Consider the following 123,285-nt stretch of genomic DNA (forward strand, 5'->3'; position numbering starts at 1 on the left):
ACCTCATGTCGGCTCTGCCTCCGTAGGATCTGACGTCAGTGACCTCCAAGCTTCCAGGCCTAAAGTCCTCACGGGCCGGAGAGGCTCGGGACCTGCCGGTGGGGGTGTCCTGGGGCTCATAAGAAGCAGGAAATAGGAAATGTGCAGGGGCTCCATAACTCTAGCTGACGTTACAGCATGGGTCTTGGAAAGGCGACTGAGTTCCAGGGCAGTGAATCTAGTCCTCTTGGTGCTGCAACGGTGGGCGTGTGGCTTTGTGCCATCAATACCGGAGCGTGCACAGTACCGAGAATGAACTGGGATGTGCATTTTACTGTGCCAGCAGTGGCACCAATCCTAAGGCTCTACCACAATGACCCAGACGGTGACAGATGGGAGAACGGACCAGGGGATGTGGAACTTGGTACTTTCTGCTCAATTTTTCCATAAACCCAAAACTGCCGTAAAGGGAAAAGTCTACAATTCAAAACAAAACAAAGCAGCCTCTCCACTGAGCCAGCCCGCCACAGGCTCAGCCTGAGCCCCCGGACCTGACAGTCCGGCCCAGCAGGCCCCAGCCCGTCACGGAGAGTTCGGCCTGGGTCAGCTGGCCACTGCTCTGCCTCTGCCCACTTGGGTCAGTTTGCTCCGAGTACTAGACAACGAACACACTCAGGACTTCAGTATTATCTGAGCCACACTGTGTCATGGGCCCTTTAATTTATGTGGGAAGAAACTGAGGCTCCGGGTAGGGGACATCATAGCCTTAAGGCGTCCACGCAGAACTCAAGCTGTCCATTACAACTGTCAATTCTGGGATGGCTGCTGTGCGTAGGCCCCCACCCTCGGCCCCCCGACTTCCAAACGTCTCTGCTGCTGTAGCCCCCACTGGAAATGAGCTGATTGTGGGGCTGACTTGCCCAAGTCCTCTGGCCTAGGGTTTCAGCTCACCATGTGACTGGCTTGGAATGCGCTTTACAATCACGAACTGACAAGAGCCTCCAAAGCGCAAGAGCCATTTTATAAATCAAGCAACAAAGCAGTCCCTCGAGCAGACCCATTGGCAAGACTCTGCATTCTGTGGGATCATGGGGCATCACCCAATACCACGCGCTGCCCACAGCATCTACAGAGCTATTTGCGTGACACTCAGAGACCCAGGACCTGGGAATCCAGGAACAAGCTCCAACCGCAAGGGGAACTGGGAGCCCATGCCAACCCTGGGGGCACTTGCAGACCTAGGGGCTCCGTGTGGGATTGCAGGGCACGCTCCCCCACGGCCACTCTTAGCAGGTTCTGCAAGGCATGTCCTCAAGGAACTGCCGGTGTGTGCAGGAGAAACAGAGAATGATAGCTCGGCCTGATCTTAAATCATGGTGACAGGTGTGCTAGCCATGATCCATGGGCACTGCGTGAGGGCCGCCCTGCAGGGCTGGCGGCTGATCTGCCTGAGCGGGTGACCAGGGAGGGCTCAGGGTGCCCTGCCCTTTGCTGAGCTGCTGCAGGGGCTGTGCGGATGACTCCTAACTTGGAGAGAATTGCAGACACATGCTGGGTCACCCCCTTGGGGATCACACGTTGCTTTCTTTGTGGAAGGAGCCGCAGTCCTCCACTATTGCAACAGCTTGTCCCTAGGCCCCCACCTGTGATGACCCTCCCTCCCGCAAGCCCTGAGGGATGTGTTGCCCAGAGCTGGAAGGCTGGCGCCAGGCGGTTCTGCCTACCCCACCGCACACCTGCCCCAGGCTTCACCATGGACCAGGAGCTGGCTGAGCCGGCGGCCGAGCATCCTGCCCCCACCTGGCCGGTCCCTGCCACGGCCCATGAGCCCACGTGTCTTTTCTCGTCCAGGCAAACACCCACAGGAGGCTTGGCCCTCTGGCCTTCGCCTTCCAAGCAGCACCAGGCTTGCTGAGAGGCACTCAGAATACAGTGCTTTGTGGGCAACTGGCTCAAAAGGTCCTGGGAGAATGAGGCGGTGGGCACTGGACCTCCTCAGGGGGGCCTCACTCTCCATCCTCCTCTCCCCACACTTCCAGGAGAGGGCTCGAACCCAGGGCGCCCAGGTCTGCACACCGAGGAGCCAGGGTCGCTCTATCCCCTGTGGACCCTGACCCGCCGTTCCCACTGCCTCCTGCCCAGCCCACCCGAGAATCCCGCAGGTCCTCAAGGGGCAGCCGCACCCAAACAGATTCACTATCCCTCTGTCCTGTGTGAGGTTAAAGATCCCTCCACCCACTGAGTTAGGCTAGGCACTGAGGTCCTCTCAAGTCCTTAGGCTTCATCTGAGCTTTGCCACTGAGTTTCTGAGGTGTCTCTTGCACCCGTTGTCCCAAGTCCTGGTCACAGGAGCCTCTGCCCAGGACCCAGCCTTGCCGAGCAGCCCGCTGCCCCCTCCTTGCCTGTCCCACTGACCTAGCAATCCGGACACTCCTCTCTCAGCAAAGCGGGAGGACAGGGGGCACACGGCTGTCCCCAGCTGTGGTTCTCAAGCTGCCCCTTCTGCCCACAGGGACACCCCACTCTGGACCTGCACAGCTCACAAGGGCGCCGGGACCCCATGTCTTTGAAGGCAGTGTGTTCCACTGGGAAGAAGAAAGAGTTCCAGTAAAATGAAGGTTGCCCGACGCAGGTGAAGCCGAGCTCTCTGGCAGCACGAGCTAAGTTGCCACAAATCTGCCACCTTCTTCCTGGACTCAGCAGCCGCCAGAAGCCACCTGAGCCGAGGCCCAGGCAGGGGTCTTCTCATCTGGGAACGTCCAGACTGCATCCCCATGGCCACGCTTCCAGCCATGCACCACCTCCACACCTGGCTGCATTTCTGACAGCTGAGCTTCTCTGGGGGCCATTTCATATCCAAAGCATAGCATGCCCCATGAGGCATCCTCAGCCGGTGGCAGGGACAGAGGGCACCGGGTGAGCTGGGCCACGGCAGCCTCAGGACAGCCCCTCACGGCAAAGCGCACCCAGAACACGCTGGATTTGGTGCTTTTCTGCTTCATGTGACACCTTGAGAAATATGATTCCATCATCAGTTCCAAATACACACGTTAAGGCAGGAAGAGATAATTCCCTGGGAGCCTGGCTCCCCTCTCACCGCGGGGCAGAGTGACCCACAGCAGACCTGACCAGCATCCCCAGGCCCTACCTGCCAGAGCGTGCCCCTGCGGTCCCTTGGCTTATACCCACCCTTCCCTTCCTGCATGCCTGGCGCATGTCTGTCCCCCAGGATGAGGGGCAGGTCTCTCTCCTAGAGCCGTTGCTTGCCCCGTCCCGCCCATGACGGCTCCAGCTCCCACTAAGCTGTAGCACTCAGGCCCCTGGACCACCCGGAGGTTCCGGGTGGTCGGCGGATTGCCTCCCTCTCCCTTCCTCAGCCTGGGGAGGGACGGTCCACTGCACCCAGGACATGGCGGAAGCTCTGGGCATCCAGGGTGTGTGGAGCGACTTTCCAGAAGGCGATCCCTTTCGCCTCCCCCCAGCACGGAGAGACGGAGGTGTTTGTAGTGTCGGATGACATGCCAACAGAGCCAGGGAGAACTGCTCACCGCACGGCTGCCCAGGAAGAGGGCGGGCACCAGGCAGGGACGCGATGCTCTTGCAGCCCAGGCCAACTGACAGCTGGAGTGGAAACTGCCCGAGTTAGGGAGGGATCCCCGCGTGCAAAGGGCAGGTAGGTGAAGGCGAGTCTGGGCAGTGGGGGCTCGCATCCAGAGGCTGGGGTGAGGGAGGAGAGGGCGAGTGAGGCGCCGTGCACGTCGCCTCTGGCGTCAGGTCCCTCCAGTGGAACTCGGAGGGGCACTACCCACGCCCTCCAAATGCCCAGTGCCGGCATCAGGGAAGGCGTTTCGCACTTTAAGAGATGACGATGGATACTTCCGTTGAGTGCGATGGTCAGAGTCAAGCCCATACGGGTGCCCCGCCGCCTAGAAGGAGCCTCAGCCTCTGCCACACCCAGTCCTCCTCGGTGGCCCTCGCCTTCCCACCCCTGTGCTGCCCAGCTCCCCACCCTCACCCTCCATGCCATCCCCCACTGCCCACCTGGCCCCATAAGTCACCTTGGACTGCAGGGGCCCACAGTAGCTGCCTGGCCGCGGGCCCCCGGTGAGGATGGACAGATGCTGGTTGATGGCTGGAGCAAAGTGCTGGAAAGCCCAGACAGGAGCTCATGAGGGGACCTACGGACTCCTTGCTGAGTCACAGAGACCAGTGGACAGAGCAGCCCAGGACATAGCCCGACTCGGTACAGAGGAGCCAGCGTGGTGGAGGAGTGCTCCCTTCAGCAAAGGCTGCTGCATGCCTTCTTGTCTGCGAGGAGCACGCCACAGCCCAGGCCTCACACCCCGCTGAACAACTAACACACGATGGACCACAGAGCAAAGGTAAAAGTATGGAAGTTTAGAAGAAAAGCTGGAGGAAATCTTAGTCACCAGGGTTACAGAGTGTTAAATAGATGCCAAAAGTCTGATTCATTAAGGAAAAAAACCTGAATAACATCATAATTCAAAGCTGGCTCCGATCCCAGTGATTTAGGAAGCGGAGGCAGGAGGCTCCCAAGTTTAAGGCCAGCCTGGGCAGCCCAGAGATCCTGTCTCAAAATAAAAAAAGAAAAGGCATCGTGATTAGCTCTGTGGTAGAACACCACTGAGTTCACTCCTTAGTGCCACATAAAACAGAAAAATAAAAACAAACAAAAAGTTGGCTCTGTAGAAAACAGCATGACTCGATGGGGTGAGAGCCAGAAGTATCTGAAATCGCAGCACCGACAAAGGACTTACATCTGAAATGTATGAAGAGCTGTCAAAACCAACAGAAATTAAACACACGGTTAGCAACCCACTTAATGTGAAACACGGACTTCCCCAGAGAGGATCCGCAGGCGGTTACGGAGCACATTGAGTCGCTCAGCAACGTCTGTGTGTCCAGCCCAGGCAGGGGCGTCTCTTGCCGTGTTGGAGGGGACCAGGGCTGTGGACCCTGGAGCCAGTTGGCCACCCTTATGATGCTGGGGTGGGCTTCCTGCGGGACACACCTGTCCACCTGGGAGTGCCCAGGGCAGGCTTGACATGCTCAGGGGAGAGGCTCGGGCTCCGAGGGTCACAGGAGCCCCGGGCCGCCGCTCGGCCCTGCAGTTGGCTGCAACATGCCAACGGCACCTCAGGACTCAGCCGGTACTGACACAGAGTTGGCCCGTGGGTCACGGTCTACCAGCCCCTGCCCAGGAGCTGAGGATGGGTTCACACAGGGACCTGTACACTGGTATTTATGACAGTCCCTTCCTGGGCACCAAGCACCAGAAACGGTTCGAATGTGCTTTGGCGGGGAACAAGCCTGGGGAACAGGGTGTGAGCCCACACAGCAGAAGGGGCACGTAGGCACACAGCGGTCAGGAGCCCTCGCACAGCACTGCGGGCCTGGGCTGGGAAGGCCGGGTGATGGGATGGCAGGGGCACACGCAGCAGTGTGGTGAAGGCCGTAGGTCAGGGCACAGGGGTCTGGAGTGGCAGTGAAGGTCTGTGACCGACATGCGTGAAGATTCACACACTAAGAGCAAAACACACGCCTGGCAGGTAGCAGGTGCCGCGGTCCGTGCTCCAGGCCGCCTGTGCCAGACTCCCCAGAGCAGGCCCAGGGTGTGTCCTGGGCTCACAGTGACCTGGAAAGAGCACAGCGGCCCCGGGTGCAGGCGGCGGGGCTTCACTCACTGGTTAAGATGGCAGGTGGGTTCTGCAACTGGGCCGTGGAGCAACACCCAGATCCCAGAGCGGCACACGCAGGGATGCCTGAGGCCAACCACCCGCTGCCAGGTGGCTCCTCTGGGTGGGCTGTGCACCAGGCTGCACTGGACTCATGGAAGGGGAAGGAGCCGGGACTGGGCGAGGGCAGCAGCTGAGAGCCTGCGGGGAGGTGCCCCCAGCGGCCAGCGCCCTCCCCTGACCTCTAGGATGACAGAGGCCAGCACCACCTGTTCAGTGTGCAAAGAGCAGGGTAGGCCCAGAGGCTGAGCAGGGCCTGGCACGGTGACAAGCGGGCCGTGCTGCCCTATCCAGCTTCTCTATCTGCCCACGGTCCTTCCAGAGTGGGACGGAGGAAGGAGGCCCAGACCCAGGTGACATGGCAAGGGGGCAGAGGTCCTGGCAGGTAGCCAGGGCCCATGGTGTGTCCCCACTTACTTTATTTCACTTAAAATCTCAAGGGAAAGACGCATTACCCTGGTGAAAACAGGAAGGTGTGGTGAGGCATGGAACCCAACACCTGAGGACAGAAGAGCCGGGCGGCGGTGCAACAGTGGCCGCAGTCCTCGCCCATGATGAGCGGTCCGTGCTGCGGGCAGCCCCCATCCACGCCCGCGCTCCCATCAGAGGCAGCGCTGGCTCTCCACAGGGCTCTCACTGGAAAAGAACTGCCCCGCTGCAGACTCTCAATGATCGCTACGAGGCCCATGGGAACCGCGGGACGCTAGAGCAGGATGTGGTACTTGAGAGCCCGCGGGACCCTGTTGATGACCAGCCTCCCGTCGTAGCTCAGGGAAGCGAAGAGCCAGGGGTCGGCCGAGGACCAGTCCACGGCGTAGACGCTGTCCTCGTGCTCCTCGTACGTGGCGATGACACTGTCCTGCGGGGGCTCCTTGCTCCTGCAGCCCAACAGAGAGGGGGCCGTGAGCAAGGCCAGGGTGGGGACACAGCTTCTTCCTCTGAAGGATGGGCGAGCATGGACCCAGGCCAGGGTGTCCAGGGCTGCCCGGGAGCCCGGGGACCCTCACAGAGGCTTGGGGATAGGGCACTCCCGGTGGCCCGTGGACACTGGGGACGTCTGCAGCACTCGGCTCCTCTGGGCCCAGCACTGTGGGTGCCTGGGGTAACGTCCTGTTGGACAGTACAAGAGCCCCTTGGTTCAGGGAATGTGCTGGGGAAATGGTCACCATACCGGGTACAGCGTGCCGTCAACTCCCCTAGCTCTTGGCCGCGAGGACCCAGGTGAAGCCAGGCAGCACATCCCAGCGCTGGCTCCCGGGCAGAGGCGGCCCACAGTGCCGGGGAGACACCTGGCCTGGCCTGGCACTGAGTGCAGTGCCCATCCGGGTGTTTCCCTGTCACCTCCTGGAAGTTACACCCACCCTCTAGAGGCCTGCCCGATGGCCCTCACGCAAGGATGGTGGGCGCTGTCAGCCACAGGGTGCAGGCAGGAGGGGTGGGACTCTGCCTGTGCCACGGGCACCCGGGCCTCCAAGGCCTCGGCCTCTGCTTCTAGCTTCACAGAATCACTGCTCTCCATCCGACACCACCCTAGGGCCTTCACTTCTCCCCAAAGAGAAAAACCTAAGGTCTTAGAGCCTCCCTTCAGAAATTCAGCTTCCCGTCTCCTGTCCTTATCTATGTGGTAAGACTGTGTGGGGCGCCAAGCCCCCGCCGCCCAGGAAGCGGAGCCGCCAGAGCGCGGCAGAGGCTCTGTGACCGACACCAGTGAATCCCACAGGGAGCTCTGTCCTTCTCAATTAGGTGCGCTGGCCACAGACACGCACTCCCCCTAACTTCCTTCCTAGAGCTGTCTACTGGAGGGCGGCACACACATCAATCACCTGGCCCACTATGGGGACAGGCGTCCGTGGGCATGGCTGCAGACCCCTCCCCAGGCAAGAGCCAAACCTTGTGGCCCAATAGTGTAGCCCGAGTCGAGAGGCGGGGCCGGGCCACAGCCTGTGCTCACAGGCTCTCTTTTCACTGAACAGAGTCAAGAGACCGGTAAAGCCGGGTGTGGTGGCGTGGTGAGCTTGTCATCCCAGCATTTGGGAGGCTGAGACAAGAGGATCACGGTTCACGGACAGCCTCAGCTACTCAGTGAGGCCCTTCGCAACTCAGTGAGACCCGGTTTCAAAATAAAGAATAAAAAATTGGGCAGGGGGTGTAGCTCGGAGGTCGAATGCCCCTGGGTTCCATGCAAATGAAGGACCTACTGTGCTCTAGGGCTCAACCCCTGCCTGCACTGGGTTCTATTCCAGAACCTTCCCCTGGGTCTGAGGCATGGACCTTGTGTGTGGCTGGGTCACGCTCAGTGTCGTAGAGGGCACGGCTGCCGCAGGTGAAAGTGAGCACGTCAGGCAGGGGTCTTGCCAGTGTGGGCCCTGCAGGTGGGTCTCGCCGCATGAGACACAGGCAGTCACTGGCGATGAGGGTGTCCCCAGAACCCCTGCACATCCCAGGGACAGGAGCCCCAGCATGCAGCGGAGCAGCCTGGCCTTCATCCAGCCCCAGCATAATCAGGGCTAGAGATCAGTGCTGTGATGAAAGCAAAGGGCTTTCAGCCACCGCTCAACCCAGATGGCGTGGCCCATGGAGAACCACGCACGCCACACTTTGTACAGTGGCTCAGGGAACAGTGGGACCTGGCTCTGCGCCCAAGAGAGGCCTGAGTCCCGCCCGCGCCACCCGAGGGCCACGAGTGCACAGTCCACACTGGACCCCACACCCTGCACCCAAGAGAGGCCTGAGTCCCACCCTGCGCCACCCGAGGGCCACGGGTGCACAGTCCACACTGGACCCCACACCCTGCACCCAAGAGAGGCCTGAGTCCCACCCTGCGCCACCTGAGGGCCACAAGCGCACGGTCCATGCTGGACCCAGGGATCTGAATCTGACACAGAGGGCACGGTGTGCCTCCCCAGGGAGCCTCGGCTAATTCTCAAGCCTAGAGACCAGCCAGTGCTGCAGGTCTTTCAAGGGCACTGGGGAGGAATATGGGAAAAGGCACACTGGATCAGCAGCGGCCCCTAATCTCGCTGTGCCCCACTTGGGCACCAGTCACCCTGGACTGCAGGCCCACGGCAGCCGCCTGGCCCGGCCCCGGTGCGGATGGAGGATGCTCTGTTGGTCAGGGCCTTACTTCTCGTCAGCTTGGGGCTCCTCTGGGTCACTGACGTCGTCGTCATCCACCAGGTGGCCGAAGGGCTCCGAGGAGATGGACACCATGTTGGACAGGATGACCCTGCTGTCACTGCTGCCGGTGAGGACCAGCTGGTCGTGAGAGTGGTTGTAGCGGACACTCCACACCCTGCAAAGGCACAGCGGTCACTGAGACGAACCTCGTGGGCGACTCCACACACAAGCGCCCCGACCTCCCTGGGCTGGGTTGTGCTGCCGCCCCAGGTACCAGGCTCCAGCCAGCTAGGCCCACAGCAGGGACTTTGCAGCAGAGTGGAGAAGGCTTACTGCTCACTATTCCAGAGAGGCTTTCTAAAATTTTAAAACAGAAGCTGCCTCCCAGAAGCAGACACTGGATCAGCAACAACCCATAGGTGCAAAGCCCCACAGCACACTCCCATCCGAGTGCTGCCTTGGCCCTGAGACAACGCTGGCATCTCCCAAGGGTCAGGGACAATGGCCAGGGTCTGCCACCGGTCCTGGAGTCTGTGACCCTGGCTGCTGATGGGGCTGAGCCAGCGCTGCAGGAAGAGCGTGCGGCAGGCCCCAATGCGGGGCGCAGCGGGCACGGCAGGCGCAGCAAGGCTTTCTGCTCCGAATGCAACTTCAGCTGCGCCCTGGACGAGTGCTGTGGGCACTTCAGTGCTCCCGGCAGGAACATGGAGCTCCTGAGAAGCACTCCCCACGGTCCCGAGGCGGCCATGGGATGCGAAGGCGCCGGGAGGCCTCCTCCCCGCGGAGCGCTCCTCCTGAGTCTGACTCCCACTCTTCCAGGCTGTTCCTCCACATGCCTTGCTGTGCACACACGCACACACACACACACGTGCACACACGCGCACACCACACATTATTTGAGCTAAAACGTATTCAAACCATACATACTACTGGACAACTTGATCTTTCTACTCACTTAGTAGAAAGAACCCAGCAGATGGTAAACATTACAATAATATCTTAGAGAACGAAAGGTCCCGGGCACACGTCCACATCCATGCACGAATAGAGGCCCCTCATCCTTTCTGACAGCTGCATCTCCCCAAGGCTCGGGTGTCACCTAATCTACTTAACCAGCCCCTCTTGATGGACATTCGGGTCGCTTCCATCTCCGTGCACTGCAAACAATGTTGCCTGAACATCTGTGCACGTTCATTTCTGCAGACTTGAACCGGCACCGTTGAAGAGAAAACAGAATCTAATGTTTTTCGTCTTTTACTGCGCTTATAAATCCCAAACATTCAGATTCGGAATTAGAGTTTCTTTAGAAAAAATAAAACTGGGTTGATTGAATGATTCACAGCAGCACAAACTAAGCTGGTGTGCGCCTCTCCAAATGGTAAAGTAATTAGCAACACGGGCTCGGCGGCCGGCTGCCGAGCGGCCCTACCAGTGCGAGTGCTCCTCCAGGGTCTTCACGGGCTCCGTGACATTCCGGGTGTCCCAGAACTTCACCTTGCAGTCGTCGCCGCAGCTCGCTAAGTAGTACTGCTTGTTGGGATTGAAGTCCAGGTCGCGCACCAGCTGCCCGTGGGCGTTCTCTATGCAGTATACCTGGCTGAGGGGGGGCAAAGAAGAGCGCGCATGAATATTAAACGGACTGTGGAAAGGCACTGGGGCCTGCGCGTGCCTCATCCTCCCAGGCCCCGCGCAAGCCTCAGCTTGGGGTACGGCTGGCTGGCCCCGCTGGCAGCTGAGCCAGGGCAATCCCAGCCTGGGCGCTGTGCCCCTCCGCACTCCTCCCTGCAGAGGAACCTGGGCCTGGGCACAGAAGCCCGTCACAAAGGCTGCTGCTCTGGTGTCCTGAAGGTGTGGGTCTCTCAACCCCCAATAAGCTGTGGACGCGGCACTGGCTTGCCACCGTCGGAATGTGACTTGGTGCCCTGAGGTGCACGTGCCAAGAGACGGCAGCCACCTCGCAGAAGTGGGAGGAGGGAGGGGAAGGGACACGCCCAGGGAAGGCAGCGCAGCATAGCCACACGGAGACAAGATGGAGTGCGAGGGGGAGGAAAGGAAGAGGAAACTGGAAAAGCTATGGGGGAAACGAAGGAGGCGGTGCTTGCCACTACCGGGCTCACTCGACAGGTGTCCACAACCCCTCGACGCCGCCCTTGTGGCCCAGTACAACACACCATTCTAAGACAGGAGGCGCGGCAGGGGTGGATGTGAAAGTAGCCACATGGTAGATTACAGTAAGTGTGCTCATGTGTATACAGACATGCATATGCACACGTGTGCACGCATCCAACTCAACCCCAGATCTCCCAGAAACCAGAACATTCTGTCTGTTATGTCTCTTTCTGTTGCCAAGCACCAGAACAGGGGTGAGCCCTCTAGGCGCCAAGGCGGCTGGAAACAGAGGCCTCACCGAGCAGCGCTGGGCCTGCGGCTCCTGCCCCCCACCTCGGTGGGGGCTCCAGCGACTTTAGCACCATGGGCTCCTCGCACCGTGGCGTCAGTGAGCGGCCGGAGCTGCAGCAGCTCACAAACCTCAGATCGTCCTTCAGGTGCTGGAAGCCCGGCCTGGTGCCTGCTCTCCAATGGAACGTCAACTCAGGTCCTTTCACGCCGCCCCTGCGGGCTTCCCAGCCCTAAGCCATTTTAGAGCTTGAACTGGCCTCGATGTTCTGTGCCCTTTCAATATCCTAATTGTTTCTAAAATAAAAACCCTAAACCTTAAAATGCTTTAAGTCAAACGGGCAAAGGTGGAAACTGAAAAGTGTGGAGCAATTATGAACTGAAGGCCTGCTGCGTGTGCCAGGGCAGAACGTTAACACAAAGCCTGTTCTAGAGAAACACCAATGGCAGCCTGGCTACAAAGGAACCGAAGCCGCTTGCCAAAGGAGGAGTGGCGGCCAATCGGGAGGCGCGGCCCTTGCTTCTGCCAGCTGCCCTCCCCATGCAGCCGGCCCTCCTCAGAGGCCTGCTACAGGAGGCGCCTATGGGGTGTGGCCCGCCAGAGCCGTGCACGTCTCCTGTGGTCTGTAAGCCGGTCTTTGGGTTCCTGTTTGTATCCTTCAGATGGCAGAGAGGAGAGAGGACCACAGGCCCTGGAGGGATGGCTTCGGGGGGTACCCATCAAGGGTGAGGCCGAGGCTCCAGCTCAACCAGGAGCACACCAGCCCTTGGTGCAGGTGCTGGGAGCACAGGAAGGGGCGAAGGGTTACTCGGTAGCCCCTGGATTTTCAGAGAGGTCTCGGAACTGAATTTAAAGGTGCGCTCCCATCCTGGAGGCGACACAGGTTATTACATGACATCCGTCTCTTCAGCTCAGTGATAAATTATGGTGTGCTGAGGGGATAAACTGCATCTTAAAAAAGCATGTGAGGGCTCCTGTTGCCACGGCAACAGACATCCCACCATCACTCCTTTGCCTATCAAAATCACAACTGGAACAGAAAAATCGCTCTTGTTTGTTCCATTAGAACTGCTGGCTGTGGCGCATAATTACTTAAATGACAAAATATGGCTCCCCGGCAGGGATGCCGCTCAAGAGCACAGCGATGGTCGAGGATAGCTCCGCGAGGGGGACTGGAGCCGGGAGCCGTCACGGAAAGGAACACCGTGTCATGGCGCTCGGGGACCTCACCCGCCCTGGCCGGGGCTCGCTGAACTGACACTCACGCAGGGCTGGTGGCACGGGCAGTGTGGTCAGCTGGGCGTGCCCGCTCCACAGGGATCCGCTGGCCTAACGAGGAGGAAGATGGCTTCCCACAGCGACGGCAGAGGAAACCCCCGCATTCGGAGTCAGAGGGGCGTGGGGAGCAGGCCGGCGCGGGCGTGGGCCACTGACCTCATGCTTCGCGTGTCCCAGCCGCGGAGGGTGGTGTCGCTGGCCGTGGTCACCTGGGTGGAGTTGTGGTGGGGGCTCCACCGCCCCGAAGTGAACTTCAGCTGCCCCTTCCCTTCCAGGGACGCCGAGCTGGACAGCTAGCAGGAACAAGGTGTTTTCAAAGGAAGAAGAAGGAAGGGAAATGTGAACTCTTTTTGGAATGATTCAATAGGATAGCTTACATCCTCTGGATTTTATGGAAAATAACCATTAGAATAATTAGGAAGCTTGGTCTTTGTTTTCTCCCCTTAAAAGGCACAAATGTTTGAACCTTATTTGGGAAAAAAAAAACCCACAAAACTGAGCACAGCAGAAAATAGAAGGCATATTAATAGACCTCTATTGCAGAGGACTTGCTTGCAAGTGTGTGATTGAGGACAATCAGCTGAGACTTGAATACAACAATGAAACAACACAGACAGCTGGCTCCCCAGAGACAAAGCAGGCGAGGTCCACACGGCCGGCTCCGGGACAACAGAGGGCGCGTTCACTCAGATGCCGCCTGCAACACACTTCCTCTCTCCCCCATTGTGACGCTCTCGAAGTCCTTACACGAGGGTTAAGCATCCACAGGTGCAGGGTGCCCATGGGAACTGCCCCTTGGGCCGCGGCCTCCTTTGGCCTAAAGCAGGGTCCAGCCTGGCTGGGAGCCTGGGGAGGGGCCCCTTGATCTCATCTTGGCATTCTTGGGGTTATAGGAGGACTGCCATACTGGGACGGCTTTCCTCCACTTTGGGTCTGAACACCTCCTCGTGTGGTGACTCTGAAGGCGGGGATCCCACTTCCGCCCCTCACCCCGCCCCATGTCCACAAGCCCACCGTCACTCCAAGCCCACAGCCCTCCGAGAAGCCATGGGGTCGGCTGCCCAGGGAGGCTGCTCAGAGGCCCGGAGGGAAGGTCTCGGGAGTCCTGGAGAGGCAGGGAGGGCAGCGCCAGTCCTGAAGCCCACGCGTGTTCATCTTCTCTCGCGCCGAGCTGGACAGTTCGAGTGTCCAGGCTTGAGAGGGGTGAGGCCTGCACTGTGGAGTAGCGGCCAGCACCCTGGGGGATAACGAGACCACAGACTCAAGCTGGTCACAGCAGCACTGTGGGAAAGGCCCAGGCCCAGGAGGAGCAGTCAGTACCCTCCCCAAGCCGGAGAACGCAGCTTGGAAGTGCACATGCCAAAGGGCCACCCTGCCCTCCCCAGTGGAGGCCTCCAAAGCAAAGGGTGTAAGCCTGCAGCTGGAGTTACAAGACCTACACCCCCAGCCTCATGAAAACAGACCAGCCATGAGAAGCCAAACAGCCCTAGCCTGGTGAGGGGAGAGGTCAGGGTCGCCGAGCGACGCATGGATGCCAAACAGAGCCTTCCAGAAGGACTGAGACCACAGCTCTCGCTTCTGGGCCCTCAAGATGCTCAGTAAAGCTGTGCAGAGCCATGGTCAGCAGACACCAGAGCCTAGCGGGGTTGAGGACACAGGGAAACACCTGGCAGAGAGCAGGGGGGTGGCTGACTCCAGGGCAGAAACACCATGGCGTCAGGGGTGACAGAGGACAGATGCTCAACTGGTGGTGGTCAGAAGCAGGGAGGGAGGAAGAGGGGGGGGGCAGAGACACAGTCCCCAAGACTGCGCCCCCACGACCCACCTCCTGCAGCCATGGCACCTCTGAACCCTGCTGCCCTAGAGAGCGGGCTCTGACACATGGGCCTTTGGGGGCCACTCCAGGTCAAAGCCCTATCACTAGTCAACATGAGTTAGATTAGAACTCAACATGAATTCTAACCCACTTCCTATTACACACGACGACCCGCTGCCAAACATCTCTAAAAGGTGTGAAAGTTCCGCAGAGTGACCTGGGCAAGCTAATTCTTGATGGAGCTTGGATTAGCAAACTACCGTGCACGACCCAGAACCCGGGGTCCTGCACAGCACAGCGTGTTGCCCCGCGCGGTCGCCCTCTGAGGAGCTTTGTCATCACTGTGACAAAGGGGATGGCCGTGAGGCGTCCCCAGGGCTGCCTGAGTGCGGCAGCCGCAGCAGCCGGGCTTCAGTGTCCCAGTCAATGGCAAGGTGACTGCAGCATTTCCAGCCATCACATCCAGACTCCCACAGCATCGACGAAGAGAAAGTTGATTTCTCTGTGCTTCTCTCCATCAGGAAACCCCTCCTTATCAAAGCCCTGGTCCAGGTGTTAGACCCCATCCATGTAACTCCTAACCTAGCCACTGCAGAGGGATCAAGCCCATTGTACGTGGCCAGAGCAGCCTCCGGCACCGAGGGTGGCAAGGCCTCTGATCACTGGTCACCACTGCAGGTAGCAAGCAATGTTGCCAGGCGGTTCTCGCAGCAGGACGGCCTCCCACGCTCTGAGCCCACAGCCCCGTCATGGGACAGGGTGGAGCCTGCCCTGCTCATTGGGCCCCCTTGTCCTTGGGCTGGCCTGGCGGTACACTGGGGCCGGCCGTGGGCACCTGCTGCAGCCACCCGTGTCCCACGCTGTCGGCTCCGGCGGGAAGTGCAGCCTTGTGTCTGTGGAAATCTTATGCTGAGACTGCCCAGGCGTGCACACGGGGCCCGCGGGAGGGCCGAGGCACAGCGCCCCGCACCGGAGCTCGCCTGCTCCTGCCCCGGCGTTAGCAGCTTCTCCTCTGAAAAGCTTGTGGGATGCCTTTAATCATTCCTTCTTGGACCAGAAGGCACTGTATCTTTCTCTTTAATGCTGAAAAACAGATCACCACATGCATGGCGCCCTGCGGAGTTCTCGCTGAGTTCTGTCTCAGCGTCACCAGGAATCCAAAAAACATGATTGATTGACCTCACAACTTAGCCGCGCTGTCTGCCCTGAACAGACCTGCAAAAATTGATGTGAAATCTCTCGGGTGTTTATTAGCACTTACCTCCCAGACTTCTCTGCACCTGTGGGTGTAGTCTCCCTTGCCTTGAGTGTGCACGCATTAGCATAATCCTGCAGTTGAGAAGACAGGTCACGATTCTTCCTCCAGCTGGCTAGCCATGTGGACCAGTCGCTCGCCGTCTGCCTTCTAGTCTTTCCCCCCTGAAGAGAGGGGAGGCCCGGGGCAGGTCTCTGAGCTGCCGAGGTTCACTCTGGGACCTGCTTGCCTCCGGTCAGGCCTCAGGGACCTGCTCAAACAGCCCATCCAAAGCTGTGGTTTTCACATGGACAGTCGGAACCCAGGCACAGCTCCGTGGGTCCCAGTGAAGTCTCGGGGGCCACGGCCTAATGTCAGTGAGTGGGCTTGACCGGATCTTGGCGGGGAGAACAGCATCCAGGTGGCCCCATGCAGCTCTTGGGTAGTGAGGGCATTGGTTCCTGGTTCCTTGGGGCTGCTGGCCCAGGCACCCTCAGCTCCTCAGTCCTAACACATGGACCTCCACAGTGGCCACTGCTTCATCAGAGCCAGCAAGACAGATCAGGTTCTCTCCCATGCGTCACCAAGGTATAGATCATTTGGAGGGTAGCTGCTGGGGAGGTGATCACCCAGGCTGCAAGCACAGGCTGCATCTTTGGGATCACCCTGGCAGCCACCGAACATAGGTCTCTTATGCCCCTGCCGTCCACTTCCAGGCAGACTCCGTGGTCGGGTCACTTCCCCGCCCAGTCCTGCTTCAGAGTCCCGTGCTGACCCTCTGCCCAGCTCGGCCTTGCCCACGTCACCTGACTATCTGTGGATAGCGCCCGGCCCACTCAGCTGGCTCCTCACATCTGTCTGCACACTCGTCCTGGCAGGAGCACCTTGCTCCTGCATCCTGCTGGGTCTCTAGAGCCCGTCTCGGTTCCCAGACCTGGTGGCAGCTTCCTCCCGTCGCTCCAGTGCTGGTCAGCCCTACTGTTCAAAACATCCCCAAAACAAGGCTATCATCATTCAACCTGGCTTCGCCATTTGTTAACTAGGTTTCTTTCAGATTATTGCACAATAATCTGAATTCATGGAGCCTCAGTTTCTTTGTCTATAAAACAGAGGTCTTCATACCTGCATTCAGTGACTGTGCTGCTGTGACAGACACGTGCTGGGACACTCAGGCCTGGCCAGCTGCAGCCCATCCTTCCCGTGTCGCTGGCTACGTCTTTTGTGTTTCTGTCGCCTGTTTCTCTGTGCAGCTAGACAGCCAGCATGAGGGCTGTGGAGCTGCTCAGCGAGGACGCCCTCAGGAAGCCCTTGTGGATGGATGCGTGCTTAGCAGGATGGGTTCTTTAGCTGACGATGTATTGTTTCAAAATCTAGAACAGTCCACAGACTGAAGTTTAGGACATGGTAATGCTCCGTGGAAGCAAGCAGAGGTCGATTTGCCTGTTTGGTTTCTCCAGAAAGTACTCATGGGCTAGATGTAGAGAGAGGGGCGAGAGAAGGGGCGACACGCTGTGCTGTGCAGGACCCCATTCTGGGCTGGTGCCATGATAGTTTTCTTATCCAAGCTCCACCAAGAATTAGCTTGTGCAGTCACTGCTGAGCTTCCATCACCTTTTAGAGATGTTTGGCAGCAGGTCACCGTGTATAATAGGAAATGGATTAGAACTAGGGGTAGGGTTTGGACTGGAGTGGCCCCAAAGGCTCATGTGTCAGAGCCCACTCGTGCAGCAGGATTCAGAGGTGGCCATGACTGCAGGAGGTGGGTCATGCCCAGGCATTCTACTCCAAGCCATACCCCCAGCCCTATTTTTAGTCTTTATTTTGAAACAGGGTCTCACTATTTTGCCAAGGGTCTCACCTATGTAGCTGAGGCTTGCTGCAAACCTGTGATCCTCCTGTCTTAGCATCCCAAATACTGGTATTATAAGCATGTGCTACCATACCCAGTTACTTAGATACATTTTTAAATGATTTTGGTTTTTATTAATTTTTATGGTGCTGGGGACTGAACCCACTTAATTTTTCAAGATTCAACAGGAAGCCGGGTGTGGTGATGCACACTTGCAATCCCAGTACTGGAGAGCTAAGATAGGAAGATCACAGGTTCGCAGATAGCCTCAGCTACTTAGTGAGGTTCTCTGCAACTTAGTGAGACCCTGTTTAAAAATCAAGATTTAAAAATAGAACTGGGTGTAGCTGGGCATGGTGGTACATGCTTGTAATCCCAGCATTTGGGAGGCTGAGGCCAGATTATGGTTCGCAGACAGCCTCAGCTACTTAGTGAGGCCCTGTTTCAAAATAAAGAATAAAAAATAGGGCAGGGGGTGTGTAGTTCGGAGGTAAAATGTTCCTGGGTCCCATCCCCAGGCCCACAAAATAAGGGGGGGGGGGGGCTGGGCATGTAACTTGGGTTTAATCCCCAGTACTGAAAAAAAAAAAACCAAGAAGGTTAATAAAGATATTAGATATCTCTAAAATTTACTAAGTCAAAAGATACAGGTATCTCCTGTACAATGACATTAAGATATACCCCTTGGTAAATTATTAACTCCAAAAATCTTAAAGATGACTACTTTTTAAAAACATAGATCCCAAAGCATAGACTTATATGAGTACTGCCCGACACCTGCAGCTCTCCGGTCACACCCACTTTAAGGGCCCAGCCACTGCAGGCGAGGATGCCAGGTCTGAGCCCCACTGACCAGCTCCACCAAGCCTGCCTGGTCAGCTCGCTCATCACACTTGGCTCCAAGCACCTTTTCCCAGAAATGAGACGATTATGCCCGCTGAAGACACGAGCCATGAGCAGGGCAGAGGCCTCCAGCATGCTGTGGGAAGGGAAGGGGCCCACCTTGCTGCTCGGCCGCATCACCAGCAGTCCCCTGCCTCGCAAGCCTCCCTTGCGCCACTGCCAACAGCGGGGTCAGAGCACGTAGCCACCAGGTCTGCGCCTTGGCTTACTGGGCTACGCGTACATTGGTAAGAAATGGTGCTGTATTGAAAAAGTACAACCACCCGCCACCTCAAGTGAGCGCACACTCGCCACAGTAACAGGCCCTGGCATCCTGGCACACTTGGGCGTGACGCGGTTTCACAGTCCTGACTCAGCCCAGGTCCACAGGACATGTGTAGTGAGCGGCAGCCACCCCGCCTCTGGCCTTCCTCACAGAGACACATGCCAGCGATGCTAAGACATCTCCCCTGTGAGGACAGTGCGAGGCTGAGCAGTGGGGTCATCAAGCTGCGATGGGAGGGGTGGGGTGGGAGGAAGATGGAGGAGGGACAGGTGGCCTTCAGAGGCACCTGCTGCCAGAAGAGGGCACGCCCTTCTCCGTTCCTCCCACTAGGTATCACCAAACGCTATGTGTTCCTGAGAGGATGCCGAGACGAGGGAGGAGGCAGAGCACCGGGCCTCAGCCGCGAGCACCACGCAGTCATTCCCCGGGTGCCTTCTGCCTCATTTATCAGAGTCGGAGCTGAAGAAGCCACACCAGGAAGCCCCAATGGACACAGACCCAGGAAAGCTGCTCCCCAAAGGAGCAGCCAGGCAAGACGGAAACTTCCAGCTGCTGCACCACAGACAGACAGCGAGGATGCTGGCCACACCCCTCCCGGGCGGGGCAGCCCACTCTCAGGACCTTTTACACACATTGACAAAATGGGTCAGGGACCGAGATGACTACAGCATGCCCAGAGAACAGTGGGGGGAGAGAGCCTTTGGGATGCAAAGCTACTCAGACAGTTCTCAGCCCAAGGCAGAAGGACAGCTCGTGAGAATGAACACCAAGAAACGGAAGCTCATCGGTATGAAAAGCCAGGCACATTACTCGGGGATAAGAGAAATGAGCTGCCATCTTGGAGCAGAGACGTGCAGAGGGAGAAGATGGGCGGGGCCGGGCGTGGTGGTACACTCCTGGAATCTCAGTCCTTGGGAGGCTGTGACAGGGGAGCGCAGGTTTACTGCCAGCCTCAGCAAGAAGTGACACTGCTCAGCAACCTGGAGAGGCCCTGCTTCAAAATAAGGATAAAATAGGCCTGGGGTGGAGCTCGGACGTAGCAGGCCCCTGGGATCAGTGCCCTGTACCAAGAAAGAAAAAGAACCGACCAATGAGTACCGGGGGCCGGGGTGGGGAGCTTGGCAACAGGAGCACACCGGGACTCCAGCCCTGAGTCATCCTACAGGACCCTGGTGGTGGCTCCGTGTCCTGGTGCACTTACTCAGACCCACACACCGTCCAAACCCGAGAGTGCCCACTGGGGACCGGATAGCGCAGGCTGGCGGACGCCCCGCAGCACACTGTGGAAACCCGGGGTGGAGAGCGGGAGCCTCGGCGTCCTCACTCAGATTTGCTGTCAACCTAAAACCACTCTGAAAAATACAGTCTATTTAAAAAACACACGGGGGACAAAATGGTTGACAATATTTTCAACGTATATCAACATTCCAGGAGCCAGGACTCAAAAACTGATGGAAACGCCTCCCATTTAACCAGTAGATCAGAACATTTCCAACAACTCGCTGTGTCCCTGAGACACACTCCGGTCTTTCGAGGGTTGTTGCTGGGTGTAGACAGCCCTGGGTTCCCTCACGGGGAGCACCTGTGTTCCTGCCTGGACAGAGAATGGCGGGGGCGGGCTCTGCCCGTGGTGCCGTGGCCTGGACGGAGCCTTTCCTGTGAACAGCTGGCGGCTGTGGGAGCGTGCAGACCAGCGGCACAAAGGAACAGGACCCCCCTGCACCGGGGTCCACAGACCCACCGACCCTCCCGCGCCAGGCCTCCCCGGGGTTCTGCTAATGATTATAAATGGCAAAGAATCTCCAATTTAATTGCAAAAGGTAATGAGGCAGTGAGCAGAAGATTAGATTCACCGCAGAAGGCAATATCCCCAAAACAATAAAAACACAGGCGCCGGCGTGAGGAGGCCGAAATCGATGGGAAGGACCGGGGTGGAACGCGCGGTGGAGGGTCGCGGGCGTATTGACAGAACTGCTGACAGCAGATAAAAGAGGGCAGGGAAAACCAAATTGATCTCCACAGAAAATGAGTTACACACTGACCAGCCGGGCCGCGTCCCCGGAGCCGGAGCGCCTGACCCAGGCAGGCGGCAGGGTGGGTGCGAGCCTGCAGGACGCTAGCCTGGCCTGGGGCCTTGGGCCCCGCACCCAGCACCAACGGAGACGGCTTCTCCTCTTTCTGTAGCTTCCAGCAACTGAGGCACAAGGAGACAGGAGGAACTGAGGGGGCGCTCACCTTTGACTGTGACCAGACTGCCCGCCATGTCACCTGGGAGGCAGGGGCTCACAAGCTTGCCCTCTGCCCCCTGCCCTCTGCCCTGGACCTGCGGCATCCACGGGCCCATCTCAGGCTCCTAGCTACCGTACGGCTTCCTGTTTTACCTTAAATGTTTGTGTGATACTTGGATTCTACTACACAAAATGGAGATACGTCTTATGTTTTAAACTTTTGAAAAAAATGATTTTTCCTTAATACTGTCAATTCTCTAAGAAAACAAGCCAATTCTTCCTTTTGCACTGAAGGCTGCAACCGTTTCGAGTTTTTAAACTTTTATGAGCCACTTAATATTTTAAAAAGTCCAACTTCTATGCCACATATTAATAACGATAAATCATTATTCACGTCATCTTTCTAACCAAATGGGTGAAGAAAGGATGTATTAATACTGCACAGCACCATGAGGGAAAAGGCAACGCAGGGAACACAGGAACAAGTAAACAGAAGATGAGGCCATCGCCAGGGGAGGCTGCCTGACAGGCGTGGCGCCCGTGCCCTCTGACCTCGGACAGACACCTGGCCCTCACTACCCTGGTAAGCTCTTTTTTCTAAAGTAGTTACTTTAACATAAACAAATGCAATAAAGTATGAATGCATGTAAAAATACAGTTAAAAAGAGACAATTTTAAGAAACCAACTATAGAAGCCGGATGTGGTGGCACACACTTGTAATCCCAGCATTTGGGAGGCTGAGACCAGAGGATTGAGGTTCACGGACATCCTCAGCTACTTAGTGAGGCCCTCTGCAACTCAGTGAGACTGGTTTCAAAATAAAGAATAAAAAATAGGGCAGGGGATGTAGCTCAGAGGTTGAATGAACCTGGGTTCCATCCCCAGACCCGAAAAAATAAGAAAAGAAACCAATTATGAATATATATAAATATATATCAATATTTATCCCATGAAAGATAAAGTATTCAAAATGATAAATATTTGAAAGCAAAACTGGTTCCCAAGAACATAAGTGTTAAAAATTATTTTTATAACCCTTGCCAATATATTAAAAAGCTGTCCAACACCATGAAATTAATATTTTCTTTTTTTGTGTGGTACTGGGGGTGGAACCCAGGGGCTTTTCTACCTCCGGGCTATACTCCCAGACCTATTTTATACTTATTCGGAAACAGGGTCTCACTAAGTTGCTGAGAGCCCCACTAAGTAGCCAAGGCTGGCTTCGAACCTGTGCGATCCTCCTGTCTCCGCCTCTGAAGCGCGGGGATTACAAGTGTGCGCCACCACGCCCGGCTTGAAATTAGTATTTTCTAACTGCTCCTACTTAAAAGTATGGTTTTAACCAACTGCACCTTAAGAATCCACTCATTAGAAGGACAACACACTTGAAACTGAAAGCCAACTTCTGGGCACTCCCTCCGTTTGGACAGGCCGGTCAGAAGCCAGGCTCTGTCAGGTGTGGGTCCTTGGAACATCTCGGCTCCAAAGCCATCACTCAGTTCTCTGGTGACTCAGTCCACTCATTAGGTATTTCACAGTTAACATCAAAGTTCTGCAGATGCGTGAATTAAGAAGCGTATTATGAACTGGTCCTCCAGGCCCGAGTGCCGCCCAGCCTTCTGCTTACCACTGCCCGGCTCGAGCTCTCCTGGAGATCCCACAGCAGGATATGGTTGTCGGCCAGGGAGATGACTTTCTTCCCGTCGCTCATCGGCTCCCAGATGACGCTAAGCGGGGAAGAGACGCCTAAATGTTAGTGTGACTCTGGAGACGCCCAGACACTCGCAGGCACCCTCCGCACACCAGCACGCGCTTCCTGGCCGTCCTTGCATGGCGTGTGTCAAGGTCATTATCTGGTAATGCCGAGGCGGGCACCGTGGCTTCTCACTGCCATGGACGGAATGGGGTGCCCCCAAGTCGGACATCAAAGTGCCGCCCCAGTGTGATGTACCTGGAGACTGACGAGGCCCTGAAGGGTGTTAGGTTAGAGGAGGGCGCAAGGGTGGGGCCCCACTATGAGATCAGTCTTCTAAGGAGAGACAACGGCAGCTGCGTCCTGCCTCTTTCTCTGCTTGGGCACCACAAGAAGCGCCTTCTACAAACAGGAAGTGCTCCCACTGCAAGAACAGAATCAGCCAACGCCTTGACGCTGGGCTTCCAACCTCTGGAACCATGACAGATACACGTGTGCAGTGTTGCTGAGCAGCCGGAGCTGACTCAGGCCCTCACCAATGTGTGTGTCCCCAGTGGCTAAGGTATGGGCAGCTGGGGCTCAACCAGGCTGGGGGGCAGGGTCCTCAAGGGGAGAGGTGGCTGTGGACGGTATGCCACATCTAGATCTTCTGTAATAACCATCAGAGGCACTTGATATATCTAGAAGAGAAACAAAAGCACCGTGGCTGGAAGAGACACCGGGAAGCCCGCTTCCTAATCTGCTCCTACTCTGGTAGGACCGTGCGGCCCTGACTCTCAAGGCGCTCCTCAGCACACGCAGCCCGGGCCCCCAGACAGCCCTGGTCTGCAGGTGAGCTATGCAGTGTGCAGACGGCCGGCACCAGGTCCAAGGAGGAGCGCAGCGTGGAGGGAGGGTACGGGGGAGCCCACCTGTGCTCAGGACCCGCACATCAGGGGCAACAAGTTCAGCTGGCCTATCAGCGCCTCACCAGACCTACAGCTTAGGCATGCTCCAACCAGAAATAGAGAGCCCATTCACACAGACTGAGGCAACAAAGAGGGTGCCGAGACCCCGGCTCAAAATCACCCCTAAGAATCTCAGGGAGCTGGAGAGCCCAGGCAGCTCTCGGTGCCAGGGCGAGGACAGCCAAAGCTGATACCTACGTGTGGAGGAGGGCTAGCGAGGACCAGCCACCCTTCCCCTCAGACCAGCGCCACGGCACACACTGACCCTGCTGTCTGTGCTCGCTGCATGGGCCCTCGGCTAAGGCTCTCCACTCGGTTCAAGGCTTCCTGCAGCACGCACCGGCTGATTAAAGCCTCTGTGCCCCCACAAGGACCGGCGACGTCCGGGTGCATGGTGCCTCATTACCACTTGAGTGAGCGATGTCTGATAAAGACAACACCATTTGAAAGGACATTAGTTAACCATGCACTTGTCAGGACTTGAGTAACAGCCAACACCCTGAGTGAGAGAAAGGTCTTAGGCCGCCTCTCAACCAGGGGACCCAGGCCCGCCACCTCCAGCACCCTTCGCCATGTTGGCACCACCGTGCCCCCTGCCTGAGAGCTCCCTGAGCCCTCCACCTGCCTCCAATCCACAGGCGTGGCGATCTGACTCCTGAGTCCCCAGGGCGCAAACGTGGATTGTGCGAGCAGAGGGCGGCTTCCAGCAGGCACGGGTGATCCGGCGAGCTCTAACGCTGACTGGAGCGCAGGGGCGGGAAGGAAGAAAGCGGAACTCAGGAGTTCAAAAGACCAGAGCCGGGGCACTTGGTGAATTTGAACAGCACATGGTCGTGACCCTCAGACAAGGCCGAAATCTGAGATCCAGGCTTCCAAGGTCTAGCTAAAAAGTGCTGAATACCAAAACACGTTTTAGAAGTTTCCAACTAAATGGCACTTTTTTAAAAATTGGATGTTTAACTTCAGCAAGCCCTAATAATCTTGACAATTCAAGTTATCCAGAAAGAGCAACCCCACAGAACTGTAATTTGTCAATTCACAATTAAAGAATAAAAATTAAAAAAGAGTGACCTTTAAGATTTCAGGTAGCTCAATTTTAAATACAGAATTTCAATGAAATTGAGCCAACCTCATGTAGCAGCACTACAGGCCGAGATTACATCCCACTGCAGGTTACGGGACCCGGGGCTCCTGTGAGGCAAAGCCGGGGTAACGCCGACATTGCAGTTAAAGGAAGTCACGGCTGGTGCTCAGAAGCCGCATCGGGCCAGGGCTCCAACCACAAAGAAGTGAGATAGCAGTCGGAGGCCAGGCCCACCACCCACAGGTGCAGAGGCCCCGCCAGACACACAAGACACACCCTGGGAAGGCCACACAGCCCAAAACCCCGCCTGGCACTCCTGGTGCTGAGTAACGCTGGACCAGGTCAGGTCAGGTGCACCCAGAGCGCCCACAGCCTGGATCATTTCTAGGGAGTCGAGTGAACGGGCACTCAAGGACCCCCATAAATTAGGAGGCACTTATACGCGTGCCGTGGTCCAGACATCCAGTGCATCACAGAGCACCTTGGTGAAATGCACAGGCACGCCTGGCTCCAGGCCATTGCCAGGCATCCTAGGGAGCTGGTGGGCACTGTCAAGGTGCTCCTGAAAACCTGTTTCCCAAACCCCCTCACTTCTCTGCTTACCAAGACGTGTGCCTGCACACACGCATATCAGTTCCAAAGTTGCAGAGAACCAGTGCACAGGCCCACTGCCCTGTCCCAGGTCTACAGCACAGGACATCACCTGAAAAGGGAGCCTCCTACGTGGAAGGGCACCACCATACATCACCACGGTGGCCGCGTCTTCTTCCTGACCAACACTGGGGTGCCCGGTCTGGCTGAGCTCCAGCAGGGGAGGCAACACCTGCGGGTCTCTTGCTGGGGAGACCATGAGCACCACTCCGCTCCTGCCTCCTCCCCTGCGGATCTGTCTGCCTGCACGTGGCCAAGGGAGGCTCTTCTCCAAGAAAAACGCTCACCTTTTCAGTGACATTACCAGAGGAAAAGATAAGATCCATTTCAAGTGGCTGTCAAAGTACCTTTTCCTATTCGTAAAGGAAAATTGCCCCTTAACTAAAGAAGCAAGACCGTCGTAAATCACAGGAAGCAAGATGTGTGTCCTGTGAGAACTGGATTTGGACCCAAAGTCTCTAGCCACGTGGGCTCTGAAGGCCACAGTGAACACACAGGTAGGGAAGACGGCTGCACGGACACAGGAGAGGGGTGAGTGTGCCTGCTAGGAGGCCCACCGCCTCAGCACTGCGCCGGCCAGGCCGGGGAAGCCATCGCTGCCCAGGGCCCTGAACTCCTCATGGGAGATCTGAAACCTGTGCCCGGCTGGACAGGCACAGGCATCGGGGGCTGGCCTGGAGGGGGCAGGTAAGACGATCTAGCCAACAAGTCCACACAGACACGGCCGGTGGCTTCTAGAAAACCTGTGGGGGCTGTACATCCATGGGGCAGTAACAGGAAACCCCTACACAGAGTGGATCTGCAAGTCGACTGCGCTTCCTGCTGAAGACGAATACCCAGGCAAGGCGGGAAGGGTCAGGGGAGAAACCTCGGAACTGGAGCATGGGCACATGAACATCCTACAGACCGCCGCGGCCTGAGATGGGCGACGAGAATCGGGCCTCTTTGCAGGCCCAGGACTGACCGGGAGGTGCAGGTCAGCCACAGTAAAACAGAGCTGGCAGCACCAGGAGAGGGGCTGCTCCGGGAGGCAGCCACACCCACACCCCTCACCCTTCCGCACAGAGCGGGGAGGGCTTCGTGTACCCCTTGGGTCTGTGCCCAGGGCACCTTAAATGCCTAAGAATCAAAGTGGGAGCTAAGAGCTTCTGTCTCCAAGCACAACTCGGCCACATCGGCCCTCCAAGAGGGTGGCCGTGCAGGGTCACAGGCGCGTCACTAGGAGAGCTGCCCTCAGTCTGCTGAGGACGGGGCAGCACTGCAGGTGAGCCCTGACCTCTGCTCTCGTTCCCCAATCTGCCATTCCATTCCCGCATGGTGGCTTCATGCCGACGAAGCCAAAGCACACGAGCCAAACTGCGGGCCCACCCTAGAGCTGCTGTGTGCGGGCCCACCCTAGAGCTGCTGTGTGCGTGCCACTGGGTGTGCCCCACCCCTGCTGCATGCATTCCAGAGCCCTTAACTGCACCTCCTGCCAACAGTGCCATCCACGCGGTGGACGCTCTGGGAATATAAACAGGAGCAATTTTTACATCTCTATCACTCTGAAACTCTGCAGACCAAACACAGCTTGTCTTTCAGTCTCTCGTTTGCTGCTTTTGCTTCACTCTAACTTAGCAAACCAGCCACGGCGCTGTGATTTTATCCCAGGCTGACATTGGAAATGTGCTCCCCTGCCTCCTGCGCCCGCCCCAGCTTTCCACAGCACCACCACACAAGGGCCACTCAGAACAGAGCCGCCTGCAGGGCCACCTGCTCCCACGTCTGGGCCTTTATTTGCTGTTCTCCACCAGTAACACAAAGCACCTCTGTGTTATCTATCGTTCTGGCAGTGCTGTCCAGACAGCGTTGGCCTACATGCCACTCCGCAGGAAGCGGGCCTCCACAAAGCCGCAGTGATAGACCAGGACACCTGCCGCACACCAGGTGCTGCCCGCGACACTGTCCCGTCACCTGACTGCAGGTGAAGTCACTCGACCAGAAAGATTCAGAATTGGGTGCTGAGCCCCTGTCCGACTGGCCTGGGAGCATGCACACCTTCTCCCTGAGGCTCACCTCAAAGGACAGAGGTGTTTGGCTGGACGGCGCAGACACTAGGCTCCACTGCCACCCCCACCCCGTGACCAATAAACAAAGCCCACCAGGCACAGGCCAGGAGGAGCAGCCTGGGAGCCTGCCTGCTGCCTCCCGCAGTAACTTCCCAGAACGACTACACCACACACAGCCCTCCCCTTGTCCAAACATGGGTGTGTCCCTAGCTTCCCCAGGCTCGACGGGCCATTCCACATCTATGACACAGGCACGGTGTGACATCTTGATACACATACGCCCCCTGAAATGCACATCCTGATCAAGCTAATTGGCACGCCCATCACCGCGCTACGTTCGTATGTGTGTGGTGGGAACAGTGAGGATCCACTGTCTTATCACACTCGGTTATAAATGCGGTACTGTCAGCTCGTCACCACGCCAACACTCGGCTCCCAGACGCGCTCCCTGCTAACTGCGATTGGTACTCTTCCTCCACGCCTCTCCTCCCGCACCTGCCCCGCGGCCCACACCAACCACCGCGCTCTGTTCCCAGGAGTCTGGCCTGGCGGGTCCCACGTGCGTGAGATCCTGCGCTGTTTGTCTTTCTGATTTATTTACTCAGCATAACGCCCTCAAGGTTTGTTCATGTTAGAATGTTGTCTGAAAGTTTGTTTCATGGGTAACATTCCACTACAATTTCTTTAGCTACTTGTCTACCAGCGGGTGATCGGGTATTTTCCAAATCTTGGATATCGTGACTAATACTGCAACAGTCATGGAAGAAGAGCTATCTCTAACCTGTTGAATTCATTTCCTTTGGACTGCTGGTAACATGGAGAACTACTTTTAACTATGTGAGGAGCCTGCAAACTCTTTTCCATAAAGATCACATTGACATCCACTCCGGCCGCCAGTGTGCAAGGGTTCCTTCTTCTCCACCTTAGGCCACACTTCATGGTATTTGTGTTTTTGGGAATGGCTGTTCTAACAAGAGTGAGAGGATATCTCACTGTGGTTTTGAGTTATAACTCCCTCATGATTAATGAGCCTGGGCATTTTTCACCTATCTGTTGGCCATTGTGTATTTGCTTTAGAAAAGTGTTTGTTTAGGTCTTTTGCCCATTTTTAAGCCATATTATTAGTCAGAGGTGGTGGCACACATTGTAATCTCAGTACTTGAGAGGCTGAGACAGGAGGATTCCAAGTTCAACCCAGCCTCAACAACTTAGCGAGAGTCTAAGCAACTTAATTGAAATGCTTTTCCAAAATAAAAACTAAGAAGGGCGGGGGTTGCAGCTTAGAGGTAGAATGCCCCTGGCTCAACCTCTAGTACCAAGTAAGTAAGCCAGACTGTTTTGTTTTTGCTCTTGAGTCTTGCAAGCTCCTTATAAATGTTGGCCATTACCCACTTAGTGGAGGGTTAGAGTTTGCAAGTCCAGTCCTCCACTCTGTGGGCTGCGTGCATTGCGCCAGCCGCCTCCTCTGGGTGCAGAGCCTCCTGACTGCACGTCGCTCCCGCCTTTACTTTTGCTTTCGTTGCCTTCACCAGAAAAGAATCATCCAGACCAGTTTTTTGGGGACCTTTTCTCTGTTTTTCTTCTCGGAGTTTCACAGTTTGAGGTCTTACCTTTAATTTTTAGATCCATGGTGAGTTAATTTTTATGTACAGTGCAAGATAAAGGTCCCATTTAGTCTTTTACAAGTAGGCTTCCAGTTCTTGGAGCGCTATTGAAGAGATTACCCTTGCCCGTGTGTATTATTGGCACCTTTGACAAAGGCTGTGCTTGGCTATGGGTGTGTGTGTGTGTGTATGTGTGTGTGTGTGTGTGTGTGTGTGTGTGTGAAAGACAGAGAGAGCACATGCATTTGCATATAAACTTATATGTATATGTTTAAATTCTGTGTTTCCTGTTATGTCCCACTGATTGATGTGTCTTTTTTCAATGACATATCATACTGCTGATTACTAAAGTTTTGAAATATAATTGGAAATCAGAAATGTGTTCCCTAGTTTGGTCCTTTCTCAAAATTGCCTTAGCTTATTCAGGGTCTCTTGGAAACCTTTATCAATATTGGGATTTCTTTTTTCTATAAAAAATATCACTGGAATTTTGATAGGAATTGCCTTGCATCTGTAGATCACTCTAGGTAGCATGTCCATTTTAACAATATTGAATCTTCCAGTTCATAAACACTGGTTGTCTTTCCATTTGATTGTGTCTCCTCCGATTCCCTTCACCAGTGTTCTATAGATTTTAGTATACGGGTGGATCTTTTACCACCTTGACAAAATTTATTTCTAAGTATTTACTTCTTTTTGGTGTTTCTATAAATGAGACTGATTTTTAAATCTCCTGTTGGGAGCCGGGCATGGTGGCACACACTTGTCATCCCAGCATCTGGGAGGCTGAAGCCTCAGCTACTTAGTGAGGCCTTCTGCAACTCAGTGAGACCCTGTTTCAAAATAAAGAATACAAAGATAGGGCAGGGGGTTTATCTCGGAGGTTGAATGCCCCTGAGTTCGATCCCCAGACCCGCAAAAAAAAAAAAAAAAAAAAAATTCCTGTTGGTGCACTGTACAGTGTATATAGAAACACAACGAATTCTTGTATGTTGGTTTTATACCATGCAACAGATGACACAGAAGTACAGAAGATTGTAAGAGAGTAGTATGGAAATTACATACAAATTGGAGAACCCAGAAGAAGTGAATAAATTCCTAGAAATATACACCCTACCAAGACTGAATCAATTCTAACAGTTTTTTACAGTGTAGTCCTCAGGATTTTCTATACATAAGATCATGTCATTTACTGTTTGAAATTTAACAATTTGGATGTCTTTTCTTTCTTTATCTTGCTTAATTTGCTCTGGCTTGGACCTTAGTAGGATGCTGAATAGATGTGAAAAGCGTGTTTATATGTAAACACATCCTTGTCTTCTTCCTGATCTTCAAGGTTGAGTTTTTGGCTTTTCACAGCTGAATCTGATATTAGCTGTGGGCTTATCAAATACGGCTTTGTGTTGAAGTACATTATTTTTGTATCTAATTTTTTTTATTATGAAAGGATGTTGGATTTTTCAAATGGATTTTCTGCAGCTATTGAGATAACATGATATTTATCCTTTATTTTGTTAATGTGGTATATCACATTTGTTCATGTGTGTATGTTGAACCATCCTTGCATTCCAGGCCTATATCACTCTTAACCAGGGTGCACAGTCCCTCAAATGTACTATTGGGTTCAATTTGCTGTCTTTTATTACGGATTTGCATCTATGTTCATCATAGATAATGGCCTGTAGCTTTTTTTTTTAATGTCATGTCATTGTTTGACTGTAGCATCAGAGTAGGGATGGCCTCACAGAAAGGGTTTAGCATGAATCTTTTAAATGCTTAATAGAGTTAACTAGTGGAGGCTTCCAGTCTGAGCTTTTCTTTGTTGGGCTATTTCTGATGACTGATTCAATTTCCTTACTCACTACTGATTTGTTTGGATTTCCTGTCTCTTCATGATTCAGTCCTGAAAGGTTGTATGGTTCTAGAAAATTTATCCATTTCTTCTAGAGTATCCAATTTTTGTGTATAATTATTTATAGTATTCTCTTATGATCCTTTATACCTCTGTAGTATAAGTTGTAATGTCCTCTTTAATTTCTTACTTTATTTATTTATTTAATTTTTTTTCTCTTTAGTCTTGCTAATGGCTTATCAAATTTGTTTCATTTCAAAGAGAAACTCAAGTTTTGTTGATCTTTTCTATTTTTTTTTTTTTTTTGTCTTTTTGGAACCGGGGATCGAACGATCTTTCCTATGTTTTTTGCCCCACATCTCTATTTCATTTACTTCTGCTCTGACTTTTGTTATTTCCTTCCCTCTGTTGAATCTGGACTCTGTTATTCATTTACTAGTTCCTTGAGGTATAATTCTAGGTCTGCTGAGATCTTCCTTAATGTAGGCATTTATCACTCTAAGAACTGCTTTTGCTGCACCCATAAGTTTTGCTCTGGTACGGTTCCACTGCCATTTGTCTCAAGGTATTTACTTCCCTCACTAATGTTGCTCTTTTCCGTTATTTTAAGCACTTAGGGCTGGAATTAACTTTGGAGTGCTTTCATTTCCCTTGTGAGTGTTGGTCTTTTAGTCATTTCAAGTACTGTAGCTGGAATTCACTTGGAGTGCCACACATTTTGCTGCCCTTTCGGGGGCTCAGTACGCACAGGCTGGCCGCGGTGGCTTCGTCCACCCTCTGCCCCTGGACAGCACGTAATGATGTTCTTCTCTGGGAGGGAACTGTCCTCCACTCTAACTGGCCAGTGTTGCCTGTTCTTTCTGTAGAGGAGGCGTGGGCTGTAACCCTGCTGACCTTGTCCACCACCCTTTCTTTCTGTTCCCACATGTCTTCAGCCTGCACTTGCCTTTCTCCCTTTTCAGTGAGGATGAAAAGCATAGACACTTATGCCTAATGAGTTCTGCTAGTACAATATTACACAGCCCTGGCAGGCACTAAAGGAGCTCTCCTCTGAATGAATGAAGTACAGGAGGCCTGCTGCCTTTGTGAAACCTCATTTTAGTGTTATTTTACACTGCAAATGTAAAGTTATATATATCCATTAAAATTTTTCAAACTTTGGGAAAGTGAATGTCCCTTGCTTTCCCACCCACCTGAGAGCACATGCTACTCTTCATGTGTGCCTTTAAGTTTTCTCCTAACATGCCTAGTACGTACAACATAATCATAATCATAACTTACAGAATGGTGATACGGTGAATGGCATCATTCTGCAACTTGCTGTTTTTACTTAAACTATCTTGGGCAACATCCCATGCCAAGTAGATACAATTCTTTCTAAAGATAAGAACGCTATTGTACAAATTTACACAATTTTTAAATCCAGCTTCCTGGTATATGGTGTTTCACTTCTTTTTTTTTTTTCACACAACTGACTAATGGAATAAAGCAATAAGTATCTTAGGTTTGTGCTTCCTGGCCACGTTGGATCAGTTCTTAGCACTACACTTGCTGGGTCAAAAGACAGAAGCACTTCTTGATTACCTTCCCCAAAAGTGCCTTCTCCACATTCTCACTGACATAGGTTTTGCCTGTAACTCTGCCCTACACCGTTCCAGTAAGAACTCCCATTGGCATCTCAAAAGACATACCTTCATGCTTTAATTTACATTCCCTTGAGAACTAAAGGACTTCAGCAAAGTAACTCCTAAGCAATGTGAGCACATGCATGTTGTCCACTGGCAACTTAGAACATCCTAGGGCTGGCATGCCAGCTTGCATATCAAACATTCCCTCGGGAAATGTAAATTTAAAAAATGAAAATGAAAATGTTCAATGAACACCTACTCTTCACTAACTCACTTCTCTTCAAAGACATATAAACTAAGCATCACACATACGTTAAAAAGACAGTTCAATATGCATTCCAGGGAGCATTCTCCCTCCTATCATTCCCCAAGACCTAACCATACAACTTGGAGGAAAGAAGAGTTATCACCTCACAGTTCCTTGGAGACCAGGGCCTATGGCTCTCAAGCAAGCTGGTGGGACACAGGGAGGGAGAGAGGATGGACTCTGCTCTCACCTCATGGAGGCCGGGAGCAGAGAGGGAGAGAGGATGGGCTCTGCTCTCACCATATGGAGGCCGGGAGCAGAGAGGGAGAGAGGATGGGCTCTGCTCTCACCTCATGGAGGCCGGGAGCAGAGAGAGTAAGCCAGCAAGGGGATTTGAAGACATAAGCACAGTCCCTAAGGCCACACTCCTAGGGACTCACCTCAGCAACACCACACCCCGCCTAGGTTACCACCCAGATAAATCTACCACAATGGATTATCTACTGATGGGATTACAACCCTTGTGATTCAATTCTATCAACGCCAAACACCAATTTACGAGCTCTTGGGGGACTATGGCATCACTCCACTGGTCTGTTCTCCAAGACTTGGCCACCCTCAGCCTGAAGATCAGCAGCGGCCTCGATTCCTTAAAGGAGTCCTTGGAAAGCAGGCCTGTGCAGACAGGCACATGCACCTACACACACACACACACACACACACACACACACACACACACACAGGCGCACACTCCCCAGCAAAGCTCCCTATGGCTTCCTGAGGTGAGCAGCGGAGAGCTCGAGTGGGCTGGGGTCTGTAGGTCCGTGCCTGGCAATGGCCGGCCTGTCCTGGTGACAAAGCCACACAGCAGCAGAAAGTCCTCGGTGCCCTGCAGCAGATGCTCCAGGATAAAGCTCAAAGTTTAATTTCAACACCGAGTTATGGCAGAACTTACGACTGAACACAGTTTTACAAAATTCAAGATTTTCAAGGTTTACGACACAGTACCAAATAAGCAAAATGACCAGAAAGTAAATCAAGGCCTTGCCTTTGGGCTATAACTCCTTGTCACTTGCCAGAATCCCCAGTAGACACTGACCCAAGTCAGGCTTCAGGCTTTATGTGAAGAAGGACCGCTACGGAAAGACAAGCTGTTCACACCCGCCATCTGACCACTGCCCCTCAGCTCGCCTGGAAGCTGGGCTTCCAACCACCTTCCTCTGGCCAGCACCTCGGGTCAAGCCTTAGTGGGGCATCACGGTCTTTGAATTTGGGGCCAGAGTGGAACTGATGTCCAGGAAACTCCATCAGTGCTCTGGAGGCACTTCCACCAGGATCCCACAATCTAGAGCACCCTACCTCTAAATACAACGGTCTGTCCGAGGCCACCCAGCCAGGAGGGCGACTCAGCCATTGTGCACATTCTCAACTCACTCCTGCACTCACGAGACATATCTGACCACGTCACTCCCAGATGCTCGATTCTTTCTATTCTGAAGGGCACAGACCTCTTCTGTGCTCTGGTGTCCTGCCTAACAGTCTTGACTCACAGCACCACTCCCAGTTCTTCCATCTGAAGTTGACCAGGTGACCTCTGGGGCCCTGGAGGTCCTGTTGTGCACACAGGCCACTCACTCTGGGCACTGAGGGTAATGGGGGCTAATGGGAGCCACCTGCACCACTCTCTTTAAGGCTGATACACCAATGGGAGCCCCTCCTCATGCGCTGCCCCTCACAGAGAGCCCCCACAAGGTCAGGGACTGGAGCCACGCAGGCCCCAGGCTCCAGACCCCGAGGAGCAGGTGCTGGACTGATAGACCTCCTTCTCCAGAGAAATGCTCAGTGCGCAGGCCAGCGCTGAGGAACTGCAGGCTATAAACCAAGGGTCTTTGCCTTTGCTTCAAGAAGACTCACGACTACAGTCACTGAATTCTCTGAATTTAAAGTGAAAAGGGACACATCTCTTGCACACTGTGGGAGTTAATCTTGGCACATTTATCTGGATGGTCCAGACCAAAATAGGAAGTCTCAGTGTGTGGCTCATGGTAGAGCACTTGCCTAGCCTATGTGAGGCCTTGGGACGCAGCCTCAGCAACACACACACACACACACACACACACACACACACACACAACCGGCATAAAAGGCAAGAAAAATAGGCACGCCAACGCCAGGTAACTGATACTCATGACATCACTAACAGTCACATCAATTGTATGGCTGACACTGTCTCCATTCAACTCTTCCCCACCTATGGTAGGAGAGAGGAGGGGAGAGTAAGGGAAGATTCCAAGAAGGAGCAGACCAAACAATGCCATGTGCGCTTACGAATCTATCACTGCGAGCCTCACGATCACGTGCAATTACGATGCCTCCGATGAACCAGTAAAAACAGGCTTAAGCAAACAATCAGAAGACAAACAACTAGGCCAAGGAGAAGGCCATCAACCAACTGGGACGTTTGAGAGAGCTCCTGATCTTTCTTCTGATATTGGTCTAAACTGGCTTCTTTAAGGACTCTGATAGAGAGACTGCGGGCATTCTACAAAGAAAAGCCGTGAAAACTAGGATACAACACGAAGGCACATCATTTCTGAGAGTGACACACCGCAGGTTCTGCTGTCAAGGCACCTACAGCAGCAAGACACGGGGGCCAGGCTTCCTGGAGCCTCGGCGACAGGTTCTACCAGACCACCAGCAGACCTCAGTGTCCCCCAAGAGCGCCAGCTCACTAGTTAAAATCCGTAAGGCAGGCAAGCAAACCCCACAGACACACAGAGGGCAGTTTGAAGCAAAGCTGCCATCAGACAAATGGAGCATTGCACTGCGAGAATCTTCAGGTCCAAACAGAAACCCGAGTTCACTTCTTTAGGAAAGCAAGCCTCCTGCAGTTCACACGCACAGGCAGGCACACGGACAGCCCACTGCACCCCAAGCTTTCGCCAATGTGGCCACCCAGTGAGATGAGTGTGCTCCCCAAAGGTGTCATCACCCACCGGTGTCCTCCCTGTCCCCATGACCACATGTCCCCACACTCGGGACCCTTGGCACACCTCCCTGTCTGCTAATGAACCCGACCCTGGGCTTCTCCTGCATCTTACTTGCAATCTGTCTTTTACCCAACAACATATATCCACGTAAGACATGCCAATACGTGAGTAGACAAGGTCTCTGTTCTTCTTCAGGTGATGTAAAACTACAACAGCAGCCAGCACTGGGGGATCCATCCCAAGGAAGAGCTCGTGCACAGTGCTTCGAGAGCCATGACGCACATGGAATACCAGCCATCCCAGGGCTGGTCACGGGGACAATCACTCCAAGACAGGAGCTCTCCTGTCTTGTGGGCTTCGCTACTTATCCATGAGTGAAACATCTGAAAGTGGCCGTTTTCATTTTATAGGCAGCAATCCCTATAATCACTACTGTTTGCAACACACCTCATAATAGCTGCAGTATGCAAACGGCAATAAAAAGAGAAATTCTATTTTATCATGGATCATCAACATGAAACCAGTGCTATAAACCTAAGAAAATAGCCTAGAATTTCTGCCATACTTGCTACTCCAAACTAAGAAGTTTATTTCTTTGTTCATAAAAATCACCTACTTTTCTGCTTTACCACACTCTTCCAGTAAATTTGAGAGAACATAAAACAATATTAACAAGTCAAGAACAGAGGAGCATGTACCTAATACAAGTATGCTACACCCTTTTATAAACATGGAGAGAAAAACACGAGAAAAGGGCTGCTTCTGTAAATAAGCCCAAATAAAACATGTAAATAAAACATCAGAGCTTCTTTGAGGCAGATTAACAAGGGCCACGGTAGCAGATGTGTGGTTCTAATTCATAGGCTTTGTGCTCATCAAACAAAACATTCCCTTTTCTTCAGTACGTGATTCCGGCGTGAACAAGTAAGCATTCTGGATTTCAGCACTTGTGTGAGAACAGCTCCCGCCAGCAAGAAACTCTCAAAGGAACCTCACCGGTAAAGTAATGTAAATTTGAGTGGTGGTGCATGATTGTAATCCCAGTACTTGGGAGACTGAGACAGGAGGATTGCTGGTCCATGGCCAGCCTCAGTAACTTTAGCGAGGCCCTTCGTAACTTAGTGAGACCCTGTTTTAAACCAAAACAGAAAAAAGGGCTGGGAGTGTGACTCAGAGGTAGATTGCCCTGGGTTCAATCCTGAACCAAAAAAAGCATCATTTACATACACCGCCCTCCTCCCTATGGCCACTCAGGATGGGACGTGGGTCTGCTAGGACGGCCACCCAACAGGGTGGGACGACCTCTAATAGGCGGGGTCATTCTCTACCACACCGGGCAGTGGCCAAGGCTGTTGGAACATGACCTCAGAGGTACTCTCTGATCCAACAGAACTCTACAAATATCTTCAAGGGTATTATTGTACTGACAAAAGGACAATCTTAAGAAATACATACATCTACATTATGGCAATCAAGCCATTGGTTAGGTACCAAGTTTGAAAGACCCTTTTAAAAAAGTAATGAATTATTTCTTTAAGCCACAAATCTCTGTTACAACATACCGATTTGGCAATGTGGTTCATTTCTTCCTGCTTGAGATTCCCTAATAAGCATACGCCAGCTCTGTACAGTGCTACAGGATTGAGGAAAGAAATTTCAAGAGCCACACCATGAAGCCGCAAGCTTCTCAGATCGGTCTTAGAAACAAGAGTTCTTTATGCCGTGACGTGTGACATAGTTCCAGTGACAGATGCATGTTGCTACACTGCCTGGTAACCCTTCTGTCAGCTGAGCACGGGACTTTGACTCTGTGCGGCTTGGTTATTAAAAGCCTGTGTTTATTCTGACGTCTCACTGGGACAAACTTGCAACTCCATCAACTCCACTTTTGGTCAGATGAAAAGAAAAGGGCAAAAAGCCAGCTGTAGATGAGGAGAAGGTACCGTTGTCAGATGGCTTTCCCTCTCTGGAAGCAAATGTCACCAGTTAGCCTATGTGACCCCCCACAAGCACGTGCGTGCTCAGCAGAGAAGCACTCCAACACTAATAGCTCAAGGGGCCCATGGACTGGATGTCGGCAGAGGTCTCCACTCCTCCACACCTGCCCTGGGGAAGTATGTCGGGGGTGGGCGTGCTGCTCCATGGACTGGATTCAGTGAACACACACAGAGCATGGCTCCACGGAGCCTCGGCAGTCCTGACCTTCTGTCCTGTAGAGAGCAGGAGGGAGGCTCCATCTGTAGTCAGGTCTAGAACTCACACTACAACGTGTCCTTGCCAGGGCTGCTGGGCCAGCCCATGGCGACCTGCCCTCTGGGCTGGAAGAGTGCAAGCCTGCCAGGGCCCACACATTCCAGGCACAGTCCACACACCCACACATTCTTCCCCCGGTCTTCTCAGCAAGTTCAAGGGTGGCTTTAAGATCACGACAAAACTTTAAATACAGTATTCTACCTAAAATCTCAAGAGTCTTTTGATTATTCATAGAAGTCCTTCTTCTACTTGAGTCCTTTACCTCCTGTGTTTTTCAACAATGGAGGGAGAGTCAGCTATGATTAAAAACTCATATACAGGCCAGGCGTGGTGGTGCACGCTTGTAATCCCTGCGCTTGGGAGGCGGAGACAGGAGGATCGCTGGCTTAAGAGACCCTGTTTTCAAATAAAAAATTATAAAATAGGTCTGGGAGTGTAGCCCAGAGGTAGAAGGGCTTCCAGGAACCCCAATACCACCAAAAATTTTAAAAAAATAAAAAAAACTCATATACAGGACTAATGTACCTCTGGTTTAAATTATTAATAATCTTTCCTGATATTTTATAAGAAATTTCACTGCTGAACCTCAAGTTTATATAATCACAAATGGAACTTTTAAAACTCAAAGAGAGACTTATTATACAGGGGAATACCGCCCTCAAGCTCGTCCTGCCAGTGTACCACGCCCGGACACGGCGAGCAGGTGCTGTCCATGGTGCACTGGCAGGACAGCAGCGTCCATGAGCTTCGAGGAGGACGGCAGCGTCCGTGAGCCTCGAGGAGGACGGCAGTATCTGTGAGCCTCGAGGAAGATGGCAGCTTCCGTGAGCCTGAGGAGGACGGCAGCATCCGTGAGCCTCGAGGAGGACGGCAGCGTCCATGAGCCTCGAGGAGGACGGCAGTATCTGTGAGCCTCGAGGAAGATGGCAGCTTCCGTGAGCCTGAGGAGGACGGCAGAGGATGCCAGGTCTGTGGGCCCTGGTGTTAACTTCCAGCCTCTGGATCTGCCGGGGATGAACTCTGCTGTTTAAACACCACCCAGTGCGTGCTGTGTTACCATGGCCTGAATGGACTAAGGCAGCATCTTGACCTTCCCAGTGGATACACTGGGAACCTCTCTGCTTAGTATGTTCATGGGAATACACTCGGTTCATAAGAGACATGAGATACACTTTGTTTTGTTTTTTGTTTTTTGTTTTTAAGGTTGAATCCAAGGGCATTTTATCTTTACGCTACATTCCCAGTCCTTTTTATTTCGAAACAGAGTCTTGCAAGATTGCTGAGGGCCCTGCTAAGTTGCCAAGGCTAGCTTTGAACCTGCGATCCTCTTGCCCCAGCCTCCCAAGTACTGGGACTGCAGGTGTGTTCCACCACACTTGGCTGAGACACACTTCTGAACCACATTATTTAATGGAAACTTGAACTAAAAAGTTAGGGAGGATATAAATTTCTATTTGATATGAGTACCCTTACTTTCTGCATTGTTTTAGATTTTCTTTCTATTTTGAATCTCATTAGAATAAGTTATGTCTGTACATTGCATTTTGCCGAGTATTATCTCAGTATGGTCCCATCTTTATTTTATTTTATTTTATATTTTGTGGTATTGCAAATTGAACCCAGGAGCATTCTACCTCCAAGCTACACCCTCACCCAATTTTTTATTTTTTATCTTGAAACAAGGTCTCGCTAAGTTGCAGAGGGCCTCACTAAGTAGCTCAGGCTGGCCACAAACCTGTGATCCTCCTGTGTCAGCCTCCCAAGTACTGGGAGTACAAGTGTGCACCACCACGCCCAGCTTGGTCCCATCTTTTTTTTTTTTTTTTTTTTTTTCTGTAGTATTGGTGAAACCCAGGCAGGGGCTTTTCTACCTCCAGGCTATACCCCCAGACCTCTTTTATATTTTATTTGGAAACAGGGTCTCACTAAGTTGCCAGAGCCTCACTAAATAGCTGAGATTGGCTTTGAACCTGTGTGATCCTCCTGTCTTAGCCTCCCAAGCATGGGGATTACACCTGGCTGGTCCCATATTTATTTATTTATTTATTTATTTATTTATTTATTTATTTATTTATTTATTTTTGTGGTACTGGGGTTCCTGGAAACCCTTCACCCTTAGGGGTATACGCCCAGACCTATTTTTTAATATTTTTTAAATTTGGAAACAGGGTTTCTTAAGCCAGCGAGGCTGGCTTCGAACCAGCGCGACCCTCCTGTCTCTGCCTCCCAAGCACGGGGATTTCAAGCGTGCGCCACCAGGCATGGTCCCATCTTTTTAATACTTGATTTTAACAACATATGTTTGGGACAAGAGATTGTGACACTCATTCCCACATTATAATGGAGACTTCAAACAAACCTCAAAAAAAGGTATTTTTATACTGTCCTATAGCACTGTAAGACTGTCCTTTTCCTGTACAAATTAGGGGATATTAGACAAAATTCTGGCTTCTTATGAAAGCTAATGGACAATATTAGTAATCAGGGAAGCAATTTCTAGGCATCAGTTTTAAAACCCTGTGCTTAGGTTCATTCAGGCCAGGTAAAACTAAACAGTGCTAGCTAAACCTTATAAAATCTGAGCATTCTTTGAGGATGGTACTGTCATCATCACAGACAATTCTGTATTTTCTTGGCAGTACAATCACATCATCGAATCTCTGAAAATATCAAACACATTTTCTTACCCTCAGAGACAACTTTTGCAAGATGCTAAGGATAACTATCAATTTACTCTTTGTAACATTTAACCTCAGCCAAATTTCCACTTTTCTGTTACATTGAAGTAAAAAGAAAAGGAGATGAGGCCAAATCCTTTTTTATTTTCTTTTTTTCTGGACAAAACACCTGTCTGGGGCCCACATGGCTTTTCTTTTGCTTCTTCTCCAGTTTCAACAACCACCATCCATGCCCTTTTCTTCCTTCAAATAATCATCTTAGCACGCACACCAGCCTTCCCAGGCATCCCTACACTCGGCCTGCCTGGCATTTCCGCGTGGCATTTACTTCAGATGCATGGGGGGGGGGGTCTCTCCCCAGCAGCTGGGTCGGGAGGCAGAGATTGGCTGGCCGCTGCGCAGCGCACGGCCGCTGGAGAGACGTGCAGTGCACTGAACGCGGCGTGCTAACTCCTCCCGTGTGGACACCTCCATCCTTGGATCACTTTAGCTGCAGCTGGCCATCATTAATTTTATTCCTATCCTTTGAAAGCTCATGACGACTGATTTTAGTAGCTTCTCTTTAATGGAGAATATCAGCTGAGAACCAAGGCGATTTGTATGACTGCTCTTGACACAGCACTTGGAAAACGGCAGACAACATGAATGCACCCACGTTTCTATTGTTTTGACTTTCCTTCCACTAGCCTGCAGGGAGCATTCATCTGCAGCTAAGGTGCACGACTCCCGAACAGCTGGAGGGCCTCTTGATCATCAAAAGGAGCGGGAGAGCCACAAACCCGCCCTGTTGGGGCTAATCAGCCACCGAAGCCAGGGTGATGATGAAGCATTGTGGAGACTCTTGGAAAATAATTACCTCCTTCCCCTCTGAGCCACATAGTTCCAGGAAACCTCCCCTTGAGCAGGGCTCCCAGCCGCTGGTGTAAACATCAGCAAGCAGGTGTAAAGTGCCAGGAAGCACTAGAGAACCTGGCCAGCCTGCGCCGGCCCAGTGTTAATAAACCCATGTTAAAAACTGAAAAATCCCATTTAACTATTAGTTTAATTATTGACCTAAGGAGGGGGAGGGCTAAAAACAAAGCTTATTATCTTCCAACTCCTCCATAAAACATAACTTGCTTGCATTTAATTTCAAAAGAGACTAGCTAGTGGACCACTCTCAAAATGTATTCTGACGAAGATAAATTTATATTCCCAGCAACTGAAACAATTCCAGGGTCAAAGGTGATGGCCGCAAGCATCTCCTTCTGTCCCTTCAGCTAGGAGGGAATTAGGCATTTCTGGACTTTAGGGCCAGACTGCCTGGCCACGAATCCCAATACTCCTCTGAGGAATGACTGAGCCCAAGGATATTCTGCTTGACCTCCCTGGCTTGCAGGACAATGTCAGTCCCTTTTTCTGGGATCCCAGTGAGGAACCAATATGGTAATATATGCGATGTCCTCCGGCAGAGCTCATCCAAGGGCTCAGATTGTTACAGTCCATGGAACCCATTCCATTCACACAGGGGTGCCTCCCCAGAGCCCTTGCTACCACCAGCCCTCAACGGGTGCTGCCCTTGGTGCTGAAAAGTCCACAGGGAGCCTGGCGCTGCCCCTGTACTTAGTGCATTTGGGTCTGCTGGGTGCTGTCCTTGGTGCTGAAGAGACTCCTTTGACCTGGGCGCTGTCCTGGTGCTGAAAGCACCTCCTTTGTGCCTGAAGCTGTCCTGGTGCCTCAGGAGCCCTTTAGGCTGGCACTGTCTTTGAGGCTGAGGAGCCACCTTTGCCTGTGCTGCCCTTGGAGCTAAGGATGCCCTCCTGAGCCTGACCAAGTTGGGGCTTCAGAAGAAGCACTGAGTTCATAAAAGAACTCAGGAACAAAAGAAACAGGAACATCAAGCAGAGACGACTGCCATGACAAAGATAAAATCAAGGGAAATGGCAGAAGTCACGGGGCGGTTGGAGCGTAGATGCTTAGAGAAGAGCTAGGAAGGGCCTCTCTGAAGAGCACAGCGTGGCCGCGAGGCTCCGGGGTCAAGTCAGACGCCCTCACCCAATATTCCTAGTTACGTGGTGACTAGCTGCACCTCGTAGTCTTATGCGGCACCTCGTGCCCCATACGCAGATCTACAGATAATAGGCAGCAGGCTCTGCGGGGCTCTACATGCCGAGCCCCTGGCCGCCTCATTGTTACAGCTTTCCTTAATACAGTAAGTACCACATTTCCACAGAGAGGCCCTACCCTCAGAGTAACTAGAATGCTGTCTCCACTTCAGACAGAGGTGTGCTCTGGGTAAAGGTGTGCTCTACCCCCCGGAGAGACAAGGACAAGAGGCTGAGCTCTGGGCCCCTGCGCTCATCTGCCTTCCAATGCACCAAGCCCCGGAGCATGCGAATCTGACGTGTCGCCTGAGTGCCCGGATCACAGGCCATCCTAATGGGAACAAAGGACAATGACTCGTCAACTCTGCTTGTTGGAGGACTGGAAAGGACATTTGGGCATCCGGACCTGCAGCTCCAGAACAGCAGTCCTGAGTGGCCAGAGGCAGGTGCTCCGTGCTGTTTGCCTGGCAGAAAAGGATGGGCGCACCTTGGCATGTTGGGCATGCACTGCTGGCAGTGCAGACAGTGCTGGAGTGCAGAGACGGTGTGGCGATCAGATACTCTCATCGACAGCACGCTGTGCAGGAAATGTCACAGCCCCTCTTTTGGAGCTGCTCTGAGGACCAATTTACAAGCCAAAAGGAAAGCACAAAGATGCACACAAAACGACCACCGATCCCTTTGTGTCCGACACCAAACAGCACCTTTCATATCCACCACACTCACCAACTTAGATTTTCCAAAGTCAGTTTCTTTGTCTAATGATAAAACTTTGACATCACTGAAGGTTCTTGAAAAAAATATATGTGACATCACCAATTGCTCGTGAAGACACAGAGACTGGCCCCACAGCGGGACATCCAACACCTGTAACAGAGCTGATGCCAACAGGACACGGAGGGGCTGGTCCCACGCACTGCACTGGGTGCCAAAGGTGTGTGACACAGCGAGTGCTGGCGAGGACAGAGGGAGGCTGGACCACGTGAGCTACGGGGAGACCACACGTGTGCGGCCACTCTGGGAATGACGCAGCTCCTTCATGCCAGTGGCTGAGCCAGGGTGAGGCAGGGAAACGCACACTGAGGCTCACTGTGGCTTCAATCATCGTAGCCTAGCGGGGATGGTCAGACACACGGTGGTACATCCACGCTGCGGAATATTCCTCAGCAACAAAAAGGACCTGAGCTACTAATCAACACATGCAACACTTGGAAATTAAGCGGCACTACAACCTCCAGGGAATTAAGCTTTCAGAAAGCCAACAACAAGGTGACTCGGTGTACGATTTCACGTATACAACCTTGAAATGACTGAACGCCAGATGGAACATAGATTAGTGCTTGTCAGAGCTGAGACTGGGGTGGGGAGGAGGGTGACCGTGGCTGTGGGAGGCGGTGAGCAGCCCTTGGGATGGCGCTCCAGGGTGTCCCGGAGGCTCCTTGAGGCCACTCACGTGCCGAAACAACATGGAGCTGAACCTGGTGCACAAGCCGTGCGGGAGTGAGCCAGGATCGACTGCTGGCTGTGACCTGCGCTGCCATCATGCAGTTACCATGGGAACTGAGGTGGGGGCTCAGGGTCCTGTGCTATTCCTACAACTGCTGGTGAACTACAATGACCTCTAAAAAACTGCTCGAAACCGGGGGCTGGGAATATGCAATAATGTACTGCATAATAAAAAATAATTCAAAACATGCTTTGAACAATGGCAGCAACTCAGAATAAACAGCACCATGGGTGAATTTGAGAACAGTTGACCTGCAAGTGTTTAAATACCAACAACCACTTCACAACAAGCATCCCTTCCTGGGGGTATCTGTGGTGCGGTTTATCTCCAGGCAGAGCTGGGGGCCTGAGGCCAGGACACGGGCCTTCTCTGAGGCCACCTGTCTCTGAATGGACAACAGGACTGGCATCTGTCCTCGCTGCCCCCCCATGTGACCGCAGACCTGCCAGAGGCTGGCTCATCTGCTACCCCGAGCCACTGTGCCTCTGGGCACACACAGGCATACACAACCAGGCACACTCACAGACACACACAAATGTTCGCTTCCTGGGGAATGTGGAGCCCCCGATGGAGCCGTGGTTTACGCAGTCTCCGCACTCGGGTAGCCGAGTGACAGTGTGGAGATGGTCACTCCTGGGGCTACAGGACACGTCAGCCTGCCTGACTGTGCAAGGCTGGGCGTGATGTGAACATCCAAGCACCTTGGTGGGAAGAAAGAACTGCTGAATGGGGAAGCAAAAAGTCATAAAAAGGCCTGTCAAACTGACACAGAGCGTCCTGAGCCTCAGACTGCCCGACTGCACACACACTCAGGTAGCAGTCCAGCCAGCCCCGCAAGGGGGACCTGGCCGGCCTCGGCCCAGTTCCCGAGTGCATTCCTCTGCAGCACTCAGGCAGAATGGCAATGCTTCCCTGGGGCCCTGGCGCATGGTCAGGACGGCTCATCGCAGCCCACCTTGCTCATCTACACTTGTTTACCTCTAGGTCTCCCTGGAGGCCGGAACTTCTCAAGACAGGTCCCAGGACTCTGCCCTGGCATCCTTGGAGCCTGCGGGGTGCGTGCAGCAGGTGCTTAGTAAGTGTCTGAAGGGTTAAATTTATTTACTAGGCAGCAGTGACTACAACAAAGCCAACCATATGAAGAGTACGAGTCTTCTTGCACACACACACACACACACACACACACACACACACACAGAAATGTCACTGTGTTAAGTAAAACATTAATTACTGTTATTGCTATAAACACCCAATAATAACACTCTGCCCCATGGTTCCTTCAAGAAATCATGGCCTCGTCATCTCGCTGGGGAGTCAGCAATGTCAGAGGTCAGCAGTGACCACTGTGCAGAGGCCCCTTGGAGTGGCCAGGTGGGTGGGCACAGCCGGCCTCCGACCACTCAGGCAGCAGCTGGACAGGGCCTCCACAAGTGGAGGTCACACCTCTCCATCCAGCACACCACATGACAGGGGGGAGACCAAGCTGAGGGCAAAGGCCTGAGCTCGAAGAGACCCCATGTGCGTAAGTGCCGTACAGTGACCCGCTGCTTTACTCTGCCAGCAACCGAGGGTGACACTGACTTAGACAAAGAAGGAAAGTCAAGGTGCAGCTCTTAGTGGTTTCCATAAGTGTGGTTAATCTAGAAAATGACTGGGATGAAAAGCCCAAAGCAGCGTCCAGCATCCTTTTGCAGAAAAGCCTTCTCGAGCAGGCAGGGTGGCTTCTGCACCTGAGCAGCCTGCAGGCTTGTTCTGAGCACATGAAATATGCAGCATCCTACCAGGCCACGTTGCCGTGGGCTGCGTTGTCAAGGTGACAGAGCAGCTCCAGGGTCTGCGCGGTGCTCGCGGAGTCGTCAGGGGACTCATGGTTGCCGGATTCCAGCTCCTTGGGCATCCTCCACACGGCCGCACACGCCAGGACCCGACTGTCTGAAGCTGAGTGACAGAGGAGAATGTCAGTAGGGCACAGTCCGCAGACAGCGCACCGACACTTACACTCACCCACAAGCAGGGCACATCTGCTCTCTAAAATATTAAAACCGCAGGCAGCAGAGCGCGCGGAGACAGGCCCAACCAGTCTGCAAGCAGAGCAGGCACCTCCCGCAATTAGCATCAGCGAGCTCACCTCCTCCTGGTTTTAAAAACCATCACTCCGTTTCAGAGACAATTTAATTTCCTCAAAATCAATTTCCTCCTGTTGTTCTTCAACAGTTCTTCAAAACCAGGAGCAAAATGAGGGATGCCAGACATCACCGAGCACGCAGCTCGCGGCGGAGAGGGCGTTAAACGGATCGCTTTGCACACAGCTTTATGGGGTCATCATGGGCAGGTGTGAGGCTCACGAGCACGCAGCTCATGGCGGAGAGGGCGTTAAACGGATCTCTTTGCACACAGCTTTACGGGGTCATCATGGGCAGGTGTGAGGCTCACGAGATGCTCTCCACTTGGAAACACTGCTGCTGTGTTCACCAACCTCAGTTTACCCCAGGTGATGAGTGTTTGGGCCCAGATGGCAAGGCCATTCAGAGGTGCCACAGGCTGAAATGCACACATCTTATCTGTGGCGCCGTGGCAGCCGGGGGAGAGCAGCCAGTGCCTGAGGCCTTTGTGTTCCCAGCCACATGGACATGGCATCCTCAGTGAACACGGGCCTGTCCTGAGCTCCTGCCACTACAGCTCAGGGGCCCCCTCTCAGAACCTTGACACCTTTCATTGTATAAGTGTGCCAGGGACCTGGGGGTTTTCAGAGCACACTGAAAAGCCACCGTGTGGATGGCAAGACTAAACTCACATGAGAAGGATGGGGCCTGCTTGTGGGGGATGCACCAGGCTCCAGGGTTTGGTCCCTCCATCATAAACCTTCTCAATATGATAAAGCTTTTAAAAATTGGATTTAATATCAAAACTGTAAATACAAACCCTTTCAAAATTTACTTCTCATTTAGTTATAAATTATAAGCGCACTCAACACCTCCCTTCCCCTTTTAAAGGTGACTTCGATGAATAGATTTCAATATTAAATTATTAACTGGTATCAAATGAAGATATAACATATCCTATCCATTTTAGAACAAAAATATCTTGTCAGGAGTAATTTTTCTACCAAGGAACTAAGAAAGAAGCATGTGGCATTATAAAAATGAGGAGGACTTTATTACATTAAAAATTACACCACTTATTATTAGTTGTAATGGTCCTTCACTCTAAATACGATGAATGAACCAAGAAACACAGTAGTGAAAACAATAATAAGATATCTGCCTATTATTATTTTCACCATCACTACCCAAAGCCAAAGTACAGCACGTCCAAGGATTCGGATCTCCGCCAAGGCTTTCTGGTTCCAATCACAGTGCTCATTTCACAGACTTCACTAGGTAGAAGAAAATGCGGACTTTGGCTTAAAGAAAAATCACACATATAGCTGGGTGTGGTAGCACACGCTTGTAATCCCTGTGCTTGGGAGGCTGAGACAGGAGGATCACGGTTCGTAGCCAGCCTCAGCTACTTAGTGAGGCCCTCTGCAACTTAGTGGGACTCTGTTTCCAATTAAGAGAATAAAAAATTAGAGCTGGGACTGTAGCTCGGAGGTAGAATGTGTCTGGGTTCGATCTCTAGTACCACAAAAAGAAAAGAAAAAGAAAAATCATATTATCGTTTATCTACCTTTACGTATCTACATTTAATGTCAACACTTTGACCTTTAACTACAAAAATGTAACACCGTTGGTTTCTGTCTACACAGTAAGTTGATTTTGCTGAGATCCTCAGTCCCGAGGTCCTTCTGTGAAGCCGATGAGCTGGGCGATGATGCTCCTGGGAGATGAGAATGGCCGGGGAGCCGGCAGCGCGGAGTGGAAAGAGGACGCCCAGAGCATGAGCCTGGGCAAGACTCAGGCTCCATCATTCTTTCCAAAGGACAGAACGAAGTGCCTACTCTGAAACACGGTGGAGCCGATAACATGAGAAGTAAAATGCGGCTGTATGACAAAGGAGTGAAACGCATAAAGCCACCAAAGCAGAGGAGCGGTCATAAGGCAGGCATGCCCATGGCCAGGTCCTCACCCAGCAGTCTTCTTCAGGGGCCCAAAAGGAAGTCTTCCTGAACTGCCTGCCCACCAGACTCCTTGACCACTTCCATGTGAGCCTCGGTCTCCACTTTAAAATACGCTCTCCCTCTCCAAAGTCTGTATCAGATAGAAGGCTCAGAGGACTAGGCTGGACATCCACACGGCCATACCCTGCCGCCCACATCATCAAGACAACAGGAGAACGCAACTGAGGAACCTCGGAGAAGACACAGAATATGCGCTCGCCTCAACTGCCATTCTACCCCCACCCTCCTAATATAACTAAGAGGGGCTTGGGAGTTCCACTTCCTTTTAAAGACATAAACCCACAAGGATAAGAAGAAGAGACGTGAAATTTTAGAAACTGGAAAGCAAATGGCTCAGGGCCAAATGATTTAGCATACCCAAGAAAACTGACTCCTAAGATAGCAGTGAAGAAAGCTCAGAAGCAACCTCATTTTTATTGCCCATAAGGCTGAGGAGCGGGTGGCACCTGGCCACCCTTGAAGGAGAGTGATGAGAGAAGAGAGCAGCTAAAATATATATTCACTGAATATCTGTTCTTGAAACAACGATAAAAGGCATAAACTGCCAATGTCTTTCTGTCACTACAGATCATACAAACATTAAAAATATTATGTGAAGATGTTAAATGTGGCCTTATATTAAACATTTAAAATTCAGAAGAAATGAGCTGGGCGTGGTGGCACACACTATTAATCCCAGCATTCGGGAGGCCGAGATAGGTGGATTGCGGGCCCTCCCATCTCAGTGAAACAGGTTCTCACTGAGTTGCAAAGGGCCTCACTAAGTAGCTGAAGCTGTCCGCACACTCAGATCCTCCCATCTCAGCCTCCCAGGTGTGCACCACCACGCTCAGCTTATAAATTATTTCTTACTTGAAAAAGTAGGCAATGTAATTCATAACATTAACAAGTGAAAGAAAATAAAACATATGAGCATGTGACCACCATGAATTACCCATTTCTGATATTGCTCTGATAGAGATCTTTCTGGGGAAAAAAGAGGCAGAAGGAAGGATAGTAAAGGATAGAGGAAAGAAGAGAACAAGACAGTGGAGAAGGGAGGAGCTTTGAGAAGAGCAAAAGAAAGAAAAACTTATGCAAACTTAGTAATTATGAGTGGAATGGCAAATGCTGTCCTTTGAGAAAAAGCAGTGAGACAGCTTTGTACTACTGCATCTAGTTAAACACCATCCTAGAGGTAAAGCTACTTCCATATGGCAAGAAAAAAGATAAAAGAATAGGAGAGTAAATCAAAATACCATTACTAGCTAATGATTATCTGAATAGAAAATTTAAATGCACCTATATTACTCGATTAGAATAAAACAGGAAATTCAGCGAACTTGCTGAATACAAGGATGACATAAAGATCAATTTGACTTATTAGAAAAATCAAATACTGAATAATATCTCACTAAAGATGTACAAGAACCTGTTCATAGTAAAACAAAAAACACTGCTGAGAAAAATTAAAGGCCCAAATAATGAAGATATACTATATTCATGGATTGGATAGTTCAATAATGTAAAGAATCCATTATCCTCAAAGTTTCACCACTTTTTTGTTTTCTTTTGTTGTTTTTCTTGGGTTTGTTTTTGGTAGACATCAACATGTATACACACTTTAAAAATACTTAAGCAGCTGTACACTCACTCATCAAATAACCCAATAATTCCACTCTTAGGAGAAACTACCACAAAATTAACTAATATAAATCTCTGACAACTCTATGACTCAGGCAGTTAAACCTGGCTCCAAAGCAAGAGCAGCCAAGAGAACAGTGTAACTGCAAGAAGTCAGAGGAAACAATTATCATAATGATCAAGGAGGCCAGTGTGTGAGCCAAGGAAGCTCACTGGCAGAGCTGCAGGGATGGTAGGAAGGTCGCATACCCCAGGGGCAAGCAGATAGGCGTCCAGTAGAGGTACTGCCTGCTTAGCATCACACATACTTACATTTTCCAAAGAAAACAAGATTAAGCAAAAGGCTGAGGAGAGTCGCTCCATTAAAAGAAATTATCCCTTGCCCAGTTCCAGATCTGAGACACTTTCCATCTTGGTACCCATCATCTGTAAAGATGGCCAGGATCCAGGAGCTGGGCAAGTATATAGTGTAATAATCACCCGTCTGCACCTCGAGGGACTGACTGCTATTTGGCTTGAGTGGACAATCACTTGGCCAAAGGTAATGCGTTCCTAGGAATTTCAAGTTCCACAGAGCCAGGTCTGTGCTCACACTGACACCCAGAGACCCAAAATGTCACTGTGTCCTCCCATCAGAGTGCTGAGAGTCAGGGGACAGGTGATGAGTGAAGTCCTGGGCAACGGTGGGCTTACGGGAGCTGCCCTGGGTCTGTGAGCCTACCCAGGGGAAAGGTACGTTGTCTGTGAGTATAAAATTGGGTTAACATACTGGGAGTTTATTATGTGCCCATACTGGGTCTGTGACCTGTGGGATCAGTAGAAGGTCAAGTGGAAGGTCAACTGCCTCCCTCCCACCCCAGGATGGTGGGCACATGCCTGCTCCAGGGGCCACGGCTATGAAGGGGCATGCCTATGTTCACTTGGTCTCTGTAGAGTGTGTGGGCTCTGGAGAATGACTGTAGATTACTCTAAGCTCAGCAGAGGGGAGCCCTGCTTACAGCTGTGGTCCCAGATGTGGCATCGGGGCAGATTCACACAGCCTCTTGTATACGACGTGTACACACTGACCTCCAAATGCATCTGCTCTATCCCAATGAAGAAAGAGAATCAGAAACTGCCTGCTGCACAAGTAGAGGAAAGCAGTGCACAGTCTGCCAGAGAGCTGGTCCTCTCCCTACTCTCCATCAATGCAGTTCCAAGACTCCAGTAAAATACAGTTCAGACATCTGGAGATCAGGTGTGCAGAACATCACATGACCAGGGCATTGATTATTTCAATCTGATTAGGCAGGAGGAGGGTGCAGAGAATCTCAGCAGAGACGCAAGAGATGCATCTTGTTGAGATGCAGGTACCTGCCATTGCTGTCGACATTCAAGAGAGTCAAAGCAACCATGCTATCTTACATCCACAAATGAGGAGGAAAAGAGCTTGGCCTCTGAGGTGGCACACCCAGGAACACTGGGCAAGCCTGATGCGATGTCTGATATAAAAGGCGGCCAGCTTAGAGCCCTGGAGCAAGTTCAGCCAGGGAAGAGGCAGCTGGGGACACAACACCTAATGGCCTTGCTGGCAAGGAAGGTGTCACTGGTGCAAGTGTACGGTGTGGACTTCGCAGCAAGCCCAGGAGGCCACAGTGCAGGTCCCTGGTTGTGCAAGACCATGCTCTCTCCAGGAGAGAATCACATGCCTTTTGAAACCAGCTCTGCCTACGCTGCTGGACCCTGACCATGAGACACCAAGTGTCACATGTCACCCGGAAGACCAGCTCAATCATACTGTCCAAGCCATGGATTTGAGCAAAGCTAACAGTAGTGTGCTATAAAATAAAGACAGTGGTCTGGGGTGGTGGTGCACACCTGTAATCTCAGTATTTAGGAGGCTGAGACCGGAGGGGGGCAAGTTCAAGACCAGCCTCTGAAATTCAGTGAGACTCTTAGCAACCTAGCAAGATTCTGTTTCAAAATAAAATGTAAAAAGGACTGGGGGTATAGCTCGGGTAGAATGCCCTTGAGTTCAACACTTAGTACTACTGAATGAGCAGGACAGGATAGGATAAGGAGACAGTGCACTCAGGGCCAGAGGGCACAGGAAAGCTGCATGGTAGGTGCCTAGACCACACATGCCCACACCCTTGTTGTACACAGGCCTATGGCCACTTGCAGGCCACTTATCTCAGGGAGGAAAAAAGGCTGGGCTAGTTACGAATGGGAGGACCCAGTATGGAGGCACAGGCTAAAACCAGGCTGAGGTGCGAACAGCTCACTTGGGAGAAAGCCCTGGAGAGGCAGCATGGAAAACTTCCGAGGCCCGAGCTTTGAGCACGGGTCAGCCTTGTAGCACACAGGAAATGGCACATACTCAAGGTGTGCCCAGTTGTCTGGATGGCAAATAGACTAAAGAGAAAAAGCTCTTAATGAACCCAAGCCTAAGGCACAGAGCGCAGGCTCAGTATGAACCCAAGCCCACAGCAAAAAGTGTGAGCTCTGTATAAAACCAAACCCACGGCACAGAGCAAAGCCCTGGGGTAAATAGAAGCCACAGCACAGTAACGACCCTGTATGAATCCAAGCCTACAGCAGAGCACAGCCTCCGTAGAAAACTAGTTTTATGGCACAGAACACAGGCTCTGTGTGAAACCATGCCACAGCAGACAGCGTATCTGCATGAAACCACGCCATGGCAAAGAGCACGAACCTGGAAAAATCACCATCACGGTGCAGACATGAGCTCTATATGAAACCCAAACCCACGGCACAGGGTCCAAATAAAACCAAGTCCACAGCACAGATGCAAGCTCTGTATAAAACCAAGCCCACCGCAGAGACACAAGCTCTGTATAAAACCAAGTTTAAGGCACAAAGACCGTGCTGTGTACGAAGCCGCTGCTCAGCAACCCCATCCACGCTGACGCAGTCGCAGAGCCACAGACAGCTGAGCTAGAAAGGAATCCAGGCACCACGCTGAATGAACCCAGCCTCTCCGTTTTGCTAATGAGGAAACTGAGGCCCAGGGAAGTTAGCTGACTTTTCCAAGTTCCCACGGCTCATTACCATCAGAGTCGGGAATGAAATGAAGCCTCTTGACTCATGTACCAGTCCATTGCTTTGAAGGAGAAAATACCAAGTTGTGTCTTTCAGGCCAATTTGACGCCTCCCTATTTTTTTACATGTGGCGGCACAAGAGTGAAAGGCACTTAATGAGATAAAAAGATAATCAGGGCAAAATGAATGAACGGCACACCGAGGCGCGGCCACCACCGCCTCCCCGAGGAGTGTGCGCCTGCTGTAGGGGATTACTGAGTCAAAAGGCTTAGAGCAACTGAAAGGAGATTAGAGCCTTTGTGAGCCTGAAAAGCAGCTGCATTCAGCTTGCTAAAGGGCTAACAATGCCAGGCTGGGGGACACAATCTGATCCCCAGCTGGAGGAGGCGGGTTCCGGGCTCTGCCACAGAACCAGCACATCAGAAGGCTGACGGCTATTTCTGGACCCTGCAGCCAGCTCCTGCATCTGGCGCAGGCTGAGCAGGTGAACGGGGCAGGATCCAGCTCCACGGAAGCGAAGCAGTCGCCTGATGAAGGAGCGGCTCTGTGCACAGTAGTGTCCCTGAGGCTCTGTGCCTAAAAATACTTTCCTCACCGCCCTTCACACGCTTCAGGAAGGCATCCTGAGTAGCTTACACAGCCGGGGTGCACAGGAAGCAGACTGTCGCCAGGAAACAGAGGCGAAGGAGTCAGAGGGTGGCATCAGGTCTGCACCTCGTAGCTCCACGGAGAAGGCGGGGTGTGGGTACCCACATCCTGGAAGGATGGGAGGGGGCGGGAGGTGCATCAGAGATGGGAGGTGCAGGAATACTTGCAGGCTAGAGCCGTGGAGCCCAGGAGAGCCACAACTGCCCTAGCATAACCTGACCTATCCCAGCAAGACTCGGGTCCAGGCACTGTACCCACCTAGTGACCACAGGGCAGCCAGGCCCTCTCCCAGTCCTCCACCTGAGATGGTTCGGTTTACAAGATGGCTGCCTTAGGCAAAGGGACCATCCAGGTCCTGGAGAATGCCGGTCTCTGTGGCCTCAAGGCATGGCCACAGTGGTCCAACACATCCAGCTCGCGGAGGGCCCAGGCTGACACAACCAGCCTGCAAGCACACCACCATTCCTGCAGGAGAGCAGAAAGGACGGGCTGGCCTTGGCAGGACCTCCATATGGCACTCACTCTGTGGTTTGTACAGCCAGTGAGGTCAGGAAGGGCCAGACGGAAGCCCCAAAGTTCCCACCCCTAGCAACCAGGCAACCAAAAGCAATACTGTGGGTGTGGAGAGCCAGGACCACCCTTGGGGTCTTGGAGACCGCCGGCTGTGGACTCTCCTCCTGTCCAACCACTACAACGTTGGCCTGGGGGCACAGCGGCCCTTGGAGAATGGCAGTGTGTGATCCTGTGCTTCATGGGGCAGGTGCCGTTCAGGTACACCCTGGGCACAGAAGCAACACCGCACTGCCCCTGGCTCCTCACATACAGACTGTCTCGCCACTGGCTTTCTCAATGTCAGTTTGCAAGGGTCGCCTGCAGCCAAATGCCACCTCTTATGTTATGGTTTAGCTCTGGAAGTCCCCCAAACCTCAGGTGTTAGACAATGCAGCAATGTCCAGAGGGGAAATAAGTGAACCATGAGGCTCTTGTTTACAGCAGTGATTCCTCCATCTAATGGATTAATAATTTAACTGGACTGGCTAGGTGATAACTGCAGGCAGGTGAGACACGGCTGGAGGAGGGCATCGCTAGGGCGTGACTCTGGGGACTGTAGCTGCCCCTTGTCCCATCTCTCTCTTGCTCTGCTCCCTGGGTGCGATGAGCTGGGCAGCTCGCCTCTGCCACCTCCTGCTGCCATGATGTTTCTGCCTTGGAGCCAGCCCACCCTGGTCTGAACATCTGAAACCAGGAGCCCAAATCAGCCTCCCTCCTCTGAGTTGCTCTCAGTGGGCGTTTTGGTCACAGCGATGCAAAGCCAGTGCACATTGCCCAGCAGGGCCAGCACACGTTCACTGCCCAGCAGCAGGCTTACATCACTCCCCGGGGTGGCCACTAGAACCTGGCCGGGGTTGAAGGAGTGGCCACTGCGCTCACTGGCCAGGTCGAGACTACTGCTGGTTTTGTGTGGCCCAATGGTTTTATGAGTTTTAAGAGACGTAAAAGGACAGAAAGAAGAAAGCAAGAGCCAGGCGTGGTGGTGCGCGCTTGTAATCCCAGCATCTGGGAAGCAGAAACTGGAAGACTGTGGTTCGCAGACAGCCTCAGCTACATAGCGAGGCCCTTCACAACTCAGTGGGACCCTGTTTCAAAAATAAAAAGACTAAAAATTAGGACTGGGGCTATAGCTCAGAAGTACAATGCCCCTGAGTTCCATCCCTGGGACCGCAAAAATTAAATAAATAAATAAATAAATAAAGTGAATAAGTGAATAAGAAAGAGTCCACGTTGCCCACAAGCCTGAAGTCCTCCTCTCCAGCCTTCCTCCCTGACTATATCTGTTAGCATGCGCCTCCCGGCTCTGAATGTCCCTGCACATCCTGCTCCACATAACTACTGCGTGCTTCAAGTGTCCCTCCTGGGGAGTGAGCAGCCCCTCTCAACAGAGGCACCCTAGGGACACTGCAGGGCGAGGGTCTCCCACAACATGGTCCTGTGAGTAGGCCGAGCACCCTCAGGCCCTCGGTGCGCGCTGCCTCAGCCTGCTGACAGCTCTTCCATGGGCCTCTCCCCATAGATGGCACCGTGGCTTCTTGTCCACACCTGCTCCAAAAGGCACTCCACCCGCACCGGCACAGGCGCACCCTCCTAGCCCCGTACAGCCTGCGACCCAGAGGCCCCCACCGCCTCAGTGGTTCTCTCTTTGAGCCCAGCAACTCTACACGAAATTCCCCTGTCCACCTGCTGTCTGGTTTCCACCCTGTGGCCCCGACTGCACACTGAGCAGCAGACTGAGAAACCCAGTGGTGCCTTAGATGCCCACAGATGCACAGGTGTGGTGGGGAGTGCACCCAGGGCGGTCCCAGCCCTGCCTCCACCAGCTCCAAGGGCGTCTTGAAGCGGGGGCATCTTGGCTACTAAGAGGTGGCTTTTGGTGGCCTTCTGGGGTCCAGCAGGGCCCACTGGACTCACTAACTATGGGATTCCACCCAACAGTAAAGCTGATATTTCTGTATCTGCCCCACACCCCCGGGGTACCCACAGTGTGAAGGCAAGCCTGGAGAGTCCAGTGGGGGAACCACAGACCAGCCTGCTAGGGCCTCGGAGCCAAGCAGTGCTACCTTTACACAGCCGTTCTCCTTTGGGAAGCAGCTCCAACTGGCCCTCTGACCTCCTGGGCGAGGTGCAAACTGTACTGAAGACTTACCCATGGGGCAAAGCGCATACAGATGCAGCCACTCCGTCTCCAAGTGGAATTCCTGTTTTGTCCCAGACTCCCCTTCTTTGGTGCCACACTGCCACTGCATCATCTCAGGGGACACCTGCCCTCGCCTGCGGGCCGCCCTGCCTGAACGAGGCATCCACAGAAAGTGCTCCGCACAGGAGAATGGCTAAAGGGAGCGGCAGAGGAACCTAGGCAGGAGACAAACCTCTGCTCAGTACCCTGGCCAGGAAAGGGCTAGGGGAAACAGACCTCTGCACATCCACAAGCGATGGCTTCCACTCTGGCCACATGACCAGGACGAGGGAGAGTGCAGGGAGGAGGAGCAGGAGCTGGAGGAGGAGCAGGAGGGGCAGGTGCGCAGGCCACATGGGCCCCCAGAACAGTCCTCGCCGGCTCCCCACGCCAAAGGAGGCTCAGGAAGAGCCGCGCAGGGCCGCCAGCGGCCCAAACTGCCCCAGTGCAGTGCGTGTGAGCGCGCTCCAGAGCGGCCTCCCTCAGCCTTTCCTGCAGGGCCGGGTGTTGCTTCCCTGGGTGCTGAGATCTGTGCTCTCCCTTGTCCTCTTTTTGGCTTGTATTTCTATTTCCCGGATGAAATCCCCTCTTTCTGAAATAGCTAACATGTTTTTTTTATCGTGATCGATAAACTCACCTAAACATCTAAACAGACAGCAGCTGAATCACTGACATGGGTGATTCACAGCACACAGTTCAGCTGGGCTGCTCCGGAGACATCGAGATCGGGTGAAAATGGCTACCAAGTAGCTTGACATTTAGGTCTGAAGCCCGGGGTGCACGAGAAGGTTTGAGATTATTTTTATCTCCCAGTATGTTTGTTAACACTTCCTTTCATTTATCAACTTAATAGATCCTAGGACCTCTAATACTAGCGGCAGCAACACGAAAGCCATTCCTTCTACAGAGTTCTTAGATTCCGTTTTAAAGGCATAGCCTTGCTTTCAGGGAAGTAAAGAATATAACCAGGAGCAAAAGACAAAGCTGCTGTTGAAACAAACTGTGGCTGCCCTTTCAATATTGATCTCTACCAAGAATCCAAAGGCTACAGAGAGAACAGGAAATTAAGCTTCAGGCCCACAAAAGGTAGAGTGGGAACTGAGACCTCTACAGAAATCGAGGTTCGAGATTAAAAGAATGAGCTAGAAAACACTCCGCTCCAGCTGGCACAGTGAAATGTCAAGAACACTTGTTTATCTCAGCCACGGGAGACTCTATTTTCTACCCAGAGAATCTATGCCTTGCACTGATCGTTCTAAAAGTTAGGTTTGAAACTATAATACTGGTATGGCTCAGGAAGTCTAGACTTTAGCTTCAAAGAAGTCCCAGGCTGTTGGAGTCCAGGCCTTTTCCAGAACCAAATACAAACCATCTCTGGAGGGACATATCACAGCCCACCCCGGTCACCACTGCACGCAGCAGCTCACAGCAGGCCGCGCCAAGCCTGGGCAGACTTGCCTACGAGGCTCCGGTCCCAAGCGAGCAGTGGTGGGAGGATGAAGGCGGGACTTGGAACCCAGCGGCTTCAGATACCAAGTCTTAAAAATGGTTAAAGAAATAAAAGATAGAAGCAAGAAATAAAGCCAACAACAAGATACCAAAATTTACCAATAATATTTTAAAAAACAAATTAAGTGTCTAAAAATAAAAAATTACAATTGCTGAAATAAAAATCTCAGTTGGCAATGTAACAGCAGGATAGAAATACCTGGTAAGAATTGTTTGCAATGATACGCCTGCCTCACGCCCAAAGACGCGGCAGCAGCGCCTTACTGCCGGCAGCAGCGTCAAGTTCACCTGACGGCTCCAGACCAATGCACTCAACAGCCCACCAGGCTCCAGAGAGGAGCGGCAGACAGCGAGCCGAGGTGATCTGCTGCGAAACAGCCAGGCGGGATTTGGCAGATTTTTCGGCGCAGGGAGCATCTAAAGCTCCCAGGGGCCGGGCTCAGCACACCCTGCAGGAACTCAGAGCGGAGTTCAAAAGCAGAGAAGAAATATGCCAGCCTTACGGCCAAGGGCGTGGCAGCGGCGCCATATTGGCACCAGCGGCAGCAGCAGCGAATTCACCAAGTCTACTACAGTTCCATTGGCGCATTCAACAACAATGAGTCATCAAATTGCGGCCCCAAGAGAAGAAATCCCAGTACTGTACTCCCAGGGACTCGACCCAGTGGGGGAGTGAAGGTGGCAGGGATATCACACCATAGTAGAACGCCCAACCTGGCACCCCCCATGGCCTAAAGCAGCCTCTATTGACTCCCTGGGTCTGAGACTTTGCAATACAACCTAGTAAAGGAGTAGTGGGGACTGAGATACCACAGACTCGAGATCCACAGCACCTCAAGTGAAGTCTTAGTGACCCAAGGGAAGAACCCAGAGAAGGCACAAACTTCCGAAATCATGGAGGAATCAAGAGGAATAACAATGGAGCAATGAATGCCCACAACCCCACAACATCAGAACCCGATAAAACAGAAATTCAGAGATTTATAGAAGATCAAATCAGGAAAATAACTGTAGAAATAATAGAGGTGTTTTGAAAAGAATTCAGAGAGAGCCAAAAAGAGATAAAGGATGCAATTAATGAAGTAAAGGCCTCAATTCAAAGTACAAACAACAGATTAGACCACATGGAGAATAAAATCTCACTCTTAGGAGATGAGCAATCCAAAAATGAATGCATAGTTTCTAATTTAGAAAAAGAAATCCGACAGCAGGAATCTGACATTGAAGAAATATGGGCCCATTTTAAGAGAGCTAACCTAAAAATAATTGGAATAGAGGAGAGAAAAGAAGGTGAAACCAAAGGGATTAACAATCTCTTCAAGGAAGTAATAGCAGAAAAATTTCCAAGCATAGAGCAAGAGGTCGATACACAGGTCCAGGAAACTTATAGAACTCCCTTTAGACAGGATCAGAGAAGAGGATCCCCGCGCCACATGATTGTCAAAATGACCAATGTGGAAGTCAAGCAGAGAATCTTAAAGGCAACAAAAACAAAGGGCCAAGTGACATTCAGAGGCAAACCAATTAGAATCACCCCAGACTTCCCAAATCAAGTCATGAGAGCCAGAAGGGCTTGGAGTAACATATTCCAAACTCTGAAAGAAAACAACTTCCAGCCAAAAATTTCCTACCCAGCAAAACTTTCTATCAAATTAGATGGGGAAATAAGAAGCTTCCATGACAAACAGAAACTGAAGGAATTTATGTCTTCAAAACCAGCGCTAGAGAAAATACTCAAAAGAGATTAACAACAAAGAAGAAATAGGTAACACACACCAAAACCAGAGAAACAAGATTTTCCATCCAACAGACAACTAAGATTGGTTATCTGTGGAGATTCTTTATGTTAGTCTTTTACCTATCTCTAAATTGTATTGTTTGCTTTTATTGTTGCTAATTTTTAGGATTTCTAGTTGGAATACTAATATACCTTCAGATATAGCATTTGGAAATATTTTATCCCATTCTATCAGTAACTTTTAACTCTGTTTACATTGTCTTTTGATATACAATATTTTTTTTATTTTTTAGGGAGTTTGTTTACCCTTCTGTTGCCTGTGCCATTGAAATCATATCCAAGAAATCACTGCCAATTTCAATGTTGTGAGGTTTAATGACCCAGATTTTCTTCTAAAAGATTATAGTCTTAAGATTTATATTTAGGTCTTTTATCTATTTTGAGTTAATATTTGTATATGGTGTTAGGTAAGGGTCCAATTTTATTCTTTTTCATGTAATTATCATTTTTCAACAATAGTTAGTTAAAAGATTATTATTTCCTCCACCAAATGTTCGTGGAAACCTTGTCAAAAATAACTTGACAATATATGGAAGAATCTATATCTAGGTTTTTATTTAACTCCAATGGTTTATATATTGGTTTATATATCTGCCTTTATAACAGTACTACACTGTTTCAATTATTGTAGCTTTATATGGTTTGAAATCAGAAAATATACATCTAGCTTTGTTCTTTTTCGAGATCATTTTGGGTATCTAGAGTCCATATTCCATATTAGGATAGATTTTTTCTGAAAAATAAATAAATAAATATATGATAGTTTCACCTAAAAAAAAGAAAAAAAGAAAAAAATATTCTCTGGTAAGAAAGAAAGCAAAAAGAAATATTGAAATATTATCTTTAAGACATCAAAAGCTTGGTATCAGACAAATGAAACTGTTCTGCGAGATTATCATTGTTAATTTTGGATAAATTCCTATAATACTAGATGTCAACCACTAAGCCAAGCATGGGAAGGAGGGATGGGGAGTGAACGGGTGGGGATCAGGTAGGGGCTAATTGGGCGATGTGTGCATGTATGTCTACAAAAGTTTTTTTAATCCCATTATGATGTACGAATACAGTGCACCAATAAAAAAAATAATATCATAAAAAGAAGAATTGTTTGCAATGAGGATGTGAAGAAAGTCCCCAGGCACAGCACAGAAAGATGACAGGGTAAGGATGGGCGGAGAGACTGGAGTGCCCACCAGATGGGTAAGTGGTGCCAGGAAAACAGAGGCCATGGGATGGAGTCTCCAAAGAAGACTGAGAACTTTCCAAAAGTGAAGAAAAATAAAAGGTTCTCTAAGTTAGGACACAGGACTATATCCAAGCAAGGTAATTAAAACCAAGTGCCTTTGTGGACAGGCTATCTCAAAAAAATGCAGAACATCAAAGGCAAAGACAAGGGGTGAGAGGCAGCAGCGTCAGGGGCAGGTCTGCCGCTGACTTCCACCAGGAGCGGCGAGGTCAGCACAGCAGACAGAGAACCGCAACCGAGACTGTGAAGCGGCCGGACGCGGCCTCAAGAGCCAGGCCTGGCAGGTAAGACGGCCGTGGGTGTTCACTTTCAAAAGCAGCTGCTACAGGCTCCTCAGAGAGAAGGAAGGGGCCTCCAGAGGAAGCCCTTGAATTTTAAAGAAAAAGGGCAAAAAGATGGCAGGGAGCCAGACCACACCAAAGTATGGATGGCATTAACGATACTACCAATAATATTCAATGTGGAGGGTGACAGGTTTCAAAGATAAAATTTTTTAAATGGCCAAAAAAATATCCAAGATAGAAGGGAGATGAGAGTGGATTCCAAGTGTCTTTAGCTTCTTGTGTTGTGGGGAAGAGGAGATGAACAATACGTAATATCTGACGTTACGTTAAATATGAGTAGTCAAGCTTTAGAAACCATCTAAGGAGTAGAAAGAGAGCATGTAACTTCTAGTACAGAAGATAGAAGAGGAATTTCTCAAAGGGGAAAAGCAAAAACAAAATGCACAACTAAAAAGTAAAACGGGAAAGGTGATTGCAAAGAGGTCAGTAGCCACAGGAGTAACACTGAGCTGACTGGCCTGCTGGGGACAGTCAGACCGCACTTCTCAAGCAGCGGCAGGACAGTTCTTCCAAGCCCCAGCCCTAACACTGAAGGACAGGAAAGACAAAAAGCAGAAGGTGATACACTGCGCACGAAAGAAGCTGGCTCCACCACGTTATTACCAGCCAACATGAACTTTAAGGCAAAATGAGCAGATATTACTACTTAATAATAAAATTTCAATTCACCAGAAAGATGAAGTCTTAATTTCTGAGTGCCTAATAAAACAGTATCAAGCCCTATAAAGTATGAAAGCTAGCAGAATAAGTAAAAATAGAGGAATCCAAAATTATAGGGGAGACTTTATTACTCTTTCTTTCATTAACAAGATTGCAAAAGAATGGAAGACAGTTCAGTTGTTCTCCAGCCTAAGTAAAACATGAAAATTAACTAGACAAAGAGCATAAGAAAACCTCTACCTAAGAGTGAGTGTGGACCAATCACACTTCAGTTTTCACTGATGCCCCAACCATGGGAAAGACTCCACATCAACGTCAGAATTTCAGGAAACTACCAAAAGAAAAAGATGAAGTTGAATCTTCCCAAGAATGCAAAGGTCACAGCAAACAGGGCTCCCTGCGAGAAGCCAGGCTTGAAATCAAGCTAAAATCACACAGCGCAGACACTGCACCCTCTCAACGGGCCGGCTGCCAAGGACTGGCGCGAGCAAGGTCATCCTAGTGCCCCATGCGGAGGTGCTGCCCGCGGCAGCTGAGCATGCACCCCAGGCCACGGCTGAGCCAGCACAGCACACGCACCAGGCGGCCACGACGGAAGCTGAGCGCGGTCCCCACCCTGGAGCCACACGGGCCCAAGGCCTCGGTCCAGCCAACGCTAACAAGACCCCAAAGGGCGGGCGGGCAGCGAAAGCACCCCGCGGGCAAAGGGGCCGTCCAGCCTCAGAGGCATGGCTATTATGTACAAGTACATTCCCAAGACAAATGGAGTGTTTTTAAAATCACCACTTAGTATGAAAACTGAGCCAAAGCGATTATTTCCCTGTTGTTGGAAATGGTATATGTGGAATTAAAAAAAAAAAACTTTGATGATTTATTGACAACAGAGTTAGTTATTCTGACACAGTACATATTCATCTAGAGAGCGGTGTGGGCGCAAGGTGAATAGGCGCTGACTTGATCCACAGCCCTTTTCCTCACAAAAAATACTGCTTTATAAATAACCCTTCCTATGGTTTTAGTGGCAGAAAATAGTGGGTTTGTGGAACTCTTCCTGAAAAACCTAAAGCAACCTGCTTTCCTAGGAGACCATTTCCATCAACATCTCCAGACCGCCGTCTTCTTTCTTGCTGCCACCAACCAGCAGCTTTGAGTCCATCACCATGACACAAAACGGTGCCGCCCCTCCAGGGTTTTGTGGAGGAATTTCTCAAAGGGGAAAAAGCAAAAACAAAATGCACAACTAAAAAGTAAAATGGGAAAAGTGATTGCAAAGAGGTCAGTAACCACAGGAGTAACACTGAGCTGACTGGCCTGCTGGGGACAGTCAGACCGCACTTCTCAAGCAGCGGCAGGACAGTTCTTCCAAGCCCCAGCCCTAACACTGAAGGACAGGAAAGACAAAAAGCAGAAGGTGATACACTGCGCACGAAAGAAGCTGGCTCCACCACGTTAATACCAGCCAACATGAACTTTAAGGCAAAACGAGCAGATATTACTACTTAATAATAAAATTTCAACCCACAAGCCACCAGGGCTAAGGCCACGGCCAGCCCCGCTCCGCCACCCTGCGCCCACTGGCTGAGGAGGCCCAGACGCTGGCTTCTCCAACCCGCCGCGGTCAGGCGCTCCGCCAGGTTTCTCTAGGCCCCTGGGTTCACTCTATCACAAGGTGCTCTTTCCAACTGAAGGACAGTTTAAGATCTAGTTGTTTTAACAGGAAACTTAACTCTAAGCAATACTAAAAACAATAGCATCCATATTATTTGGTTAAAAATGTTAAGGACGGTACTGATGAGTCGGTTTACTGAAGTTCCTCCAAGTTTATATTTCATACCTTAAGCAATACCTTCCACCAGGAGCTGGCTCACCAGGGAGCAAGAAGATACTAAAACTAGAAAGCAGAGAGTGATGTAATCACGTAATAAGGTTCATGTTAACCCAACAGCAGAGGCTGCAGCAACTTCTCCCCAATAAAGACATCCCGTCCCCTGGAAAATGGATGCCCACCCATTCCTGAATCAGCGGCCTCAGTTCACCGCCTGCGCCTGCTCACAGCAGCGAGTGTCACCACCGCCAGGCAAGTCTGCCCAACGCCAGTCGCATGGACCATCAGGATTAAATACGCTCATTAAAATATGTGACAAGTTTCTATAAAAACAAAATGGGATGCTCTAGAAAGCCTCAGTAAAGGCGGCTCTTAAAACTGCTGCCCACTTAGGTGTAGAGGACAAAGTAAAGCACGAGGAGGGGCAGACACAGAAACGCAGAAGGCCTCCACACTCGGGCTGCAGGGCACCTCTGCTCTTCCACACTCGGGCTGCACAAGCATCCTGTTCTTTCTTCAATGTACTGAAACTAAAATGAAGGCCGTGGGTGGTGTTCCATGGGATGGCGCATGGAAGAAGGGAGGTACAGGAGCAAAGGATGAGTTCAGTGGGAAGGTCCTGGCCCTCCGTCGCAGGTGGGCAGCATTAAGATGCTAACAAGTGGCAGAGACAAGACCATTTTGCAAACATCTGCACAGCACTGACTCTGCACCAATCACAAGGTGCTTTGCAATACTAACTCCTTTATCCAAGCAATAACGCTGAGGTGGGCGTGGTCTCCCAGGTAGATGCTCCACTCGGCTCTCCTTAACCAAGCGGCCAGCCTGCACCGGGTGCGTGAGGGTGTGTCCCCCGGGGTGCACGGGTGTCCTGTGGGCACTCCGCTTGGCCCTGCCCTCCCACCCCGTGCTGGCTGGCAGGCTAGGATGAGTCATGCGACCTCTGAGAATAGCATCACTTCACTGGTGACCCCCGTGGACTGCAGCAGGAGGGAGGAGCGAAGGGATGAGGCCGGGAGGCATCCTTGGCTGAGCATGGACTCAACAGCAGGGGCCACTGAGCTCGCGCCTTCCTCTGCCTGAGTCCTCCGGTGCCAAGGTGGAACCTCATGATGGCTCACAGCAAAGCAGACAGGGAGCCCTGGGTGGAGCAGGTCTGTATCGGCGCTCCTCGGGAACCCAGCCCGCCCGCCACCTCCCGGGCTCTCCCTGAGATGCCTGGGGACACTAGGGACGCCCCTACAGGCCCTGACCCCGGTGTCCAGGACGAGGCCCAGGGCGTCCACACAGGCAGCGCGAGAGGGTGAGAAGCGGGCAGATGCCGGGGGCGCCTGCAGACCCCCATCCTGCCCAACGGGCTGGCACCGTCCCGCTGCCCCGCAGGCAGCTGGGGCTGCTGCAGCCTCCTCCAGGCACGGAGTCCTTGCTCGAGCAGAGGGACACATCTTCCACCCCAGGCAGCTCTCCCGAGGACACAGCGGGGCTTCCTCACTCTGCAGCCCTTTCCTCCCAGCCCCAGGCGCCTGGCCGCCCCAGCCAAGGAGCACAGCCACAGTGCCGAGTTCTGGCTTTGCCTCTCCTGCCCCACGACCGCACCCCTGTGGCTCAGCCTGGCCCGCTCCACCAGAAGACCCCGTGCCTACTTTAAGTGCCACCAGGCTCTCCCTCCAGCTGAGCCTGCTCCAAGGATCACCACCTCTGGAACCTGGGATCTCCAGAGAGCACTCAGGGGGCAAGGCTGCGTCACCTACACCAGGCCCCAAGACCAGCCCAGAAGAGAGGCCTGGCCCGGGCACAGGCCCCACCCTGCCTCATCTCTAGCTGAACCCAGCAAGCTGCAGTGAAGGCCACGTCCTGGTTGATACAGGCCTCACCTGCACTCTGAACGCAGCAGCTCGTCTTCCTTGCCCAGGGTGAGGATGGTGATATTTACCAGACATCAAGCTGCTGGCTTTCCGGACCGTGACCACCCTCTGCTCTTCATTAAAGCTGAGACAAGGAGCACTGGCTGAAGCAAAGATGTCACTGATCACCGGAGACACGGGTTTTACACCAGCGACAACCCCTGCTCCAGCACCAATCACAGCAGAGTCTAGCACCCCTTGAAAGCAAAACAAGACCAAGCCTTCTTCCTTCAAAAAATCTAGTGATTTGCAGACTGCAGTGTTTAGGTTCTGATTTTTTCTCCAGGCTGAAATACCGAAAACACTTTCTTAAAAAAAAATACCCAATCGACAGAATTCACACATAAAACACTCTTCTCAGTAAACACCCGGGAGAAATGGGAGTAGCCTGTTCCGTGGCCCAAGGAGGAAGTATGGGCCGTCGGCCTGGACGCCGAGTGAAGCAAGGCGCGACTTCCATCTTCCACTCGCCAGCTGTGTGACCTTGGGCACGTTCCTTGAGGCTGCCAAGGCCTGAGTCTCCAAACTGCAAAATGGAGATGCCCCCCATCTTTGACAGGACTCATGGGATGGAAAGTGAATGTGCGTGTCCGGGCCTCGGGGCAGGGCGCACCACAGATGTGGGCCTGGAGAGGCGCAGCTGACCGGTGCACCCGCAGGGCCAGTGGGCAGCAGCGCCCTCCTCTGTGACACACGGAGCTCAGAAGGGGACCCACAGCTCACAACCGTACACACAACGAGCGAGCCGAGGTCTGCACTGTGTGGCACACCACGCGAGGTGCTGGGCTCAGAGCCCCTCCCTGGGAAGTACTGGGCTCAGTGCCCCTCCCTGCGAGGTGCTGGGCTCAGTGTCCCTCCCTGTGAGGAGAAACGGATCACAACTTGTTTACACCTGGCTGGGAAAAATAATGGGATGGTGCCGGCTGCAACCCACGGCTCACCAGCCACCCCGTGCGAGCAGCCTTTAGTGAGAAGGCAGGAGACTGAGTTCCAAGTGCCTTCTGCAGTCTGTCCTGGCTCACCATATTTACTAACTACCTACCTTAGAATAGGAAAGGAAAAAAAAAGTGATGTCGCTTGTTGTTTCTTTCTCAGTCTCTAACCTGGAGTGTGCAGGGTGGATGGCAGTGACACATCACAGAACATCTTCCCTCTGCCCCAAGCCCCACTTCAAGGCTGCTTGGCATCTCACATTGGCAAACGCTCCACGTGGCCCCCTGGGGCATTCTGAACAGCGTTCCCACCCACAGCGAGGGCAGCACAACCTTGAAGAGGCCACACGCTCAGGCTGGCCCAGTGTCCGCAGACATGGTGTCTCCACGAGCTCTGACGCGTGGGCAGGACGAGGGCCAGGGTGGACTGCGGTGAGCAGGGCTGGACCACACACTGTCAGGAGCGTGTCTGGGTAAACGCTCTAGTGCACGTCCAGAGTGACTTCTGTCTCCCCGCTGAGGGCAGGCAGGCGTGCACAGGGGAGTGTGCGTGTGCCTATAAAGGAAGGAGCGCAGGACTGCAGAGAAGACGGCTGACTCAGGCCCGGGGGGGACTGCTCGGAGCGCAGTAATGGCAGGCGGGGCCCTTCACCCTGGGGGAAGCCCTGCACGTTAGACCTGGGCGCAGGAGAGGCCTCTGCATCACTTCTGCAAATGCAGCCACACAGCACTGAGACACGCAGAGTGGAACGGGCTCCTGTGAGCCCTCAGACGGGAGGGCCGCACACCCGGGCCAGGGTTCTACACACGTGTGGCCAGCACCGCTGCGGACTCTTCAGGCGCCAGGCCCTCCACGGTCCTCTCTAAGGGCCGCCTGCGAGGCCACTGCTGCACACCAGCGCTCCCTTGCTCTCCCTCCTGCTCTGGAGCCATGGACACTCCGAGACTCTCTCCCACACAGCCCTAGGACCAGGCAGGGAAGCTGCCTGATCCATCACACGAATCCTGGGAGGTCCACTCTACCCGGGCTCCCTGAAGACCGCGCCTGTCCTCAGCCTGTGAGTAGGACGCGTTCCCGTGTTTCAGCCCACCCAGAGGAGGACATCATGGGGGTGATGGCGGCCCCACAGGGATCCCTGCTATCCAGCAGGGGAGGGAGCTGCAGAACCACATTAGGGTGCCGTAGAACACCACGATTCTCCCGAGAAGTTAGGCCCTAAGTAAAAGCACAAAAGATGCATATGTATAGATTAACACGCAGCTTTGCCCAAGAGCAAAATATGAAAACCAATGTCCACTAAGGGAGGAAAGGTACATTACGGGGACACGCCACACCCCCTCTGAGCAGCGCCTGGGGGAGACGATTCCTTCCTGCCATCCTGGGACACGTCAGACGCTCCTCCCAGGCTACTGAGTCTGTGGCCCTTACTTGCCAGTGTCGTCTTGTTCCCGCATGTCCCCAACATCTCAGCCCAGGGAAGAAGGGCAGAGGACACCGGGAGGGAGGGGCAGGCTCCAGCCACACGTGGGCAGCTGCCCCTCTGCCCCAACCCAAGACACAGCCGTCTGATTCCTGACCCTCAGACCCACGAGCATCCTAAAAGGCTGCGCATCTCTATGCCAAGGCCGCCTGGCTCACACGCCCCTGGCAGCCTCACAAGGCTGCTCTCGCACAGAGCGTGTGGCCGCACACGCACACTGCGTGTCTCAAGCATTTCACCATGAACTGGCTTCCGCACTTCTCTGGCTGCCACGTGTGGGCCTTCAGAAGGCCGAGGCAGCTGTCCAAGGACACCGGAAGCAAGGCCGAGCTGAGCGACCCACCGCCTCCCACAGGTAGGGCTCAGTGCAGAGGTCCGCACCAGAGGTCGCAGGGTAAGAAAGCACTGGCTGCTCCCGGCTCTGGTCTTTTCAACACCGATGGGCTTGCTGGGCAGACAGCACAGCCTCCAGGTGTATGCCGAGTGCACGATTACGGTCCACACGCTCGCGCCTCCACCACTCGCTCTAGGATGCCAGCTTCAGCCCGCACACTCTCCTAGGAGGAAGGACGGGGTCCCCCGCCCGGGGAACCGAGGCCATTGCCCCACGCCCCTCATTCCCTCCTGCACGGCTGCGTTCCCAGGACGCTAGAGAGGCCAGCATGCTGTCATGTGACTGTAAAGGGGCCCGTCGCTGCTTGTGGGCCCTCTCACGATGGCTCTGTTTCACCAGCCCCTCTTCTCCCAAGGGCTTTTCTGATGTGGACAGGCAGGCACCCGCGGTGGACAGGAGGTGGAGGTGGCACAGTGAACAGGAGCCGGTTCCCTGACCTTGAGACGTGCTTTCATGTCTGGCTTCTGCTGTCCTCCCTGAAGGGAGGCTATTATTCAAACACGGCTGTCCTGTTAACTAGCTGGGAGGTCCTCTCCAATGCAGGTCACTGCTGCATCTCAAGACCAAGGAAGGCAGCACTCAAACATGGACTCTGGATTGCACAGAATCTGAATCTAAGAGGCTTTCATTAAAACCTCCAGGTCTCTTGGAAGTGATCGTGGTAGATGAGCACTGAAGCTGTCATCCCCAGTCTGCCAGGGTGCTCAGAGTTCTCTGCCCTCTCTGACTGTGGCGTCAGGTAACAGTTGCTAAGGATGTACAATGCAAACAGTAACAAGTCTTCCCAGGGACAAAGCTAGGCTTACAGTGGTCCTTGAAAGATGCAGAGTGAATCCGTTGCTAGGCAACAGCCCAGCTCCCCCTGTGGGCGCCTCAGGTACCTGCCTGAGAGTCACTCGCCCGTGTCAGAGGGTGGCAGGGGCCTGACTTGAGTCCAGATGCACAGATCCCAGGGGACAGATGACCTTTAAGTGTTCCAGAGAAGAGCTTCCCAAGCAGGCACAGGCAGACTGCCGCACGGGGCCAGCCTGTGCTGGCTTCAGGTGCCAACCTCTGAAAATAGATGACTCTTGCTCAAAGCCGGCATGGGGAGACATGCACTTACTTATAACTGGGGGGCATCGTTTTCAACTAGATTCATTCAGCCAGCTACGCCCGTGCCAGCTGAGAAAGAAGCCCTCACATGCACTGCACCTGGCCCTGCAGACCTCTCAAAGACCTGGCTCTGAGTGGGGCGCTCCCCGACACCACACCACCTGGCCTCCAGCACCAAGGCTGCCTCCAGGCACCCCCAGCATGCACCACACCGCCAGTGCCTGCCCCCTCCCGCTGGCTTCGAGGTGGGAGACTCGGAAGCTCCGCTTTCACGGTAACTGGCAACTCTCTCTGCGGCTCTTTCCCCACTTGTGGGATTCAGTGTCTCTTTCTCAGAGGTCCTGCTGTCCTATTTGGTTATCGTCTTTATTTTTATTTTATTTTATTTTGGTGGTACTGGGGTTCCTGGAAACCCTCTACCTCTGGGTTACACTCCCAGACCTATTTTTATACTTTTTTATTTGGAAACGGGGTCTCTTAAGCCAGCACGGCTGGCTTCGAACCTGCGCGATCCTCCTGTTTCTGCCTCCCAAGTGCAGGGTACAAGCGTGCCCACCGCACTCAGCGCTCTGGTTATCTTCTGAATGCCAACCTGGGCCTGCCTTTTGTCTAAATCCAGACAGGATGAAGTCGTGACCGGCAGACCTGGGGTGTCTCTGCACCCTTAGCCTCTCCATCACGGGGCCTGGGTCCTCACCTCACTAAACTGGGCCCCACTTGACCCAGGGCCCATCCTCACTCCGCCCCAGGTCCTCTGGCCTCCCCATTCTGCGTTGGCTTCCGCAGTTTCTCCCAACTTGGTAACACTGGCATGCCCAGGGCCTGGCCGCTGCCCCTCTCTCCAAGCACAGTAAGTCCAGAGGTGGCCACTACAGCATGGAGACCCACACATTCGCCAACAAGCCTGTTCTTGTCCCAGCACTCAGTCTCCAGAGCTGCCTCAAGGCCACCGCCTGACTGTGGGTGACCCGTGAGTCCCACACACTGTGGCCTTCCTGGGCTCCCGGCTCAGAGGACACAGCTGCGTGCTCAGGACACAAGACCTTGGCACCATGTTGACCCACCACCTTGCACACACCAGATAGTTCCACACATCCCAACAGCGCCGTCTGTCACTGCCCGAGCTGCCCCGTGGCTCACAGGAAGGCCAGCGGCTTCCGAGGGTCTCTGCTGCTCTGCTCAGCTGTGCTGCCTCCTCCGCCCTGGCCACCTGCCTTCTCCTATCCCAGAGGACACATGGCAGGGCTGACTGGTCCTATGCTCTGGGCCTCGCCCCACAAGAGGGCGGTAAGGCGAGGCCTGTTGTTGCTGCTACCGCCCAGCCCACCCGGGGTAAGGAATTGCTCTCCTTCCTCCCCAGACAGAGCTCTGAGAGGGCCTGCCCACCAAGGCACCGTAAATTCCCTAATACACATGGTGTACTTTAACAAACATATCCAAGTCAATCATTGAGCCAAACATGAGGAGGAGGGACGGGGAGGGAAAGCTCAGGGCGGGACCTGGGGAAGGGCTAATTGGGTGATGTGTGCATGTATGTCTCCACCATCTGGTACCCCGTTAAGATGTATGACTACAGTGCACCAATAAAAATTTTAAAGGCCGGGCGTGGTGGCGCACGCTTGTAATCCCCGTGCTTGGGAGGCGGAGACAGGAGGATCCCGCAGGTTTGAAGCCAGCCGCGCTGGCTTAAGAGACCCTGTTTCCAAATAAAAATATAAAAAATAGGTCTGGGAGTGTAGCCCAGAAGTAGAAGGGCTTCCAGGAACCCCAGTACCAGCAAAAAAAAAAAAAAAAAAAATTAAAAAAAATTCTCAGCAGGTGATGCATATTATTTTACATGCTGTATGAAGTATAGGCTGTAAGATGCAAAATCCTGCCAGGCATGGTGGCGCACGCTTGTAATCCCAGCATCTGGGAGGCTGAAACAGAGGATTGCAGTTTGCAGCCCGCCTCAGCTACATAGTGAGCCCCTTTGCAACTCGGTGAGACCCTGTTTCAAAATAAAGAATAAAAAATAGGGCTGGGGGTGTAGCTCAGAGTTGGAATGTCCCTGGGTTCCATCCCCAGACCCCCCCCCAAAAAAAATAAAAGATGCAAAGAAAAAGATGCTCTTTTTTTAAGTACACGAGGGTACAAACGGCTGATTGCTTCACAGAAATGCTATTTTCCATTCGTGTGTGATGGGAACTGGGCATGGGCGGGTTGGAGCTGGCAGGGGAAGGGGATGCGGTGTCAGATAATCCATGGAGTTGAAGCCAATGGCGAGAGGTATCCCCAGCGCAGGCCACAGCCTGCAGCCTCAGGGGCAGCCCTGCTGGCCAAGAGGCTAAGCCCGCCATTAATGGCTCTTGCCATTTGCCATTTCACTGAATTCAGTTATGCCAGGGCTCCATAGAGGACAGCGATGAGGCTGGAGGGAAGGGCACTGTGCCCTAATGGAGGGCAGGCGCACTGACCTCAGGTGCAGCTGAGATCTCTGTGAAGGCAGAGGCGGGGGACGCACATTGCTAGCCGACCAGCACAGGTGTGCGGGCACGCGTGGCAGCGAGTGGCTGCTGCCCCGTCACCCACAGGCACATGGGAAGCCGCAGGCTAGGGAGGGCGTGGGGCAGTGCCAGGGAGGCTGGAGGAGGGAGCACTCCACTCTCCTGCAGGCAGCCCACAGATACCCATCGGGATGCATGGCAGGCGTAAACATGGCTTCTGCTCCTGAGAACCTTGCTGCAGCGGTGGTGAGGACACACGGGGGACATGAAGGACACCGTCCCCCAGGGAGCAGAGCTCAGACAGGCGGCCAGAAAAATGGCAGGGTCTAGCAGGGGGCTGAGAGGGGAGCTCAGAGCAGGGCCACCAGCACACGGGCATCGCTGCAAGGTCAAGAATTGCATTTTTTGTAGTTAGGATCCACATGGTTGCGAAACAGGGTGCCGGCTGCCGTGAGCAGAACACAGGTCATCACACACCCAATGCCTCCTGCGTGTCAGGGTGCTGGTGCTGAATATTATAACTCAGAGCTTCTCTGTCTTCAAAAGGCACCAACCCTTGCTGCCGAATACATTAGGATGTAGCTCAAACTTTATTATACAAAGTATGATGTGTCAGATTTTTTAAAGTGTTATCTAAATACAATGCATACCTCCTAAAACAAATGGTTTTAAAAATAAGCAGAATTGAGTTTTGCACCTGTTCACCTTCAGCAGTCGCCCGAGAGAAGGCAGGTGGGTGAGAGCGTGCCGTGAAGGGGGAGCAGCGCATCAAATCCCCCCCCCCCGCAACGTCTGCCATGCGTCTGCAGCCATCCTTCTAGATCACAGAACTACTACCACCTCGCAGAGAGCAGAGCCACAACCCTCAAGTAGGAACCGGACGGCCATGTCCCTGGTGTTCCTGAAGCAAATACATCTGGACAGCACTGAGGAGGCGTCAGACACCCCACGTGCTCCGAGCCGACGGTGCGGAGCAGAGCTGAGCCTTGAGGCAGAGATCCTGCAGCAGAGCCCGGCCTGGCTGCACCGCAGGCCAATAGGCAGCCCCACTGTCCTGCGGCCCCACCCTGCTTAGAGAAGGATGTCTCGGGTCAGGGCTTTCGCCTCTGGCTGCACGCTAAAATCACTTGGGGAGCTTAAACCCATCACCACCCAGCGCCCAACTGAAAAATACTCTGCCCAGGTGGGGCTGGTGGGCAGGATCACAGAGCAACTGGCTGAGAACGGCCTAGAGTGGCGGCCAGTGACTTTTGCAAAAGGGTTGTCACTTACAAGCACGCGTCACAGCCAGGGAGAGCATGAGCCTTCAGGTCCTAGGCACTCCTGAGCTGATCAGGCCCTCACCGGGCGTGCCTCAGGACACGTCCCTCAGCCCCCACAGGGTCCAGGCAGGCACTGTCAGTCTCTTGCACACACAGCTGTCAGCGGGGAGAGCCTAAGAATCGTCCCCAAGCCACCACAGAGACCTGGATCCAGGACGTCAGACTCCGATGTCTGCGCCTCTCTGATTCACAGCCCTTGCGACAAACAGGTGGTGGCCAGCAAAGCCCCTCGGCTCAGTCACGGCAGCCTCCGCCAAGATGACACCGGCAGCAAGGGAAGGTTGCAGTAACTACCTACTTCTTTGAGTGGATTCACCGCCACCCAAAGTACTAAAAGGCAAGGCAGAGAGGGAACGTGTTTTTAAGCAAAGGAATTAAAAAACTAAATATGGCTTGGTTTTTAAGCAAAGGAATTAAAAAACTAAATATGGTTCATGGCTTGACCTGGGGGGAAATCATCATTGATAGGGAAAAAATGAGTCATTTCCCACCTCAAGCAAGGTCAGCCTTTCCAAACAGTATCATACACCATCAGTTGAAATACACACGGGCCAGCGGGCTGAGCGCTGTCCTTAGTCTTGAGCCCGGCCTGCCACTTCCCATGCCTCCCCGTCGCCTTTCATCCCGCCACACGATCTGCCAGCGACTCCCCCAGGCCATGGGACTCTAATGGGACCCCCAGACAGCCCAGCAGGTCAGTAAAGGACATCATAGCCGACAGCTGCACAGGAGCCCTGGAAGGCTTCAGAAGACCAAGGACAGCTCTGAGTGTCCTGCCGCTGGGACATGCCGGCTGGAGAGGGCCCTGCTGGACCAGAACGGCCACCGGAGTGTTCCCTTTGGGTGAAGCTGGTGTGCCAGGTGGACACGGCCTCCAGAGGGCCTGACATCAAAGCCCACCTGGGCTGCGAGAGGAACCCAGAGGAAGCTCGCATCCGAGCCTGGAATCAGCCACATCTGGACCATGGCTGGGCGCCCCTCAGCTTGCAGCCTCTGCTCCTCCCGTCCCCAGGACACTCCTGCTGAGAGTGAGCTCGGCCTAACAGGGGGGAGTGGGGCCCAAGGCACCGGCGTGCTCCAGGTGAGACCCATCCATGTGAATCAGAGAGCAGCTCTTGATCATCTGAGGGACATCGAGTCATCGGCAGCCCAGGTGGAGACAACTCCGTCTCTGCCCTACATCACCGCATATCTCAAGATCTCCTTGAATGGGTGTAAAGTGAGACCACCCAGCTACTCAACGGGAAAGAGCTTTCCTCCCCGAACGGAATCAACGGAACCGTGGTTACTGGAGCAACCCAGACTCCAAACAACACCCATCAAGTCTTCACTAATATCCATGGCAAAAACAAGGTTTTCACTCTAAAGTTTTTGAAATGAAGACATTAGATGATGTCATAAATATCCAGCAAGTGTTCTGAAGAAGTAAGTGATGACGCTTCTTATTGGAGAGCAGAGATGGCCTCCATCAGGGATCCTACGGGAGGGCGGCGTGACTGCGCGAGTGCCTGGACACCTGGCTTTGGCCCGTACCTTCAGCCGATCTGCACACACCCATCCAGCCAGCCTACCATCTCTGCATATGCGTGGTACACACACACACATACGCACGTACACACACACCCATCCAGCCAGCCTACCATCTCTGCATGTGCGTGGTACACACACACACATACGCACGTACACACACACCCATCCAGCCAGCCTACCATCTCTGCATGTGCGTGGTACACACACACATACGCACGTACACACACACCCATCCAGCCAGCCTACCATCTCTGCATGTGCGTGGTACACACACACACATACGCACGTACACACACACCCATCCAGCCAGCCTACCATCTCTGCATGTGCGTGGTACACACACACATACGCACGTACACACACACCCATCCAGCCAGCCTACCATCTCTGCATGTGCGTGGTACACACACACATACACACGTACACACACACCCATTCAGCCAGCCAACCTACCATCTCTGCATGTGCGTGGTACACACACACACATACACACGTACACACATACCCATCCAGCCAGCCAACCTACCATCTCTGCATGTGCGTGGTACACACACATACACACGCACACACACATGCACACTGTCCATCCAGCCAACCTACCATCTCTGCATGTGCGTGGTACACACACATACACACACACACACCCAGCCAGCCAGCCAACCTACCATCTCTGCATGTGTGTGGTACACACACACACACACACACACACACACACACTGTCCATTCCTCCCATGTTGGACATTTTTCTCCTTCATGGGACCCTGGGCTCCAACCTTCCTCCCCGCAGCTGTCTGGGAGCCCGCTGTGCCTCCTACACTTTTGCCCCTAAAGAGTTTGCAATCAGAGCCAACCTTGATCTCCTACTCTGGAAGCCGCCGCCTCCACCGGCAGCTGGCTGGCTGGCAGCGGGCATGGAATGCTTCCCTCTCGGTGAGGCCACGCCTCTGTCCGTCCTGCACTCCTGGACAGCAGAGGTTAGGAGGCTCTGACTTTCATGGCTGTGGGTCTGGACTAGTGTAGCACATATCAGGAGCTCAGTACGTACGTGTGAGCCAGAAGGAAATGTTGTATGAGACACTGTGAAGAATGAACCCTTGGAATTCGGTTCATGACTTGCGGGGGTGAGGAAGGGAGAGCTGATTTGGGGAGGGGGAGCGCGTAGAGGAAGCCAGGCTTTGGATTCCAGCCCCTTCGCGATCGGGGGCAGCAGGTCATTCAGCCACGTTCCTCTGGAGCAAAGACACCACACCACTGTCCATGTCACACACTTACTCACAAACAGTATGCCCGTGCCCAACGATGGAACGAGGGAGAACCGACACCGGAGGCCGTGCGGCTCTGTGGTGAGGGGCGCCCTGGAGAAGCCGGCACTGAGTTCCTGAGGGCAGCCTCCCACCTGGCCCGGGCACACAGGGCGGCGGCTCTCTCGCTCGTCCAAGGAGCAGGTGTTTTCCTGGAAGGGGCCAGAGAGCAAATGTTTTGGCTCTGTGGGCCACACAGCCTGCACTGCGGCTACTCAACCCTGTCGGCACAGAATGAAGCGGCTGTAGGCAGTAAGTACATAAACGAGTGTCTGTGTGCTAATCTAACTCGGGATTCATAAAATCGGGAGGTGGCCAGCGATGGCCACGGGCTGTGGTTTGCTGCTACCGTCCTTGGCCATGAATGCTTTGTCTTAGCCAGGCATGGGGCACACAGCTATAATCCCAGAACTTGGGAGGCTGAGACAGGAAGATCACAGGTTTGAAGACACCTTCAGCTTCCAGCAACTTTTTCTCAGGAAAAAAAAGTAGGGCTGAGGGTATAACTCAGAAGCAGAATGGAGGCAGGGAGGGAGGGGGGGGGAGAGAGAGAGAGAGAGAGAGAGAGAGCGCGAGAGAGCAGCCTGTTGTCCAGCTGCAAGTGCCCAGCAAGGTGTGGCGAATGTCTAGGTCTGTTCCACTTCCCCTAGCAGATGCTTGCTGGTGGAGAGGCTGGGGCCTCACACAGCCCACCCTCCCACTGCGACATCTCTACTCTCAGCACCACACATCGAGGTTCCTTTAAAGACAGGTTCTGTGGCTTATAAAAAAAAACTTTGAAAACCACTGGTCTAGACCAGATCTCACCACTTCACTGAGAGCTGGGCTGGGTGGGCTGAATCCGAACTCACACTCATGTCAGATTACATCTGTTCACTCCCCTGGATCTAGCATGTCACTGTGTCCTGAAAGGATAAAACTGCTCTGCAGGGACGTGAGGCTTCCGAATTCACCTTGCTACTCCTAGCAGGAACTGTCTTGACAGTGCTCCTAAGTTGGTCCTATAATAAGGAGTCCCTCCTGGCCAGGGGTCCTGAGGCCAGAACAAGCAGATTCTGGCCCTCGCCCCTCAAAGCTTTGTGGAGTTCCAGATCTGCTCCATTGAGCACACTCAGACACTCAGAAGTGCTTCCCAGGGTGATGCGTCTCAGCCACATGGCCATGCCCTCCAGGACACGAGCCCCTCGCTCCATCCACCCATCAGTCAGGTGCCCTACTTCCCCAGGAGAAAGTGCCCGACGTCTGCCTGAGAAGAGCACTGCTCTGTGAGCCCAGCGGCCTGAGGGGAGCGCCCCTGCTGCTCCGTCCCCAGTGTGGCCACACATTCCCTCTGCAGTCAGGAACAGAAGCCCAATCCTTTTCTACTAAGCAACCCTCAAATCCAGCAACGCCCCACCTTGACGCTATTAATGGGGTCCAGAAGCCGCAAACACTTAAAATGCAGGCCCTTGCTTCTCAAACTTCGCATGATGGGGATGTGTTCTGAATCAGGGTGCACAGTGCCCTGTCCTCGTTAGCAGGAGGGCTGGGAGTGCGCTGATCCTGGGCTGGGGGCCACCCGAGGAGCCCCACCTTCCCTGGCTGTCCTGGCAGACCCTCCCCATGGCCTCTAACAGTGTCCTCCTGCCCAGCCAAAGCCACAGGTACATGTGGCCCCACTAGGCACTGTCCTTGGCGTGAGCACTCCCTCTTCTTAGCTGATGTGCACATCAGCTTTCTCCTTAATGGAAGTCACGCTACTAACTTTCACCCACAGGCAGCTAAAAACCTCATTTGTGCCTGTTTTACATTTCAGAAATGAAAATCCTCCCCTCCTCCACAGCCGTATGCAAAGCACAGCTCTTCTTGGGTTCTGCCAAATCGTGACAGACAGCCCTCCTGGCATGTAAGGTGCCATCTTCCGTGTCCCTCCCATGCCACCCCACACAGCGCCCTGCCCCAACAATCCATGGGAAGCCTGGGTCAGGGCAGCCGCCGCGCGGATGCAGAGGACGCGTCCAGTCTCCATGCCCCCGCTTACCCGACAGGGACCCTGACGGTCACTGAGCTCAGGGCCAGCTCCACAAACACACAAGGAAGCTCGGCCCTTTGGGTCTCCGAGGCGCCGGCCAGCAACAGTCCGGAGACGCAGCAGTGCTGGAATGCCTGAGGCCGCAGGCCAGCGCTTGCGCCTCCGTGCGCCGCCGGGAGTTCTGGCCACATCGCTAAATGAAGGTTCAGACCTTAGGAAACCACCACACCTGCGGGTGGAGGCGAGGCAGAACTCTGCACTTTCACAGGGTTCCATCTTGTGGAATCTCAAGCAAAACTTCCCAGTTTTCACATCTGCAGTGAACTAGGGTATGGCAGAGTCATTCTAAAATGTCCAAGTTCCAAAATTTTACTTCATTTGTTCAAAAGCCCGTTTTTCTCACAGTGCGTGCATTTCCTGTGTGTATGCAGATGGCGCCGAGTGTGTTACTTGGAATCAACCTACAGGTCTTTCTATGTCTGGGTCCCAGCTCTGCCCGCCCCCGGCACTGGGTCTGCATGCAAGACCGCTTTCTATAGGTTTTCTACATGCAGGTCCCAGCTCTGCCCACCTCTTGGTGCTGGCGTCTCGGGGTCTGCAGGCACACTCTGCTCTCACCTGTGGGCTCCAAAGGTGCCTGGATGACACCCAGGTCCCGGAGCCAGTGCATCCTGCCCAGACCCTCCATGTGGCGGCTTCCAAGTACTCCCCATAGATCAAGGTCCTGGGAACTTTGGTGTTAAACACCCTATCAAGGACCTGTCCTGCCAACCTCAGGTTCTATGAAAAAGAATCAAAGAAATCCACTTCCCCAGCAGAACACCCCTACCGCAGGAAGGCCAGGTGGCCATCACCTGGGCGCCTGGGCTGGAGACCAGCTGCCCGTAGGCCTGGCAGCGGGGCCCCAGGCGTGGGCAGCGGCAGGCCCCACACAGCTTCAGTGTGTCCTGGCGACAAGAAATCTGTCTGAGGCACGTTTGAGTTTTCAGTGTAGTGGGAAACCTAGAGTCTGACCTAATGAATCAAAGAGAACAAAACTGTCAGAGCCAAAGACCACTGGATAAGACTGGAAGGAACATCTGAGATGGCACCAGAGCTGACTAGGCAAGACCGCAGAGGGGGCGCCACACCGCCTGGGCGGCCCCCGGGACGCGCGGGCTCAGCTCCCCCTGGACGGGACTGGGCCACTGTGTCCGCGGAAGACAGCGAGCCCTCAGCCCTACACACCAGCGACTCGGTTCCCAGTGGGATGTGGTGATGGCGGCAGACACACCCTACCTGGTCCCCTCACCTCAACGAGCCCGGGTGGCCCAGCTCCGGGAACTGGCTTTGCCCAGGCACAGCCACGTAAACCCTGGGGACAGGTGCTGAGTCCAAAACACTCTTTCTAGTTTTGAGGAACCGGTCTGACCTGGGTACTCCCAGCAGGGCCAGTGTTCTACCCAACAAAATACCCCAACCTGTGTCAGCTGAAAAACAAAGCAACTTTCAGGAAAGTATCCCTGGTCTTACAATCCTGGCTTGACAATTCGAACCTCTTGCTTTTAACTCAAAGATCGACTAAATGTAATCGCAGGTGACAGAATGTGACGGAAAGATAAAGACAAAAGTACAGGTATCCACAGATGGTCGATAATCTCCAGACATCCGATTCTCCATTTAAACTCTCTGGGCCTCGATGACAGGTGTTTCCATTAGGAACATGGGAACACAAACAAATTTAGAAACCCGCCCGCCCTCCTCATTTCTGAAGGGTCAGGAGGCCAGGGGGTGGGGCCAGGACCCAATTAGAATTTGACAGGCCCACCAGGCAGGCTCAGGGGGCGGAGAGGCGCCAGATGCAATGAGCCAGAAGCCGCAGCACTTTTTAATAGGGCTCCCGAGTCTACAAAGGCTGCAGCAAAATCTCCAGAGTGGAAATAAATTCAAGAAGCCTGTGTACAGCACATCCTCTTAGCGGCTCAAGGGGTTTCCAGGCCGCCATCTGAAAGGCTCTTGGCGCACAGCGGGAGAAAGCAATTTCCCTGGACCCAATCAGCTATGGCTTTGACAAGGTGCCTCTGGAATAATGTCGAATGCGGAATCACGGTGCCCACCCAACTGGCTGCTGGAGAGTCACCCAGCACGGCCACCTGGAGTCAGACAGGCTGGCTTTGAAAGTATACAGCAAAATCAAAATTAAAACCAGGGAATTTGGTTACTTCCAGCAGGGTCTCATTCCACACAGAATGAGCCGTGAAAGCATGTGCGGAGCCAGAGTGGTGTATGCCTGCAGGCCTAATGCTTGGGAGGCTGAGACAAGAGGGACGCAGGTTCGAAGCCAGCCTCAGCAACTTAGACTCTCCAAATTTAAAAGCATAAAATAGGGCTGGGGTTGTCACTCAGAGGTAGGATGCTCCTGGGTTCAACCTCCAGCCACACACACACACACACACACACACACACACACACACACACACGGGGAACTGTGGGCTGTAGAGGTTCAGGCCACCCAAGGACAACCTCCTCCGAATCAAGTCCGGCTGTGTGGTAGCCTCTCGCCCCTCCCGGGCCTGGCCTTGCATCAGCTGTCCCGCGCCCTTTCCTAGGTCACCTTGACCCTGTGGACAGCTCAGGAGCTGGTCCTGAGGGCCCCGGGAGTGACCATGGGAGAGGAGTAGCTGCGTGGAGAGGAGCGGCGAGGAGCAAAGACCAGGCCTAGCCACGTGGCCACGCCGGGCCTGGCCCCGCCCCGCGGGGTCTAGACGGGCACCTGCGGTGCCCCTAACTCACTCCAGGGCACTCGTTCCTGGCGACTTCATGTACTCCCTTTGATCATTAAAGTTTCATTTTACCTTTGAAGTCACCTCAGAGTTAGCACAGACAGAAGGAAGAACTGCTCCCCTCCGGCATGTGCAGGAAAGTCCTGGGCCTCACCGTCCTTGTCTCTCTCCATGGCTGGTGCGCTGAAATTCACCTCATCCTGAAGCTCGGTGACGGAGCAGACGCCACACAACTCAGGAAGCGTCCCCGAGGCCCGCCTCCTCCCTCCGGCCCTGGACATGTCTGTGAGATGGCGCTGGTAGTTTAACACAGACAGAGCGGTATTTCGATGGTCGCCTTTCCTGTCTCTACCCCTCCATCCCTCCACGGAGTCTCTGCTTGTCCATCTGAGGTCACCCTTGTCTGCCAATCTATCTCGAGTTCCCACGGAGGAGAGGAGCCATACAATTATTCACTTTTCGAGACTGGCTCATCTCAGTGTAATATTCTCAAGGTGTCACTTGATACCAGAAGTTGGAGACCAACAAACAAATAACAGGCACCAGGCTGCAGATGGCACTCTGCCCCGGCGTCCGCAGCGCCCCACTTGGGGCCCTCCCACATGTGCCCGCCAAGGCTCGGCCCTCCAGAGGCACGGGCACCCAGGTGCGCTCTGCAAATTTGGTGGAAGACTTGGCTACAGATTCCAAAGACTGAGCAAATCCCAAACAGGATGAACCCAAGGAAAAGCATTCCAAGACGCACCAGACGTTTCTGTACGTCTCCTGAAGTCAAATGCCCATCCTGCAGTGTGCCGTGACACTGGGGCACTGTGATTACGACCCGGGAAGGCCCAGGCCCGAGTGGAGTCGGGCTTCTGTACACCTCCTGAAGTAAAACATCCACGCTGCAGACTCGCTAAGCCGCATGCACACACCGTAAGGAACAAACACTGAGAAAACTATGCAGGGCCGCACACTCCAACACGCTAGCAGTGCGTCAGAAGGAAACAGGACACGTCCCAGTGACCCGCAGGGAGGCGGGAAGGGAGAAACAGACGGGAGGGGCAAGGGACGGACAGAAGCAGGTGACGGCTCGCGCAGGGCCTAACAAGTCAGTAATGTGAGTGTCAATAGTGTACTCACCAAATGAGAGACTGGCAGAGTCCACACACACACACACACACACACACACACACACACACACACACACAGTAACTACATACTGTCTAAAATTAAAAAAAAAAAAATGCTCTCCAAAAAATCCAGAGCATCCTGGTTAAAAATAATAATAAAAATAAGAACTAAAAGGGAGAGGGTGCTTTCAAATGCGGGTGCCCCGGAACCAGGGTCTCTACGGCTCAGCACAGGGCCTCCGCCTGGCCTGAGGGCAGCCCGCCTGGTAGCACCCTTACTGCGCGTGCACAGGAGAGAAGCTGGAGCCAGGGAGGACTCGGAAGAGGCCGACAGCCTGTGCCCGCTCTCGCCACAATAGCACGTCGGTGCAGTCAGCAAACCTTCCTGCCGCCTTCAGCCTGGAAGTCCTGCCTCTGGTGCGGCCCCATGGGCAACAGCGGCGGGCTCGCTGACTGCCCCCACGTGACAGACCCACCTCCAGCTCCGGAGGGCCCGGCGCACAGGCAGAAGGCAGAGCCCCGGGGGTTCTGGAGGCTGGTGGCAGCAGGTGGGTGTTGCCCGTCCCTCCTCTAGAACCGCCCGCCACGGACGATTTCCAAAGAACAAGAAATAGCTAGACACTGGGGCTGCTGTGAAGTCCTTTCCTTCTTAATGCTTTCATTAGAGAGTCCTCAAAGGCTTGAAAAGTCTTCATAACTCAAAAATAAAAATTAAGCTGAACTTTACGGCAAGATCATGATATTTATATATAATACAAAAAGTCCAAAGGGCATAATTATACTTGTGTAGGACATCTCTCACTGGTATACAAATATTTCCAGATTATTTTTATCTACTATAGTGGCATAATGATAAAGTTTTTACTATTCTTTCTCACCAAAGCATCAAATCTTTTTTCCAAATAAGCAATCAATCCAGTTTTACATATATTAGAGGGCATAATCCCTGGGCAAAAATAGATTGACCTTGGAAATTTGGTTCTGATACGTCATCTACAAGACCCTGAAAAAAATCAATTTCTTGGAACCTCTATTTTTCTTGCCTACAAAATGGGCTATAGGAAGCTATTTACTCACAGAAGACCAGCAGAAGTATCAAACTGATACAGCTTGAAAGGTTCTTGGAAAATTCTAAGAGTTATCACCGACAGATCTGATATATGTACAGGTAGAAGTTTATCAATACAGGGATCACCACCTTAATGTTCTTAATAGTTGATAAAGAGGGAGACAGGATTTTCCTGTCCTTGGTCCAGTATTAAATATTCCCTAATTAATCTGGTTTCTAAAAACATATATAGTGATTTTTAAAAATATACTAATTATTAAATTTATATTCTTTTAGTAAGTCTTCCCTACAGTTTACTCCGATGAGTAGTCCAGGCTCTGTAGCTTTTATAGATTTATACAAAATACCAGTGTAGATTGTGGAAATCTACAAAGCTCTCATCCCTAGATTCCCCTCTCTCCACTCCTTCCCTGGTTGTCTGGGACATTTCATCTAAGATCATACCCCAGAAACAGTCAAAGTGTCCATATAAGACTATAAGGCAAGTTTCTTTATTGATTCTACTTTCAAAATTAAATGAAAAATTTGTGCAGAGATTATCCCATTCCTAAATTCTTCCTGGTATCCTCAATTCCACAGGAAAGCAACCTGGCAATTCTGGCCTGGTTTGGTAACCAAAGACAACACCCTAACAGAAGCCACCAAATGGGTCAAACCGGACCCTTCTCAGGTTCTGCAAATGACTGTCTTGTGGAGTGGGGGCAACTACACGCAGCAACCGGACTTCAAGGACTTCCGGCACATAGGAAGAGGCAAATGTTTTAAGTCTGGGAGCAATCTGACATTCTCTCTTAAAACTTCCTTTCTCTTTCTTCCTGCCATTTCATTCAACAAATGCTGAGACTTGAGATAGGCCAGGGAATTTCCCTACTAACTCCTATTTTGCCAACACCCTCCACCAAGAACACAGTGGGCCAGACTTGGAATCTCGGAGAGCAGGGGCTGGGAAGGAAGCTGAGACCATGGTTGGCCCACGCTCTGTCTGATGCACGGCTGCAAGCCCACCCTACGGCCCTCACCCACTGATCAAGCTCCCCCCAGCTTGGCCACAGCTGGCAATGTCGCCCCCTTCACTACCGGGAGATGAGGCTCAACACCCACAGCTTCTCCACACTGGCCCTCCAGCTGCCCGCTGCTCTCCACACCATGACCTGAGCTGCTTCAGATGCCTGCCCGCCGTCCTCCAGCAGCTGTGGACGGCGTTCCTGTGGACCTGGGCCTCAGAGCAAGCAGGCTGCCTGCCATCCTGCAGACCTGGGCCTCAGAGCGAGCGGGCTGGCCGGCCGTCCTCTGACCACATCTGCTGTGATGGGCACCTGGAGCACTAGTTTCTAGGCGGTTGTGGCAGCGCCCTGCGTTCACCAGGACAGAAGCCCCTGGTGGACCGCACATACTTGTCGAGGGGGGTGAAGCGTACTTCAAATGTGGACGCTGGTTCCTGAACCCAGTGATGAGGCTCTGTGGCTACCCCTGCGAAAGCCCTCTGGTGTGTTCCAACTCGGGATGCCTGGTCCTCCCAGGCAGCTCCCACCACAAAACACTCACTCGTCCCTGGCAGCGTGGCTCCACGCACGTCAGCTTTTCCCAGCCTTGCAGGGAAGCCATGGGCGAGAGGAGAAGTGGAGGGGATGCAGGTGGCCTGAACCAACCGGGCCCGACACTAGGGTAGGACCTGAGCAGAGGAGAGCACCGCGCTGGCCAGTGTTCAGCCACGGAGAGCTGGCTTCATGGACGTCACCGCTCTTGGCCCCCACGAAAGTGAACTGAAGTCTTCACAACAATGCTGGGAGGGGGCTGGCTGCAGAAGTACCGGGACACAGGCTCAGGCCTGCTGGACTCCACAGCTCCATCCACACCACCCCCCACCCAGCTCAGCAGCCACTGCTGAGAACCAAGCCCAGAGGCGAGCACCCCAGGGGCAGCACCGACCGTGCCGCGCAGCCCATGGGTCCTGGTCGCAGCCCTCCCCCCTCCACACCGCAGTCCTCCCTCTCTCTTCGCCTACTTTTCGCCTGTGTTCTCGCCTTGCGGCCCAAGGCAAGCTGAGATCACCAACAGCCTCATGGACAGCCCTGGAAGAGAGGGCTTCGGGCGGAGGGCAGCAGGCTGTGGGTTGGCACACATTAGGGAAAGAGCAGCGGACCCAGGAGCAGCGGTGCTCGGGATGGCCGCATCTGCCAGGCCTCCCCTTCCACCCTTCTCCCTGCCCTGGCCGCATCTGCCAGGCCTCCCCTTCCACCCTTCTCCCCGCCCTGCGTTCGCTGGGACCTGGCTGACCGCTGACCCCGAAGCCAGGAACAGCTCTGGGCGAGCTGGGCCTGTGCAGGCTGTGCGGGCGCAGACCCTCTCCTGGCTGCTTGCTCCGTAGCTGCTTCCCTAGGCGTTTGTCTAATGACCCAAAGAGAAACTTTTCCATGAGCATCAGCTCCTGAGCCAGACTAGAAGGCCCGCGGGGTGGGCCCATCCGCACTCAGCTCCGGCAAGGTTGCTTGCCTGTCCGCCCTGATCTCGCCTAGGGGGGACAGGGGCTGCGTCTCGTGGTCTGTGCTACACTTCAAGTTCAGAGACACACAGATGCATCTGCTTATGTGTCTCAGTTGGGACAGTTAAGATCATTCTAGAACCAAGATTATTGATTCATTGGCACACTCATTTTGGGATGTGATAAAGCATGCTTACTTTTTATTTTCCTTTTAAATTTTTTTATTGGTGCATTATATTCCAACATCATATTGGGGTAAAAAACTTGTGTGTACAAACATGTATACATCGCTGATTTAACCCCTAGCATGCTTACTTTTAAAAAAAATAGCCTACAACTTTGTTGTGCACAATGTAAGCAATAACTGCTCTTTATCCTTTGTAGAACAGTGGCACACAGATCTGGCCTCAGTACTTTTTAGGCTAACCCTCACCTCTAACCTTGTTTTACTAAAACCCCTGGGTGCCGGTGGCTACCTGGGGAAGGAATGAGGGCCCCATGGCCTCTCAAATAGTTTGAGGTTTAAGCAAGTTCATGATGCCCTCTACAAAAAATATATTTTATGTGAAACAAAAATTAAATAGAACCCAGACCTCATGGCCTCTCATGAGCCCTTCCAGCGTGGGAACAGAGCTTGCTGTCAACCAGAACATCTACAGGATGAGCCCGCCATGCCCAAGGACCCCAGACCTCGCAGATCTGAATGGAGGCTCTCCTCCATCCCACAAGCACCTGGTGCCACGCACAGGCTCCAGGCTGGGCACCGGAGACAGTCACGGGGACGGAGACACCCTCCGGGCACTCGCTGGAGGGAAAGGCCAGCTGGCGTCAACTCCAGGCCATGCGGGCGGTAGGCGGCACTGGTGACTGGGTCCCATAGAAGACTCAGGCACCTCCCTGCTGTGCTCAGGGCGGTGGCGAGGTGGGCAGGGCTGCCACAGAGCATGTCAGCTCAGCTGTCAGGACGTCAGGCTTAAGCAAGCTCGGCGGTTCCATTGGTCTCTCTGCCCGTGCCAGGTGTGCCGTGGCACACAGCCTGGCCAGGGCTGCCTGCCTCATGGCGGGATGGAGGCGCGCACCCATGACCAGAGCCGCCAGATGAACAATCCTATCGTGCACACATCCAGTTCAAGAGCATCCCATGCCATCTGCCACCCTCCTCCCAACGTAGTCCCGGCTCAGCCCCCTGCACAGCGCACAGGATGACCGACAGGTATTGGGGCGCATGGGCTTTATCAGGCCGGCTTCTGAGAAACGCGTTCAGATCTGTTGTAGGAACGTGCTGGTGGGGTCGAGCATCATCTGTTCAGGTGAGAGAGCAAGAGCCCAGGCTAGAGCTTGGGGGAAGAGAAAGGGGCGCGACAGGGGAGGGACGGCAGGCGGGGTCCATCCTGAGGTCCCTCTCACCAAGTAGCAGGGGCGGGGCCACAGCTTGGCTGTCCCCATCTAGGGCCAACGTGCCAAGGCTCTCTCCGCTCCAGTGGGAGGCCTCAGGACGCGGAGCGCAGCAGCCATATTTCATCCAGACTGCTCTGCCGGCTCCTGGTGGCTTTAATTTCCCGAGGACTCCACACTGGAATGATCTACGGTCTTCCTGACATTTCACCTTCCTCTGCTGAAAAATTCATCCCGGTCCTCACGTGGGACACCCTCACCCAAACGCGGGCAGGAGATTGATTCCAGCCGCGCCATCTCGGCCGCCTGCCACTCACCACCGTGGCCAGAGCCCAGCGAGAGCCAATTACCCCGCAGACTTGCAAAGCCCCAATTCATCAACACGTGCGCCACGTCTTCTGCATTTACTCTCTATCGCAGGGCACGGCTATTACTTGGAAGGATAAAATCTCTCTTTTGTTCTTCCTGCAATCTTACCACATGCCGAGAAGGGTTTTCCACCTCACAGTACTTGCCTCTTTTTTAAAGACTATGTTTTTGCAGTTTTGTGTCTGATGAGTCACAAATCCAGAGTGACCCTAAATTTCACTGGTTGGTAAAAGAGGATCAGGGTGCAGGCAACCTCAGCCAGGGCTGGGGACCCGCTGGCTCGGTGGTCTTATCCCTGTGGGCGTCTCTTGCCCCCGTCCCCCACTGATCTTCTGAAAACACAGCCCTAATCCTGAAACCCCGGGCTCTGGGATCTGTAACTCTGACAGCCTCCAACGCCCACCTGACAACGGCCAGGACGGACAGCGATGGGCATGGCAGACGCTCTCACCTCACCTGAGCGGCTCCCCACGGGCTAGGCCGGGCCTCAGTACCAGCAGTGGGTGCAGAGGCCACTGAGACTTCCTCCCAGGGCTGTGCCAGCTGTGCCCAACGCACTTCCAGCTGCTGCCGTATCTACCTGACCCATGCGAACGAATTATGTGGCCATGTGCCCCTCCGTCACCCACCACACCACTAGGCCAGCCGTGACCTCCGTCCAACCCCACCACCACCACCACTGCCCCATCTCCACCATCATCATTACCACCATCCAACCATAGCACCATCACCCCATCTCCACCATCCATCACCAACACCATCCCCACCACCAACACCCCATCTCCACCATCATCACCATCACCACCATCCAACCACACAGACACCACCCCATCTCCACCATCCATCACCACCCACACCATCTCCACCATCCACCACCACCCCAACTCCACCATCATCATCACCACTACCCCTACCATCACTGCCGTCCATCCCCACCACCATCACTGCCATGACCACCACCATCCCCACCACCATCACCCCATCTCCACCATCACTATGACCCCACCCCACCTCTACCACCACCACCATCATCACCATCACCCCCAACCCACCAGCACCAGCACCATCACCCAGTCTCCACCATCACCAGCACCAACTCCAACCCCTCCGTCACCACCATCATCACCGCCACCTACCTATCTCTACCGTCCCCCACCACCCCGGTGTGTTGTGTCCTGGAGTCCCCAGCCTGAAACCTCACACGAAGATGCACAGGACGGCGTAACTAATACTCAGAGGAACAGAGGACCAATTTCCTCACTCCTCCACTTGCCCACGTTGCTCCAAGGCCATCTTGGGAAACCGGTTTGGCTTAAGTACATATTCAAGTTTTACATTTAAAATTAAAATTACTCTGAGGCCAAATGGACTGTGGATTCACAAGCATGATGCCCAATTTTGCAAATTCATAAATGTGCTCAAATGCTCATGACAACTGAGTCACCAGCGCACCACACATGACAGTGGGCTGTGAGATTATAACAGAGCTGAGAAGTTCCAGTCACCGAGCAGCACCGCAGCGGCCAGGCCACTATGGCGAACGTGTTCACTACTCCCACATCTGTGGTAGTGCTAGTACAAACCAGCTCCTTGCTGCTGGTCTACAAGTACAGTACGCACAACAGCGTGCCATGCGTAAAATTTTAAAACGCTAATAAATGACTGTACTACTAATATATGTATTTACTAAACTAGAATTTTAGAAATTTTAGATTTTAGAATTTATTTTTCCTACTTACTTAAAAAAAAAAAAAAGACTTCTGTGAACAGCAGGCCATGTCCCAGCAGCAGCAACCTGGCCCGCCTCGCACTCACAGGGCCTCTTGATTACCTTGAGAGCAATGACCGCTGGGTGTGGCGCCACGCTGTCATTCCAGGAACTCAGAGGCCAGGCCAAAGCCAGAAAAGCGCATGTTCAAGGCCAGCCCGAGCAACCTAGCAAGACCCTATCTCAAAATGGCAATACGAGGGGCTGGGGACGTAGCTCGGGGTCAGAGCATTTGCCTAGCTTGCGCTAGGCCCTGAGTTCAGTCTCCAGTACTGAAGAAGAGAAAAAAGAAAAAGAGCAATGACCTGTACGTCCAGGACACCCCTGTGCCATCGCACGGTGCGCCTCTGTGATCTCCCATGGCCACAGATCGCCTAGGAAGCTTTGGTCAGACCGCGTCAGCTGGCCTGCTTTCTGTGCCAAGCCCACTCCTCGAGTTAGCTGCTTTTCTACCAAGTTGTTCTGCCGTAGCTGGGGTTTACATCTCACCAGGAAGGTGTTTGACTGCTCTATTTTTCTCTGAAGGATCACTATAGAAATAACTTTACATAAAGAACCTCAAAGCAGGGGCCACACCGGTGCTGGCCAGTCAGCCAGGCGCCTTCGCCCACGGCCACCTGGCCTGGCCACACCTCTCCTGACCACACCACCATCTCACCATGCCCAACACAGTCCCAACAGTGAGCAGCTCAAGGGCCCCAGCAAAAGACCACAGCCTACAAGATGCCACCTCTAGTCAGAAACACCACAGCAAAACACGTGGCCGCTGGCCATGTGTGCCTCCACGCAGCTGACTCGCGGAACATGGGAGCGCGTAGGTGCACGCTGGCCACGTGTGCCCACACGCGGCTGCTCGTGGAACACTGGAGCACATAGGTGCCTGCCTCGCACCAGGACAGAGGCCTCTCAAGCTCCACGCGGATAAAAGAATCAAGGAATTTGTGGCTGTTATGGGGAGACCTGTCCACCCACCCCCAAGTCTACATGTGAAAGTCCTAGCCCCCGGCGTGACCATGCATGGAGACAGGGATTTTAGAGAACTCACTTAGATGAGGTCTTTGGAGGGCCCTGCCCCAACAGGACAGGTGTTCTAATAAGGAGACAGACACCAAGACAGCACAGAGGTCGCCGTGGGAGCAGTAGGATGTGCACCTGAGCCAACGGGGCCTTGGAAGAAGCCACCCCGTGGGGCTCGCTCTCAGACTGTAAGCCTCCAGAACCCTAAGGAGGCGACTCTGCGGCCTCAGCCTCCCAGCAGTGGAATCCTGTGGTGGCCGCCCAAGCAGACCAACCAGGAAGCTCAGCACCTAGGTGGAAAAGGGTGAACTTTGCTTCAGACGAGGAACTGCCTTTAGCCCACACCTTCTAACGCTGGGCCTGGCCTCCCAACACGAGGGACGCCGAGTCCCTCTCTGCATGGCCACGGCAGAACTGCGGGTGGGCGGGCCGGTGCACCAGGACAGGTGAGGGCCACGGCAGAGGGACGTCACCCGGCTGCAGAAGAGCGCAGCAAATGACCCTGCTGGAGCGCGGAAGGAAGCTGGCACGGTGTTGTTTATAGTCTTCCTGGAAAAATTAATTCAGATTGGGTTTTGCCTAAGTACTCCCGGTGGACCGAGACCCGGAGGAAGACCATAAACCAAGCACACTGATGAACGGCAGAACACTGGGCTGGAGGGGCGTCCAGGGTGCTCCGGGACCAGGCCTTATTTAACATCTTCATTAGTGATCTGGAAGGAGCAGTAAACAGCACATTAATTACATATCCAGATGTACTGAATTCGGAGGTGCTGCAGAAAGTCAATGAGGACAGAGAAATGACGCACGAGGGATCCAAAGAGGCGTGGAATCTAAGAGACTACATAGGCTTCAGCCTCACAAAAGGAAGCCCATCACGCAGCCTTGCCTCAGGGCGCCCAGAAGGCAGGGGCGCCTCACCCTCTGAGCGCTCGGGCTCTACGCCCTCCCCATCCACAACCAAACTCCAGCGCGCAGGGCAGCGCGCAGGGGAATGGCTGGCAACCAGAATCCCCTCGCCCCACTCCACGGCTTCGGTCACACCTCGAGCCCCGAGCTTGCGGGCCAAACACAGGAGGGCATCTGGACAGCTGAACACCTTCGCGGCCCCCTGCGGCATGCGCAGCCCAGCGTGGAGGGAGGACAAGGACCACCGGCCTCCAGGGCCAGATGGAGAACGTCAGAGGACTCCACTGTGTCCCCAAAGAGACGAGAAGGAAGTAGAGCACTCATGACTGGCTCAGCTACAATTTATATTTCTAAAGAGACAAAGGAGACCTGTGTTTAAGGCCTTTGTTTTTTTTTTTTGTTTTTTGTTTTGTTTTGTGGTACTGGGATTCCTGGAAGCCCTTCTAACCTCCAGGCTATACTCCCAGACCTATTTTTACATTTTTATTTGGAAACAGGGTCTCCTAAGCCAGCGCACGTGGCTGGCTTCGAACCTGCACAATCCTCCTGTCTCTGCCTCCCAAGCGCGGGGATTACAAGCGTGCGCCACCGCGCCCGGCTTGTTTAAGGCCTTTGATCTCAAGGCCTGTAATCATCAATGTTTGCACGCCATTATAAATACCACAGACCACAGTTATATTTCCATTCTAGAGGAAAAAACAGTAATTAAAGGGAAACATTTGATAACAAGGTCTATTCACAAATTTTTGCCTAAAGCAACTTCCTTAAAGTCTAATGTGGGTTTGGGCCAAAATCTGAAAAAACACAATCCTGAAATGTGAAATCTTGAAAGATGAACATTCCTAAAGTGTAAAATCCAGAAATAGACATAATGAAGATAACGGTTTAAATAATGCTATGTACATATACACCTATCGATACCAATCGCAGAGATGTGCACAGGGCAGGGGAGGGGTGGTAGGGTCCACGTGCTGGTGCACGGGTGTTCTCATCACTCCGGACTCTATAAAGGCAAAGGCGTGTGTGTGTGTGTGTGTGTGTGTGTGTGTGTGCTGATCACCGAAGAAATAAAAAGTAACAGATGTAAAAAAAATCCCCAAATATAACAGGAAAAAATACTGTAAAAACAAACACAAAAAAATAATTTCTAAGAGAATGTGTTAGAGAAACATATAGAAACTTAGCAGAACATGTCACAGGCCACTTCACACAATAAAACAGGCAGCAGGAGCCGGGCGAGGTGGCCCACGCTTGTCATCCCAGCATTCGGGAGGCGGAGACCGGAGGATCGCAGTTCGCGGACAGCCTCGGGTACTTAGCAAGGCTCTTTGCAACTCAGTGAGACTGTTTCAAAAATAAAAACTAAAAAGTAGGGCTGGGGGTGTAGTTCGGATGTAGAATGCTCCGGGTTCCATCCCCAGTACCAAAAACAAAAATAAAAAACAGGCAGCAGTAGCATCTGTACGTAGTCTTGCTTAAACCCCCAGGTGTACCAAAGCCAGGGGCCAAAGTGAACCAGTTATGAGCAGACTAAAGAAACTGATTTAAAAAAGTGAAATGTATAAACGAAAGCGACCGTGGATAGTGACTGTGCAGCCCGCTCTCTGTGTCACCTGAAATCCTGCGATGGTCAGCCTGCTCATGGGAGCGGGGTGGAATCCCAGGACGGGCCCGAGTGGCGTCCCACGAGCCAAGACCCTGGGGAGTGTCCCGCTTCACAGATGACGTGGACACAGGCCGCCCCAGCGATGCTTCCGTGCACATGCAGTGCTTGCCTACAAAGCCCCACTGATAATGCGCTTCCTCGGAGTCGAATTTGCAAAACAGGCATCAGGCCCCGACACAGTCTACACCTCCATTACTGAAATGAGGCAAAGATGCAAAATAGCCTAGTGACTTGTAAGAAATAGTGCTGAGAACACTGACAATTTAAAAGTTGGGGGGGTAAAATTTAAAAAAGAAAACTCAGCATATGAAAAGGCGTGCTACGGAGAGGCACAAGCCGTGGCGGGAGGCGGTCCCCAGCTGACGGACCGCCCTCCCACCATCACTAGACTTGACAACCTGCCGCCCGCCTCGCACTGCGTGGCTGCATGCTTCCTCCAGAGCCCGGCTCTCCTGGAGGATGCAGCACGCGCGTTTTCTGCTTGGCAGATCTGGATCTTCCCCACCTCACCTACTCAGTAGCCCCCAGTGGAGGTTCACCCAACACTGGCATTTGTTCTGCCTAACACGGCAGGGCACCCTGAGGATGCCCAGGAACAACTGGTCCACCTCCAGAATCGGGCTCTCTGCCCTGACTGCACAGCCAGCCCCTTGCAGTGGGATCTGTGCTTTTAGGTGTAGCTTTTGGGATCTCAACCTTCCCAGTGTATAATTTTAGGAATTTTATTTTATTTTACTTATTTATTTTTGGTACTGGGTTGAATTCAGAGGCATTCTACCTCCTAGCAACACCCACAGCCTTCTTTTATTTTTATTTTCGAAACAGGATCTCACTAGGTTGATGAGTCTCACTACTCACTGAGGTTGTCCTCAAACCTGTGATCCTCCCATCTCGGCCTCCCAAGTACTAGGATTATAAGCGTGCGCCACCATGCCTGGCTAGGCATTAGAAATTTTAATCTTTCAGGATTTCAACATTCAGGATTGCAACTGGCACCAGCCTGTCCCTGCAGGTCTGGTGCTCTACAGCTGAGCGGCACCCTACTAACTCGTGCTGCTGGCCTGGCAAGATGCTCGCTGGGACACGGCCAAAGAGAAAAAGGGGCAGGGAGCGATTCCCTGTGCACTTAGCGAGTCGCCATCACCGTCATGGTCGCATCACCTCTCCTGCTATGTAAATAAAGCTGAAAATCATGAAACCCAAAATTCCTGTGCGGCCTGTCCAGGTATCTGGCACCTGAACGAGTCTGAGCCGGGCCAAGTATGACCACTCCTAGCCCCGGGCTCCACGCCGGCTCAGGCGGTACACTGGGAGGGCCTCTCCGCCTGCAGGTGGAGGAGCCGGCCGCAGAGCTGACCCCAGCAACGCCCTCCGCTTTGCGCACATGGCAGGTGTACAACTGGAGTACGTAGAGAACTTGCTTCGTTGCCAGGCTACATTTCACTCTGACAGTCCATAAGAATCGGCAGGAATGAAACCATCTGCGTACAGTTTAGCATCTTCACATCCTAAAGGAAGTGTCACTGAATTGAAATGATAACTCATCCCCCAAATTACAACCAGAAGCACTTGGGTGGGCAGATACTTGCGCGGCCTTCCTATCTCACCAAAGTGACCCCAGGGAATCATGCCCACACAATTCCCAAGCCAAAAAGGACTAAAATGTTCTAATGTTCAGACAATAGGCACACTCAACTTCCAATTCACCTGGGCTTCTGTCTCAAAGTGAAACCATCCCCAGCAGACAATCTGGTCAGCACACAGCTGTTCCCAATAAGACAGGCCACTCCGTCCGAGGTTTGTCCATTTCAGAGAATCTAAAGGCCACACAATGCAGCCATGCACCTCACAGTGGCAATTCGGTCAATCACCGAATTGCACTGACTGTGGTCCCATAAGATTATAATGGAGCTAAAATAAATTCCTATCTCCTAGTGAAGCTATAGCCATCCTGACGCCATGGCAGAACGCAATGCCTACGCATAAGCTGTGGCACTGGTGTAAACACAACCAGCACACTGGCAACTGCATAAAAATACAGCGTGTAAAATAGACGTGCACAAACTTAAGAATGATAACACCAAATGCCAGTACTTGGGGGCTGAGACAGGAGGATCGCAGGTTCGAAGCCAGCCTCATTCACTCAGTGAGGCTCTCAGCAACATAGTGAGACCCTGTTTCCAAATAAAATATAAAATAGGCCTGGAGGTGTAACCCGGAGGTAGAAGGCCCCTGGGTTCCATTTTCAGTACACACAGACACACACAAAGAATGAAAATACATGACTGTGTTACTGGTGCAAGTACTTACTATGCTACACTTTTTTATCATTACTTCAGAATGAATCTGCCCGCCGGGCATGGTAGGCACGCTTGTAATCCCCACGCTTGGGAGGTGGAGACAGGAGGATCGCGAAGGTTCGAAGCCAGCCACGCTGCCATAAGAGACCCTGTTTCCAAATAAAAATATAAAAATGGATCTGGGAGTATAGCCCAGAGGTAGAAGGGTTTCCAGGAACCCCAGTACCATAAAAAAAAAAAGAAGAAGAAATCTGCCCTACAGCCAGACAGTATAATTAACAAACAAAAAAAAACAAAAAAACAATTTCACTATGAAAAGCGTGCCATGCTACGCTGGCAGCAGCCTCCCATGCCTGTGTGTACTGGGTCTCTGATGACACCTTTCCTCTCTCGTGCCTGACTAAGCCCTGTGTTTTGTTAACCGGGTCCCAGGAGTAACGGGCTCGACCGCATACATGCGCCCTATAGCCTGGAGCACGGGAGGCACGTCCCCAAGGTGCGTGCAGGCACACCCCATGATGTTGGCAGTAACAAAACTGCTTAACGACATGTTTGTGAGAACTAGCAACACACGGCTGTATTTAAGCTTGAAATGAACCATAAACACTTGGCTTCACAACATACTGGAATGGTGTGAAGATAAAATGGGGGCTGGCAATGTCAAGACACCGTACATAAGATGTCTGAGGAGGGGGAAGGGGGCTGAAGCCTGTGTCAACACAAGGCCAGGGACGCTGCGGAGCCCGGCGTGGAAAGCCCCCTGGGGCTCCCCGGCAATGCGCTCCATTTCTTTCTTTTTCCAAGGTGCTACTGCTGGGCCCGCAATCATGAATAAAGTTAACTGTCACCTTGCCTAGTACCGCCGAGTCCCTGAAACAAAAGAAAGCAACCTACTACTGTCTGCACAGAAGACAGGAGGAAAACCAACCAGAGACGCAGAGCCAGCGTGCTCCATAAATACGCAACAGGAGCCCGTGTGCAGCGTGGCGTCGCTGGCTCCGTGTGTAATTAGCACGCCCCTTGACAATGATCCTCATGGACTCTAATTGCTCCCTGCCTGTCACACGCTCCATTCTTTCAAAGGGCTCTCAATCGTTTCATCACGGGATTCTGGTTACACAAAGAGCCTTAAGATATTCTTTTCGAAGGAAAACCCACTTCTCCTAGCATATTTTTACAAAGTAATCATTTAAATTCAAAAATGCAATCTTCTAATGTGGTGCAGAGATAAACGGCAAACTAAGCTTTGAACAAAAGCAGCCGTGTCCTGACCCACTGACGTGGCTGTTATCACAATCAGGGGACTCGGGATCACGCGGCCAACACGCTCAGGAGCCACCTCGCTCCACAACTCCGTTCCAGACAGCAAGCGGAGGCCCAAGAAGTCAGGGACCCCTGGAGCCGGGCCCGCAGATGAGGCGCGCACAGCTCCTCCTGGGAGGATGCCAGGCGGAGCTGCAGGCACAGAAGCCACAGCTCACTTTCCTGAGGAAAACCCTCCAGACCACCGCACTCGCTGGGCCCTTATCTCACAGACCCTCGTACAAGCTCAGAGGACACTGGCTGCTCTTAAAAGGCATCTAACAACCAATTACCAAGACCATCTGCATCCCGAGGAGTGCGCAGAGACCCTCATGCCACGAGGAGATGTCCAAAGCCCCTCCTCGGTGCTACCAGGGCCAATCCGGAACCCTCAGCACCCCCCCCCCTTGATTGCCGGCGGTTCCAGGCTGTTCCCAGCATGGCAAGGTTCCTGGCACGGTGCTCGAGCTGCACCAGCTGAGTGGGCTCGCCGTGCCCATTTCCCTGTGCCTGCCCTACTAGACCGCGGGTCGTCTCTGTCCTGAGCACCCATGGCTACAACTTCATCATGACAGATGCTCAGAACACTTCAAAATGTGGACGACAAGGAATATCCAAAGCAAGGAACAGACGAAAGAATCAGTCATCTTCGAGGTGTCACCGTTTGGCTTGGAAGACCCCCAAGGCGCAGGTGTCGAAGGCGTGGTCCCCGAGGCAACACTGTTCAGAGCGGGGCTTTGGGTAGTGACTGGATCATGGAGTGACCTCAGCAATGGAAGAATCCACAGAGGGGTTTGCTGCTAAACGGCTAAGGGGCGTGATGGGCAGGGCAGGAGTGGAGCCCACTGCAGGGCGAGGGTCCTTGGGGCATGGCCTTGGGAACTATGTCTAGTCGCCCCTCCCCGCTCTCTACTGCCAAGAGCTGGCAGCTTTGCTCCTCCCCGTGCTCCCCGCGTGACCTTGTGCCACACTCCAGACCTGAAGCAAAGGAGCAGGCAAGCCTTGGACTGAACCCTGATACCATGAGCCAACGTAGACCTTTCCTCCTCCAATCTGATTTTCTCAGGCATCTTGTCACAGCAACCAAAAGCTACCATACAAAGTTCAACGATTTTGCAGATGAAAAAATGGAACCTACCTAAGTCCCTGAGTCCAGACCCCAGGGTCCCTCTGCCTCAGCTGTGCTGCAGATGGGCTGGGGATGTGCCTCACCTGTGACTCAGCTGCCCACTGAGCCCAGGCTGCAGGGCAGTCAGGACAGCCTGGAACGAGAGGCTGCCTCCTACCAACTGAGATCTGGAGGAAGTGACTGAGCCCTGCTGTGCTCAGTTTCTCCGCCAGCGAGATGGAGGCTCCATGAGCAAATGCCCTTTAAGGTGCTGAAGACAGGCTGCACTCCTGCTGGCATGATGACTTTATCAGCTCAGATGCAAGCCATCCGTCTCCATACAAATACACAACCCAAGAGCAGCAAACGTTATTAAAACAAGAACACAAAGGCCCACGTGACCTCTGGCCCTTGCTGGGAGTGCACAAATTGGCAGGTAATTTATGTTGCGGTTCCCTTCCATGTTTAAAAAAAAAAAAAAATCAAGGCTAGCTGCTTAAAATGACAAAATCTCTCAGACGACGCAAATGATAAAACTTCATTCCGTAACTGCACACATCCCATACAGGCATGCCAGAAAGCCTGAGCTTAAAACATTTTGGGCCTCAGAAATGGCGCCTCCATCAGGCCCCTGCTCTGCCCAGTCTGGAACAGGCCCCTGACAGGGACACCCTGGCACCCAGCTGAGAACGTCCTCAGCCCTGTCGTGGCCCGGCTTCCCAGGAGGGCCCACCAAGGGCTAGCAACATACAGGACCAAAGCCCACCCTCCACCAGCCTGCATGGAGCCCCACAACAGGGCCCCACACCCACGGGACATGGTCTGTACTCTGTCTCTGGAGCCTGAGGCGCTGCCCACGATGTATGCAGCTACACTGCCAATGCTCACATCACTGGCAAGCTCCGGGACACAGCTGACAGCCGTCTCCACGGTAAGCATGCTTACGCGCTCCTGGGAGCAGGCGCCCTGACTGAGAGGCTTTGGGACCCAGGTGCAGGATGTGGGTATGCTGGGCCACGGTCTCTGACCTGGTCTCTGCCTGGCACCCAGGCCTGGAGCAGCCACTGCCGAATGCCTAGGCAAGCCGCATCACCTCTAAACACATGGTCTCTGCCGCAGAAACGGGGACTATGACAGCGTCTTCGTCTTCGTTTGGCTGGGCCCAAGGACAGCCTGTGTGAGCAGCTCTGCTCAGTGTGCCGGGCAGTGTGCTTCTATGCCAACTCACCAACGGTGCGCAGAGAGAGAGTTCAGGCACAAACACACGCACAAATCACACTAACAGCACTAAGCTGGCCGTGGAGCACTCCTATAATCCCAGCACTCAGGAGGCTGAGACTGGAGGATCGCGATTCGCAGACAGCCTCAGCTACTTAGCGAGGCCCTTCACAACTTATGAGACCCTGTTTCAAAATAAAGAATAAAAAATAAATAGGGCAGGGGGTATAGCACAGAGGTTGAATTCCACTGGGTTTCATCCCCAGAACCACCAAAAAAACCCCAAAACTAACAGCATTAGTGCTGATGCTGCCAGAGGACAGGACAAGGAGGAATCACCCACCTGCACAAACGCCTCACTCTGGAAGGCCCGGCCACGAGCTGCCTTGAGCCACAGCTCTACGGTAGCCAAGGCAGTGTCCTCCCTCCTGCTTCACAAACAGATGCGGCTCCGATGCAGTGTGCAACCCGCCTCGACGCACTGTGCTGGAGACACGAGGGGACGTGGCACCAAGCACGGGTGTCGGGCATAACCGCCCCGGGAGGGAGATGCAACAAGCGCCGGAGCCGAGTGCCGAGGGTCCCGCAGCCGCTCCGGGACCAGCTCTGGCGTCACCCCCATCCGCTCACTCCTGCCACAGCGTCGATTCAGAGCGCTCACTGTCCAGCCGCGGGAGCTGCCACCCCCAGGTGGCCCAGAGAACAGCCCCTAGGAGTTCAGAGGCCAGGCCCCAGTCCAGATGCAACTGGCCCAACACAGCCGCCTCTTACCATCACAGTGTTGCCTGGCAACAAGGTTCAACATGGCCCTTATCTGGTTCCCAGGGAAACAGCTAAATGCAGACCAGAAGAGGAAGCCACTGCCCCAGGCTCACGGCAAGAACCCCGATCAAGCTGTTGCCCTGGCCTCCAGGGATCCCTCCTCGCTCAGGCCCATCGAGGCAGGCATGAAGCAGAGACGGGGTCTTAAGAGAAGCACCCTGCTACCCACCCTGTGGGTTTGCAAAGGAGAGCAAGGTAAGTGGATGGCTTCCAGAACCTGGGACAGTCAGGGGCCTGGGCTGTCTCACTGCAGACCCTCCGGTTGCACCTGAGGCCCCTCTGTGAGCCCTCCCTGCCCCTCTGAGAGCAGCCTGCATCCTCGAGTCCAGCAGCTCACCCTGGCGAGGAGAAGCACGTCCCGACAGGGCACCATCCTCTACGAGCTGCTGCGGATGTGTACACAGATCTGAGCGTGGGACCTGAAAGGCTCTCAGCAAGTCCATGTCTTACTCGAGAAACCTGTGAATCTTGTGCTCTGCTCCATAACATGTTTACATGTACTTCAGGTGATATATAATACGTCCATTGGTCAACATCAAACAAAACTAACACTACAAAAGATATACCACATTGTGCTGCCCCCCACTTCCCATGCACCCTGCCAGCAGCTCCTGGGCTCTGTGCCCACACTCATATGCTCCCTCCACCGCCACAAAAAGCCTGCAAAGCTAGCTGTGAGCATGGCAACTTCAGGGTTGGCAACGCTTCTCCCGAGTCCTGGGCCTGTGCACTGCAGCTCCTACGTCCTCTCCAGCTCAGAGGCCCCAAGCTCCATGCGCCCACCCTCCCGGGCACAGAGGCACTTGGCCAGGCCTAAGTCTCTTAGCGCACCTGTGTCTCTCGAGGGGACTGCTGGTCAGCCCGTCCCCGCAGAGTGCACAGACACAAGGCTGCGACATCTGCCCACAGCAGTCCTGTGCTGGCCACATCCCTTTCTTGTTAATGGCAGCGCTCCACTGTGCCCACTTTTAGATGAAGACCTTGCAGGTTCAAGAGGCAGAACAGCGAGCTGGTGAGCAGCAGTGGGCAAGGCTCCTGCCGCGTGTCCTGGCTCTTGCTCGGGATCCTTTACCTCACGGTCCCTCCTCCTGGTGACTCAGTGCACCTCAATGTCCTCGCCTAAGAAACACCCGCATCTTAAATCTCACAAGACAACTATTTCAAAAAAATTTTTTTGTTGTTGTTGGGGTTTTTTTTTTTTTTTTTTTTTTTTTGGTGGTACTGGGGTTCCTGGAAGCCCTTCTACCTCCGAGCTACACTCCCAGACCTATTTTTATATTTTTGAAACAGGGTCTCTTACCCTAGGGTGGCTGGTCGAACCTGCGCGATCCGCCTATCTCTGCCTCCCAAGCGCGGGGATTACAAGCGTGCGCCACCACTCCCGGCTCAAAATATTTTAAAGCAGCCATTTGAGCTGCGAGTGCTTCCGAGTAGCTGTTACGTAGGTATGTAGCTTCTCACTGAAGCTGGCCCCGGTTTGGAGGCAGAGGGTGCAGGCAGGAAGAGCACCCAGGGAGGAAGCCATGAGCCCTAAGGCCTAGGGAGCAGAGCCCAGGCAGAGGGAGCCTCCGGGCAGCACCGTGGGCAGCGCCATGGCTCTCTAAGGCCACTTCCACCCGCGGGCGCTGCCAGCACTGTGGGTGACCACACAGGCGCTCCGTCAGCCACCAGCCCTCAACGTCTTGGTGCCCCTGGGTTCAGGAGTCAGGAACAACATCTGTAGAGAAGGCCACAGGCGGCCCCCGTGGACACGCCCTGCTGCGCCTCGCTGCAGCTAGACAGGAGGCCATCCACCCTCCCAAGGGCGGGCTGGGATCTGCGATAGCATTAGAGAGGGAGGGGAAGGAAGGCCCGAGTCGGGATGGCGTGCGTCAGCCAGCACGCGGCCTCACACGCACACCGGGGAGACCCGCGGGCCAGAGGCCAGGAGCACGCAGAGCAGGCCGCTGGTGCCCCTGCTGACCGAGAGGCCACCCAGCCGTGCCGGGGAGGACAGTGTGAGCGGCCAGAACCAGCCGCGTGCTCAGCGCACACACATGCGCACACACCACGCACACGACAACGTGAGCGTTGACACCCCTACACCCGCCACACACGCCACGCACGCAGGACAGCGTGAGCTCACACACACCACACACATGCAACAGAGCAGAGAACACACCTCACACACACTACACACACATGGGACAGCATGAGCTCACAATACACATGATTACATGAGTGAGCATGACACCCCTACACACACCATGCATGCGGGACAGCGTGCGCTCACACCACATACACGATGCACACAGGATAGTGTGAGCTCACACACCACACATACAGCAGAGTGACTGCACCTCATCACATACACATACACATGCACACGCTCACGTAACAAAAGAATCTGCAGGTAGGAAGCAAGCCCCATAGGAGACCCAAGGCCTGCTGGGAGCACAGCTGGAAGCAGAAGGGACGGAGGAGGTAAGTTTAAGCATCTGGAGCTTGGGAGTGCAGTCCTCAGGCTCCTGCGACTTGCGCTGAAGCCTCGCGCGGCCCGCCGTCCACGTGCCCTCGTTCTGCTCCTCTCTTGACGCCCAGTTCTTATCAAATCATCAGTAAGAAAAGGCAAAGGTGCTCGCTCAGCTTCCTCACGCACCGAGTCCTAAGACCGTACCTGTGACCCCCACCGCCCCGCTCCAAAGACATCTTGTAGCTCAAGATGGGTCCACCTGTGCCCAGAGCCCCCATCCCAGGCAGTCTGCGCCCCCACGTGCTCCTCCGCACGGGAACAGGGACCGAGGGCGGTGGACGGCCCGGGCTGATCTGAAGCAGCCTGAGTTTTCAGGTTACTTTTACCTCGGCAAAGTTTCTCTCATTTTCTAAGACAATTGAAGAGCATCGCCGGGCGTGGTGGCGCACGCTTGTAATCCCCGCGCTTGGGAGGCAGAGACAGGAGGATCACGCAGGTTCGAAGCCAGCCACGCGCTGGCTTAGGAGACCCTGTTTCCAAATAAAAAATGTAAAAATAGGTCTGGGAGTGTAGCCTGGAGGTAGAAGGGCTTCCAGGAACCCCAGTACCACCAATAAATAAATAAATAAATAAATGAAGAGCATCACTCCACAGGAAGGTTTTGCCCGCTTGTATCTTTCCTAAGGATAACAAGGGCTAGGAAGGAGCGCTTCTCGTCTGCATTTAAAGCACTCGCTGCAAGTTCATCCACTTTCTCCATATTGACTGATGAAGCCACTGTGATGTTACCGCAGTGTGTGCGTGTGCATAATCGTTCCACCATCGCGTGGGTTCCACTAGCTTTTGGAAATTCTACCTGTTGTAATTATGATATAATTTCAGGCCTGGTGGCACATGCCTGTCATCCCAGTACTTGGGAGGCTGAGAGAAGATATCACAGGTTCGAGGACAGCCTCGGCATCTTGGTGAGACCGTCAGCAACCTCACAAAACTGTTTCAAAATAAAGTTGTTTTTTTGTGTATGTGGTACTGGGTATGAAAGCAAAGGTTTTCTACCTCTGGGCTATACTCCCAGACCTGTTTTATACTTTATTTGGAAACAGAGTTTAAGTTGCTGAGAGCCTAAGTAGCTGAGGCTGGCTTCGAACCTGTGCGATCCTCCTGTCTCAGCCTCCCAAGTGCTGGGATTACAAGTGTGCGCCACCATGCCTGGCTCAAAATAAAGCATTTTTTTTAAAGAACTTAGAGTGTAGCTCCAAAGTAAAATGCCCCTGAACTCAATCCCCAGTTCCAGGGGGTGGGAGCATAATTTAAACACTGTGCTTGTGACCACGTACCCAGTATTCTTTCGGACAAGCGGCCCCCTCAAGTGGATTCCATTTCAAGACACTAGCCTTCGGAGCCCTCTTCTCCCTTCCTTCCATTCAGATCCACTTAGAAGAAGCTCAGTACACGTGTGAAGAGAGACCCAGCAAACGGCCTGATGTCAGCTCCTCCCAGGAGCGGGGTATGCTTACTCTCCAGAAGCTGCGGCCATAGCCTGCAGCCCCCTCAGGAAGCAAGCTAGCAAATGTGTCAGCTGCACACACACATGCACGCGCGCGCACACACACACACACACACTCCCTTCCAGGGCACAGACCCCAGCCTGAGACCCACCAGGAGAGGGCAGTTTAATCAGAAGACTCTAATACACACTTTTGTAGATGAAAAAATGTGTTCACTCTTTATATTAGTTAAACATTATTTAATCTGTTAAATACTCCTAAATAATCTTTGGATTACCTACTACAAAAATATCCCAGAATCTAACTGCTCCAAAATGGCGTCCTGGTGGCCCTTGACAGAGAGCAGCGCGATCCGTACGCGGTGGCCTCACGGCCAGGTGCAGAGGACAAGCGGAGGCGTGTGCTGGGCAGACGGAGGACACGGCCTAGAGGCCACAGAGCCAGAGACCGTGTTCTGCTTGTGTAATGGGAGAAAAGCTCACTGAGATACTTTCCCTCGACGCTGAATTTGGGGGGCAGCCACTGGCCACGACAGAGAGACGAGGGCTGGGAAGACACACGTCTCTCGCATGTCTGACTGACCGCAGGTCCGGAGGCAGGAGGAGGGAGGCAGCTGGCTTAGGAAGGCAGCACAGGCCTGCACCTGCGACAGTAGCCATCAAAGGCCTGAGAGACAGTGCGGGCTGCCCTTATCCCTGCATCCAGGCACCGTGGAAGGGAGGCTACCTCCGCTCTCCTCCGGAGCGGTGTGTGGTTCACAGGTCAGGACCCCATGCACCTCTCGGAATCTCTAACATGGAACCTCCTTGAAGCGGGGCCTGCATTCCCAGAACAGCCATGGCCCCGGCTTCGCCCTGGGGCTCTCAAACGATGACCTCTGCAAACTATTACATCTCAGACGACAACCACTCACACATCACGGCTCCTCTGTGCAAGCAGAACCTCTGCGGGTGGGTGAGTCCTATCGATCATGCACCAGTCCGTCCGCTCAGAACACAGAACCAGTCGTGGGTGCGAGCCTCCAGCGGCGTGCGCGGACGGCCGCAGCCCGCACTTACTTTTGTTGTAGCAGGTCGCCAGCACGCCCTTGTCTGCCGGGCTGGCGCTCAGGTGCCAGATTTCACCCGCTTGATGGAGGAGGACGTTCTTGTTTATGATGTTATTTTCATCATCAAAATCTATGATGTGGATCTACAAGCAAAAAAGGACACATGAGGAGCTCATACACAATGCTCCGCAGTGAGTCAAGCACGGCGGCTGCAAGGTGTCAAGCACATATTAGTGATGCGTGCGTCGTGAGCTCTAATTCCTACGGATGGCATGCACATGATGGTAGCTTGTTCTTACTGCACTCTTCTCCAAAGGTAAGTCCCTGTGGATTATTTCTACAATCACAAGCTATGTGATGACCTGGTGCCATCATCTCCAGTCTTTACAAAAATAAGTACAACACCAAATGCTCTAGCTTGCAGCTGCGACTTGGGCCCTGGTGGAGGCCAGGCCAGGAGGCCAGGCGGCCCAAGTCAGCAAGGCCGCTCAGAGAGGGGCTGCTCTAGACCCAGTGGGGTCTGGCAGTGACCCTGGGGGCCACTGCCCAGTGGGGCTGCAGTGGGCAGAGCACAGCTCCCCTAGGAGTGATGGAGGAGCGGGAAGACTGTGTTTCAGCACTTCCTAAACTTCTTAAGATGGAGGCCAACCGCCGGCAATGCTTGTGACCATAGAAAACAATCGCAGCAATGCTGCACTGGGATGGCTAGAAAGGGCGACCTGTGCGACCTGCATGCTCCTCTGGCACTTTTTTTTTTTTTTGCAGGTCTGGGGATGGAACCCAGGAGTATTTGACCTCCAAGCTACATGCCCTGCCCTACTTTTTACTCTTTTATTTTGAAACCAGGTCTCACTAAGTTGCAGAGGGCCTCACTAAGTAGCTGAGGCTGTCCGCGAACCGCAATCCTCCTGTCTCAGCCTCCTGAATGCTGTCAGGGTACCTTTTAGAGGAACCAAATTGACCTTCAAATTCAACTTCTTATCAATGCTCAAGCCAAACAGAAAGCACCACATTTTTAAAAATCAATTCACACGAACAGCAATGGATCCGTACGTGTCTACCCAAGAACGTTCACTTGGGCACCGAAGACGGCAACAGAAACGCGGAAATGGTCTACATGTCCCGAAATGGTCTACATGTCCCGCGTGGGGGCCTGCCCAAATATCCCGCCGCCTTTGGCTGCCGTGGCTCCGCGGAGCCTCAGCATGCTGCAGAGGGTGCTCTGATGCCAGGAGAGGTGCCCGGGGGATACACGAGAAGGGGACACGGAACTGTGCTGCCCCGCACGTCCAACAGTCTACGTGGCCAGCCAGGGAACCAGAAAGCAACGGGCAGCCCTGGGTGGTGCGGCCTTGGCGTCTTCTTGACCTTTGTGTTGGTTTTTTTTTCTTACATTTTTTTTTGGTACGTGTGTTGTGTGTGAGGTGCTAGGGATTGAACCCAGGGGCATTCTACCTCAGACTTACACCCCAGCCCAATTTTTTATTCTTCATTTTGAAACAGAGTACTCACTAAGTTGTGGAAGGCCTCTCTAAGCAGCTGAGGCTGGCCTAGATCCCAGATCCTCCTGTCTCAGCCTCCCAAAGGCTGGAACTGCAAGCGTGCGCCACCACGCCTGGCTTGACCTTTGTGTTGTTTGCATCTTTAGCAGTTTCTCATGACCAATATGCATGCTGCTGTAGAAATGTCTCCATGAACAGGAGTGGAGGTGCACAGCTGTACTGCCAGCAATGCAGGGAGCCGGGGCGGGAGGAGCCCAAGTTCGAGCCCAGCCTGGGGACTCAGTGAGATCCTGTCACAAAATTAAAAGGGGGGCTGGGGACGTAGCTCAGTGGCTGAGCACCCCTGGTAACACACACACACACACGCACACACACGCATGCACACACACGCGTGTGCGCGCACGCACGCACACACACACGCACACGCACACACACACGTTTTACCATGCCCAACGTGCCCGGCTTCAGGCGCCTCTGGCTCTGTTCTGAACTGCTTCCTCTTCGGCAGCACTTCAGCGTAGACAGCCCCGCACTCTGTCAGCGTAGACAGAATTCAGGCCTGAAGAACCTGGATGCTTTCCCAGCGGGCAGGGCCGAGGCCAGCACTGGCTCGGGTGGCAGAGGCGCAGGGCAGTGCCGGCCTGCACGGGCAGGGCGCAGGACACAGAGGTGCCCCGTCCCTCCGGGGGGCCTCACCATCACCACTGTTATCTTTAAACCTTCGAGCCATGCTCCTTGCCCTCAAAGCCCAGTGCACCTTTCACTGGGTTTGGAAATACTCCTGCTAGACAGTTTCTAAACGACAAATTACACAATTTTGTGTGTGTGTATTTGTGTTATTAGGGATGGTACCCAGAGGCCTCTACCTCTGGGCTACGCTCCTGACCTATTTTATCTTTTATTTGGAGACAGGGTCTCACTAAGTTGCTAAGAGCCTCACTTAGTAGATGAGGCTGACTTCGAATCTGTGATCCTCCTGTCTCAGCCTCCCAAGCACAGGGATTACAAGTGTGCGCCACCACGCCTGGCTCCAGCACCTTGTTTTAAACTGAAGGTTTTCTGTGCTCTTTTTCCTTTCCATACCTGAGGAAAGTTTACCTATGAACAGTGTTTCCCTCCTTGGCCATTGCTACATGTTTAAAAATCTACGGGTAATCTGTGCATGGTGATGCACGCTTGTAATCTCAGCATTTGGGAGGCTGAGACAGGAGGATCACGGTTCGTGGGCAGCCTCAGCTACTTAGCGAGGCCCTTTGCAACTCAGCAAGACCCTGTTTTAAAATAAAGAATAAAAAATAGGGTTGGTGGTGTAGCTCGGATGCAGAATGTCCCTGGGTTCCATCCCCAGTACCACAAAAATAAATAAATAAAGCAGTGATAGCCGGGCATGGTGGCACAACCTTGTAATACCTGCATTTGGGAGGCTGAGACAGGAGGATCGCGGTTTGCGGACAGCCACAGCTACTTAGTGAGCTCCTTTGAAACTCAGTGAGACCCTGTTTCAAAAGAAAGAATGAAAACTAAAACTGGGGGTGTAGATCAGAGGTAGAATGTCCCTGGATTCAATCCCCAGCACCACTTTAAAAAAAAAAAGTCTCCAGGTATGGCAGATCACCAGGGGACACCCCAAAATACAGAGTCCTGAGATAAAGCCTGCACTGAAGAAAGTTAAGACGTAGAAATGAGGACACCAGGGCCCCCAGAAGCATGGCTCAGGCCTCTGCGCCAAGCGACCTTGCAGTATCCAGGGCAACAAAGTCCCTTTATCCCGAAAGGGAGGGAGGGAGAGGACGAGGAGGGACGAGGAAGGGGCCGCAGGAGGCAGTGGGAAGGCGGAGGCGCAATTAGCCAGGAGCATGCCAGGAAGCTGGCTGTCCACCAAGCGCTGAGATGGTCCAGGGGTGGCTGAGGACAGGAGCCGCAGACAGAGGGGCACAGGAACAGAGCCATCATTAATCACAACACAAACACAGAGCAGCACAGCTGCGTCTGAAATACAAAAGAAAAGGGGTCCTGGGGAAGGAAAGGCTGTTCTACCCGGTGCTGTCAAGAGCAGCCTTCCCACTGACCGGAATCTAAGCACTGGGCTGTAAGAGTACAGACCCAGGCCTCCTGGACACCCGGCTCAGCCCACGTCCTCAGAAACAGGTCCCAGCCTCCTCCCACCTGTGCTGGACACACCGGGACACTGTGGGGAAAGTGCTCTTCAAAGAAAAGACCCCGCCTGGGAGACCCCCCTGCTCCACCTCAGCTGTCCACCTCCTGGCATCCTGCAGTGCGGGCCCACCTCGGACCAGAGGACCGCAGGTTCATGGCAAGCCCCAGCAACATAGTAAGGCCCCAGCAACCTAGTGAGACCCCAGCAACTGAAGGAGGCCCTCAGCAACTTAGTGAGACCCCTGCAACTTAGTGAGGCCCCCCGCAACTTAGTGAGACCCCAGCAACTTAGTGAGGCCCCCCGCAACTTAGTGAGACCCCAGCAACTTAAGGAGGCCCTCAGCAACTTAGTGAGACCCCTGCAACTTAGTGAGGCCCCCCGCAACTTAGTGAGACCCCAGCAACTTAGTGAGACCCCAGCAACTTTGTGAGGCCCTCTGCAACTTAGTGAAATCCTGTTTCAAAATAAAAAATAAAATAGAGCTGGGGGCATAGTTCAGAGGTAGAAAGCCCCTGGGTTCAATTCCCAGTACCAAAACACGAGGAACTGCGATCAGCACTCGGGAGGCTGAGACCAAGGACCGCGGTTCGCGGCCAGCCTCAGCTACCGAGTGAGGCCCTCGGCAACTCAGTGAGACCTGGTTGCAAAATAAAGAATAGAAAATAGGGCTGGGGCTGTAACTCGAACGTCGAATGCCCCTGGGTTCCATCCCCAGGCCCACAAAAAAGAAAAAAGAGGCACTGCAGGGTTGTTAGTGTGCAAGCCACGCCGTTGTGGAGTAGTGATGGGGTGGCAAGCCCTCCTAGAAGTAGAGACTACAGGGCGTGCTCTCTGCCCTCCGCTCCTGCTTCCTGAAGATTCCAATCAAAAGGCAGGAGTATAAAAATGGAAGAGACTGATTAAAGGAGGGGCCGGGGTAAAAGAAGGCCATGGTGAGGGGTTACATTCCAGGGAAAGGGTCTGGTTGTGTTCCAGGAAAGGGCCAGGCTATGTCCAGAAGCCAGGGTTCAGAGCGGGCGGCTTACCCAGCTGCGAGCCGGCCGGGAGAAGGCCACTCCAGAGGACCTGGAGCCACTCCTTCCAGGACAGGAAAACGCAGTCCCCCACCTGGGAGCTTTGTCCAGTCTGGAAAACCACCCCTAACACATCCGCATTTGGGGAAGTCAGACCTCTTTCAGGACACACCGCGATGAGACCAGCTGACCTGTTTCCCTCAGGTTAGACACTTCCCAGGGGTCAGTGAAACCCAGCAGGAGTTGTGTGTATAGTTTCCCAACCAGGTTAAAAAGGTTTATTAACCGCACCCGGGGGGAGCCAGCGCCCTCAGGTCAGGTCTGTCCCATCCCGCCCACCTGCTCACTTCAATCCAGCTACCTAACAGAATGAAAGTGTCGCAACACCAGCACGTACCTCCCCCAGCAGAAAAGCAGGCCCAGTGTGCCGGAGCGCGCGCCTAGCGTCATCTTTTACACGTCTGCATTGGCGCATTTCAGTCTCACATGATAATGGAAATCATGTCGACAGTGACGTGCAGGCTCACAGTACTGGTGCCCCCTCCCCACGTCCCCTTCCCCACACAGAGCACGGAGACTGCCATTGTACCAAAGCCCATGGTGGCGATTCCTTCAGTGATCTGTCTCCCTGCCCGAAACCACCTCCCTGGCACCACTGAGGCTTCCCCTCCATTGCCTGGGTCCCTCTGGGATCCCGATCACTCCCTGGCTTCTGCATATTGGAGAAAACATATGACCTCCACTCTCTGTGCCGGGCTGATCGCACTTGGCACGGTGTTGTCCAGGCCCTCCCATCTTCCTGCAAACGACATGATTTTGTTCTTCTTGACTCCTACGTAGAACTCCACTGTGTAATCCCACAATTTTGCCGTCCGTTCATCTCTTGATGGGCACCGAGGCTGGGTCCATCACTTGGCTTTTGTGAACTGTGCGGCCGTGAGCACGGATATGCGGGTGTTACTACAATTCTAGGATTTCAGTTCCTTTGGAAAGGTACCCAGCAGGAGAGCTGGACCTAGCTATCATCTGCGTCCCTGTTCAAGAGCCAACTGCAGACAAGCAGGCAACGGGAAATGACCAGATCTACCCCTTAATCTACCCCTTAACTCAATGACGGAAAACGCAGCTGAAGCTCCCGCCCGGACCCGGAGCAGCCGTGAGGTGAGACCACAGACTGCCTGTGGCTTTGCAAAGCACCCAAGTGGCTAAAACTGATCAGAGGACCCAGAGAAGGCCCCCTAAAGTTCAATACACAGCTTTCCTTCCACCGGGAAGCTGAGATCCCATGTATTTGGTTACTGATGCACTGTAATCATACATCTCGAGGAGTTCAGGGTGACAGAGGTATACAGGCACACGGTGCTGTTATTAGGAAGGATAAAAATCTCATTCAATGAAAACGCTTCCTCCACGAGGTCCCAGAATGACGGCCTCCCATTACAGAGACCAGAGCTGTCCGTGCCCAGAGACGACACGGCAGAGAGCTGGCAGGCAGCTCGGCAGGCCGGCTTCTCCCACCGGCCACAGGGTGTACAGATGCACTCGGGGAGAAGAAATCCGACGCGTTTGAAAAACTGCAAGAAAGTACAGGCTCTCTGGTAGAGGACATGGACGAAGCCTGAGGAACAAAAGGTTCCGAGAGACTGTTAAGGCGGTTTGGCGAAAGGCCAAGGCTGTCCGAGACTCTGGGTGACAACTGGTCTTTCCGGAATTTCATGCCCCCGGCCCACTGGTGAGAGCGGGAACTGGCCGCAATCACACTTTTAATAATCTTTAACCAGGTCTCTTTGTTCCCCCTTGCTCTTGTAATTTCCCTTTAATAACTGTATTTTGTAAGCACATGACGTATGTCCTATATCGATCACTCTGTATTGTACTTTGATGTTTTCTTTCGCGTGAAGTCATGATTTTAGCATAGCTGAAAAAGGTATAAAAACTTAGTCCTAGAGAATAAAGTTGTCAGTTGCCCGTCAGGCAATTGCCCGTGTTTTCATTTCAGGGCAGCTGCAGGCAGCTGTTCACGTGTCCATTTCAGGTCTCTCTCCCCCAAGTTCCGGAGACGAAGCTCCATAGCTCTCGACTTCCTTTAAACCCACTCCAACTGCAGTGAGATACAGGAGAAGCCCGGGTGCACAGCTCAGCACGGCCAAGGGAGACAGCTCGGGCCTGGGACAAGAGCCTGTGCTGTGTGTGCAGTGTTACTTCATATCAAACTGGTAAAGCTTTAAAAACATACATGAGATGTGTGAATGTAAGGTACATAATAAAACTCAGCGTGCATTCTATTTTAAAAAGCTACTGAGAAGTGAACCTAAGTAATACCAGAATTTTTCAATTTAGAAAAAAAAAGAAAATTATAAACTTCCTTTAAAATAATTAGTTGGCTGGGCGTGGTGGCGCACGCTTATAATCCCCGCACTTGGGAGGCTGAGACAGGAGGATCGCACAGGTTCGAAGCCAGCCTCAGCTACTTAGTGAGGCTCTCAGTAACTTAGTGAGACCCTGTTTCCAAATAAAATATAAAATAGTTCTGGGAGTATAGCCCAGAGGTAGAAAGCCCCTGGGTTCCACCCCCAGCACCACCAAAAATAAATTAAAATAAAATAAAATAAAATAATTAGTTGGACTCTGTCTTGTTCCCAAAAAGATTTAAGTCAGATTAAAGCACTCCCTCGCATGGGCTGATTCTTTAATATCATTACCCGATGGTTTACAAATCCAGGGACAGTTCTCTTAAGGATCTGCCTTACGTTGCTTCCCTTTGGCTTTAATTTAGGTGTTTCTGTTAGCTTTTATGTCTTTAAAAAAAAGTACAAGTTTCCATTACCGCTCCCCACTACCTAGAGATACCACAGGCTTTTTGCAGCCCCTTTGGACCAATTCCAGGCTTATTCTCAGTAGACCAATCTTGGCCTTTGCTTTGTCTATACCAGGGACCGTGTGGTGTATACAACTTGACCGTCCCCTTGAATCATCTACCAAAGCTTAAGCTGTGACGTTTATTAGGAGTCTCAATAATGTGCACAGAGGGAAAGCTGGTCCCCAGGGCACAGGGAAGCAGAGGGGAGCAGAGAGCCGGCCACTATCAACGGCAGCTCTGAGCTGCCCAACCTGACTTCACACATCTGAAACCCTGACTGCGCTCACTTTTATGATTACTAAGTGCCATTGGAATTAATGTTCTCCATGTGGAAAGCTTTTTCTAGGTTTTGGATTCAGAAACTACAACGGAAATAGTGGGAATGTTCCTCTTTTTCTTTTTTTTAAACTTTCTTATTTTTTTATATTTTGTCTATTTTTTAACTTTCTATAAATAGGAACATCCTGATCCTTCATAAAGCTCTGTCTGGACAAACCTCTTCACGCCAGCTGGTACCACAGTCAAGCTGCCGCCACCCGAGACCCCTCACCAATGAGAGTGTGAGGCTCTCAGTACCCCGCCAGGCGAGCGTTCCCAAGCAGCGATTTCAACGCCAGCAGCGCGTGAGGCAAGGCAGACGGGGCGGAGGCCCGGCACCCTCTGTTTCCCAATGTTGGGCAGGAGGCGCAATGTCACAGGACTCACGCTCTTTCTGCAAGGTCTTTCTGCAAGGTACGTAGACGTTTTAAGTCTCCGTTTAGTGATGGCAAATGAGGCGCAGCAGGACCAGTCCATGTGCTCGATGTCACATGCTTAACGTCACATGGTTAACATGGATGTACACTGAATCTGGACCTCACGGGCAGCCGCCACAGTGGCCGGGGCAACACCTGGTTGCATCCTGCCCGCCCGCCCGCCGGGAGCAGGCCGGAGCCCTGTGTTGACCTGGGAGCCCGTCCGCGCTCAGCTAGATGGGTGCTGGGGACAATCAAAGGGCTCAGCTAGGACCACAGCCCGAGGCCTCCTCGACCGCCTACACAGCGAACCTACGGAGCACAAAACCGAAGAGACTACGAGGGAATGCTGAGCAGAGTACGCTTAGATTATGGCACGCAGTCATTATGCCTCATTGGATAACAGTCTGACTTGAAAAGATATGTTTAAATCTAATGAAAGTTTTATTCGGTTTCTGTGGCATTAATTTTTTTCTCAAATGTTGCTTAAAAAAATCAAGAGCAAAATGGTTATAAAACTAAGAATACGCTCAGTAATTAACATGTATACATTTGTCAAAAATAGTTACCTGATTATCATATTTCAGAGACTGCGTCCCAACCAAAAACCGAATGGCATCTGTTTCTGCAGTTTGAGGTGTGAGAGCACGTGCCTGCAGGAGAGAAGGAAACCCATGCACATTTATGAAGTTAGGCTTAATAGACAGAGACGGAAAAGACAGTTTATCTCATCTACTGTTGATGAGGGATAAGTGAGCCCAGCGCTGGGCGCGACCGCACGCTCCTAACAATCGCACTTCAGATCCGTACATCAAATAGCTGGAATGGGCTCAAAGCCGAGGCCGTAAGGGCATAAATGATTTACGTGGCAAGAGTTCGCATTTTAATAAAACCATTCCTTCAACAGTAACAGACTGGCTGAACAAATTGTACTTCAACAAAATAATACGGAAGAGCATGGCTTCCAGCAATAGCTGAGTAGGTGGTTTAAACCTATTTCCCTGCAGAGAACAACTAGAAAACTAAAGGAATACTGTTTCCGGGCCTCAGAGACCAACCAGGAGAGGAAGGAAACCGAGGGGCAGGCCAGCACATGGCTGCTTCCCACCGAGAGGTGTCTGCTAACTGCAAAGTGTGGCTAAGAGGCAGGTGTGCTGAATCCCATGCTTGGGAGGCTGAGACAGGAGGATCGCAGGTTCGAGGACAGCCTTTGCAACTTAGTGAGACTCTCAGTAATGCAGCAACACTCTCAGCAAACTAGAGAGACACTGCTTCAAAAATAAATAAATAAAAAGGGCCAGGGGCGTAGCTCGGAGGTCGAATGCCTGTGGGTTCAATCCTCAGTACCAAAAAAAGGCTGATGCTGAGAAGAGCTGTGGCCGAGCCCAGGGTTCAGGATACAAAGTACTGCGCCCATCAAGGAAAAGCAGGGGAAGCCCCCAGCCCAGGGGGTCGCAGCCAGGAGGAAAGCAAAGCTCCGGACAGCTCGACCCCCACCGGACAGTGACTGGCGGGCCGGTGTTTCCAAGTGCAGAGCCACCCTAGAAGCAAGTCCCCTGGTGGGTGACAAAATTCAGTTTCTTTTCTTTTTTTTTTTTTTTGGTGGTACTGGGGTGGAACCCAGAGGCTTTCTACTTTTGAGCTATACTCCCAGACCTATTTTGTATATTTTATTTGGAAACAGGGTCTCGCTAAGTTGCTGAGGGCCTCACTAAGTAGCTGAGGCTGGCTTCGAACCTGCGCGATCCTCCTGTCTCAGCCTCCCAAGCGCGGGGATTACAAGCGTGCGCCACCACACCCGGCTAAAAATTAAGAGTTTCTAAAACTCACCATACCCGATGTCTCGCATGCAAATAAAATAGCCAGTCAGCCAGGCGTGGTGGTGCAGGCTTGTAATCCCCGCACTTGGGAGGCGTAGACAGGAGGATCGTGCAGGTTTGAAGCCAGCCTCGCTGGCTTAAGAGACCCTGTTTCCAAATAAAAAAATATGAAATAGGTCTGGGAGTGTAGCCCGTAGGTAGAATGGCTTCCAGGAACCCCAGTACCACCAAAACAAACAAACAATCAAAAAATAGTCAGTCATACGATAAGACAAAACCACGAACAAAACCAAACAACAGGAAACTGTGTGCGGAGGATTCAGGTGATCTGATTCTCTGGAAAACAAGCTCTACAACTCTAAGGTGTGCACAGGAGATTCTGGAGAGTGTTCCCAGGAATCCTTCAACATGAGGGTGAAGAAGTAGCACTGGGCCAAAGGAGATCTGTGAATTGCATCTGGGCCAATCCAGACAGGAGCTCCGGGGCTGAATGCCCTTCAGGGCTGAAACGAGATGTCTAGGCCTCTATACCACCCGCACCTGCCCTCTTCATCAGTCACGGGGTGCAGGCTGCCCCGGAGGATGGCTTGTGACCATGGGTGATGTAGTGCTGCCTAGCTGAGGGCAATTCCTGGAACAAGGCCAGTCAAGAGCTATTAGCCACCAACCATCTCAGAAGCTGCTAGATTTCCCCAAAGTGAAATCTAGGTAGTGTACAACAGCACACTGTTACAGCTCATATGTTTAAGGGCTGATACCCAAGGCAGCAATGCTCAGCGGCTGAGGGGGGGCTTTCACCTCCTCAGCGGGCGGCTCCATCGAAGGTCACGGCTGATGGTATCAGGGGAGGAGGTCGACTTTAGGACCTGGAGTCGAGCTGGAGGAAGTGGGTCACTGCGCTGGCCGCTCCACTCTGCTCCACCATGCCCTGCACAGATGCCCTGGCCCCGCCCCAGGCCCAGACCATGGAGCCGGAAGACCCCGACTGAAGCCAAGACAAAGGCTCCCTCCTCTAAGCTAATTTTCTCAGGTACTTTGTCATAGGAATGAAAAGCTCCCTAACACAATAAAATGACCTAACTGTACTCAGTACTTTAAATAGTTAAAGGACTAAGTGAAGACTTTGGGGTGATGCTCTGGGGCTTGCGAGGAAAGGGACACACAGCTCTGCGTGCTAGTGTGGAGAGGACACTTCAGGCCGAAGCTCAACTTCAGCACCCCGAGTGACGCGTGCCAAGCCCCCAGGATGCATGCTTTGCTGGCTCTACAGGCACGTTAATGCCCCACTGAAAATCCTACTCCCCAGAACCCACTAATCCAGTAGCGTTATCTGATGGAGGGACTGTGCAGGTGTGATTAGGTTGCGGGCCTTGAGATGGGGGACTGTCCTTTGTTATTTAATCTCACGGGTCCTGGTTGCAGTCAGAGAGAGATGCGACACCACCAACAGACAGGAGCCGGCAGCAGGGCAGAACTCGGCAGCTGCCACTGGCTCTGAAGAGGGACGAGGGGCCATGAGTTGGGGAGTGTGAGCGGCTCCTATAAGCTGGGAAAGGCAGGGATGCAGATTCTCCTCCCCACAGGGACAAAGATCTCCTGACGCCTGGACATTAGCCCAGCAAGACCACACCAGCCTTCTCACTTAGAGTGCTATGAAACAGGAGAATCATTTTAAGCCACTAACTTGGGTTGTCATGGCAACAACTGGAATTACACTGTCTGACCAGGTCACGGAAAGTGCCCCTTGCTCCCTATCCTCTGCTCTAGTGCGAGCTAGAAATACAGGTGATGCCCTGCGCCCTCAGCTATCACAGCTAGCTCCTGTGCATGTTCCCCCATTTCTCCACTCATTTCTTTCAAAACCAACAGAAAAAACAGTTTAATAGTTGTCCCGACCATTTAGTGTGTCTGGTTTTGACTGGCACAGACCACGAGCACAAGTTAACTTTCGCCAAAATCATCCTCAGGCTCCAGTGTGGGCCGAAGGCAGGAATGAATGCCACCGCTGGGCAGTAGAAGACAATCAAAAATGAGCACATTGTGCTCGCAGCCATTCAGAAACGGCAGGCAGGAAGGCAGGAGCCGCCTGCGCGGACAGCCAACGGGCACTCGTGTTCCCACGGTCAGAGCAATTTACAGAGAGAGCCAAGAAGCGCGCGGCTGGGGGAGCGCAGTGACGGCGGGAAGGGCGGCCTGACAGGTGCCGGGAGGGCTCCACACAAACACTTCAAGTGTGGAGCTCTCGCTCCATCTCACTCAAGAAGAGACACTTTAAAAAATGGAAAAGGGGATCCATCTTACAAACAAACCATCTTTAAAAGTCACAGTGAAATCCCATAAAAGTCGAACCAAAGTCTTTCTAGCGCCTTATTAGGTAAAACCACCAAAAGGTATTTAATTCCAGCCATCCTGGTGACAGGTCTTTGTCTGTATTCTGCTTCTCTGATTGAATGGATGATGAAGTGGCCTACATCTAGTCATAATGACAGTCTAAGGGGGGTTCCAATGAGCCTATTGTAGTAAGAAATTCTAATGTGCCATAGGTTACGACGCATTCCCGCCTGTTTTGTCTTGGATCATCCACGCAATTCAATGAAGCAGACAGGAGACAGGACAGATGTTCCTGTGGACGAGACTGCTCATGTCCCAACTGTGAGACCTTTGTCCACAGAAGTGCCCATCTCGGGAAGCCTACCGGTGGGAATCCAGAGGGCTGCAAGCCTGCTGGCTTGTCTCGGGGCTGCAGGTGCAGAGGAGGGTGCCCGGCTCATGGCCTCATTAAACAAGTTCTTGTTGACTGAATGCATTTTCAAGAAAAATACAGGTTACCAAACTGATCTCAAGGGAAAGTCAGGGAGATTCAACAAATGGCTTCCAGGGACAGAAGCATGGACACCGTGACCATGCCACCTCAGGAGCTGGTGGCAGCACACCCCTAGGCTATTGCAGACGCACGTCATGAGGCCATCAGAACACAGAACGAAACTGGACCACAGAAATTACATGACAAGCACGGACAGGAAAACTCTAAGTAAATTGTTAGTAAACTGAACCCCGCTGAGTACTATTCCACGGTCAACAGAATTCTCTCCAAGAATTCAGCAATGATCCAGGATCTCAAGAGCTACAAATGGAACCAACCAAAGAAACAGCAGATGATCAACTCCAAGAACATATTAAAAAAAAAAAAAAAACCCTCTGTAAAACTGAATCTCCATCTTAGATTTCAAAATTCTGAACAGATCTGTAGGATTCCAACCTAGACTGAAGGCAGAGGCTTCCTCACCCCACGGGAGAGGACCCTGTGTGTGGTCTGGCCCAGCACCCATCCATCGCCCTTGACTCCTTCCATCAGAACTAAATACTCCTCCCCTCCAAAGCACCAGATTGCTGCTGCGTCCTCTTCCTGATGTGATGTGCTTCCCCTACTTGAACAGGGTGTGTGTGTGTGTGTGTGTGTGGTACTGGGGGTGGAACCCGGGGCCCTCTACCTCCAGGCTACACTCCCAGACCTATTATATATATATATATATATATATATATATATATATATATATATTTTTTTTTTTTTTTGGAAACAGGGTCTCATTAAGTTGCTGAGAGCCTCACTAAGGAGCTGAGGCTGACTTCGAACCTGCACGATCCTCCTGTCTCAGCCTCTCAAGTACTCAGATTATAAGTGTACACCACCACGCCCAACTTCTTGAACAGATTTCAAAAAAAACAGTCAAGCTCCCTCTCCACCTCGTATGCCAGTTCTTCCACCAATACATCTGGCACACTGAGGTCACGTGGTGATTCACACACAGCAGGTCTCGGTAAACAGCTGTGCAGCTCAGCCTCAGTTCAGTCAGCCTTGCCTTGAGCATGCTCAGTGCCAGAGAGTTTTCTTGGACTTTGAGGGCTGTCTGCCTCTTTCTTAAGTAATCACGGCCATTAGAAAAGCCTTCCTTAAGATGAATTAGTCTACATCCCAGGGACTTTCACTGATAAACATTAAGTCTCATAAAGAGCATTAAAAATTATTAGACTCTGAATGAAGTCCATGATTCTGCCCATTTTACAGCTAATGTATGCCAGTGGGCGAGGGCCAGACGCCAGGTGCATACCCTAGCTGTCCCGGGAGCTGCCTGCCTTAACCATCATCAACAGTCTGTGCTGCCATCTCCTCATTCCTCATCTGCAAGATGGGCACATAATGGCACCTACACAGGAGGCTTTTGCCTCCTGATTTAAAAGACAACACCACAAAGCAAGAGCTCTAAGTCTGTCTTGATAGGTACACAATGGCAAAAGATTTTGTCCATACAGCAAGAGCACAAAGGAAGAGAGCCCATGGAACTAAACTAAAACTGACCTCAACTAGAACACATCAACTCTGGTCCCAGGACAACTCGGAAGAGAATGGCCAAACTACAAGCCAAGTCTTGAGGTCTGGGGGCACGGGGCAGGTCTCCTGACTCGTCCTGAGTGGCTCAGGGGCACTCGGGACGGTGTTGAGGACGGCGCGGTTTCCCATGGATTCCTGGCCTGCCCTGTCAGGGCTAAGAGCCCCCTGAGAGATGGAAATGCCCTGCCCTTCCTGTCCCATACCCGCTCCCCCTGCTCACTCCACATCTGTGACCTTAGCTATGACAATGTCACCAACAGAGAGAGAGAAAAAGATGAAAGCAAGCAAAACTTAATAACTTAAGGGAAAATGAAAATGTAAAAAAAGCAAAGTATGGTTTCTCACCAGACACCAGCTGTCACCAATACATATATAATTAGAAAACCAAAATACCTGAATATGACTTTAGCATAAAACTATACTGGGAGTCTGAAGGGAGGCAAGAGAAGAGTGAAAAGAAGGCAAATGTTGTCCATGTCTTATGATACCCAGTCTATATATAATGTCCGAGAGTAAAAGCATGTGGGTAAAACTAGGGAAAATGGTTTTTATCAAGTTGAAAGTAGCTGTCTCAGGTAATCAGCTATGATGGGAAGAGAGTGAGCGTTCCAGGGCATGCTCATCTTAATCAGATTTTCAGCAATCTGACTTCTTCAATTACTTGTTAAGATTTACTTGGATATTTTTAAGTTTAAAATTTACAAAAATAAAAACAAAATCCTGAACACAAGTCAAAGTCCTTTTTTAGCTCTAAAGGATGCCATTCAGAGAATCCCAAATGTCCCTAAGCAATAACCTGCTCAGCACTCTTCCAGCCTAATGCCGTCACTGTATCGGTACCTGCTACAGAAGTGCCGATTAAGGAATCAGTCTCTGGACGGCGCTAGAGCCACCTTCCAAACCAGAGCATACCTTATATATATATATGCTACTTGAAGGCTTCATATGGAATTTACTTCTAAGAATTTTATTTATAATAATTAGGACATTTATTGAACATCCTTTGTGTCAGGTACTGTTCTAAGAGCTTGAATTCACATTAACTCCCTGGGTGTGGTGGAGCTCACCTGGAATCCCACTACTTGGGAGACTAAGGAGGTTATCAGGTTGGCATTCACCTCAGTAAGACTCTCAACAACTTAGTAAGACCCTGTTTCAAAATAAAACATTTTAAGCAGGGCGTGGTGGCACACACTTGTAATCCCAGCATTTGGGAGGCTGAAACAGGAGGCAGACAGCCTCAGCTACTACTTAGTGAGGGCCTTTGTAACTCAGTGAGACCCTGTTTCAAAATAAAGAATAAAAAATAGAACTGGGGCTGTAGCTCGGAGGTAAAATGCCCCTGGCTTCCATCCCCATTACCGCAAAAAAAATAAAATAAAATAAAATAAAATAAAATAAAGCAGCTGGAGTTGCTGCAGAGGTGGTGGGCACGCTTGTAATCCCCGCGCTTGGGAGGCGGAGACAGGAGGATCGCGCTGGTTCGAAGCCAACCACGCTGGCTTAAGAGACCCTGTTTCCAAATAAAAAAAATATATAAATAGGTCTGGGAGTGTAGCCGGGAGGTAGGAGGGCTTCCAGGAACCCCAGTACCACCCAAAAAAAAAAAAAGCTGGAGTTGCAACTGGAACCGTAGCCGCTGGGTTCAACCCCTATAGTATATTAAAAAACAAACAAACAAAAAAAAGTGCAGGGCTTAACTGGCCCTACTCCTACCTACTCCCCCATCTCATCCCTGCCCCACCCCACCCCCCACATCCACTCCACCCACACCAGCTTTCCCGATGTGCTTTTAAGGCACCAAGTGCACTTCCAGGTCACTATGCGAAAAGATCCATCCCATTCGTAGCCATCTGTTGAATACCTGCAATGTGATGGTCACAGTAAATAGGCACTGCGAAAGATGCAAGAGGGATAGAAGGGTCACACACACAATCATGGGGAAACAGGTGAGATCCGAATAAAGTCCGTGGTTAGATACTAATGTGCCCAAGTTAATTTGATAATGCACCACGGTGTTTTAAGGCTGGTATTAGGGGAAGGGGCGAAAAGTGAGCACAGGGCTTCCTGTGTATCTCTGTCCCTCTTCTGTGGATTTCTCAACATTTTAAAAACTTTTTAAAAACCAGATACAGCTCCTGCCAGCGGGAACTCGAGTCCTAAAGGAAAGGCTGGGCGTGTGGACAAACTGGGCCCGGGATGTGCAAAGGCCCCAGAGCGCTCAGCTGGGCGGGCTGGCGGGCGGGCAGAGGGAGGCAGGGCCGAGACCCCGCACCCCGGGCCTCCTCGGCTCACCGCCGCGCGCCGAGCCTCGCGCTCCTCCTTTGATCCACAGCCGGCCAGGCCGGGCAGACCTGCCGCCCTCCAAGAGGCCCACCTGGAACTCCAGCCCGTAGATCACCGGCGCATCGTCCTCCATGCTTACGCGTACAGGCCCTAGCTAGGATCGATGCGATCCACCTAGAGGGCGCGATTCGGGTGCCCATTCATTCCGGATCCCGCACTCTTTCTGGCTCTCGCCGGCTCCCGTAGCCCCACTTCCTGTTTTCCTTGTTACGTCATCAGATCGCTCCTCGCCGGCGGCCAAGGGTAGCAGCGCCCAGCTCGTGCGCATGCGTGCGTGGGCTCTCATCCGGGCTCTCGGCGGGCGGAGCTCCAGGCAGGAAGAGCCGGTGCAGTGGGAGGAGAAGGGGCGGGGCGGGTCTCTAGCGCAGTGAAGAGTCTGATTGCGGCACCTTCCCACCTTTATCTCAGAAAACAATGGCTGGGGCACTGCCCTTGTTGTTTTCTACGCAACACTACAGACGACGGGCGTGGCGGCGCGCGCTTGGAATCCCAGCATTTGGGCGGCTGAGGCCGGAGGGTCACGGTTCGCGGGCAGCCTCAGCTACTTAGTGAGGCTCTGTTTCAAAATACAGAATAAAATATAGGGCTGGGAGTGTAGCTTTGAGGTAGGATGCCCTGGGTTCCACCCCCAGTGTCGCAAAAAAAAAAATGGAAAGATATTTTTAAAAACACTACAGTCACTTGGTGGGAAATGTAGAAAACAGACAGGCACGGTTAGTAAAAATTAGTATTTCTAGAAACCGTCGGACGGCCATCTTTCACCCCGTCCCCCGCCACAGGACTTCGCGGAGCCTAAGAGAATCTGGAGGCACTGCCAAGCTTGCCCCCGGGTTCCCCAGGCCTGCCCCGCCCCTCTCACGCCTAGGCCCAGGCCCCGCCCACCACGAGGGCCCGGATCTGCGCCGCGCTTCCGGCCCGGGTGCGGCGCCGCGGGCTCCCGACTGGGCATGCGCGGAAGTGGGCGCGCCGCGGACCGGCAGGCGCAGGCGCAGCCGCGGCGCGGAGCCCGGGACCTGCCTTCTTCCGCTCTTGTCATCTTCTCCCCGGTCTCGGCGCCGGCGACCCCTTCCGCAGCCGCAGGGCGGGCGGCAGGTGAGGACCGGGGCCGGCCTTCCCGGCTGGAGCCCGCGGCCCTTGGCGCTCTCCCCAGGAGCAGGGATCATGGCTGCGGCGGCCCAGGCTCCGCGCTCCAGGTCCCGCTGTGTCTCCTCCGGGCGCCGCGCCGTCAGTTGAGCTGGCGCTGGCGGGCGCGCTGTGTGGGTCTGGAGCAAGCTGCGCACCTCTCAGCCTCAGTCCCCTCACGGGCACACACACAGCGGAGGGGAGATCTTGGCGGCTGTGCCTGGGGATCCCATAGACAGACAGACAGACAGACAGCCAGGCAGCCAGGCACAGAGCAGTGCCAGTCAGTGTTATCTGGGTTTTGCTGTTTTTGTCAGATAGCAAATACACAGAATAGCAATAGATGTGACCTGGTTTTCCTGTCGTCAGCTTCTGTCAGTGCTCAGCCAGCACTTTTTGTCCAAATGTTGCTCGAGTTTTCCTCGGCAATTCCTGCAGTCAGGTAGACAAAATTGTAACCTCAGAGGGAGATGGTGATGGGATCCGTGTAGACCTGAATGCCGAGGGAGGGCTTCGAGGAAGAGAGGCGACCTCAACTGAGTCTTAAAAAAAATAGCCAGTATTTGGAATCTGAAAGCCTCACACGTATTCGAATGGCTACTGTAAACAGTTTTGCTTACTTTTTGTATAGTACAATAGTTAAGTAAAAACAAGAAATAACAATGTCAGTGAGAATATGGAGAAACTGAAGTGCTTGTGTGTGATTATGAAAAAGTTGTGTAATTCCTCAAAGAAAGTAACAGAATTACCAGATGACAGCCATCCCACTTCTGAGGCGCTACCCAAAAGAACTGAAAGCGGCATCTTGAAGAGATGTTAACATGGCCGTGGTCATGATAGCAGTATTCACAATAGCTAGCTATAAACAACGCAGTGTCCATTGACAGGTAAATGGGCATGCTGTGCCAGAACCTGCAGTGGACCAGCATGCATCCATA

General features: G+C 52.8%; 1 protein-coding gene across 2 annotated transcripts; it reads right to left on the reverse strand.

Annotated features, from left to right (window-relative positions):
• Window positions 1–6,438: 6,438 nt before the first annotated feature.
• EIPR1 (EARP complex and GARP complex interacting protein 1) lies at window positions 6,439–121,298 on the reverse strand (the record flags this gene model as incomplete). 2 transcript variants are annotated; one of them, XM_080711032.1, is made up of 9 exons in its annotated part: window positions 6,439–6,613; window positions 8,860–9,027; window positions 10,282–10,445; window positions 12,681–12,821; window positions 22,452–22,551; window positions 45,872–46,022; window positions 104,413–104,545; window positions 113,239–113,322; window positions 121,257–121,298. In XM_080711032.1, 9 exons carry the CDS (start codon window positions 121,296–121,298, stop codon window positions 6,439–6,441), a joined length of 1,158 nt encoding a protein of 385 aa, XP_080567158.1. The 2 variants fall into 2 exon arrangements, with proteins under 2 accessions (XP_080567158.1, XP_080567157.1); XM_080711031.1 differs by having other exon boundaries at window positions 45,872–46,028.
• Window positions 121,299–123,285: the final 1,987 nt, after the last annotated feature.

The sequence above is a fragment of the Muscardinus avellanarius genome, assembly GCF_963383645.1.
Source record: "Muscardinus avellanarius genome assembly, chromosome: 15".
Taxonomy (NCBI): domain Eukaryota; kingdom Metazoa; phylum Chordata; class Mammalia; order Rodentia; family Gliridae; genus Muscardinus; species Muscardinus avellanarius.